This window comes from Uloborus diversus, chromosome 5 (genome assembly GCF_026930045.1).
Source record: "Uloborus diversus isolate 005 chromosome 5, Udiv.v.3.1, whole genome shotgun sequence".
NCBI classification, from domain to species: domain Eukaryota; kingdom Metazoa; phylum Arthropoda; class Arachnida; order Araneae; family Uloboridae; genus Uloborus; species Uloborus diversus.
In genome coordinates this window covers 29,893,058-30,037,236 of record NC_072735.1, presented here as the reverse complement: position 1 = coordinate 30,037,236, position 144,179 = coordinate 29,893,058, and the positions used below count along the sequence as shown (strand labels likewise).

Here is a 144,179-nt window from a genome sequence, read left to right as displayed (position 1 = left end):
CACACACACGCGAACGCCTACACACACACGAACGCCTACACACACACACACACACGAACGCCTACACACACACACACACGAACGCCTACACACACACACACGAACGCCTACACACACACACGAACGCCTACACACACACACGAACGCCTACACACACACACGAACGCCTACACAGACACACACACGAACGCCTAGACACACACACGAACGCCTACACACACACACACATACACGAACACCTACACGCACACGCACGTACACAACACTCACTCACACACATGCATACATACACTTACGCACCCACACACATGCGCCTACACAAACACACACGCTCGTGATTGCGAAAAACATAATTTGAATTCAAGATGCCAAAAATTCAAATTATTATTATTATTATTATTATTTTTTTTTTTTTTTTTTTTTGAGAGAGAGAGAGAGAGTAATGGGATGAAATTTTTTATTTTATGCCTGTTTTTCCCCCTTTTCTTTTTTACTTTCTTCTATACCTAATATATAGAAGAAAGTATTGGATTCGTGCAAGTTTTCGAATTTTGACGAATTTGAACGTTTTGAGGTGTGCTGAGTCCATTCCGACCATTTTTGGAAAATGTGTGTGTGTGTGTCACGTATGTGTGTGACTTGTTTTTTGTGGCCGCTGTAAAGCAAAAACTACCGCATGATATCGAACGAAATTTGGTTCACACATGTGCCTTTATGTGAACTTGTGCCCATTGGTTTTTGGCGCGAATTCCTCCAAGGGTGGTGGAGCAATGGGACGTTTCTTGAGTTATGCGTGCCTGCTATTCCCCAAGAAGTAACAGGCGGAATCAAACAAAATTTGGTCCATTCGTTGCTCCTAACAGGTACAAGTGCTGATTCAGTTTTGGTGTCAATAGCTGAAACGGGGGTTGAGCTATAGAACGTTTTTTGTCGTCAATTGTGACTGCTGTATCTCATGAAATAATGAACGGAATCAAACAAAAATTTATTGACAAGTAGCCCTTAGAGGGTATAAAAGCTGATTTTATTTTGGTGTCAACAACTGAAAAGAGGGTGGCGCAATCGAATGTTCTTTTTTTCTTTTCCATTTTGAGTGGTATATCTCAAGAAGCAATGCTAAGCGATCTGGATGAAATTTGGAATAAATGTGAATCCACACGTAAACAGGCGTTGGCTCAGTTTTGGCGCCAATCGCTCCATGGAGGGGCTTTTTTTTTCCTTTTTGTGTGTAAATAAAAATAGCTTTATAATTGCAACAATAAGAAAGATAAATCGTTATAGACTGGTGGCTGTGTATTTCGCGTCATTTTAATTGTTGGAAAATGACCAGAAAATCGCGATGGTTTAAACTTTTAAACTGTTGCCACCTTGTGTTTGTTAACAAATAAATGTTTGTAATTATTTTAAGCAAGGTTTTAAAAATAATTTTCAATTTTCATTCTTTGATTTGCTTTTGAGATAAATCGTTAATTCGCAAATCCAACAAACTATAGGGGGGTACTGCACTGCAGCCACCGTCTAATGGCGGATGAAAAAGGCAAAACAAACGCATGCCGTAGAGTAGAAAATGCTAATAAGCCAAGTAATTTTTGTTTGTATGCATGACTTTTTTTGTTTCATTCTTTTTTAAATTAATTTTTAAAGTCTTGTGGATATTCTGGCTCACGTAGAAAGAAATGAGAATTCAAGAATAATTACTAAACGTTAGAAATTGATGCAAATTTTGTAGTTCGAGGTTGTAAGTAGCCACTTCCCGGATGTTGAATTCCATATTTATCAATTCTTGATGGAACTAGATTTTAATTGTAGCCATAAGATCACTATAAAAATTTCATATAACAAAACCTTTGTTTACCAGTGTCATTAAAAGAGGAAAATGATACTTCTTTGTCCTCTTTAGCTAGCGCCAATTGTTTTACATTTGTAGCTGAGTTATTTCTCAAACTGCCGAATCGATTAATTTTAATTTTTTGTGTTTCGTATGTCTCTAATTTCTGAATTATGATTTAATTCTGTCATGCATCATCAATAAAATTCTCACGGATACATGGTGGTAGTTTTCTTTTTAATTGATCTTCCATTATTTCTTTAAACTTATCGAATTCTGTAATCTTTCTACCATTTATTCCACACATCGTAAAAAAATAAAAATGGTGGACATGCGAAATCTCGCCAAGGGTTCTTAACTCACACAATACTAAAACTATAACCCTAAACTATAAACCCACTATTTGGCGATGAAAATTCTCAGCGTTAAACATTTTTCATTTCGTTCTACGATAATATATTCAAGAAAATATTTTGCATACTGTCCATTTCAACTAAATGCTGCAGTAAAATAAGGTTGGTTAAATTAATTATTTTTAAATTAGGCGGAGATGAAAACCATTATTCTTCTGCTAATGTCATCCAATCCTTCTTTCGAGCTTAAGATTAAAAAAAAAAACATATTCTTACAAATTCACGCAAAGCAATAAAAAGAATTTCCCTGGTACAAAGTTATCCTCTTTGAAAAAAAAAAAAAAACATCGAATAGACGAATCGACGAGCATATTCGTTGATAATTTCATGCACTGCGTTAATAAATACTCATAACAAACTGCCTAAGTTTACCAACAGACACACGTGAAACGCAATGTTTTACCTTTTTCTTTAATTTTGCAAATCACCGCAAGGTAGCGTATTCGAGCGCTATAGTTGCGAATTGGGATGGTCGTTGAGTTTTGGCGTGTGTAATTTTGTTTTTGTTGGGAATATTGCTTCGTCGTCAAGCATGGGGAGGGATCAGAATTATAAGAAAGATATAGAAGAAAGTTTCGTAATGGCCACAAGATACTAGTTTAGTTTAAGAGTAATGGGATGAAATTGCGTTGTTTAGAACTAGCGGCCCGTCCCGACCTTGTTCGGGATAAAAAAAAAAAAAAGAAAAAACCTATCTACCTTAAATAAATATTATGCAGGTACTTTTGAGTTTAAAATTAAATAATAAGCAGCATTTTTTATTTCGTTTTTATGAGATTTGAAACAAATTCATATACTTCATTTGCTGATCAAAAGAGACCGATATATAATCCCCAATGAATACTACAAACTTCTCGTTGTACTACGAGTACATATCGTATGCTTGTACGTTTGAACTTCTGATTTGATGATGGTGATGGCATAAGGAATTTTCATTGGAAATTGTAATCACGTAAATTGGAAAATTAATTATGCAGGGACCATGGAGATGCAATGAAAATGAGCCATCTGATATGCTGCTGGTGATGTAAGAACAATAATCTCAATCATATTATTCCGTAGCGATTTTAATTGAGGTTCAATTCCAGTTCAGTGATTATACTAATTAAAGTTGCGCAATAAAATGTATTTGACTTTCGCCTTTAATTTTAATAGTATGAAGAGAAGTCTTGAGGAGTTAGGGGAAATAGAGAATTCATGTGCATGATGCACAGCGTTCTTGGCTAATGCTATTGTCCTCTGTGCATATTCACGTGTAATTTTTTTTTTTTGACAAACAGTCTTGATTTCAGAACAAACATTCAGGATCAAATCATTTAGAGAGAATTTATCAACTCATATATTTTGATTAGATATCCTGTACCATGTGTTTTCCGGTAACTTTCTTGCAGTAAAAGACTAATAATGCTTACAACCATCTCATAAACGGGTTCTTATAATTATGCTTACGATACAGAGATTGTAAAGGGCTCCTAAGTACGACTTTAATCAGGCTTGAAGTATATCTGCACGCGTTTCTCTAGGGCACCACATGAAGAGTTTGATGCAAGACATCGTCAAACACAATTGTGACGCCTCTCATAATTTAGTCTGAACCTTTTTGGCCTTTTAGGGTTCTATCTACGCCTTCTATAACCAAACGGTAGCTCATCGAACATTTGTCCTACATTATGAAACGTCCTCTTGAAGAAGTTCTCCCAACTGCCCGTTTTTTCTTGTGGAACAGGCGGAGGCTTTCTGGAGGAGATATTCAAAGTAGTTTAAACAGGGCCGGATTACCAAATAGGCAATGTAGGCATAGCCTAGGGACCCCGAGGCCCTGAGGGGCCCCGGAGAAATATCAAAGTTTCCCTATTGGAAAAAAATCCTAAAACCAGTATCAAAATGATACCGGACCCAGTATGATTTGTACTGGAAAAAAGAAAATCATACCGGAAATTTAAATTCCGGTATGAAATCTTACTGGAAATTTTGAAACCGGTATCACTTTATACTGGAAATTTCAAAACCAGTATCAATTTAATCTGGATTTTTTTATACCGGTTTTCAAACACACTGGAAATTTTGAAACCGGTATCAATTTATACTGGAAATTTCGAAACCAGTATCAATTTAATCTGGATTTTTATACCGGTTTTTAAGCATACTGGAAATTTTGAAACCGGTATCAATTTATACTGGAAATTTTGAAACCAGTATCAATTTAATCTGGATTTTTTCATGCCGGTTTTTAACATACTGGAAATTTTGAAACCAGTATCAATTTATTCTGAATTTTTTAATGCCGGTTTTTAAACATACTGGAAATTTTGAAACCAGTCAATTTAACTTGGTTCTTTTAATACTGGTTTCTAAATGTACTGGAAATTTTGAAACCAGAATCAATTTAATCTGGATTTTTTAATGCTAGTTTGAAACATACTGGAAATTTTGAAACCAGTATCAATTTAATCTGGATTTTTAATAGTGGTTTTTAAACGTACTAGAAAACCTGTAACTAACCACACTGTAAATTTAAATGCCAGTATGAAATCTTATGAGGGAATTTTGAAACGAGTATCAATTTAATCTAGATTTTTTAATACCATATTACCCCGAAAAGCGAGGTTGACCAGTATGCCAGAAATTTGAATTTTCCGGCATGCCAGATAATTTAAGGTTTATTTTGCAACAAAACTAAAGTTAATTTCCCCATACAGTTCCTATCAAAAAGCATAACATTATTACGCTCGCTCACAGGTCACTAATACATTAGTCTAGTTTTATTTGAATTCAAAAAACGGTAGTGTTTTTTTATAAAAATCTCATAACACTTATGATTTTCATACATTCAAAAGGGACAATTAATTTGAGATGCAACTCCTGCATTAGATCGTTATAAAGCATAAGTTAGCAATTACTTTATCTTTTGAGAAAAATATGTAAGGGAACATTTTTGTACTAAAATTACAAACATAATATAATCTTTGTTTCCTACATTTACTGAATGCAAAAGAAATTAGTGAAAAAAAACCCTACAATGTTTACATACTGTAAAGACTAAGCAGCTTAAAAACATTTCATGGTCATTAATTATACTATGTTCAGTGTCAAAATATGTGTGTATATATTTTTTTCAATGCTTAACAGTTGCAAAGAACAAGCAACTTCTGACATTCTCTAAAAGCAGTGATTTAGTAAAAAATGTTAGGATGAGTGTTTTAAGAGTCAAAAAACCAAACCCAGTGGCACGACATCTTATGAGGACCCAAGGCCTACTGTACCCATCTCACTCCTCCTGACCAAGGGCTCTGGGGAGCTAGGCAGATGTTCCTGCTAAGAGGTCAGCCTAATGCAGAACCCCCAGGGTTTAGTTCCCAAGCATGTTTGGTACTCATTTTATCGACGCACTGAAGGGATGAATGGCTGAATCAATCATGCCCGACCGGGAGATCGAACCCAGACCTGCAACGTGGTAGCGTGCAAAGCACTACCACTGAGTCACTGGGCTTCAGAGCACTTGAATATAATTCACGAAGAGAGCAGTAGGCTACGGAGTCTTTAGATGAAAACAGGGCCAGATTTAGGGGAGAGCAGGCGGGGCTACTACCACGGGGCCTCCACAACAAAGGGGCCCCCACAGTAAAATTTTTACAAAATATCCTAACTTTCACGGGTTGAAAATATCGGATATATATATATATATATATCAAAATATTCGAATACATATCAATGTATCGGATATTTTTGAAAATATGATGATTTTTTTCGAACCCTGATTAGGGGCCTCCACATTTCCAAATCTGGCCCTGGATGAAAAATCTAAACTCAGATCGGTCAGAAATGCTGCTGATAGGCTAAGGTGCACAAATGCACAATGTGTACTTCAAATCAAAAGAATTCCGCAAGTGTTTCCGAACACATTTACAGATTAACCATGCACTTTACTGGAGAAAAAGGGTTTTCCTAAGACTGATAATTATAAAACTGAAGAAAAATATTATTGTAGCAAAAAAATTAGTGATTATTATATAACACTAATATTTATGTCATACCTCAGATACCACTTATTTCATCCCATAGTAATATGCCTTTTAAATTCAAACGTAAACAATTTCATGTTAGATTAGCCTTCCTAATGACTATAAATAAAGCAGGGTCAAAATGATTTCATTAAAACATATTAGCAGTAAAATCAGGTTTCACGATTCAATTTGTCGCTTTACTCTGTCACTGTGGTTCAGTTCTTAACATCAATGCCATTGCAAAAGTATGTGAAATGTTTCGCTTTTCAGCTCTTCACGATTCAATTTGTTGCTTTACTTTGTCATTGTTGTTCAGTTCTTAACTTCAATGCTTTGCAAAACTAAGTGACATGTTTTGCAATGAGAATTGTTCAATAAATTCATTTAGTCTATGTGGAATAACATAATACAGTGAAGCACAGTTTATAAGTTTCCCTTTTATACATTTTAATTAATAATACATTTTTTAAATTGGTCCCTGGAGAGTCTAATATACATTAACCTTTACCAAGTATATGTTTTTTCATTTGTACGCTTTTTTTAATAGTCCCTTCAAAAACGCATAAACGGTGCTTCACTGTATATACAAAAATATGGTTGGAAACATCTAAAGATTCCCAAGTCCACTGCTCTCTTCTTTGAAAATTATATTCAAGTGATTAAAAACACTCATTCTAAAATCAAAATTTTAACGCTAGACATCTAACGCTAGAAGCGAGTCTTCAGAACGTAAACAAAGATCGTACGTAAATAAAGCTGATTGTTGCCAACACAAAGAAAGAAATAAAGGCTCGTTTTGCGCCACGCATAAGCGTTTTATATATGGAAGTGTCTGCTACTCCTCGATTTTTCTAGCAACCTTTGTAGTAACTTGGCGTGGTTTCAGACGTCCTCGATATTTGGCGATCACGTTCGCGTTGTTTATTCCAGCGAGAAACAACTGCGCCTCGTGCTTTTTCGGCATACTTTCCTATATGGATAGTATTTTAATGATCTAATTATTGTAATTATAGAGGAATGACTATTGAAGTAGGGGCGAAGTTTTCCTCATTTGAAAGCTTACAAGACAAATTACGGAAGAAGAGAATTTTGATGTGCAAGATTCTGCTAAACTGACGAGTGATGTTCATATTCGACACATTAAAAACATGGAAATGTCGAATTGGTGTATTACAAATTAAAATACACCAATGTTTTTGGCGGACGAGAGTGCCAAAAAAAGGAAAGAAAACAAAAATGGAAGGAAATCTATAAGTGAGTATAAGTTTTGTGTGTTGACCAGTACACCGAACTGACATATAAGAAATCTTAATATATAAAAATGGAGTTTGGTAAATTTGTTCCCTAAGATCTCAGAAACTACCCGGCAGATTTGGCTGAAACTTTCACCGTTTGTTCAGTTTGGTACTGGGAAGGTTTATAGATCAGTTCGAAAAAAATCCGATTGATAGTTCCCTTTTTATTCCAATTTTTGTCTCAATTTTCGCATAAATGCCCCAATATGGGGGTGGAAAAAAACGTGCACATATTAACATTACGTGTCCATCGAAAGCGCTAATTTTTCTGCTGAAGATGGCATCTGTTAGAAAGTTCTAAGTTGTATGAAAAACGAATTATGAGCTTTTTAGTTCCATGTTCGAAGGCTGTCATCAAACAAATTCATTATTTAGTGTATCATCTCAACTCTCAGTTGATAGCTATAATTGTTGCATTGCTGGATATTATTGCGTTTCGTCTGACTGTTCGAGGCTTCTCTCAAATCAAATCTTAAAGTAATGTTTTTTCACAAGATTGGCTACTAATAAATGGATTTGGTTGATCATTTTCCATTTAAACGGAATTTTAATGTAATTAACGGTTTTTTTTAAATTATTATTTATGCTGATTGGACACTTACTCATTATCCAATCAAACAGCAGAAATATCGCCGAAATTTTTGCGGAAAGATTTCAGTAGCTGATGCATTTGGCAGTTTTTTCAAGTGTCACTGTTTTTGAAGCCAAAGACTACATAATAATTTTCTCAGCTTTCACCATGTAAACAAAATATCGCCAATGAAAGAATCTTTAAAAAATTCTTTTTTACTGTGTAAAAAAATAATCCATAAACATCACAAAACACTTCCATTAATTTTTACTTTCTTCTATATCTAATATATAGAAGAAAGTATTGGATTCGTGCAAATTTTCGAATTTCGAATTTTGACGGATTCGAACGTTTTGAGGTGTGCTGAGTCCATTTCGACTATTTTTGGAAAATGTCTGTCTGTCTGTGTGTGTGTATGTATGTGTGTGTGTCACGTCTGTGTGTGACCAGTTTTTTGTGGCCTCTCTACAGCAAAAACTACTGCATGAAATTGAACGAAATTTGGTACACATATGTGCCCCTATGTGAACTTGTGCCCATTGGTTTTTGGCGCGAATTCCTCCAAGGGGGGGTGGAGCAATTGGACGTTTTTTGAGTTACGCGTGATTGCTATTCCTCAGGAAGTAACTGGCGGAATCAAACAAAATTTGGTCCATATGTTGCCAGTAACAAGAACAGGTGCTGATTCAATTTTGGTGTCAATAACTCAAACGGGGGTTGAGCTATAGAACGTTTTTTGTCGTCAATTGTGACTGCTGTATCTCAAGAAATAATGAACGGAATGAAGGAAAAATTTATCTGCAAGTAGCTCTTAGTGGGTATAAAAGCTGATTTTATTTTGGTGTCAACAGCTAAAAAGGGGATAGCGCAATCGCCCGTTCTTTTTTTCCATTGTGAGTGCCCTATCTCAAGAAGTAATGCTACGTTCTGGTTGAAATTTGGAATATATGTGAATCCATATGTAAACAGGCTTTGGTTCAATTTTGACACCAATCGCTCCAAGGTATTTTTTTTTGCGAATAAAAATAGCTTTATTGATGCAACAATAAGAAAGATAAATCGTAATAGATTATCGTCTGCGTATTTCTCGTGATTTTAATTGTATGGAAATGATCGGAAATATTCATAGACTAATAATAAGAGTAGACCGAGCTATGGCAACCCTTTTGCTGCTCATAAACCAAACCATGTGACTGGTGGATATCCTAGCAACAGCGGGCGTTAATCGTAGCAGACGATCAATGCCAGCGCGAAATAAAATAAATAGAATTGATGGAACACGGAAGAATGATCTTTTATGGAGTCCGATTTGTAAATTTGTTATTCTAAGTTGTAAATATTTTGTTAATATAGTGAGTTTTTCGTTTAGATAGTATTGTGCATTTTCTTTAATCAATTTCAATTACTCTCTAAGCAATAAAAGATGCAAGCGACCAAGAAGAATCAGCAAACGGTAAGATTTTTACCTACAGTTTCAATTTACGATACCGATTAGTACATTTTTGCGTTAACGCAAAACGTTTACGCCATTTCGTTCACGTCAACGCTGACAGCTCCAAATGAAATAATAGTTACCGAAAACTGATCAAAAACTGTTACTAATGTCAAAATAATGCATAACTAAAAGAAAAACAGTTCAATCTCTGCACCTGGAAGTTTTTTTTAATGAAAATACATTGTCTTAAAATACATGTCGAGTTCCAAACTATAGATAATGCTGCCATCTAGCAACCATGCTGCCAAAGTCTTCGCCAAGCCCTTCCACTAGTCACATGATACATCTATGAACCAATTTTCTTTATCAGCAAGAATGAGAAAGCTCGGTCTACTCTTATTATTAGTCTATGGAAATATTATCTCAATGATTTAAAATTTTTAACTGTTGCCATCTTATGTTTGTTAACAATTAAAATATTTGTAATTAATTCAAGCAAGGCTTTTAAAATAACTTTCAATTTTTGCTCTTTGCTTTGCTTTTGCAATAATTCAGACATTGGGATGGTCGTCAAGTTTTTGCATGTGTAATTTTGTTTTTGTTGGGAATATTGCTTCCTCGTCAAGCATGGGGAGGGATCAGAAAAAAAAAGAAAAATATAGAAGAAAGTTTCGTAATGGCCACAACATACTAGTTATTTTTGCACAATTGCAAACAATTGTTAAATTTTACTACTTATTTTGGAAACATTTCGGACGAAACTGTTTAGCGGCATTTTATGGTGACCAAAAAGTATCTCAGCATCTGGCGACAATATCTCTGTAATGTAACGAAAATTAGCAGCATATCGTTTTACAAAGTAAGGGAAAGAGGGAAAGCATTATCGAAGGCATCCCAAAACGATTCCCGAAAATTTGGAAAAATCGCACCAAGAGCCCACAATGATTGGAATACGGGCAGCTACATTTTTTAAACACTTCGTACTTCAATATCCATACAGAGAAGGTTTTAGACTTCATGTTAAAAAAAAGTATCAAAAGATAAATCGTTTTAAGCATGTGAAGATTAATTTCATGTTTTGGAAATTCTTCAAATTTGTATATGCTTAAATGTCGTGCTTTCGTTTCTAGATCAATTCTATTTTTTTCTTTATACATTTTGCTATTTTAGTTTTATGAGTAAGGAAGATGCTCGATTTTTAATCATGTCAAAAAGGTGTGTTTTGAATTCTTTCACTTAAAACAAAAAACAAATGCAAGTAACGGTTGTTTCTTATTATTATTACTAACCCCAGGCAACGCCGGGTATTTTTGCTAGTATAATCTAATTTTCTTACAAGTTGCTTCCTCTTTAAAAAATAATACTACGTTGCATGTATTAGCTGTTTTATAAGGTTATAAATAAATACACTGCTCAAAATGTGTCGCAATTCATTAATGACTCTAAGTTTGCCGATGATTGGTTTTATGAACCGTATTTAGTCACCAAAGAAGATATCTATTGTTTTTGAGACCTCGATTTGGTGTATTTTTCATCAACATTAATGTAGCTTTCTGTTTGATAATACATTTATTGCATTGACTGACATTTTTTATACTAAGAGCTCCTACAGCTCAACACGCAATTAAAATAGCAATAGATAATTATTTTATACTTAATGCCAAATTGCTTCATGTAATATCTTTTCAATAGTGTTTTACAGCTCTTTTACTGTGTGTTATTCTTGTTGCACTGTAATGTTTGTATTATATTCCTGGCTTCTTTTTTCTTTTCATGGCAATGCATTACTGGGCCAGTATTTGTGAGGCTACTTTAAACTAAATATGGACAGCATCTTGTCGAGTAGATGCAAATAACAGCTAAATCGTTAGTGATTTTGACCTGGAGTTTATGGCAACTATGACGTTAGGCGACTGCAATGGTTTGACGCGCATGAACGAACGAAAAGTACCCAAGGATAATTTGGTAAGGCAAATTTTAATAATTAAGTTTAATTTATGTTTCACAAAAGAACTAGATAAGTGCCCAAAAAAACAGTATTGAAAACTTCAATTCTTAAAGAATCAAAATATTTATTTAAAAATTGATGCACCTAGTTAATCTATTACAAAATTGTTTCGATCGACCTTGCATGTCGATAATATGATTTGATGCGGGTAAAATGTTACAATGTATTTAATATTTCGCTATTGAGGTGTAAATGATGTTTGATGCACTTCTGAATCCATTGGGACACCTGGAATCCTATTTTCTCAAGTATTAACCTTGAAGTGGCTACTGCTGAAGCACTGATCACAACTGGTGTGTTTATCTTATATGTCTGTGAGCACTCCAGGTTAAAATGCATTGTGTGCAAAGCATTTCCCCGCTTGATATTTGGTATTCTTGATTTTTTTTCTATGCACAGAAGGCAGAAATTCATATTAATTTATTATAATTGTTCTCCTTTTGGATGCTATTGTATATTGTTCATCTGAGTAAGTAGAAACATGGTGTAATAGACAACAGAAATATAATAATTTGTTTATGAAAACAGTGAAAAGTCATGCATTGCGTACTATTCCATTGTGATGCATTGTAAAATTGTTGCATTTAAGATTTAAATTAAGTTGTTTTTTCCCCGCATAGTTGAAGAAGTATTTTGGGCGTGCAGCTTCAGAAACTGAATTCCTTACTGAATGGTACATGGTAGAGAGATTTGGCTTCATTTACTGTCAGTCATTTCCTCTGCTTGTACTTTTCAGTTTAGCCTGAACCTGAAGAGTAACAACTGAATCAACAGAAGTATGGATCTGTATGATGTTTCAAGGGTTTTCATCTGTAAGAGGTAATCAAGTAGAAAATCATACAACTTTAGTTGTATGTAGTATTTTTAAAGTAGATAAATTAGTATTTTTACTTATTATCTTAGTAGTATTTTTAAAAGTTGATAAATGACACAAGCCTACATGAACTTTTTCCCATGTATTCTAACTTGTGATTGTTTATTGATTTGTGTTCAAAAAAAGTTAAGCAGAGTAAGCTATTAAAAACAGCTTGTTAACCTATTAAAACTATTAAATAAATGATGTAATTAGAAATAGATGAGAAATATAATACAGTTGACTCTATCTAACGACTTTCAGGGGACCACAAAAAAATCGTACTTAAATAGAATGCTTCTAAAACTGCAGTGGAGTATCTGGGACTATGAAAAGTCATTCAATAGAATGTCGTTAAACAGAACCAACTGCAATTTGATATTTGAACAAGAAGTTCCGTCTAGAACTAGACGAGCCTACTTTCCCGTATACCCATACTACTTTCTAGTACCTGATCAATATTCTCAAAAATAGCTAAAATCGCAAATTTTTTCAAACATATTTTTTTTTTAATATTTCAAGCTGATTTCTAGGAATAAAATATTCCTTACTTTTCTTCAAAAAAACGAACAAATAAAATAGCAGCACCTTTTAAACAAAGCAGCTAATACACTTCTTTCCATTAAAAAAATTTTTTTACAGCTTTCAAAACGAAAAAATAATAATAATAAGTTCATTAAAATAAATACATCATATAAAAAAAAATCGTTTCTTTTTCCCCTGTTGCCAAAAATAATTTTTTAAACGAATTAATGCACTTACCAAAATAAAAAAAAAATAAAATGTCAACTTAAAGAAATAATTTTCATTGTCAAAAAAAAAAAAAAAAAAAAATCGTCTGCGCATATTTTTCGAGTTTATTCACCGAAAACTAAATCCTAAATTATAACTTTAGCGTGAAAATAAAAACAAATCATATCAACAATAATTATTTCACAGTTAAAACCACAGCAGCGGAGTCGGAGTTTACATGTGCCCCATACTGTCAATTTCAAAAATCGTTTAATTTTTTATTTGGGCTAATTAAGAAGAATAATTAAAAATTTTAATAATTGAAGTCAGCTGTATTGCGACTGTGTTGGAGGCTCCAAAAGTGATCGCGGTTTGTGGAGAGAAACAAGTTGGACAAAATGTTTCAGGCAAGGGAGGTGAACTCATTTTGTGGTATAGTTAATGCAATGGGAAACACTGTACCTCCTGTTTTTGTATTCCCAAGAAAAAGATACAAAGATATTTTCTTAAATGGAGCACCATCAGAAAGCTTAGGGTTAGTATAAAACTGGATGGATGACAGCAGATATCTTCCTAGAAGTTGTAAAACCTTCTAAAAGTACTCCCGCTGTACCGCAGCAAATCTTGTCTTCTACTTGATAATCATGAAAGTCATATCAGTTTGGATGTAATATTATTTTGTCGTGAGAATGGAATAGTACTCCTTACATTCCCCCCTCATTGTTCACATCGCTTACAGCCTTTGGATGTAGGTGTTTATAGTCCCTTTAAATCTGCATAAAAACTTCTTTCAATGACTGGTTGACATTACACCCAGGAAAAAGAATAACATATATGAAATTGGTCAGTTCTTCACCAGCTTTCACAGCAGCCTCGGGGTTTTTCTAAACCAGGAATTTGGCCGTTAGGCTTGCTTTTACTGACGCTGATTTCATCACAATTCAAATAACAAGCTTAATGCCAGTCCTGAGGATGCCTCCACCAGCTGCAATGCACATTCAAGTCCTACCCCAGAATGTGTGAGACCATTGTCACGATTTCACTCTAGGGAAAAGTAAGCTCAAAAAAGAAAATCAAGCATTTTAACCACCCTCGAAAAAGACATTGTTGTCAAAGTATGGAAGAAAAGGCAGAGAAAATGTAAAATGTGAAAGAGTAAATTAGAACTTGCTGAACTGTTGAAAAAGGAGCAGTTTGTAGTCAGTGACTCCGAGTCCGACATTAGCTTTGAAGAGAGTAGCCATCAAGAAATTTGTGCTGAAGTCAACCTTGCACCAGAAAATTTAGCTGTGAATGACTTTGTCCATGTAGTATTCACTACAAAAAAGACAAAAATTCACTATGTTGGCGGTATCGAGAAAATTGAAGTGTGAAGCAAATGTTAAATTCATGAGGAAGCAGAAGAATGAAACCTTTGTATTTCCAGAAACAGATGTATTCTGCTAAAATTACCCCCACCTACAATTTTAGGTAGCACATATCGAGCTGCTTCTTCAGTTTCTTTTTCTGTAAAACTTGAAGGCTATAATGTTCGTTGAATCAAGTTAATTTATTATGTACTCAATATTTATATTTTCATTGTGTTTATTAATGTGTAATAAAGAGTACTTAAAGATATACTTAGGTGCATTTTATACCATTTATGTATCTGTTCACTTGTGCCCCAGGTGTGTTTACAACTGCCCCCCCCACCGGGGCAGATGTGAACAAAATGTAACATATTTTAGAATTAATTTTTAGGTTGGAATTTCTTCTTGTAGAAGGGGGATAACTGCATGAAAATATTAGCAAATGTTTGATTTATCATATTTAGCACCTTTTTCTTTTTTATCTCAAATCAATAATGAAAAATATAGAAAAATGTCGTTTTTGTTCACATGTGCCCCCCTCTCCCCTACCTAAATTAAAACTTTAGCGTGAAAATAAAAACAAATCATATCAACAATAATTATTTCACAGTTAAAACCACAGCAGCGGAGTCGGAGTCGGAGTCAATCTCATTTTGGGATAAAAGAGTCGGAGTCGAATATCCAAGAATCGGAGTCAGTCATTTGTCCTCCGTGTATAAATGTTTGCCAAAGCTACGAAGTCAGAGTCGAAGTCGGGGAGTCGGAGTCCGATTAATTGTCGGGAACAGGAGTCAGAGTCGGTGTCAGGTACCCCTAAATTCTCGGAGTCGGAGTCGGGAGTAGGTCGTCAAGAGCTATTTCCAACAAAGTTTGTTTGAAGTAAATCCGCCTTTAAGTTCGGAATCTATATTGACTTTCAGTTTCCCCTTAGGCGCTAATGTTAAGAGATTTGAACTGTTCAAAATTGAACGAAAACTTGTTCAAATCAAAAAGATATTTTCGATACATGTTTTTTATCAAAAGTTTTTCCCTACAAAGTTTGTTTGAAGCCACTTCGCTTCTAAGTTCAAGATTTATTTTTGATTTGAATTTTCCCGTAGGCGCTAATGTTAAGTTTTTTTGAACTGTTCAAAATTGAACGAAAAATTGTTCAAATCAAAAAATGAATTATGGGAATGAAATGTCATCGCCGAGATCTTTCTAACAAAAAAAATTTTGTTCGAATCGGACTATTCATTCAAAAGTTATTAGGGGGGGACAGACAGACAGACCGACAGACAGACAGACCGACAGACAGACAGACCGACAGACAGACAGACCGACAGACAGACAGACCGACAGACATTTTTTCCCCATCTCAATACCCTACTTTCCAATTTTTAATTTTTCAATATTTATCTAACTATTTTATTTATTTTTGACTTTTTTTTGTTTTTCGGGATATTTTTAAGATGTATTAAGCCTTCTTTCATGCTTTTTTCTTCTTTCTCTGATTTTTACTGGGAAAGTAGGCTAAAAAGGAGAAAAAACAATGCATTGTGTATTATTCCAGTATGATTATGATGCATGGCAATATTTGTGCATTTAAGTTTTAAATTAAGTTGTTTTTTCCCCCTCAGTCCAAGAAGTATTTCGCATGTGCAGATGCAAAAACTGAAAATTCCTGACTAAATGGCACATAGTAGAGAGATTTGGCTTCATTTGCTGTCATTTCCTCTGCTTATGCTTTTTAATTTAGTCGGAGCCTGAAGAGTAATAACTGATTCAACAGAAGTATGAATGTGTGTGATATTTCATGAGTTTTAATCTGTAATAAGTAATCAAGGAGGAAATTATTCAACTTTAAAATCATCAAATAACAAGTGTACATGAATTTTTTTCTTATGTTCTAACTTTTTATTATTCATTGATTTGTGTTATGCAGTTGACTCTAATTCTAATATTTTTTTATCTCATAGATTTCATTGGGTCCCTAACTCTTGAGAAGGGCTGTGGTTGCTTCCCGTAACTCAAAGGTTACAGCCGGTTTTTTCAGGACTTTGCGTACAGTGATTGAGAGTTAACTGTACTATGTAGTATTTTGTCTACACATCTGAGGAGCAAAAGCTAACTGTGTTAGCTTTTGCTAACTGAGCTGTTTAGCGAAAGATAACAGCTCAGGCTCATTGATCTCTTGAATTTACAGTGATTGGCATAGCTAACCTAAATTAATTTTTACTGTGTATTTGTTAAGTAATTTTTATACCTTCCGACACCTCTTTACACACCCCTGATGAAAAAGTGTTACGCAATTTTACTCCATATAGAGATGTTTGGAGCTTCTTTAGATCACCTATTTCTTTCATGTCTTAATATCTCTTACCCCATCTTTGTTAATAGCACCCATAATTTTTGTAAAATAGTTTAAATGAAAATTCAGAAAGTAAATTTTTAAGCTCAATGGAAGACTAAGTAGGAGCATATTCTTGAAGATTTAAAGCTTGGATCCTCCTTTTTCTAGATATTTGCCTAGAAGCTTGTTAAGACATCTTTAAAGGCATCCTACATAGAACATTGAAGGAACAGTGTGAAGCAGGATAATGGTAGAACTAACGAGACATTGGGGCAAAATATTGAAATTATTCTGTGTAATTTGTCTGCTTGTCATCAAAAAAGGGTGGAAGTATCTGAAGACATAACATGCCTCATAACAATTCATTTAAGAGGAATTGGTTAATTTTTAAAAGGTTTTTACCATATTGTTTGGAGGCTTGCTCCATTTCCCTTGATCAAATCCAATTTGTTAAACAGATATATTTCTGTTTCATTCATGAAGAAATAAAGATTTGATCATTTGAATTGGTACCTACTATGCGTATATTTTTGGAAGCTATAAATAAAGTTCTTGTATCAAATCTCTGTGTCTGTATATTTAATGTTTTCTACCAGATTGTTATAAATTTTCTGCAACCTCTCAAATTAGCTACGATATTTTTTAACAGCTACATCTAGCCATTTCATATAAATCTTAGAAGTGTGATGGAAAAAAAAAAATTTTAATCATTTGGTTGCTAATATTGCAAATAAGTGTTGGTTCAGTTATGTTAGGACAAATGATGAGTAAAAGAAATTGTCTCAGACATGCACTGCTCATGGATCCTTCAAGTGTGCATATTAGAGAGGATATGCCTTTCTTTTTCAAATTAATACATGATTTATAATTATTTATCTGTTTTTAGCTGATAGCCCTCACACATTTTCACTTGTTTTAGTTTTAGCCATGATTTCTTAGATTTCAAAATTTTGTTTCTTTCCTCTCTTTTTAAAGATTTTGTCATTTTCTTTTTCAAGCATTTGCAGCGTAGCACATTCTAGTCAAGAGACCCCACATTAATACAAAGACCACACACAAACTTTGATTTCACAATTTTACTTCAAAACGTATAAATTGTTGTAACTTGAAAAAAAAAAAAAAATAATAGTTTAAAAAACTAAAAAAACACGCTTTCGTAGCAGAATGAACTAAAAAGTGAAAAATAATCTTTTGATGATAGTAGTTGACCAATCACTTAATTTTAATGTAATACAAAAAAGCGTGGGGTGCTGTCTATTTACATTTTTGCATGGACAACAAATGGAAGAAATGCAAGACAACTGATAAGAAGCCCCCCACGCTTTTTGTATTACATTAAAATTAAGTGATTGGTCAACTACTATCATCAAAAGATTATTTTTCACTTTTTAGTTCATTCTGCTATGAAAGCATGTTTTTTTAGTTTTTTAAACTATTATTTTATTTTTCTGTTTTTTAGTCTTATGATGGAGAATTATCAGGCAAAATAGCAATTACTTCATATGCATTTTTATATACAGTTAAAATATTTATCCAGAATTGACGAAATTATTTATAAAACGAGTGTGAGGTAATATCTTAAAGTTAAAACAAGGGCACCCTGATGGGAAGCTACTGTGAGTCATCGATGTATGTTTGCGGAAATCATATTTATATTACTTTGAAAATTTGAAATGCATTTAAATAAAAGTTATGTTCAACAATGGTCTGATCAGCAATGAATTTCCAATTAAAGGCTCACCTAAATTTTGGCATGAAATTAGTTAAAAACAATTATATTTCGTGTTCTAATTACCTTGGAACATTGGAACAAATTTTATCTGATGCAGAAAAATTAAAGGTTTTTGTAGATATTTTTAAATAATTTTTGCGAGCATTTTTTAATGTATTTTTGTTAATTTTTCCTTTTTCACATTGTTGGATTTATGCCAAAATATTGATTAAAATTGGAGAAAACTAACAATTAAAAAAGTTAACTAATTAATTTGATTATAAAATATTGCATTGTCATCGGGTCTGAGGTCGCGTGCCAAATTTCAAAAAAATCCGATCGTAGGAAGTGGGCGAAATTTGAGCTGCAAGATTCCGTTACAAGATACATACATACATACATACAGGTGAAGCTAATAAAAGCGTGTTAAAAAAGGCCCTGGCATTCAGTTGAATTTTGACGTCTTGATTTCAAATTATGTTTTTCGAAATCACAAATTGCGATAGGACCCTACTCGTTGAGTTTCTTGTTTCTATGTATAGAATGGAAGTAGAGGACAAATTCACACTCATCATATCATGACCAGTGATTTTCTAGGTTAGGTAAAAGGAGGCATATTCTTAAAAAAAACTAGTAATTAGGATGAAGTAATAAAGATATGACCAAATTGCACTCGTGCACTTTTCATAAAGATTAAACTTACAACGTATAATGTTATACTTTTATCCTTACCAGAATTAAGTATTTTTAGATGTTTTTCCTGAAAATATTTGATTTTACACAAAAAAAACCCTTTATGCAAAAACTATTTGAGATAAGCCTTGAATGCAGACGATTTGTAACCATGACGACGAAAATAAGTCTCGCTAAATAAATATTTAAAACATAAAATTTTTATTCGTTTATAAATATTTTGTTAATTCCCTCATTATTTGGAGTTTGAGTATACATATTTAATGTTTGTTTCCTCCTATTATGGGAAGAAAAAAGGAAAATAATTTTTTTGATTAATTTTGTATTTAATGACTCAAGAATCTCAACGGAATATCAATTTTCCTTGATGTGGAGTTGAGATACGTCCATTAATTAGCATATCGATCATTTAAATTTATTTTACCGATTAATCCGTGAAAAGATTATTCTTGGCGCTTCCCCCCCCCCCCTACCCTAACCTAAACTCCAAATTCGACCTACAGAATCTGCTTTTCCCACTTCTGTAATGCGCTAAGGCAGTTGTTCCTAACTATGACATGAACGGAAAAATCGCACTTTTTTTTCTTTCTAGGAATAAATGGTTTTGAGGTTTTTTTTTTTTTTTTTTTTGGACCAACGTTTCAGGAGAGGTTTTGTCACCAACCCTAATCTATAATAGACTGACTGGGAGTTGCGCCCCCCCCCCCCCCAAGGATGAATTAATTTCACTATTTTAGTTATTACTTTTTAATTGACTTTTCTTTTGCATTTTTTACGTAGTTAATTAAAAAGAACACATATCACACACAGCATATTTGCTTGCTAAGGAAGTATTACTGGAGTCCGAGGCTCAGAGTTGCAGAATACATTTAACTCACTAGTTTCGAATTCAAGGGACCGTATTATCGCGATTCGTCCACTAATTCTTCTTTGATGAAATCAATAATTATTTTGATTTTTTTTTAATTTTATTTATTTATTTTTTTAAATTTGTAGGCGCACCTAAAAGAGTCATTTTGATCCAGGAACCTATTTGCGATTCTTTTTCAGCTTACAAAAAATGCAAAATGAAAGAAATCATATGGTAGTTTCTTGGAAAAACCATTTTTAATGGAAACGGCATGTAGTATCAATATATTATCTCAACTGTATCATGGTTTCAAGAACAAATCAGCAATTGTTTTGAAATTCACACAAAAATAGTTTCTGAATTCTTCAGTAAAACTTATATGTTATGATTTTCTTTATAAATTAATTTTAAAAACTTCAAGTGAGGTATGGGTTATGGGTTTACTTAATAACTTTGCCCTTTTGTTATAACCTTAATGGCAATGTTCCTGAGTAAAACTGCTCATTGTCTAGCATCTCGGTGACATTATACTGGGTTTAGTATTTAAATGGCTTGAAACGTTAAAGATGTTGTTTTCGGTTCATGTATTTCACATGTTTTCGGTCTACATTAAAAATATATTAGTGCATAATATTCATGTACTTCGAAGTAGATTCCTCGATCTTAAGAGGAGAAATAAAAAATATGCACTTTTAAAAATAAAGTCATTAAAGCTTTGTTATGAAACATCAAAGGTGACGCGGGGGGGGGGGGGGGGGGGCTATTCAATTTTCCGTACCACCTCCAAATGATTTTTCTGTATCCGCCCCTGCTGGCTGGTCGTCGTATTCGTATTAGTTAATCAGCATAAAGTACCTTTTTTTTTTATCAGGGACAATTGCCACAATAAGCCATATGGTCGGGGCCATAATATATAAGCCATATGGGTGGGGAGGGAGGTTCAGGCTCGTTATTTGGACAGTTTGGTCTTAAAAAAGGTAGTCTCTGATTGAAAAAACTGTAAGATCTTGAAGGAAAACTCAAGCTCTGGCGGCCCTGTATTGGTAGGCCCAATTTTTTTCTTGAAGGGGCTCTGTTTTTTATTTTACTTTAAACTGAGCAAGATCAGATCTATAAATTTTGTGCCCCAAAATCTGTAGGGACATTCCCCTAGTAGTATGTTTGTGACGTAATTAAGTCTTTGTGTAGTTTTTTATTTATTTATTTCTTTTAATTTTTTCCCCAATTTCTTGGGACATTGGGCCCCCCGCAACGCGGGGTCTGCAGGTACGCAGATCCAGCCCTGGAACCGAGGACACTCATGCTCCCCTCTCCCATTGTGCATATATACAGTAGGGGATTCATAACTATATCGGCCAAATAAGCTGTGCTGACTGTGTGTAGATCAGAAATACGGTTACAAAGCAAGATTCATGCTTAGGAACATTATGACGTTAACGTAATGCTGACGCGCGATATGCATACAAAGTCAGAAACCGAAACAGAGGCAGTGTCGGATTTCTCTCCTGAAGAAATACTAAAAATGATGCTGAACAAAAAAAGTCAACAGTTTCGGAATAGCATCGACCTTGCCAATGTTCATTAAGATATAGTATAGTTGACATTAGTCCAAAAAATTTTTTATAACGGGGGGGGGGGGGGGGCAGTCGACAACTCCCGATCTCCAAAAGTGACTATCTTGGAATGAAGAAACAATTTAATAGTATCAAAAGAGTGCCTAAATCTTTCTCATGAGCGATGTCCTAACTCCATTTAACCCCTTGATATATCATATTGATCCCGGAAAATGGGCGCCCATATGCAACATTTTGAGAAGAGGACCAGATATTTTCCCCATGGTGTAGCAGGATATATTTTCCCCGTGGAAACCGATTTCTGTACAGATTAGAGTTATTAAAATTTGACATTTTTAATAACTTATTCATTAGTAGCTAGAGAAATGTTAATACATTTTTGCGAAGAAAAAGTACTAAAATCAAGGAAGTTCTGATTTCCGAGGGTGCCCACCTGGGATGGGGGGGGGGGGGGAGTCATGGCGCATACTGCACCATTAAAATATTTAAAGGGAGGGGTATTTTTCTCATTCGGGGAAGGAACTCAATATTGAGACGGGTGCGCCCTTGCCCTTAGGGTGACGCCTCTGTGATTTCTAAGGGGGGAGGGCTTGAGCCCTCACTTGCCACCCATATGAGCGTCTATGACCGGAGTACTCTCCCCCCCCCCATAAAGAGAATCCCTCTAAAATGAGGATAAACATATCACTTAAACTACCCCCTTAAAAACCTAATTAAAGCAGCCTGTGCACCATGAACTCTCTCTCCGCGTATATTTCTTCCTAATAAATAACGTCAACGGTCCTGTTCAAGCAACGCATCAAATTAAGGACAGTAATCCCTGAAAAGCTTCATTTGAATGACAGGGGTGCTCATCCCCGATGGGCAAGGGCGCATCTCCTCTCAATATCGCAAAAAACACCCGAGCAAGAGTCCCCCCGAATGAATACCCTTAAAAGAATCCCCCTAAAAACGCCATGATCCTCCCCCTAGGTGGGTACCCCTGTGAAGGAGGACATTTAATACTCAAGAACTCAAGCTATATTATAAAAAGAAAAACATTCCCCAAAAGTCTCCATTAGAGAGTATTAAGAGATCTCCTTTCCAATACATTCCTCTTAACCATTTCCGCCCTCTAAAAATCTCCGTAGGGACTCTATAATACTAGTTCGAAAACCCATGAGAACTCTAGTACTAGTGCATTCTCCCCCCCTCCACACACACACACACAAAAAAAGAAAAAAAAAAAAACTCTAATTTGAATTCCGAAACTTTGAATTCAAATTATGTTTTTCGCAATCACGAGTTGCGACATGACTCTACTGGTTAGAGTTATTGTTTCTAGAAATGGCTCCCCCCCAAGCATGTCTCTCCTCCTGGCTGGTTACGTGTGTATAGTTGTGTGTGTGTAGGTTTACGTGTGTGCACGTAGGCGTGTGTATGTTTGTAAAGGCGTGCGCGTGTAGGCGAATGTGTATGAGCATGCGTGTGTAGGACATGGACGCCACCGCCCAGCAAAAGTGGATTCCGGGGGACAGTGCTCAGGACCAGCCGCGCCGCCGCCGGTGGACGGTGGTGCTGCAGGCCTGCAGGTCCAAACTGAAAAAGGAACCGAAACATCAAGGACTGTCAAGTGAGAACAATAAGCAATCGTGATTGCTCAACAAGGGAAGTCCTCATCGCAATAAGGATCCCACAAAATTCTCATACACTTCAGCATTTCTTAAAGAATAATCAAAAAGGAAACATTTAAATTGCTTTCGCTAACGACAAAGCCTCAAAGCTTTTGTAACATTGATTCCGAGCATATTTCTCTGCACGCAAGAAAAAAATGGCAACCGACAATATTCATCAACTGTATAATTCGTCATGTAATTTTTTTCCTGTAGAATTAGAAATTTTTCGCCAAAATGAGCGATTATTTTGCCAATAAGTAGCCCCTACTGGAGTAGACTACGTTAGCCAATCATAGCTGCTTATTTTCGAGGAGTAGTAGCAACGTCCTTTATATATATAGATTGGCACAAAATTAATTTACATCCCGGCGGTTTGCCTAACGAAGTTTTTTAATTTGTATTCGTCCTAGATTTTCTAATATTTACTAATTTATGAATCATTTCTTCATATTTCTTTCACTCCTAACGAATCAGTTTCCGACTTCAACTCAACCGAACAATGAGCCATGCGGTCGATTTGTTTACAGTGTTGCTTAATGCTTTGCACGTTTTCGCTAATTTATTCTTTTTTTTTAGTTCATTCAATTCAGTATGTCTCTTTCGAAAAATTTTTATTCTTTTTTTTTTCTTACTATTATTTCTAGCAATTTTTTTGTTACGTAATTTCTTACTAGTGTTGCGCTGTCCTTGTTTCATTCTTTAAGGTGCTAATATAAAGTTAATTTTTTTTAATATTTGTTAATTTTAAGCTTTGTTCTTTTTAATTTTTGTCTGAGTTAATTCTAGCATATTAAATAAGTCCCCGAGAACTTAACCATATTGATTTTCGTCGCTAGAAAACGGGGAAAAAAATCTTACATTTCGCTCACAAGCAATTTTTGTTACGTTCCTTTTATATTTTTTAGGTAAAGCCCCCTTTTCTTTTATTTGTTTCATTCGGTTTCTTTTTCACATTTGTTTATTTTTGGGGGATATTTCTTCGGTGTTTTTTGTATACAGTCAAGTAAAATTCATCACCAAACATTTTTGAATGATTTACACAAAAATAAAACCACAGTTGAGTAGCAGTAACTTTTGTACAGAAGTAACTGTACCTAAGAGAAGCAAGTTAAGCAGAATAAGGTTAAGAATTCAAATGTATAGAAATAAGAAAATTACAAATTGGTCAATGTTCAATTACAGTAGACTCGGACAAATGAATTTCTTCCGAAAAGAAATTCTATATTAATAAATTTTTGTATTTGAAATGGGGGAAAAACTATTTTTAAATTCTTTATCAAATGAAAGTAGAGTGTTTTTACATGCTAAGTGTAGTAACATGTGCCGAACTTTATGTACAGTAAGGATGTACTGTACTCTAAACGAAAATCATTGCTTGCTGAATATCTCTGTCAAAGTGACTAGTGTGAGCTAGCGTTTTACTAGCACACAGAGGGAAAAGCGCTTAGACAGATTATTTATTTTGTGAATCACTTCTACAAATATTTTGCGTTAGTTTCTCTCTTAATTTTAGTTTTCTGGAAAAAATTTGGAGAGACATATGAAAACCTGTTTTTGTGCAGTGTATGAAAATTATTTATAAAACGAGTGTGAGGTAATATCTTCAAGTGAGGAGATGGGCATCCTGATGGGAAGTCACTGACCTCCCAAAAATTTCCTTGTTCAGGAAATTTTTAAGGAGTCTGCAAAATTATCTTCACTTGGTTTATTTTGATTTTGTTTAATTTTGGGGTTATTTTCTTTGTGAGACTTTTTTTGCGGTCCCTATCCACCACATTTTTTTTAAAACTGTGTTGCAAAAACAACCTTTTATAGTTACTTGTGAAGTTTCGAACAATATTTTTTTAATGGGATTTTTTTTTATGCGGTCCCCATCCACCGCATAAAAACAGGTTTGGGTGTATAAGTAATGAAAGAAACATTAATTTTAAATCTATATACTATAAGAATAATGTAGGAAAATAAACAGCAACAATTTGACAATACATTTAATTATTTAAATTTGAAAATATCTGATAGATATCAAAATATATTTTCAAACCATGGAAACCAGTAACACGCTGTGAGTTATATAGATAACACCTATGTTTTTCTATGCTATACAGCAACAAAACTGACACGAACAGCTGAAAAAATATTGGAGAATAAACATCTACACAATAGTAGTTTTAAGTGATTTGAACTCGAATGTTACAATATTTGGAAAAAATTATAATGTGGCGCTTATTATTTACTTTTTGTTATCTAAATTAATAATGCATACTGAATGTGTGAAATTTTTGCTTCTAAAACAACTGCAGTAACAGTTGTAACAACTGCTGCTGAATTTCAGGAGTAATAAACAGATTTTTGGTAACAAAGATGATTTCCACTCCACGACAGACTTTATTTTAGAATTTCTTATATTTCATCAAAAACTGAACAATACTTTTGATATGTTCTCCTAAATAAATTTATTGTTAATAAACATGCTAAAATTAAGAAATTTTAATTTTCAGTTTCTTTTTTTTTTTTCATTTTAAATATTGCGGACAAAAAGCAGTCTCTACACAATGAAAACATTATGCAAAAAAAGTGCACTAAGTGTGATTGCATATGAAAAGTATTGTACAATTTAGCTGTACAGAGTGTGCTGTTTGTACAGTGCACTTTTTGTGCACAAAACAGAGGTGCCAAACATGCTCAGATTTTGTGCACTTTTTTTGCACGGTTTCAGTTTGCACTTTTTGTGCACAAAACAGAAATGCCCAATATGCCTAGATTTTGTGCACTTTTTTTTTTTTTTTGCACTTTTTGTGCAAACTTTTCTAGCTGGGATGTAGAAAAAGTATCTCTTTATGCTCTGCATATTTGACAAATGGATATGAACTCTTTTTGTGTCAATAAAAATGACCAACTGTGAAATTGTTTTCAATAGAGACAATTCTAATCTTAACCAGACAATCAACGATTTTAATGGGGCCTACAGAACAGCAGATCTTTTCCCCTGAATCATGTGAAAAGTTAATTTGAAGATCTCATGTTGCCTGAGCTACTTTATGTCTCTGTGAACTAACTGGACAGAGGTGGTGAGCAACTCTCAGTGTAGAAGTCAGTGGAGCACCCCCAAGGGTGAGAGAAGCTTCGATAGCACATTATCATTTCTATGGATATGATGTAGCAGACTTCAGGCAGATGCATCCTGTTGTCTTTATTATCCTCTTTATCCTTGTCGTTCTTGCATTTCAAGGAGTTTGAAAGGCGGGTTTTGCCACATTTCGCGATTATATCACTGTAAGGGTAGTTGCCAGGGGCATACACACGGGGATGGGGGGAGAGAGAAGGGACACCTGTTGGCCTGAGGGGGCCCAAAAACTAGGTGTGAAATATAGGGGTAAATAACATGAAGTCATTTGTGACGGGCCTCAAAATGGCGGGATGAGTGAGTCTCATTTTAGTTCTTGCTCTGGAAAGTGTGTATTAGCCTCTGCGCTTTGTTTTTGCGAATTTGGGATGTAAATACGTGTGTGACCATTGAGTTTACGGTGTTAATGGATTTTGCCTAATTGCTATGGTTAATTTAGCAGTTGCTAACGATAGTTCTTGTCGTAAATAAATCTTCTCTATTTTCTCAAGAACTATTGTCATTTAAAGAATTTCTTGAAGTGGCTGGACTCATAACAATATATTGCAATTAAACATTTTTGTTCTGACTAAATATGTTTACTTTTTAATCATTTACTTGATAATGCACTACATATAGCTTTGATTAATATTGTAATTTTGCATCCCTTCTTTTAAGCTTTGGATATTGATAAGTCGCATTTTTAGTTGATTTAATTATGTTACATTAAAATATTGTGCTTCGTAAATATACCTAATGCAATGCTGGTATTCTAGTGACTTCAGCATGCTACTGGCACCATGCACCGTACCAGCTTATGCAATGCCAGTATACTTTAACATCAAAATGGACTGCACCAGTGTCTATTCCCGCATCATAAGTCAGTACAGACCATTCTGGAGAATCACCAGAATATACTACCGCAATAGGAAGTAACGAAATGTGCTGTACCAGTACCAGAAAGAAATATCGGTATGCAACTGAAGTTGGAACAACAACTCTGGCTAAAACTACCGGGATTTGAAGAACCAAATAAATTCCAAAATAGAACAACCGTTCGGAAATGGAGTGCCGGGATCTGAAGTACCAGCTTATGGAACACCGGTTCCAGTAGGAACTACCAAGATCTGAAGTATACTGGAACACAGGTTCCGGTATGGACTACTGGGATCTGAAGTATACTGGCTAATGGAACACCGGTTCCGGTATTGAGCCCCGGTCCCGGTATGGAATACCGGGATATGAAGTATACCGGTTTATGGAACACCGGTCCCAGTATTGAATACCGGTTCCAGTATTGAGCCCCGGTCCCGGTATGGAATACCGGGATATGAAGTATACCGGTTTATGGAACACCGGTTCCGGTATGGAATACCGGTTCTGGTATGGAGCACCGGTTCCGGTATGGAAAACCGGTATTATTGGAATACCGGTTCTGGTATGGAATACCGGTTCCGGTATGGGATACCAGGATCTGAATTATACCGGCTTATGCAACACCGGTTCCGGTATGGGATACCGGGATCTGAATTATACCGGCTTATGGAACACCGGTTCCGGTATAAATACTGACATACCGGAAGTATGATACCGGTTCCGGTGTTTCATAAGCCGGTATATTTTTTTCCGGTATCATTTTTTTTTTCAATAGGGTTTAAATACAAAAAAAAGTTATATTTGCTTCAAAAAAAGGGGGGGTGGGTGCTTCTTCCTTTTTGTATTCAATAAAAATATATGTGTTGCGCGTTGGGTGTGAAAAATTTAGACGCTACAGACCCCCGCCCCTGTTTTCTGGCCTCGCGATTGCTCTAGGGGGCCTCATCACTTCTATTGCTTAAGGGCGTCCGACTCTTTGATCCGGCCCTGAGTTTAAATGTGGAACGGTCAGTTTTTCTACCACTAAGTAAAATCCCGGCAGTTTCATAAGAAAAACACTGTAAAAGCTTGCTGATCGATTTTTGACTACTGTTGCACTTTTTGAGTTTTCCAAATCACCGGGAATGCCGAGAAAAAGTAATTTGCCTTCCTGGTTTTCATGTACCAATTCTCTGCGACGATGGCAAACAAGTCCCCCATTCAGTTTCCGTTTCATTGATATATTTTGCCTTTATTGAAATTAGACTTTCGTTTTTATACTGTAAAAACAATTTAGAAACGTTCCTGGCAAATATTGTTCAGTTGATGTGCCCAATTTCTGCAAGTAACCTATCTTGCAAAAAAAAAAAAAAAAAATGTTTTCTGCTAAATTTCAGTAACCGTCCTGAAATTATCCTGGATTATTTCTGAAGAATTCCGTAACCTTCCTTGTTAAAGCCAGTCGTGATATCTGGAATATTAAGTTGGTGTTATCTAATACCTTCGCCAGAAAAGCCCCGAAAACTTTTTTGCAGTCATGGCTACAGCAATGACAAAATTTAAAGCGAGTAACATGAATCTAAGTTACGAAATCTAGAGTTTTATTTGCTCTTTAACTCGTTTGGATAAATTTTGAGGCATTAGCATTCCGTGACTCTAATTGGGTTGCAATGTTCAATGCTAAGAGTATGCTATATAACTTATCCAGTGGTGTTCCTATAGGGTGTACTCCATATACGCCGTATACTCTCAAACAGTTTTTAGGCATACCAGGGTTGGCTTTCTGCCGGCAGAAACTAGTTTTGCCGTGCCAGTGGCAGAAACTGGTTATAACCGGTAAAAACCGGCAGAAACTGGCAAAAACTTAAAAGCGTCTTTAATAACTCAAGTAATTACTAAATGATATTTGTTTGGATAAAATTAAAAAATTAAACTTCATTTCATCATTTTAAAAAATAAAATCCTATGCTAGTGCCCTTGATTTTGTTCGGAAAGGGAACTTTTCAATTGCAGATGCTCGTAATATTTGGATTAATCTAACAAAGGACGAAAATTCATATGGGTGCTTAGGAAAGAGGAGTGACATAGAGAATTAAACAGGCATTACTGATTGTAATATGCTCGCATATATATCTTCATCTAAATTGCTTGTGATTGAAATTATCACGTGCTTCAAGAAGAAAGTGCCTGAATTTTACTTGCCAATATTAAGCTAGATTTTGTACCTATTATCACAGCTTTGCAAAACAAATAGGCTCCATTTCTCGAAACTTATTTTTCCAGTCAAATTTTTACTATTATCCCAATTACTACATGGTGGATCAGTTAAAAAAAAAAAAAAAAGAAAGTTTCACAAACATTGCTTGTTCCTTGATGCATTGCCTGCAAGCTCTTCTGTTCGAGGAATATTCTAAAGTTTCTCATTTGTGCATATTAAATTGAGAAACTGTTAAAATTTTTTAAACCACCTTTTCTAAGAGGCAACTGCGGGGTCCAAACAATGTAACATTTGATTTTGAATTTTGATGATATTGTAATTAAATTGCTTTGGTTAACAACTAATTATTTTCGCCATGCATTTTCTATTGTATGTGATTAATTAATTTTTTTGTCATATTGTGAGTTTTTGCCAGTTTCTGCCGTAAATGTGGCAGAAAGTGGTTTTTGCCATGCCGGTTTTAACCGGTTTCTACCAGTGGTTTTAACCACCTCGGCAGTAACTTGCCAACCCTGAGGCATACAGCGTATACTCTAACCTAAAGCTTCATAATTTTTCATATTAGATATTATGACATATTATGTGTAAGATCGCATAGACATATTGTGCATAGCTTATTGCTGGGAGTATACCCTCAGAAAATTTGATGGGAACAACCCTGACCGTATGCTATGCAGCCCAAAATACATGCAAAGGTTTTGGCGGTTCTCATGCTGGCATCGTGATATTTACTTCTTTGACGTTCTTCCAACCCTCAGAACTCAGTTCGAAGCGAACCGTTAACTATTTTGTCATTACAGATGGCAATCGGGGAGCGTTTTTACGTAATAAGAACAAAACAGTACGAAACAAAAACTGGTAGGGAAAACAAACTATTGGTTTAAAAAAATAGTATGAAAACATATATGCATAAATTATAGCATATGTCACTCAGTAAGAATGCACCTTTTATGTAGTGAAAGAATTTTTCAAATGATTGCTGTGGTTCCGGAGATTACCTCGAATATATAAACACACAAAAATCCGCTCTCTTTCTTTATAATATTAGTATAGATATCAAATTTACTTCAAATTAAAACCAGGCAACTATATTTTCAATAACATCGATGCTCACTAGCGCCAACTTGTGTTTTTTTTTTCAAGAAAGAAAGAAGGAGGATGCGATATGTGCCATTTAACCCCTGGAGGGGGTGATGTGCTCAAAAAAGGTTCTGAACCACTGGAGTAGACAAAAAAATAAATAAATAATGCATTGATTAAAAGTTTTTCTTTCCCTGTGTTTTTCCTTTCTGTGTATTTCTTCTTTCTTATTAACATAACTTTTCTATTACTACACACTAAATTCCGAATAGTGTAGTAGATCGAAAAAAAAAACTTTTTTCAGAAATTATTGCAATCAATGTGCGTTAAAATATCAAAATAGGTGATTGAAAATAATAGTAGTAAAAAATAGTGAACAATAAATTCCCCCCCTGCACAAATTGACTGAATTTGACCATCAATACTGATACACATTTCAGTCACACCCTTGTCTATATTTTTAACACTTGCCGGTTTTGGAAAAGGTATTGAACTTTTCAGGAATGAATAGGAATGAATCATTCTTTGAAGAGAACTGTCAAAAAGGATATTTCCTCCTGACCTACATCATGCCACTATCTAGCGGGGCTCCTTATTACCCCCACACAATACGCGGCGGCGAGCACGTAGACACAACTACGTGCGAGGCTCCACACAACCAGAAATATCGGGAGGGAAGGCCGAAATGTGACGAAACGAGAGTGCAATCACTCTTGATTTTCATCTATCGGCACTTGATTTCATTTATTTATTTCATTAATTGGCGGGCAGATAAATCTTGGAATTGGCACTCCACTCAACTCGCAGAATTTCACTTCGCTAGTTATGTTCTACCTGTTTCTTCTTTTATTCAGGGGTGCCCCACCTAGGGGCGGGGGGGGGGGGGATCATGGGGGCAGACTGCGCTAAAAAAAATCTTACGGTGGTGTGTGTGTGTTTCGATTGGTATTTTTCTTGTTTTGGGGGGAGCTCTTGCTTTTGGAAGGGGGTCTCCGCAGTATTGAGGGGGATGCGCCCTTGCCTTGGTGTGGGGCATCTCCGTTTTATTATCGCTCTTTATTTCGCTTACGTTATGTCTTCACGTGGTTTTTTCCTCAGAAAACTGGTGAGCATATCATATTCTGCAAAATTATAATTTTTTTTCCCCAATAAATGCGGGAAGAATTTATTTAACCTAAAGTCTTCATAGTGGCTCTTTTTTTTTCCAGCCAACATTCTCTATGACACACACACATATTTTTATGAATGTATGCATCATATCTAGCGCATCCGAAATTTAAATTCCGAAGAAGGGAGGGGAGGGCGAATTTTCGGCCGTAACTATCCTTACATCCTAACATCTGCATAAAACAGCATTTTAGAATTAGCAATCTGTGTTAAAACAAAGGTTCTGTATGGGGAGGGATTAGCACACCTTTTTCTCTATTATACTTTAGAAAAAGTAACGTCAAAGAAATTGTGAAATTCTGTCTGTGGTTTAAAGGCGCAAAATGAAACAAAGGCGCACTGGTCGATGACGCAAATAAAATTAAATGTAAAAAAAGGAAAAAAAAAAAAAGGAAGGCGCTTAGGATCAAAGGCGCAAAAAAAAAAAAAAAAAAAGCAAGGGAGCATAGGTTTGGGGGCACCAAAAAACAAAAAAAAAACCGGAGGCGCATAGGTTTGAGATCGTAAAAAAAAAAAAAAAAAAAAAAAAAAAAAAAAAAAAAAAAAAAAAAAAAAAAAAAAAAAAAAAAAAAAGCAAGGGAGCATAGGTTTGGGGGCGCCAAAAAAAAAAAAAAAAAAAAAAAAAAAAACAAACGGAGGCGCATAGGTTCGAGATCGTAAAAAAAAGAAAGAAAAAAAAGTCGCACAGGTTTGAGGACGCAAAAAAAAAAAAAAAAAAAAGCGAAGACGCGCAGATATCGATACCATATTACATCCTACATCATTCAAAAGAGCTTTTTTTCTTCTGCATCAGATTGTGAATGCTCCAATTTTCTCAATTAATTGGAACAGCAGATATACGGGTTACTAATTTAGCAAAAGTCTTAGACTCAAATCAATTCAAACCCGGAGCTAAAGAACAACATATTACAAGAGACCACGAATTTGAAAGCGACTTTTGAAACGTACAAAACGGCCAATATGTACAAGGGGCCCTAAAGGTGTGTAAATTTGGTACAAATTAGTTTGGACCCTTAGGGGAAGGGTGCTCTTTGAGGCGGTTTTTTTTTTGTCGTATGTATTTTTATCAAGTTCTTTTTGTCTTCGGGTTCGTGTGGGATTTTAAGATTTTTCTAAATTTAATGAGTTTTTTACTGATACTATTTTCTATGAGAACTTTTTATTTTGCTCAAATCGTAACGGATAATTATAAATGATTCTTCTTAACAGGCACTTTAAATCTTCGCGAACCAAACAAGATTGCGAAGCAATCTTCAGGGGATGGTGAGCGGCAGCGATCAGGGGGTGCGGTGGTGTCCCCTCGTCATTTATATATACTGTCGGCCCCGCTTAATCGGGTAACGGATAAACGAATACCCCGCTTATACGAATAAAACCGCCCAGAACCGAATATTTCCCCATAGACGCAACGTTAAAGATCCCCGCTTTATCGATTTTTTTCCCCGGATAATCGAACAATACTGATCAGCGTTCGCACTTTTTTTTGGGTTAAGAAAAAGTTTGAATTCATTAGAAATACATTAAATAAGAACAATGGGGTGGTTTCCTTCAGTCAAAAGTGCTACTTTTAGTCATTGAAATGGATAGCGTGAGCAAAAAAATAACATGGACCCAGAAAATACTTTCATTTCCCCAACAGTTTTTTTTTAATTAATTTTTTAAAATGTCCGATTTTTCAAACAAGGCGTGGTCTTGATGATGTCACAAATGATGCACTTTGCCGCATCTTTCTACTACGTATCCATGTTATGATAATCAAGCAGCGAATTAAAATTGCGCCCTACGCTTGCTATCAACCATATCGTTGCCAATACACGTGAGTAAAAATTTGAATTAAATATTTTGCACTGTGAATGGCATTTCATCATTTGTGATGTCATCGGCAGAAGCCGTAAACAATGAAATTGTTCCGATTTAAGTAATTTTTTAAAAATATTAAACGTAAACAAATTAACAAAAAATGATCAGATCCTATGTTTTTAAACATGCTCTTTCAGAAAAAAATACTTTTGAAATTTTGGAAACGACCCCATGGTTGGCGTAAAAATATAAATAATAGTTTTCGCCAATAACGGGCGAGGAAAAAAAAAAAATCTTATTCCATCAAAAAAAAAAAAAAAAAAAAAAAAAAAAAAAAAAAAAAAAAAAACGAAACAATAGATAGCACAGTCGACTGTTAGTTTAAGTAACACAAAGAAATATACACGCTTTAGACGATAATAAATTCATGAATATTAAATGTAAAATACGTTAGACGAGGAGGAGAAACAGGGAGTCTCTCAGCAAATGTGTTCCCGAAAGACTTTGAGTAAGTAGTCCCCTAATATAGAATTTTTCAAAAAATAATGTACTGAAAAAAAAAAAAAAAATATTTCACTACTCAAGTTGTAAGTTACTTTTCATAATATTCATACGCTAAACTATTTAGATGTTTATTTAGCTCAATTGAAAACCTTTTACCTTATATATAGCTATTGATTTATTATTACTGCGTTTTAAGACAAATGTTGTCAATTTATAAAAGTAAAGAAAATTTCCCCGCTTAATCAAATACCCCGCTTAATTAAATAATATTCCTAGGAACCGACGATATTCGATTAAGTATATTTATACATATATCGTCGCCTTAGAGCACTGATTCCCAATCGGTGGTTCGCGATCACCAGAGGTTCCTGAGGTGTACAAACGGGGTTCGCGAAAATAATATTCTAATGGCGGATTTTTAACACGCTTATATAATTTTGGTTTTCTCTGTAGACTTTTATTGGAAAATGTTTCACTAAAACTTGATAATAAGACTACACGGAGCATACGCGACCGTCTGAGACATTTTTAACCAACTTGCAACGATTATTTTCTGAACTGTTTGAGCCAACAATATCAGTGGAAGACTATCAATAAATAAAATATTTTCTTCAGAAAAAATGCCAAGGCAAAACCTGCCACAGTATAAGGTACACAGTAAAAAAAAAATGTTTTGAAATAAAATGATTTAACATAATTAGTGTTGTTTCTGAGAAAGGGATTCATTTTTTTTTTGTGAAGCAAAAAAACTCTTGTAATAGGGGAGAGTAATAAAAAAATTTTGAAAAAAAAAAAAAATAGAACCGACTTCAAAATTGCTCTAAAAAGTGAAAAATAATTTTATTCTTTAAACACCATCGATAATACTTTTAAACATAATTTTTGAAGTTGGCGCAAAAACGATCGATAAAATCATTCACAGCCATAACTCAACTACAAGTATCAATTTAACCAGGTCCAGTTTCTTCACTACCACATGCATTACGCATTGATGACAGCATATTTGAGTAACGATATAAATGTTTCGTTCCTAACTTTGGATGATTTTTTGATAAAAATATGAACGAAGCATGGTTACAATGGATTTTACTTTTTGTTTTTGCGCCAACTTCAAAAATTATGTTTAAAAGTATTATCGATGGTGTTTAAAGAATAAAATTATTTTTCACTTTTTAGAGCAATTTTGAAGTCGGTTCTATTTTTTTTTTTTTCAAAATTTTTTTATTTCATTCTTTTTAGTGTAAATGTGGATATTTCAGTAAAAGTAAGAAGTTACCTAGTAAGAAGTTCAGCTCTGTATCACTGTATTGCTTTAGAAAAGCCTTTATTCAAAATTATCATTACAATTACTAATTGTGTTACTGTAATATGGCACCAAACTTTTATAACAAGGAGTTTCATATTGTCGCGTAGATGAAGATAGCGAAGACAATGTGAAAGCCAAATGAAGCGAATACTCGTTAGTCTCAACTCGAGATCTTTATTCAGAACCACGAATGAACGTTACATCTCCTTATATACAACTTGAGAAAGTGCTGGAACTTTCCAGACTTGGAAAGATACAGAAATGAATAGAACATTCGAGAAAATACGGGAAACAGTAGAAACGAAATTTTAGTAAAAGTCACTTTGTCCTAGTCGGGCTTTGAACCCGGGACGCTCGCGTGGGATGCGAGAATTCTACCACTGAGCCACCGTTATCCACGGATGAAAAGTGCGAACTTCGCTACAATATCATTTAATAGGGAAATTGCATAAAATTTACTGTTTTTTGCCCATAACTTTTTTTCTAAAGAACAAATATGGTCAAACAAAGTAATGGGACCTAAGTTGAGCCATCCCCTATCCATTAAAAAAAGAATCATCAAAATCGGTTCACTAGGTGAGACGCTATGAGTGGACAAAAAAAAAAAAAAAAAAAAAAACATACATACGGTATGAACTGATAACCGCCTCCTTTTTGAAGTCGGTAAAAAAAAAAAAAAAACATACATACGGTATGAACTGATAACCGCCTCCTTTTTGAAGTCGGTTAAAAATTACTTCATCGTGCCTTAATTAGAATTGAATATAAGCTTTTGTAAAATTACATTGCAAAAAAAAAAAAAAAAAAAAAAAGAAGAAGAAGAAGAAGAAAAACAAAAAATGTTTTCGTTACTTGTAATCAGGTTTTGAGGAACTTAAAACCAAAATGTTTTCCTAAATTTATTGTTGTTATTATTTTTAAAAGCTGTTACTGACTACAAGTGGTTCACCAATTTCTTTAAGATATTATAAGGGGTTCGCAACGGAAAAAAGGTTGGGAACCGCTGCCTTAGAGTAAGAGTAAGACATCGAATCCCAGGAATAACAGTAAGATATCCTGCTGTTGCTTTGAGGCAACGATACATATGCGATGAAAACTTTATGCTCAGTTTTTCAATTAGCGAATGCTGCACAGGGGTGAATGACTAACAAGTAACCCTACCCAAGTGTGAATATTTCACACTTCGGTAGGGAATTTTTAAATAAAATTTGAACAAAGCTTTGCTCATGGACACTTAAAAATATTGAACACGTATTTTTTTTTTTTTTTTAAATCGGCAACAAACAGTTTTAACGGGGTGAAATTTATCCCTAAATGTTGGTTAGTTGAGATATTACATGTTACAATAAATTATTTTATTTCAAATTTTAACTGCAAAAATTCAAATAATAATTGAAAATTTGAAAAAAGTAAACAAACTAAACTTGATGTGTTTCAGGATTTTTCTGAAAACACTATTAGGGCAAAAACCATCCCTCGCAACCTTACCCTGTCAAGATGAATGACCATAAATATTAAATGCATCGTAAGAAAGTCACGTAATTATTCAAGTACGACGAAAGTATTCAAGTTCACGAAAGTATTCAAGTTTAAGCTCTACTTTTTAGCTTTACAATGGTTTTTGATTTTTTTTTTTTTTTGCACATTTTGAGTTCTTTAATAGGCCTATATTTTAAACAATTTTTGAATTGGAAATTTTAAATTTGCAGGATTACTTCTCTTGTCATATGTCTCTTTCATGCCAAATTGTATTGAATCGGAGATCAAAAGGTGATTTATCTCACATGGAATTGCTAGGCAACTAGCTCCGCGATGGGGTAAAATTTTGAGGGATGATTTACCCTTATAAGTAGTATTTTTAGACAAACCCTGAAACACATCAAGTTTAGTTTGTTTAGTTTTTTTTAAATTTTCAATTATTATTTGAATTTTTGTTATTAAAATTTAAGAATAAATAATTTTTTTCCCCTCTAATATCCCAATTACCCAATATTTTGGAGTAAATTTCACCCCGTTAAAAGTGTTTGTTTTTGAAACAAAATACGTGTTCAATATTTTTTAGTATTCTATCGATGTGCAAAGTTTTATTCAAATCGGCGACTCACCCTTGGGTAGGGTTACTTGTAAGTCATATTTTTGAAAGCTAATAACCATTCCTCTATGTCCTGACATAGGATGACCCTTTTTTTTTTTTGGAATTTTGAGGAAGAGATAATTTGTTCAAGTTCCTATAACTAGTGTTTCATTTTTTTTTCTTCTTTCTGTCTAGACTGAAATTAGCTCGGAGATCAGATTACTAACTATAAGAGATTTGGAAAGAAAAAAAAAAGATATACAGGTTAAGCTATTTTAAACTACCCACCTGAATAATTTAATTCCGTGAGTACCAGTTTTTAAATTAGTACTCTATTAGTGACTGATCTTATCGTAGGAACATAAGGTTTATAAATAAGCCTAGCAAAAATTTGACAGGTTTATGATGGATAAGAGGTCTTGGGATGAAATAAGTTCTTTGGAATAGCTCACTTTTTTTTTTTCAAAGTTGCTCCAAATGAAAATTCAAACTTGTACTTCCTGGGTAAAGAAGGAAGATTTTTAAAATAGTCGAAACAAGTTGCGAAGTTGTTTTGTGTACTGAGGTGCAAAAACTTGCTTAGACTGGATATGGCGAGATAAAATTAATATTGTTGCAGGCAGGTGAAATTTGTTGAGTGTGAAGCAGATCTGATAGTTTAACTTTTTAGTTAATTAGCAGTCGCCAGCTGACTCTTTTAGCTTGGAAGCCCCTGTTTTATCATTAGTAGCAGTTTTATCCTGAACCTTTCTTAAATAAAAAGTGGCATGTGACACCTAACTGCAATGTTTTACAGGATGTTTATAAAGTCTTGCGCTGACAAAGAAAATTCATTAAAAAAAGATTCAAAATTTATACATACTTATTTTCTTTTGATTTTTGATCCTTACCTCATCAAGTTTTTCCCTCATTGGTACACTATTAGCTAAAGGCATGTAGGTGGCGCTAACATCGAATACTGAAAATGGCGTCTGTGAAAGAAAAAAAACTCCCTGGGACACCGCAAAGATGATTTTGAGGGTCAGCCCCCGCAAGAACGTTGGTTTTAACACATTTACCAAATCTAATGTGGAAGATAAAATCCATAAAATGAGTGTTATATGACCAAACTCTCTACCCTCAGAAGAAACATTTTGGTTGAGTTGAAAAGCCTGGCGCAAAGTTGAAAATCGCCTAAATCTTCTCACAATTATGAAGGGTGCACATGTAGATGTGTATTAATGTGTACTAATGCTGTGAATAAATTTTGTGGAGATAAGAATCAAAATAAAAGAAGAATATTATATTCAAATCTGAAGTACCCAAGTTTTTAAATTAAATTTTTTTGTCAGTGCAAGATTTTATGAATATCCTGTATTTACGAATATCTATAAAAAATGGAATAATAATAGAGATTTATGAATGAACATTGCTTTAATTCCTTCCCTGCCGAAGAAAACGTATAAGATTCATTCTTCAGTACCACATTTTTTTAACCAGGCGCGTAGTTACGCAATGTATTAGAAGGAAAAAAAGCGGAAGTTTTGCTATATAAAAACTATCTAGGTTAAAATGTATAGAAAAAGAAATAAAAATATAGAAAATTAATTTGAATTCTGAAATTTTGAATTCAAATTATGTGTTTCGCAATCACGAGTTGTGACAGGACCCTACTCATTGGGTTTATTGTTTCTAGAAACGGCTCCTATTCCCCCAAGCCTGCCCCTCCTCCTGAGCGGTTACGTGTGTATAGTTGTGTGTGTAAGCTTGTGTGTGTGCGTAGAACTGTGTGTATGCACGTAGGCGTGTGTGTATGTGTCTAAAGGCGTGTGTATGTGTGTGAGCGTGCGTGTGTGTAGGACATGGACACCACCGCCCAGGGAAAGTGGATACCAGAGGACTGTGCTCAGGAGCAGAGGAGCTGCGCTTGCAAAGGCCGGTGGGCGGTGGTGCTGCAGAGGCCCCTGGTCCAAGCTGAAATAGGAACCGGACTGAGTTTCACGACGTGTACTCTCTTGACGGGCTTTTTTAGTTTTGGGAGAAATATTTGACTGACGACTTTTCCACGTTGTTAATATAGCTGTGGTTGACGTAAGTTCGCTCATTTTTGCTGAAACTCCAGCATTTGTAGCTTTATTCCGAGTAAGGTCCCTAGAGAGACTAATAATCAGTAGTTTAGACTACTCCAAGTTACTTAATAATCCTCACGATATAAACTTTCTCAATAAAATGACAAGATTGCGAAATTTGCCGTCTTATGACCATAATAACGAAATCAATGAAAATAAACTAAAAAGGATAAAATAAAAAATAATTATCAAATAAAAACAAAAAACCCGACTGCGTAACAATCAAAAAAACTAAAAAGAAAAAAATATATAAGCCTAATAGTTTATAATTTTATTAAGTATTACTGAATAACTACTCCAATGAAATATTTTTATAATCGATACGCACATAAAACAAATCATAAATTCAAAAGCAGAATAGAAGGATCAATAGTCGGGACCCATTCAAATTTTACAAGGTTCCTTGACTGGTCAAAAAGAAATGGTCCCCGACTGTTGATCCTTCTATTCTGCTTTTGAATTTATGATTTCTCTTATGTATGTATATATATATGGATTTTATAAAACTATTTTATTGGAGTAGTTATTCAGTAATACTTAATGAAATTCTAAACTACTGAGCTTATATTTTTTTTCGTTTTCGTTTCTTTTCTTTTTTTTTGGTTTTTACGCAGTTGGGTTTTTTTGTTTTTATTTAATAATTATTTTTTTTTAAATATATGGAGATCATTTTTACAACTTTTGGAAGGTATCAATGTCTTTAAACGCAATCTTCTTAGTACAAGAAAGCTTGATAATTTAAATGCATCATAAATTTAATGTTATGCATTAAGTAAATATAGTTTTATAAATGACACCGTAATAACGATTTGACGCATGGAAACACTCTTTATGCAAGTTATGTGGGAGAGCAATAAAAAATGGGGCATTTTTGTCTCTTTTATTTTTGTAATTTTTTCTATTGATGCGATTTTTTAAAATGCTTAAAAAAATCCCTTATATATTAGACATTGAAAAAAAAAAGTTAATTAAAAATTACATGTAATGAGTGATAAAATAATAATTTTGAAAATAAAAACTGAAGAAAGTGTTTCATTCCATTCAACACGACTTACGGGATTTAATGTGTCACTGGTGGTAATTAATGTAACACTTTTTTGAAGAGAAAAAAAAATGTATGAAATGATACTTTTTATTTAAATAATGAAGAGTTGCGTGACTAATTTATTAACAAAGGAGTATCGTACTGATAACGAAATAATGAATAAATAGCGAATTGTCTTTTTTGTTTCGTTAAATTCCATTTTTTGGTATTTATACTGTCTCCTGTTCCACCGTGTTACTTTCCTTAGATTACTTTTCATCCAGAAGCTTACACTTCTTTGCATTGAAAAAGGTGTTCCTTGTAACATCAAAACATGTGTCTGCAGTATTTTGCAATTTTTGTGCTTCAAAACGTTGGTTAATTTGATTTATTTATTGAACTGATAGTTTAATGGGGAAAAAAAAGAAAATATGCATTTATAACAAAATTCATTCTGTGAAAAATTTGATGAAATTAAATTCTTAAAAAAACTTGTAGCTCTGTCGTAGCTTAAGGGTTATGAAGAACGTTCTTCAATTGACAACCATCAATAACAGAAGCGGCATTTATAACAGGCCTAATAACGTCAACCTTTCGAAGGGCAGGTAACCCTAGGATGCCAGAGTTACTCGCGTTGGATAATAAGAGCGTAAGTGCATTCAATAGCTAACTCTTAATTCTCAACGTGTTTTCAACCAAACTTGAGCAGCAAAAATTCTTTTTCATAATGGTGTGGTTTCCTTCAGTCAAAAGTAGAACTTTTAGTCACTGAAATTGATAGAATAAGCGAAAAAATTAACATGGAACCAGAAAATACTTCCATTTTCCCAACAGTTACTTTTTTTATTAATTTTTTAAAATGACCTACTTTTCAAACAAGGCGTGGTCTTGATGACGTCACAAATGATGCACTTTGCCCCATCTTTCTATCGTTTCCACATTATGATAATCAAGAAGCGAATTAAAATTGCGCTCAACGCTTGCTATCAACCATATCGTTGCCAATACACGTGAGTAAAGATGCAAACTAAATATTTTGTTCTGTGAATGGCAACACTGAATGGCGTTTCATCATTTGTGACGTCACACGACAGAAGTGTAAACAATGAAATCGCCCCGATTTAAATATATTTTTAAAAATATTAAACTTAAACAATTTATTTAAAAAAATGGTCAGATCCTATGTTTTTAAGCATGCTCTTTCAGAAAAAAATACTTTTAAAATTTTGGAAACGACCCCATTCTCAGGCTGGCTTTCAAAGTAACTAATGTTCAGCTAACGACATTTATTTTTATTTCTTTCCTTTACAGTTTTAAATTGAACACATCTTTTGATATTTCAGGTTCTTTATTACTTATTTCTTTCCTATTCGTTTTTTAATATTTGTCGTTAAAAGTTTTGTTTGCTTATTTGCACCTTCACATTAATGCTGCTTTTCCAACTCCCCGAAGTGACAATGTTAGTATTTTTGTTTCCATGATCGGCACAAGTGTAAATAACCTATCTGAAAATTAAATTGAAAACCGAAAAATAAAATAATTTACGTTCATATTTAATGTTAATTGTTCGGAAGTTTTCTTTTGAAGCAGAATTTGATTTGGCAACGATTTTTCGTTTTCTAATCACATGAATTTACAATTGTATTTTTTTGTGTCGCAATTTTCTGATTTTTTGAGAACTTATTCGTTTATTTAGAATTGTAAATAAAACTCTTTGATTATTGTATATACAATTATAGGTAATTGTATATACAATTAAGAACTAAAACAGGCTATTTTTAATAGTTTATTATATTCGAAGCTGTTTTTTCAGTTTTTGAATAAACGGAATGTTGTTGCTTGAGCCAATTTTATATCGTGTATTATTTTAACTTACAAATTTGAAGTGTTTTTTTCTTTCTTCAGAATTAAAAAAAAAAAAAAACCAAAAGATTACCGAAAAAAAAAAAAAAAAAACCAACCCCTGAAATAAAAGAATTTTTCCCTGAAATACTTTAAAGCGTATTTCGGAGAAGATGGCCAAACTAATCTGTTAACTTATGTTCATCGACTATCTTGAATTTGATTTAAAATATTTTGAGAGAGTTTTACTTAAAAAACAACTCTTAAAAACTTCATTGCTTCTTGCATAAGAGCATGAGTATATTCATTGGTGTATCAACTTGTCTCACGTTGGGTATGGGGAACGCACTCCGAAATTTTTTCCGAATATTTTTTTTATATAAAAAACGTTATGTTCATCAAAGTGGCGAAATTACAGGTTTGGAGGTCGGTCTCAATATATTTTTGTTTGTCCCTTTCTCTATAACGTTACAATGTTTTATCAAAATTGATACATGCAATATTCATTATGTGAATTTTTGAATAACCTTCGGAGTCCCGGTAGTGGGGGGTGGGGTGGGGGTTCACAATTGCGACATGATAAATCCGCCACTGGACTTATGTTTGCATTAATTGTTAAAGTAAAATTGCTTTAATTAACTAACTCGAAATGAGACTTCGAACATTTCTTAAGTCTTCTATCTAAAACAAAAGGAATAATTACGTAACTTATAACGTTGCTTATTACGTGAGCATAACAGTTTAGCCATTGGTATATCAACTTACTATCCCACATTGGATGTAGCTGCTGCACTTAGAAAAATTTTGTAAAGTTTTTTTTTTTATTAAAAAAAAATGTTAACTACGGTTTTGAAATCATTGTCAGATGAGACAATCGTAACAGCATTAGTGAAATTTTATGTTTGTACGTAACATTAATACAAAATTTTAAAAATCAAAATGTTGAAGTGTGTATCTACTATCTCCGGTCTCCCCCACAAAAGTTATGCCAAAAAAAAAAAAAAAAAAGAAGCAAAATGTTAAGAATGCTTAGTTTTACATTTTTCGTTACGCGAGTAAGTTTATTTTGAAAATTAACTTTAAAAATTCATGGGGCAAAGTGAAAAATGAAATGAAATATTTTCCATTCGATTGTAAAAACATTTTCGATCAAATGAATCAGTAAATAAAAATTTTAATGAATAAATGAAAAGAAAATTTAACAACAAACGAATAATTAAATTAATAATTAATTAATACATGAAGAAAAATAAACAAGTGAGTAAAAGAGTGAATGAATGTTAAAATAAGTGACTGAATGAATAGAAAAGTAAATAACTTGATAAAGGAATACAAATAAATTAATAAGTGAATGCGTAAGTGATTTAATAAAAATAATTGAGTGAGTTAACAAAAAAAAAAAAAAAAACCTATTTTACTTTGTCCCATCCACTTTACCCCCACTTGTACTTGACAAATTGTACAAAATATTTAAAATGCAAACAATCTTAATATTACCTAAATAAATACTTCACCGAGTATTAGAAGGTGTCATTCAATATCTAAATGTTAATATCAAGAAATGTATCATTTTATAATAACAAAAATAATTTTTGACTTAAAACAAAATATTACAATACAAGTATCAATTTTTAAAAAATGCCTGTATAACCAAATATTTTAATCTTTGGCGGTATTTTTTTTTTGGCTGGAATAGACTACATGTGCTACTATACAGCTAAAATATTACTAGATAGGTGGCGCTGAAAGCAGAGTAAATATTTCACCATTTCATTTTGTCCCGCTATTTTACTTTGCTCCATATTCCCCTACATATGTGGACCAATTCAACTTTTTCTAATAAAATTGAAAATCCCCCCTTCCCCCCCCCCCAAAAAAAAAGAACGAAATTCCAATCTCAACCAGCCCGACATCCATCCCTAATACTATACCCACTTCCCTTTCCCATAGACTATTCCTTGCTTTGACTCAGATGTCCTTTAATGGAGTGCGAAGAAATCTTGGCCGTGTCCCAAAAAAAGCTCAAGAAGTATGAAAATTATAGTTAAAATTAAAATTTTTAACTTTATTCTTGTTCTGGTCTTTCTTCAAACTCTTATATGGAACTAATTATTAATAGAAATCTTTCGCAATGCTATAATAGTATTTTTTCGGAAGAACTACAATTATTTTTTCGGAATTGTGTAATAATATCACGAGAAACCTTAAGAATAGCTTGCAGGTAACGCTGCAAACCTTTACTTTTCTTTGCATTCTTGTTTTTATTGACCTTAATTTGATCTTCGGAGTCATACTTAAGACTCGGCACTATAACTATATCAAATAAGAATGGTTAATTTGAATTCCAGTAAAACTAAAAGGCTATTTTAAACTAATCAGCAGTCTGGAAATAATTGCCATGTCTTTGAATCATAACCAAAAATTGCGCCCAATGGCCAAATTTATGTAAAATGCATGTCTGCTTCTTGCACTTGATCTATGACTCGTCTGGCGAATAAGCCAGCATAGATATTTCCTTTAATAATTTTCCCCTCATAAATGAGTGATGGTGTCTGACTGAACAATAAGCCTAGAGGCTTTGTCTGAAAGTAATGCATTCATAGATGTCATTTCCAAGGAAAATTGCAGTGATTCCACTTCCCTCAAGATAAGCAGCCTGATTAAATTGCAAAAAAAAGCTACCCATATTTTGTTCTTTTTCTACCGCATCCATCCTCAAATGAATTTGAAACTGGATCCACAAGGCGTGCTGTAAGTTTAAAAAAAAATAAATAAATAAAAATCGCATCCTTGAAGCAATCTGTTTACAAAATTTAGACTGAAAATTTTAAAAACAAGCTTCTGAAAAAATATTTGGCACTTCTTATAAAAGATTTCTGCGCCATTTCCTGTCCAGTGTATTTTAAAATCTCTGGATAGTTCAGTTGTCTTGTTCACACAGAAGAGAATTAAATTTTGCTAGTGAGGTGCTGTAAAAAGTAATTGCCGCAATGAAGAAATGTAGCCAAAATTATTTTAAGGATTGTGAAATGGTTTTTTTACAAGTAGGTGATTTTCTACTTTGTAATGACTAATTAGGTCTCAGAAAAAAAAATCAATTATAAAAGTTTCTGTCAATACAATGTTTCTTAGCCATTTTCTGGCAAGTGGAAACTATAACGTGTGTCATTTGACTTTTTTAAGACCAAAAGCTTTGCGGTAGAATATGAATGTTTGGATTGTTTTCAAAAAAAAAAAGTATATTTTTTAAACAATATTTTTTTTTCTAACCTTAAGATTCTAATGTCTAATTAGCATGAAAAAAGTTTTATTTTCAAATTATTTACATTTTGTGATTATTAAATAAACTATGGACTTTGGGGGTCATGATAGTCCTCAAAGGGTAAAACGAAAGGCAGAAAAGTTTCATTAGGAGATTTTCGAAAAACTTTAACGTTGCTATTATGCAGAAATCTATGGAAAAAAAATACCATTTCAGTACAATACTATTTTTAGGATTTTCCTTTAAATTCGGAATAATTGTATACTTTTTAAAATATTAATATCTAGGAAAGAGTTCCCATTTCTGCACCAATGCTATTTAGTTCAATCAACAGCCATCGTAATTAGACCGTTATTTTAATTACACGGAACAAAATAAAGCATATTCTAATGATGCATTTTTACTAAGAAGAAAATTTTACTTAGAAGAAATTTTGATACGGCTGGCAATAATTTTGTTGTTTGTTAACCGTCGATTTTACAAATCGTTGCTTTTTCTACTAACTAGATAGTTAAATATTTTGAAGGCTCGGCTGAATAGCTAATAGCTAAATATCTCGTAATAAAAGCTCGTACATAAGTTAATTTTTTGATACTTAAAAAAAAAAAATAGTGTGGCTTGAGCAAAATATATTTGTCCTTCTGGTATTCAGTTTGAATGTTAAAATTTAATGTTGTTTCAAACTTTTTATTCGAATAAAATATCTTCAAAATTATTCATACTAATATTTCAACAGAAGTTTCGATAAAACAAAATGCATGCCATTGGGGGGGTTTTTTTTTTTTTGGTAAGAAATAAACCAAAATTCAAAAAATAGAAAATTCCAATTTTGATAAATCATACACGCACACAAAGGTTATAATATAATTCCAAAATAATTTAATGTCTGAAGATTTTGGATTATATACCCCGAGAATCTTCTACACCCTATTATATCTTCTATAAGCATTAATTTCTTGTGTTTTAACTACCATTCAATTGAATAATTAAGGAGTTCCTTTTTTTTTCTCCTCTGACTTTTCGTTTTATGTCTATAAAAGCGCTTTGTTTCTAAGGTTTGTGGAATTGCATAAGAAATAATTGTGTGAGAAATAATAGTTTAAAACAACAGTTCAATGAAAATAGAATTATTTTTTTGTAGTAAATTATTTATCTTGCAGAGTTTAAGGTTTTAAAGGATGTGCATCAATAATTCGATTAATTTATTGAACATGAATTAAACACAGTTTTGACGTGCAAAAAGTAATATAAACGTGTAGAACGCAACAAATTTACACGACCTTTTATTATCAATGTTAATACTTTATATTAAAAACTCAAATATAATGTAAAAAATTGAATTATTTTTGTCGCGTAGCTCCGTTAAATCGATTTTTTTTAATTTTGAAAAATGTAAGTCCAATTTTTGATAGCAAATTTACATCTCAAAACACAGTTTTCAGTAATATTGTCTATAAATTGAATTAAAGTGACTTAAAAATTTAATGTTTGGCTATGAAACTTAGCCCGCAATCCAAGTCTTAAGTGTTGCCTACTTTAATATTCATTTGAATTTAGTTAAAATTTAGTTAAAATTTACTTAATACACAATAAAATTTGTCCTAGAAAGTATTTATTAAAGTGGTAGGGGAGACTGGGGATACTTGATCCCTAGAGATATATGATCCCATAGCCAAAAATGTACCAAAATATTTAAGTAGAGATTTGAAACCTGACAATTACATTCAAGTTATAATTGTACATAAAAACTGGCAACATTTTTTTTTTCTTTCAGCCATTTCATTTAGCTTAAGAAATGCTTGTCTGAATGTGTCAAAGGAAATCTGTTTTTAGGAAAGAATTCCGAAGTTTACATTATCCGTTAAATACAACTTAAAAAAAGTACCGAAGTGTAATGTTAAAGTATAGACAGTCTTTAACAATTGAGACATACTTTTAGTTAATTGCCACTGATTGTTAATAATAGAACAAGTATGTTTGTAAAAATCGCATATTAGGGATACTTGATCTCTTTGTTTAGAGGGATAAATGATCCAAGGGATCAAGTATCCATATGACAATGTAAACACAATGAAAACAATATAACTGTTTTTTACTTAATTGAAAATTAACTTTAAACATTCAAAACCATGTTAACATAATAAAATTTATCATAGTATGATTGATAGATTCAAACAATCACTGCAGTAAATATGCTAAGCAATTAAAATATCAGTTCGCACTTGTAACCCGCATAACACCTCAAACATCTAAACATAAACTAACTCTACTGATGAATTATGTTCTGATCAGCCAAATGTTTAAATGAAAAAAAAAAATGATTTTGCTATAGTTAGATTTACAACAAAAAATTGAGCTGCCCATTATGTAAACCCATTAGCGAATAGAATGCAAAGCTGGATTTCTAGAGTTTGAAGTAAGTTTTCTGAAGTGAAAAGGTAATATGCTTAATGGATCTTTTTTTCCCTGAAAAATTGACAAAATATGTTAAGCTGCCCATATCCAGTTGGGTTGAGCGGAACTACAACAAATGAATTGTTTGCATTTGACTTTTCAGGTTTTGAAATCATATGCTAGGCTTTCGTTTCTTTTTTATAAGTACACTGATACTTACATTTTTCTTCCCTCTTTTTTAAAATAATTTCAATGGATGAAACTCTTAATTTTATTTTTGCAAGACAAGAAGCAAATAAGATGATTTTTGTGCTTGTCATCTGATTTTTTTATTTGTTGTAGTTTTAGCTTCATTACGCTACTTTAAAAACAATTGTTAGTTTTATTTATAAAATATATTGTTCAAAACTGTATTGGATAATAAGTAACTGATAAAAAGCATCGTAAGTTCATTAAAGTTGTGTACATGTCTTTTACAAATGTATAGTAAAATTTGAAATAATGTTATTTTGTGTTCACATTATTATAATCTAATAAAGAAAATTAGAAATAGTGTTATTTTTTTTAGAAACATTATGTAGAAAACTAAAATCCATGAATAAATTGCTGATCAAATGAAAATTATATGTATTTTCTAAGTGGGATCAAGTATTCCCCATGAAGAGATCATGTATCCCATGATGTTGGGATACATGATCCCTTTATGAAATTTTTGAAAAAAAAAAAAAAAAATACCAAAACTATTGTATAATTTCAACTAAAAAAATACTGTCAGATAAAGAAAAAAAAATTACCTTTGTTCACGTACTTTTTAAAAAAAACTGATAATTTGCAGCAGAGAAAAACTTGAAAACTAAAGTGGAGATCAAGTATCCCCAGCCTCCCCTATCCTTATTCCGAATATTAAAAAGAAACATTTTCATTCAGCAATTTTGAAATTAAAAGGACTTTACTTTAGATATGAGTGTTTATACTCATTTAAAATAATTTATTATTGTGACAAAGGGTATATTTTAATTTGAAGTGCCAGAAATTTCACATTTTAATGTTTTAAAAAATGATATGTATACAACTGAGTAACAATGACATTCTGAGAAAATTAGAAAAATCTACCCTTAATTGCACAAACCCATGAGAAAAAAATCGACGAAAAAAGCAAACAAAAGTTGAAATAGTATTCGCTGCTTTTCTTTATTTTCTAGAAAATGTACTATGTTTAAAATAAAGTCTGGTGTTTGCTCAATCTTTGTAAAGCGTAAATTTTTTAATGAGAAAAAAAAAATGACAGTTACACAACAAAAATTTCAAACTTTTTAAATGTTTCCTTTTAGTGCACTTTGCCCTATTTTAATGGATCAGCCGTACTAAACAGTTTCAAATTTTAAAATGAATGAAAAAATCAGTAAAAAAATTGAACCATAGAAAATAAATTAAAACATATAATTAGTAATTTGTTGATATGCGAATTTTAGGAAGATAAACTTTTGAAGAGAGTAAAATTTACCCAAATAATATTCAAAAATGCCCTTAAATGCATTTCTAAAATATTTTGAGAATTTAAAATGTTTTTTTAAAGTAAAAAAGGCGAGCCATCTTCATATAAATGATTGCCGATGATCGTGTAACCCGCGTGTTTCAACAATGAAACTCGCGCCACGTCATGATACTTTGATAATATGTTTTGGTAATGTTTAACATGCAGTGAAAGACATTATTGTGACAAGGCCGAACTCGATCCGGCAACTTAATAGTTTTACTGGTAAGACTGTGTCATTTCAGGGGAATGAAGAAATGAAAAAACGGTCAACAATGAACGCTACCTACTGGAGTTTAGGGTTGATCCACTGGAGTTAAGGTTACAATTTCAATGATCAAAATATCACCAAGCAGGCAAGCGCTTCGTTCAAATGTAGAAGCAACTTTCACCCGTCATACCTTGACGGGCAATTTTCAAGTTAGAGTAATAATAATAAAATAATAATAATAATAATCCAAGCAGAATTCTTTGAGAGCTCTGTACGCTTAATACAAAATGTCAAAAATCCACGAATTTTTTCGTATTAGTCGTTATTTGTAACAACCGTGGATGAGTGATACTGTGAGAAAACGAAAAAATGATTACCTATATTTAAAAAAACATTACTACTAATACACGCATTGTAATCTAACTATTGGTACATTCAGAAAAAAAATCACTTACTTCTTATAAATGAATGTTTTTGGAAAATATTGAAGAAGGAAAATGATAATCGACAATCTCGGAATAGGTTGTAATCCACAATGAAAGATGAAAAGTTTTGTCTCCGAATAAATTTAAATGTCCACAGGTAAGCAAATGAACGGGCTTTACTTTCTATGTAAAATATTTTATATTTCCTTCTCGTTGCTCCTACGCCCTAACAAAATGATGAATAGTTTCTAAAAAAAGAAAATTACAGTATTTAACCACGAATATTTTAAGTAAAGAGGTCAGAAATTTTTGTTCGTCTTAGCCGAGACTTTCAATTTAATGTACGTATTATACGTGACATTTTCATTGTAATTAGCTAGCAAACCAAACTTAGCGAACAAAATGTTCATTTTAGCCATGATTTCGTATTAAACGTGATCGTATTAACAGAGTTCAACTGTATTTGCTTCAATCTTGAAAGAATGGAAAAAAAAAATCCACGATTAATTATGTGAATTAAATGAATGTTTTAGTAGTCTTCCTTAAAACACTTTGTGTGCAAATAGTATTTAATAAATTCTTCTATGGTAATAGATTTTAATGAATCACTTGTATAAACGTATATCTCTAGATCAGATTTCTACGCTGAACATAATTTCCATCCAAAATTAGGATTGAGTTAAGTTCCCCTTAGTCTTAATAATCAATTTTACCCCTATCAAAAAAGCCACAAAAGGAGATTGATCGTATCAATGAATTTTTAATAACGCAGTATTTTCGTATTTAGAGAAGTATATCCAACGTTGATTTCTGAGCTGAACTGGTTTTTCACTCAAAATTTGAGTATTTATGTTCACTTCTCCTTAATTTTTATAACTAAGGAGTCATTGGGGACCAATAATCACTTTGGGTCCCCAAAGCCACAAAGTCAGATTGAGTACATCATCGAATTTTCAATAATATTGTACTCATTTTTTTAACAGGTGAAAATGTTTGCAATAATGTATTTTTAATACTTCAGAAATGGGTGCAAAATACATTTTGAAGAAAAGTCTGAAATTTAATAGATTATGTTGATAGAAAACAGCATAGCGGCTAGCATTTACGCATAAATCTTGAGAATTTAAAATTAATTTAACCGACATCTCAAAATTTATTTATTATGTTTTTTTTTTTTTTTTAATTTGCTATGTCAAAGGAGAAAATCTTATCTACACAACAAAATCAAATTTGTTCAATTCGACCCGAAGTCGAATTAACTTCTTGAACAAACGCATACTGGTCGGGAAACTAAAGACTATTAAAGTAAGAAAAAGCAACGTTAAAAAAAGCACAAATTTGTCAATTGCAGCAGACACGTGTTTCACAAAAGCTTTTGTTACTAGGTTTGTTGTCGGACGTCTTTTCATCCAAAAGCTCATTACTTTTTGCATTGAAAAAGGCGTTCCCTGTAACGCCGAAACACGTGTCTGCTGTCACTGGCAAATTTGTGCTTTTTTTAACGTTGCTTTTTCTTAAGCACAAAAGTATTTATTTATCTTAAAGACTATTATCAATGAATGGTATCTATAAATATATTCTCCGAAAGCTATTGACGATCTTTGTTTTTATTATGTTTTAAGCAAGCCTTCATAAAATCTGCAACGTTTCTCAACAGAATTTGTCAATATGAGTGCCTCGATTTAGAAACTTCGGTTTTTACCCGTTCTTGATTGCTTCGTTTGCGACACTTGCATTAGTTTTCTTGCTGAATTTGACGAGTTCTACTGTTTAATATTCTACATTCGAGGAAATTAAGATTACTTTTCTATACGTTTACTAAATACTAAAAAACAATAAGCCGCTATTGAAATTTGTGTTGCTTCAGACATCCATCGATGAACAGCTACAATTTAAGAAGTAAAAAAGTATATCTCGTGGAGAAATGTTGCCTAGTAAAGATTAATAATAGGTCAGATAAATTTTTCGATTTTTTAAATCCATCATTATAGAATTTTTTTTTAATATTCACTGATTTTTTAATTTGATAAGCATATATATAGCGCTGAAAATTAAGAAAAAAAATTCATATAATACGTATAATATTTTTGTAAAAGCTATCTCTGATGAAAACTGCACAATGAACATGCACCGGAAATTCATTGGACGTGCTTATTGCGCAAACCTATGCGACGATTATGGAATTGAAAAAAAAGGACATAGAAGATCTATGGTTATTCCCCTGTAATGAATATTCGGAAGTTTTTAACTTCATACAACTATCAGGAGTGTACTTGTTATTTTATATAGCGCATACTTGTTAATTTGTTTTTTAATGTTGGTGATATCTGAAAATAATTGTTCATAGCATTAATTAGAGCCAAGATTCTATTTGAACCTGTAGAGTCATTCCGTTTCTTTTATACTCACAGAAGTGTCCCAGTGTCTTGATTTCAAAGTCAGACAACACAAGCATGCGATCTGGATCGCATTTTTGAAGTGTGTGCAGAATCAAGGGTGCTCCTGCTCATATAGGGGGGCAAGAAGGGGCTCAAGCCCCTCCTTAGAAATTGAAACTTCCTTGCTTTTAGTACTTTTTTCTTTGCAAAAATGTGAAAACATTTCTTCTCCAGCCATTAATGAAAAATTTATTAAAAATGTCAAACTTTAATAACTCTAATCTGTACTGAAATCGGTTTCTATGGGGAAAATTTCCTGCTAAACCATGGGGGAAATATCTGAGTCCCCCTTAAAATTTTGCATATGGGCGCCCTTGTGCTGAATTATTAAAATTTGTTTGAAAATGCCAATATTGCAGCTGAATTTTCAATACCATTAAACGAGAGCTGCGGAGACGGAGAAAAAAATGACCGACTCCAGGCATTTTAGAGCCTTCGACTCCTACTCCGACTCATTTTACCCTGAAATGGTCCGATTCAGATTCTGGCTCCGTAGCACTGGCAGAGTTTGTGGACTCATGGGAAAATGACCGACTCCGACTCTTTGAATTTTAGAGCCTTTGACTTCCAACACCGACTCCTTGACCCCAAATTCAGCCTTGCATTAATCTACTCAAGAGTTGCAAATACAATTCCACTGAGCGTCATAAGGCTAACGACCCGAAGATTGCCAAACACTGATCTAGAAGACTTACCTTTTAAAAAAATTTGTTAGAACTGGCAAGAAATAGCTATTAACCCTACTTAACATAGACAATTGCTTATACCTCAAACAACTACGGATAACCCGTAAAACCTTTCTTTTGTATATTAGAAGGAAAGTTTTTCAACCAATCAGCTAATCTTTTTCTCTCTCTCTTTTCATTAGTGTTCCTAGGTTAGGGACACTACATGCTTTGCTAATGGGCACTTATTTCGAAAGGATTTAATGTAAACTACTACTGCAATTAGAAGGAAAGAGACAGAGAGAGTAGCTTGTTTTCTACCAATCAAAGCAAGTGAGCTGTTATAGGTTACATGGACCATTAGCAGGGGCGGCAAATAGGGGGGGGGGGGTCAAGAGGGGGCTGTTGCACCCCCAAATTTTTTGAGGGGAATGATAAAAAATGAGCAAATTCAATTTATGTAAATCGCAAATCAATGTTCAAGAAAACCAATCTTGCTGGTTCTCCGTAATTGTTGATGAAACTCGACACATTTTCAGACATGAGCAAGTGTTTTCCGTTTTTTAAATTACGTATTCGAAATTCATCAAGCCTGTACCGGCCTTTTCAGAACAGAAAACTGAAGAATCATGGTTAATTTTAACTAAAGACATAATTTCCTTATATAGGGTAAATATCTCGTTCCTGTGTGCTATGTGTAACGATGGTTATGAGAGGCCCATGCAGTGGTGGGGCTGCATGATTATCACAAGAAAATGCCTTGGTATTTTACATTGATTGTTACTCTCATATTTTAAGTGTGTCTATTTAATGAGTGTTCATCACTTTCTTCAGCTAGAAACACATTTCAGCTGCTCAATGCATGTATGCTTTCATAGATACTCTTTAAAAATACATACTAATTTTGAAAAAAAATGTCTCACATCAACAAATATCTTTTTTTAGGGCTCTTTAACTATACAATCTCCCCCAATATCATAATTACTTGCTGTTAGCCAAATGTGTTTTGATCCATACTAAGGTAATTCATATTTGAAAGTTTTGACCCCCCGAATGAAATGCTGAAATGCCGCCCCTGACCATTAGTGGTACATCTTACAGAGAAAATACCATAGTGAGCATTCCAGCGTGACGTGTGTGACATTCAGACAATGTTTTTGATACATTTGTAATTATTTTGATGCTAGAACACTTGTTGTTCTTAAAGAAATTGATTGGCATCTGTTATTCATGTCTAAAGACATAATTAATATAAATTACAAAACATTAGATTGCTTAAGAGTTAGGTAGTTTTAATTTTGCGCGACGTGTGTGATCACTTTGCATATGTTTTTCCTGTTTTCTCAAGTGTTTTTCAATATTTCTGTGATTTCTTGTAAGATTTGCGAAAACAAAAATTATTAATACTAAGCCATATACATATGAATTAAAATAAGGGGCTTCAGAAATATGAACTAGCAGTACTTGGTTTACAATTCAGCAATAAATGCCGTGACGTGTGTGACATTTAATGTGACGTGTGTGACTGCATATGAATTTTATAACGAAAGATTTAGAAATAGCAGTTTTGAATAAATAGTACAGTAAATAGATAGTATTTACCAACACAAATGATTTTTTTCATCTTATTTATTTATTTATTTATTTATTTCCATGAAGATTAACATGTTAAAATGGATTAACATAAAAATTAAATTGGCCATAGAGTTTGTAATCATCCTTAATTTTTGCAAAACTTAAAACTTACCGTGTTCTACAATTACTGAATTATTTCACTCAAACACATTCACTTCACTTTCAAAAGTATGTAGTCCTCTAGTAAGGTGAATTAGTTTCGGACAATTAATTCTCACTACCTGTTCCTCTGAAGTCCAAGCAACATTTTCATTGTTGGGAAATCGAAATGGTGGTTTTTTTAGCATCCACTGCTCGCAAAATGTAAACTCCATGCTCTTCTCTATGCAGATCAGACTCTATCAACTGCCCAAGGAAAATCATTTTAGTTTTGTTAGTACTGTAGTCAACAAGAATAAAGCTGTTTTGTTTTGGAATGCAGTAATCCTCTGACTCGTTTGCTTGCACAAATTCAGGAATTATTGTCCAATACATCATTTTTATCAGCAGTCAATAAGTCTTCCACTTGAACCTGCATTTGCAAAGGGTATTCTTGCTTTGGTTACGTTAAGCAATTGGACATTACCATTACGGCTACACTTCATAAAATATACTTTCCGTATGCCTGGTACAGCAGATGAAATAATCCATGGGTTCATATCGGTCTTTTTTGGTTTTATTTCTGCCTGAGACACATGAATTACACGGGTCTTTGGCATTAAGGTACTGACCACATTTGCAAATTCCAGTGGTGATTGAACAACTGTTTCTCTAGTTTTCTCGCTCATGACTTCTGCAAGAACAAGAGATTTGGCATTTCCTCCAACACCATCTACAATGCCTTTCCCGTGTGATGTCGCATAGCACTTCCACTTTAAAGATCTGTTGAATTTATGTGATAGTAGTTGCAGCTATTTCACCATGAATTAAATTTAAGCTCGGAAGATGGATAATCACTCCAAATGATATCTATTGGTAACAAGGGCGCCCATATGCAAAATTTCAAGGGGGGGGGGGCTCAAAAATTTTCCTCATGGTTTAGCAGAACATTTTACCCATAGAAAACGATTTCAGTACAGATTAGACATATTAAAATTTGATATTTTTAATAACATACTCGTTATTGGCTGGAAAAGAGATTTTTTAACCATTTTTGCAAAGAAAAAAGCACTAGGTAAAGAAAAAGCAAGGAATTTCTCATTTCAAAGGGGGGTGGGTGGGCTTGAGCCCCCCTTGCCCCCTATATGAGCGCCCTTGATTGGTAATAATAGGCAATGGGCATCTTTGGCAAAAATAATTTCAAAGTTTGTCATGATATGTAACATTTCATTTTTTATATGTTGCATTACATTTGAAAGAAAAAAAAGCTTCTGTCAAACACGACAGAAATTGTGACGTGCGTGACTAAATTAAAAAATCAATAAAAAAATGTTCTTGAAAAAGTAGTTTTTTTTTTGGCTTATTTTTTTTATTATTTTTGACTTGAATAAACTTATAAAAAAAGTTTCAGCAAATTGATGTTCATGGCTAAGTTTTTAGGGAAAAAATAGTAACTTACAGTGACGTGTGTGACACTTGAAACTAGAACTAATTGGTTATAGTGGTCAAAACTCAAAATATATAAAAAAATAAATTTATGTCAAACATTTTTTGCTCCAACAGATGTTAATATTTTTTTCATTATTATGTTTATTGCCTTTTAAACAACAGCTGTATCCTCACAATTTTATTTGCAACTTTCACTCTCTTATATTTTAAAATCAAATTATATTTGGCTTTTTATTAAAATAGGCACTTTCAATTACTTAAAAACTTTTTGTGGATTTTTTTTATCTAATTTTAATATTTTGGACCTCAGGATCATTTTACTTGGAATGCCCCATAGGATGTAGGTTCAAATAACAGTAAACTTTGAAGTAGGTAGGCTTCCAAGATACACATTAAGACGCTGTTTTATTTTGCAGTTACACATTGAATTTAGTAGAGATAATAATTAGGCACGGAGTTACAGTATTTAAAAAACGTAAAAATAATTTTTAGTTGTTTAAATTTTGTACTTTTTGTTACAATTGATCATTGAAACCAATCGAAAGTACGTGACTGAAGTTAAAAAACAAAATGTGAAAAGTTAGCAAAAAGCGCGTGCTTTGTTTTTAATTCTAGGAAAAAAATCGATTTTTATGCAACAAAAATTTTAAAAATCAATATCTATATTTTTAAAAACTAGTAATTGAATAGGAATTGAATAAATACTCTTATACTTGAAAAGTAAAATAAGATATAACAACATTTCATCGCACAAAATTTACAAATTACTTGCAGACACGTGCTTTTGTAATAAGTCAAATCATTTAAAATTTCATTATTTTCATGGATGATTTCAATTTTTTCTTCTTCTCTTTCTTTCTCTCTCTGTCTCTCTCTTTCTGGTTGCATCAGTAGTTTACATTAAATCATTTCGAAATTCGCAATTCAACCCTAATGGATGTCAAGTGATATTGCAACAAGTTCTTGCCTTCCTTAACGAGAAAATTACCCTAATGCAGTCATGTCCTGTAATTTTTACCGTAAAAAATGTTCAGGTCAAAGTACGCTGGTACAATTCTCAGAACCATTACTGAAGTCTAGGTGAACCTAATTTTGACCAAACCGCAACCACAAATATTAACCGTTAAGCAAACCGTTAGACTTGATTTAAGGTAATGCGCATTCCACGAACTTCAGCAGTGTCAAGAGTAACTTCAGCCATAATTTCATTCAAAATCATTAAGTACATGGTTTCGAAATAAATAACAAAAACAAATCATTGGTTTGTCATATTAATGATGTGTTTCATGTAGATTGCTACAGATGGTTTGAAATTCTTTTGAGTAAGAGAATTCAAGCATAACAATTACCATGTACTGTCGACTCCTTATGAGGGAACCACAATTTTAGACGTGGAAACGGTATTTTGCGGTCTGGTGCATCAATTTCGAGAAATGGGGCGCATTTCAGAGCAAAAAGAAAGGTAATAAATCTTTAACTATCAATTTTAAATTTGATCCAAGCCATTAAACTCATTTTCAGAAATGCATTTATCGCTTTCGAGGATTTTTCATTTTACTTAATAATTTATCTAAACCACATGGTGTATTGTTAAAATTGACAAGATTCTTTTCCTCTGCGTTCTGAAGCATTAACAAAGCAGACACATTTTCCCCATCGTATCCAACTTTGCTACTGAAGTAAACAAACTGAAAAAATTGCTTCGGAAAAACATGAATAACTGAAAAGAGTTAAAGTTGATCACTATAGTAATTATATATATTTTTTCGTATTTCACTATTTAAAAGAAAACTCCTCTAAAAAAGTCAATCAATATTTTCATACCTCGAAACAAATTCTAGCTATCTATATATCTGACCACTCTCATATTCCAGATATTGATATTCATTTTTCTATCCTCGCTTATATTATTAAGTAGTTTTTTTTATTTTTTAGTGTCGACTATCTACGTAAAATTTGCATTTGAATGTTTATTTTTAGTTAAAGAAGGGAACAAAATTAATAATTAGAAGCATAATCTATCAAGGAAAATACACCCGTAGTAGTTACAGTAAAAATCCTCTAATGCGGATACTAAAAAGACAAAATTTTTTGTCTTCAACGCAGGGGTGTCCGCAGGACAGGGGTTTGATAATTTTATTTGACTTAGAATCGGGGAATTAAAATATTGTCCGAATAGGAGGGGTGTCCGTTAGGAGGGGTTTTACTGTAGTAACATTCAGAATATTTTTTAAAAAATCTGTAAGATGTGACCGTGACTCAGCTTTTATGAAGTTTTATGGAGTAAATTAAATTTGGAAAGAAGGAACTTAAATATATACATATATTCCTAATTCGAAATGAAACGTTTGCAGATAATGCCCTTTATCATCTCACAGCAGTATTTTTTTTCTGTAGATCTCGATCCCCCTTGTTTCAGAACGATAAAGGCCTTTGCCGTTAAAGATAAAATTTTAGCATTTCCCCCTTCCGATGATGCACTGAAGAAAATGGTGGAAAAATTGTGCACCATAAATTAAAAGGGAATTTGAATGAAAACAAGACATGAGAACTAAGAGAATGGCATTGAGCTGGATATGAAAACAACGTGCTTAATTTTTTATTTTCAGCCCCATCCGTAACTGCAGAATGTTCTTCGACCATAACTGCACATTGGTTTTCCGCGCGTGACCACGCACACGCGGACGAAAGGAAGAGGGAGAAGAGCGGAGGAGAAAATAGCGGGAATTCTTGATTTTCACGAGGCTAAAATATTCACCTCTAAGATGCTTTCCTTTTCACAACATTAATTAGGGTTAGCTAGGGTAAAGTTGTCTGTCGTTACGGTGAAATGGCCATACACCAAACGAAAAGTTGTAATTTTACAATGTATTATGGTATTGGTTCAAAAATTAATTGTTGTGTTACCTTTCGAAATAAAGTGCTGGCTCTAAAGGGAGTTGAGTATGCAAAATGTGAGGACCGCATTCTGTAAATTGTTTTGATCTCAGAAAAGCTTGGTCCATTAATATTTTATATCCCGCTCCCTTAGGTAATAAGTAAATGAATTGAGCAAACTCATCTGAACCATTTTAATGATTGTTCTAGTTACAATGTCCCGTTGTTTCGTAAAATTTAATATATTTAAAGCTAGATAATTTAAAATAAAACAACAAAAAAAATTAAAAAATAATTTTTGTTGAAAAAAATTATTTAATACAAAAAAAATCAAATTTTTACACAGGTCTTCGAAAGCAAGATATAAAAATCAATCTTATTTATCTTAACAATCATTATTGATGCATTTGCAAAGCTAAATACAATTTAATTTTAATTGGTTACATGAACGAGCCGTTGTTTGACAGTTGGACGAACATTTACAGGGTTGAATTAACAATTCCGGTAATAGTCGCTTCGTCAGTTGCCGTGGGTACAATTTACCATTTCTTCTTTCGTCGCCAAAGAAGGTATAAACAATAGGCTGTAGTAGTGTATGGTCAGCATTTATCCAAACATATGTTTGTGCTGAAGCTTTTAATAAATGCAAAGCATCTTATGTGTAAATATTATTAATAAATTTAAACAGAAACCGATATTTTACACAATTAATTTTTGCCGAAGCTCATCAGCAGTTAATTTTTTTTTCCGAGAAAAGATAAGTGCAAACAGTTTCTAATTCAGTTAATTGTTCAACATTGAGATCTGGATTTCCTAAATGTCGTAGAGTTTTTTTGTACAAAATCCAACGATGCAACTTTTAAACCTTGTTTTTGAACCCAATCTGCTGGTCAATCACAGCCACTTAGAGAGTGCAATGCTGGCAGAATATGACAAATGTTTTCGCCTAGTGATTGAGCTGCTAAATGACATCCTAAAATGAAATTTCTTCTTGTACGAACCGTCAAACCACAGACCTAAACAACCAGGACGTGGTAGCTCATTCCAAAAAGAAATTCATAAGATGAAATCATCTGTATCAGCGCTAATAATTATAATATCGGTAGTTATTGTTTTTGCAGCGTGGAATATATGACAAAACATTCTAGAATCAGCTTCTAAGTGGTTGGAATTTAATTCAGGTACTTCAAAAAATAAACAATCTTGTAATTTAAAACATTTTGATGGACCATCAAATCCTCCACAAATATATAACTCGCAATCTTGATTTATTTGTGCATATCTCGAAGCAGCAATACAGAGAAATAGAACGAGCTGTAACTTATTTTCAGTGCCAAAAAAGAAATTATTGCAATTGCTTGGGACTTTTGTATTATCATTTGAAATTATAACATTTTAAACTTTTTGACCCTTACTCCGTAAAGCTGATTCTAAACATTTTGCAAAGTCACCAAAGGTGTTGAAATTTTTTAATGGAATTTGGTGAGCAAGTGCTATATTATCAATAATAAAAATTTTAGAATTTTGTGAATTGAAAATCTCCATCCGCGTGTTTGCACCGCACTTATAATGACTTTCGATTTCAAGAAGTAAGTTCTGATTTTGGAAATTTCCTTTAAAATCCTCCTGCATCAAAAAGGCACTTGCAGTAATCCAAAACTTCATGAGCTGCTAAAATTTGTGTGTCAAATCTTCGTTAATCAGCCAACATGAATATTGTTTGAAAAAGGCTTATACTGCTGCATCTTGTAACTTTTTATTACACGTAGTTTTTCTTCCTTTTTCATATGTAGTCACAATGTTGTCAAATTTATTTTTTTTAATTGGGTCGGATAACTTTTTACTTTTTAGAACAAACCGCTCTTTTTCATACGTACTTAATGCAATCTCTCCATTTTCTACAATATTTAGCAAACATTAAGAAGAAGATTCATCAGCAAGTTCACCGGTATAAATATTTCGGAGCGCGCCATTTTCGCCATCATTATAGGGATTGCAAGCAATAAAATATCTGACGATACTTTGAATATCTTTTTTGTCTTCATTGATCCTGGATTGCGTCCATTCATTATGGTAATTAATGTCACTTGTAGAATCTGCTTGTATTCCGATACATGAAGAAAAAGTCTCGTGTATGCTGCTTTTAAACGGATAAAGAAGTTGCCATCTCTGCATCGCATCTTCATTTTTTGTAATACCAATCAAATCTCCAGTCACTGCTGAAGATCGATTCTGAGTCTGCTCTAATGCTAAATCGGGACTTACTGCATTAAATTACCCCTTACTGTCCAGTAAGGGATCCGTCATCAAAATGGGGGATTTCAATTTTCCGGGTATTGATTGAAATAATTTTTATCCTAGTAATGGCAGAGAAGAGGAATTTTTAAATGCAATTGGTGACTGGTTCTTAGACCAAGTTGTAACTCAGGGGACCCGAGAGGAGGCAATTTTTTATCTAGTTTTCTGTGAGGTAGGAAGTTCTGTTCAGGGGTTGTGTAGGGGACCATGCTGAAGATAGTGATCATAACAGCATTAGGTTCTGGACTGAATTTGAAGTGTACAAAGTAGACAATTTTATGCTTGTGCCCAATTTCAGAAACACTGATTTTGTTTCATTTAGGCAGAGCTTGAAAGAGGTTTTTTCGTCATTATTGGAAAATAACGACGTAGATCAGCAGAGGACGGAATTAAAGGAAAAACTGGCAAAAACGGTTGGGGATTATGTTCCATTTAGTAGAAAAAGTGTTAGTACTAAAATTTGGCCAATGTGGTTCTCCAGAGAGGTGAAAGAAGCTCTAAATTATAAGCAAGTAGCTTTTCTTCAGCTTAAGGAAACTGGTCAGAGTGCAGATAAGCTCCAGTATTGTAAAGCAAGACGAAATTTTAAGTATTTGGTACGGATTCGGAAAAGGGAATTGGAGCAAAGGCTAGCAGATAACATTGATGGGAATCCTAAAAGATTTTTTGCTTACGCTAATTCTGAGAAAGCTCGAAATAGTCAAATCGGGCCATTGGTTGATGAGCATGGAAATTTAATCCAAAACGATAGGGATATTGCAAATGTTCTTAATCACTTTTTTCCAGTGTGTTTAACGATAACAGTATCTCAACAGTTGACACTATAGCAAGACACTAGCTATTATGCAGCTTGAAAATTTTGTGTTTTCCAGGGAGGAGGTTTTATTTCATTTGAAACAAATTAAGCAACTAATATTTACCCAAAAATTTTAGTTGAATTAGTGGATGCTATTTTGAATATTTTCAATGCTTCTTATTACTCAGGGACAGTGCCAGAGGACTGGAAACTGGCTAACATAACGCCGCTCTTCAAGAAAGGGTCTAAAGGTAATATTAAGGCAAAGGAATTATAGATCTGTAAGTCTGACTTCAATGGTTTGTGAGATCTTCGAAACTTTGATCAGAATTAATATTATGAATTTCTTAGAGACTAACAGTCTGTTGACTAGTTTTCAGTACGGGTTCAGGAAAGGTAAATCGTGTATTACTAATTTATTGCATTTCTACGACAAGGTTACCTTGGCTGTAGATAACAAAAAGTGTGTTTAGTCTGGATGTTGTTTAGATTGATTTTCAAAAAGCTTTTGATAAGGTACCGCATGTTGCTCTTCTCAGTAAATTAGCTGATATACAAATAGGAGGTAAAACTTTACTTTGGGTTAGAAATTGACTGTAATTGTGAAATGTGTTGAATTGAAACAAAGAGTAGTTGTGAGGGGAAATCATTCTAAATGGAGTGAAGTTTTAAGCGGGGTTCCTCAGGGTTCAGTTTTAGGGCCTCTCGTGTTTATTATTTTTATAAATGACAATGAATACCAGAAATATCAATGAGAATATTTCTGGAAGTATGAATTGTTTTGCAGATGATGTAAAAGTTATGGGGATTATAGAAAAGGAAGAACAGGTAAAACAGCTTCAAGAGGATTTAGATTATATTACTAAGTGGGCGGATAAGTGGAATATGGCAGTTAATGTAGGGAAATGTCAAGTGCTATTTTTAGGTCATGGAAATAAGCGTACGAGTTATCGTTTACAGGGTTCAATCATTAGTCAGGATGAAAATACTATTGATCTGGGTATCTTAATAAATCAGGACTTAAAATTTAGTCAACAGTGAAGCATTGCAAGTAACAAAGCCAACAGAATGCTTGGGTTTATCAATAGATCTATTTCAAACAAATCTAAGCAGGTTCTTCTGCCTTAATATAGGAGTTTAGTAACACCCCATTTAGAGTATGCTGTGCAGTTTTGGTCACCTTATCTGAGGGAAGATATTTGTGCATTGGGAAGGGTTCAAAGAAGGGTAACTAGACTAGTAAGGGGACTTTCAGATTTAGATTGTGATACTAGACTTAATAGGCTTAATATGTATAGCCTGGAGCAAAGGAGGATCAGAGGGGACATGATTCAGTTGTTTAAATTTATCAAAATGAATGATGTTGATAGATTAAATTTTTGCACCGAAAGCAGGACGAGGGGTCATTGTTTTAAGCTATTCAAATCTCAGGCTAACCTGGAATTAAGGAAAAACTACTACTTTAGTAGAGTTGTGGGCACTTGGAACAGCTTTCCGGAAGAGGTGGTAATGAGCAAGGGGGTGGATAGCCTTAAGAGGGCCATTGATCTTCACTGGTAACTAATAAATTGACTAGGACCAGCCTAGCTGTGCCAAGAGCCTGTTGCTGGTCGTCACATTTGTATTTGTATCTATCTACCTTCCATTCGTTTGGCGCACAGCATTCCTCTCTTCATATCATTTACAACTTCTAAAGGTAGTTTTATCATATCTTGTAAATAAATAGTCACCCCACGAATGTAATTTGTGTGATTTGCGGTGAAAAAGTAAGGTAACATTTGTCTAGTTAACAAATGCAGTTCAAAATGATTACTCCTATCAGCTATAACTGAACCTAACAAAATTTCAACCATTTCACAACAGTTGTTGAAATATTTAAATATTTCGTTTTTAGTGCTCTTGACGCGTAAAAAAATTTAAAAAAACTCATCAAAAAATCTGTAATTATTCTTTTATATCGATTATATTTTTCAATTAGGCTTGTATGATCTTTAACAACTGTATTCTCTCTCATTTCTTTGAGACAAGTATTTAGCAAAAGCATCAATATTGATTGTCAAAATAAAAAAGATTGATTTTTATATTTTGCTTTTGAAGACCTACGTAAAATTTTAATTTTTGGTATTAAATAATTTTTTGCAACAAAAAGTATTCTTTTAATTTTTATTTATTTTATTTTATTTATTTATTTTTTTTTTGGTTTATTTTAAATTACCTAGTTTTAAAGATATTAAATTTTAAGAAACAACGGGATATTGTAACTAGGACAAACATTAAAAAGGTTTGGATGAGTTTTCTCAATTCATTTACTTATTAGGGGAAGCCGTTATAGCTTTGGAAATTGAAACAAATGTTTATAATCAGTCTTCATTTAATGAACTTACGTAATGCAGTAACAGTTTTCCGTAATATTAATTACACTATTGGATATAAGGCCAGTTTTCAACAATAGCATGAATATCCACTTTGCCCTACACCCCGGGTAAAGTGGATTGGGTACTAGGGCAAAGCGAACGACAACATTATTTGTCATGCAACTAAACATTAAAAGTAAAATAACTATCAAAAACAAAAGGAACATATACAAAAAACATTTTTTTGCTACAATGCTAATTATTGTAGTTATTACAAACAAAGAAATTGAACTTAAAAATGAAATAAAACTCGAAAATTTAAGGAACATATTAAAAAAGATTTTTCTACAATACAATTATTGCAGTAATTATTATAATAACAATGAAATTAAACTAAAAAAGTCAACATCCAAAATTTAGGAGCATATTGAAAAAAACATTTTTCTGCTACAATACTAATCATTGGAGTTATCACAAATAAAATCATTACCATTTTCGAATGTTGAACATTCTTTATGACACCACTGAGTACAAATATGACAGTGTATGTAGTTTTCCTTTGACTGATCTTCTTCTTCAATGAACCTTTCACCACAGAAAATGCACCTTACATCATCAAATTTCTTTACTTCCTTCCTCTTATCGTTCTCTTATGCAGTCCTATGTTTAGTAGCAGAGGTTTTTGATTTAGTCTTTTTGGTAGTGGATTTTTTAACAGTCTTTTAAGATGCTTTAGTTGAAACATCATCTAGTTACTTCATGACAATCTTTTTTGATTTTTCAAATTTTTGTTTCTGATTGTTCTTTACTGGAGTACTTGTCAGGAGTGTAGATCTCTGTAGCTTTCGTTTACGTATTGTTATTGGTTTAACAGGCTGAGGAATAGGTCATAAAATTGAAAGACTGTAATAGTTCTTAGAACATCCAGGTTTGGGGGAAGCGGCGGGAACATCATTACCTTGGACTTATTCTGTTGTTTCAGATCTCATGGGAGTATAAGGACAGTGTTCAATGGTAGCATTGTCTTGAGATCTTAAAATTGAAGCCACACACGTTGCGGCAACAGGCAATCGTTGCTACGACAACGTGGCAGCCGGCCTACTAACTATTTGGGAGTTATAAGCAAAATTCTCTTTGCCGGGGTATCCACTTTAGTCGAGTTTCCCCTACCTAAGGGAGCGAGGTATAAACAATTTATGGACCAACAAGTCTCCTGGCAACATCCAGAATCGCAATCTGCAAACTTTTCTGAGTTCAAAACAATTTACAGAATGCGATCCTCATATTTTTCATGCTCAACTCCATACAGCGCCCGCTCTATCAACTGAGTATTAAATTTTACATTCTAATTTGTTGATAAAAACTCTTTAATCCGGGAAAGCAGCCAATTTGTTTTCTTATTGAAGTGTTTTAAACTGAAGACTTCCTTTTCTTTGGACTTTTCTCTGAGAATTTGTTTCGTGAAGTTTACAACATATTTACTCTATTTCATTTAAGGTCCCTCCAAATACTTCCTCGTTAATATTTAAGCTATATTTATTGCATATCTTATTTTCCAGCAAATTGACCCCCTCGAGGCATAGTGAATTCGTTTGAGTCCAAGTAGTCTTTTACTATTTTTCTTTTTTTACTTTTTTTCATCCACAGTATCACAGAAATTTCAACTGAATCCGCCTGCTCTCAGTTAAGTATTTGTAAGTTCTATATCTCATACGGCAACGATTCTCAACCGGTGGTACAGCGGATCGGCAGAAAAATTTGACAGATCCTTAGAGATTTTTCCTTGTTCACGTTTAAAAAAAAACTTTGCTTAAAAAAATAGAAACACCATAATAATGGTATATATGTCCTTATATGATATCTTTTACGTGCATTTCGTAAATAATTTTCGTAATTGTGTGGGATTTTTCAGTGGTGTTTATTACTTATGTATGCTTTTGAAACAGTTCCTTAACACACACACACACAAAAAAAAAAAAAGGTTTTAGCTATATACTTATTTGTTATTATTATTTCTTTGTAAACAAAAACGTAAAAAACCTCAGCCGTACGCAGAAGTTTTTCACGGTCCTTGAGTCAAAAGTTTATTTTCTTGTTGAGAAAAATAGTCATAGATTAAAATGGAATAAACGATTCCTTGCGGAAGTAGCTAAATTTTACTGCTCAAATCAGAGCTCTCCTAAAGTAAAAAAGGAATTGTAATTTTTCCTTTCTTTTTCTCTCTTTTTTTTTAAACATTAAAAACATTATTTATTTATTTATTTATTTATTTATTTATTTTTTAAAAAAATGAGCATTCCGGCCCCACTTTACCCCAGGTCACGACCTACCAATAACGTCATAGATTTCAGTTCAAAAAACAATTTATTTTGAACATGTCCTTTCAGTAAACTACTACTTACTACTAGTTACTAAAAGTAGTACTTTTGACTGAAGGAAACACCCCCATTAGCAGGTTCGTCTAGGACAGCGTTTCTTAAATTGTGTTTCGCGGAACCCCAGGGTTCCTCGGAGTTCTCTCTGGGGTTCCACGAGACTTGCATGTTTTTTTTTCACAACTTTCAAATTTGTTATTTAAAAATAGAACGCTAATGCTTTTTCAAAATTAAAAATAAATTTACTTTTACTTTCATACTAATTTGGTCGTTGTTACCCATCAGGGTTAGTCACTATAGGAATAATTTTATTTGTTGCCTAAAATAATACCAATTTTAGACTATCGAAAACAGCCTGAAATTGTGCCTTCAAGACTTCAACTTCACAATTTTTCCAAGATCAACCCTAAAACACTCCCTTGTCACCTAATGTCTCCAAAGGTAGGCTAAAATTGTGTTTTAAAAAATTCTATGACGAAAAATTTCGGGGAAAAACTTCTTATCCCTAATATTACCAAAGATATTTTAAAAGTGATTTCAATATTGAAGAAGTTTTGGACGTGCACACCAAAAATTACGATTTTTGTCCTCAATTTCATATATTCTGCTCTTGCTACCAGCTACTCTCCCTGTACCTCTGACAGCATTTAAAAGGACAATTTCAACATTTAACGAGACCAATTTAAGAATAAGGAACAATTTAAGGAGTAGTACTGGTGAAGGGCATCTAAATATTCTAACTCTGTCTAACGAAAAAAAATGTTGAAAAATTTACAAAAGGGCGATTCTCGAAAAAATGTCCCGTACGTAACGCTAAGTTTTATATTTTATTCAAGTAACTATTAATTAAATATGGGAGTAACTGTTATGAATTGATAGTATATTAAATCATGTGTTATTCCCCAACAGCACTATTTTTTGAAGGCTTTGGTTAGCTGGAAAAAAAAAAAAAAAGACATTTTTATTTTTAAAGTTTAGAAACGTTTTCTGTGTAAAATTAAGTGAATTATTAATACTATTCCTTGCAGTAAAAAAACATGAGTATTTATTTTCCTAATTAAAAATGTTTTTAATCAAAGCCTCATTCATAAATTCTGAGGTTATTTGTCATTTATATTTTTAAAAAATACAAATAGGAGTGTATGTATTGGTATTTTACAATAACAAATAATAACTAGGAGTTATCAATAATTAACATGATCGTTACTGAAATACATTTAATTAGCTATTTAATGACAAATACAAATAGTTAATGTGATAGTTAGTTTGAGGTTTGAACCTGGGCCCCTTCCGAAACGCCACTGCAAACTGGTGACGAAAAAGGGGGGTTCCACGAAAAAGTGGGCATTAAAAAAAGTTCCACCAATAAAAGAAATTAAGAAACGCTGATGTAGGACTAACGGTTAGCGAAAATAGAGGTTCTGTAGATTAAGCGGGGGGAGTTGGGAACTTTCTTCTTTTGCTCAATTTCATTTAATTCACGTCAACAGTAATTTATTTTAAAAGTGAGTTGTTATTATCTAGGTCGTTTTTCTATTCATCCAACGTCACTATTTTTTCTATGTACGACGATGGAAAATTTACGTTTATGATAATAATAATTAATACTGAGGACCTCCGTTGAATTTAAAATTTATTACAATTTGAGCTTTCTTTCCAGCTCGAGGAAAATAAACTTAATCGCAGAAAATCGAGGTTTGCGAGAAAAAAAAATTTAATACTACTTTTTATCATTAACGTTTTTACTTTTTTCCTAACATTAGAGTTCTAATGTCTCAATTACACACAAAAATTAATAAATAAACAAATAAATAATTGTTTAAATTCGTTAATTTATTAAATAAATTTAAACAAAAGGGATATCTATGGGACCAATAGCGTTCTCTGAAAGGTTATTGCAACAAATACGATTTTGTGGCAGAGCATAGATTTATAATATCAGTTTTTTAACCTCCTATATTTTTATTTTTTACATTCTCGTTCGCTCGTGGCGTTTGAGATTTTCGAATTGGTATTTTAACTTTCAGTCTCCTGCATTTTAAACTTACGCAGAAAAGCGCATTTTTAAGCGAACGACCAGTAGTAGAAAGTTATGAACACGCAAACGAAGGTTCTTTGATCACCTTGACTTTCAATGTTTACCTAATAGATGAGAACTTTTTTTTTTCATCCTCTTTTCCTCCTGTTGCGTTCACTTCGTCACGTCGGCGTCCGTTAATGTGGACCGAATTTCGTCAATGGTTTGCAAGGGTTCTAATTTTCTTACAAAGAAAAGAAAACTGTTCATGGAAGAAGATTGTATTCTGTTTTTAATGAAAGAAAATGAGTCAACTGAAAGTGCATTTTCTTCTTAATTTTTGCGAAGTAATTTCAAACATAATTTTGACATTTCAAGTAATTACCAGATGCCTTATAGCTTTCCGAAGTGATTGTCTAGGAAATTTTTTTTCTTTTTTTCAAAAAAAAAAAAAAAAAAAAAAAAAAAATGAAAGAAAGACAGAAATAAGGAAAAGAAAAAAAGGGAAGAGAACAAGGAAACAAAAAAAGGAGCATCTAAAATTTAAAACATTGAAACCAATTAAATTTAAAAGAACTAATATTAAAACGACATTTTCTTTTCTTAATAGGGTTTAAATGTTATTTTGTCTTCTTTTCTCCGCAGGGGTGCCCATCCCCCCCAAGCTCAATGGCGCAAATTCCCCCCCAAAAATTTTCTCGCTTTACAATCGGGTTAAATATAAGTTTTTAGAGTGTTTAATTTCCAGTCAAATTCAAGGGGGGGGGGGGGGTAACGCTAACAAATAGCATTTGAACTGAAATATTGTTGGATTGTTGACCTGCCTTGTCTTCCTAAATTTTACAACGTGCACCTTGAGTAAGTTTTGAGTACCTCTGAATTTTGCTACACCTTATTTGTTTTTCAAACATATGAACAATTACAGGAAGAGTGGATTTAACTTCTGGCTTGGGATGGAGTCATTACTAGATGTATACAATATGAATCTATACAATATGAATCTTTTTTTATTGTCACTTAGATAGGGGGTCCGGGGATTTCTCCTCCGGAAAATTTTTGAAATTGTAGTTTTAATACCACAGTTTTAGACGATCTCTGGTGATGTTTGGGGGATAAAAGGTTTGGTGGCCCCTTCCCGGTAATTTTTCAATATTGAAACTTTAAAAGCTCAATTGTAGATAGTTTAACGTTGTGTGAAAGAGGGATTTCCTTTGTTTTTAAAATCGTAGTTCTAAAAACACAGTTTTAGACTATCTGTGGTAATGTTAGGGAAAGAAGAGATCCTATGGCTTTCCCCAGGAAAATTTTCAAAATTAAAGAAGTCTTAAAAACGCTAAATGGTTGGGGGGGAACAGTTTTCTGAAATTGAAGCTCTAAAATCGCAATTGTAGCCGACCTTTGTGACGTCAAGAAAACGAGTTTTCGGAAACTCTCCCGGAATTTTCTCGAAATTGAAGCCCTGAAAACCAAATTTAACACGATTTTTTAATAATGTTGACGAGAGTAGGGGAGGAAGGAGAGGGGCGCTCCACTTAAATTTTCGAACTTGTAGCTTTAAAAACGCAGTTTTGATAGATCGGGATAATGTTAGTGGAAGGTGAATTTCGGTGCCATTCCCCCGGCGATTTCTAGGCTTGTCTTTGATCGTGTAAGGGAAAGAGGGGGGAATCATGGGCTCTCTTCTATAAATGTTTCAAAATTGCAGTTCGACAAACGCAGTTTTAGATGACACTTGATGATAAAGAGGGTGTTATTCTGGCACTGCAGTGGGGGGGGGGGGGCGCTCTCCTGGAAGTTTTCTAAAATTGAAGTTGCATATCTAAAAAAGATGGGTCAGACACAGCGTGACAGATATGTTTCGGAAATCCTTAAAACTGGATTCAGCTATTCAGCACACATCGAAAATCAGAACTCGAGAATTGTAATGAATCAAATATCCTTCTATACATATCAGATATTGAAGAAATTAAATATGATTTACGAAACATAATTTAAACACATTAAGAACAAACTGTTCTACCTCCATCAGCGAAAACCAACATCACTGAAAGTTTTAATAAAAATCATCTAATGATAAATTGAAACAATCAATTTAAAAATGGTAGAGAAGATGGGAGTAAAGTGAAATGAAAAAATGCTTCACAATCTTAAGCTCGTTAATGAAGAAAATACATTAATTGTCAATTGGAGAGATAAAAAATATGTTATTCGCATACTTCAAAACTCGTTCTTAACGGTTGTCGAGGTGCAAATGAATCATTGGAAGACTAGAGCATACTGGTCAGAAATATTACAAACAATAAAATATTTTTGACCTCTCTACCTCTCATCATTTTTACATACACAATCATCATGCAGAATTGTGCTACTTTCAGAAAATTTATGAAAAATTAAAAAGAAATCAAATCGTCTGATCCAGTTTTGAAACGGAGACCAATTCCATGCCGTCTGTGATTTTCCCTTCATTGAAAAAGAGACACGGTCATTAAATTTTGGAAAGAGTACCAGGGCCGTCGCTAGGTCAAAAAACTGGGGAAGGGGGGGGGGGGTACGCTTTTGACGGCTCGTTAATTGTTTCAAACGCATGTTCCAATATGCAGAGACAGAGAAGATTTGGCTTCTGGTTTAGCAGGGATAGTCATATTACTAGACCTTAGTACTAGCAATATAAATTTAATCGTAAGGATAATATTCAATCAGAATTAGGGGGTGCCGGAGGGCTACCGTCTTGCATTATTTCGAAATTGAAGACATAAACACGCAGTTTTAGACTATGTTTTAAGTTTGGGAGGAAGGGGGAGAGGAGCTCCAGGACAGCCTCTCCCGATAATTTTTCCAAATTTAAGTTCTCAACACAATCGTACGTTATACTTAATTATGTTTAGAAGAGGGAGTCCGGGGCTCACCCCCGGAAATTTTCAAGATTGTTATTTGAAAAATATTTTTACACTACCTATGGTGATGTTGAGAGAGGAAGAGACTCGGGGTCATCGTTCTATAATTTTTCAAAATGCAAACTTCAAGCACGCATTTCCAATTGTGAATTACTTGTGATTATGACACGTAAAGGAGGGTCTGGGGGCTCTCCCCCGGGAAAAATCTGAAAATTGTAGTTTGAAAAATGCAGTTTTAGATGATCTATAGTGATATTAAGGGGAAGAAAGATGCGCCCTCCCCGAAATTTTGAAATTTTGAAGCCTTAAAAACGCGATTGTAGACCTTTTTTTTGTTAAAATTTAGTGCACCGCTAGTTTCTGGAAATTAAAGCTCCGAAAATGTAATTTAAGCCAACCTTCGATGAAAGAGGGAAGGGGGAGTTTTGAAGAGTCTCGAGACCAGAAGTGTTTCGTAATAAAAGCACTAAAAGCGAGATTTAAGACTTTTTTCGATGATATTGGCGAGAGAGAGAGAGAGAGAGAGGGGGGGGGGGGCATTCTCTCGAAAAAAATTTCTATCTGTTGAAATCGCAGTTTTAGAAAATTTTTGGTAATGTTAATGGGTGGAGAGATTCGGAGTCCTCCCCTGGCAAATTTTCAAAATTGAAATTCAATTAACTCAATCGTAGACGATTTTAAATACTGTTGCAGGAGTAGAAGGTTTTGGAGATCTTCCCCGAAAAATCTTCTGAATTGAAGCCTTAACAATGAAGGTTTTGAGGATTTTCGGTAATATTTGGAGAACAACAGCTTTTTCGAGACACCTCAGGGAGTTTTTTTTTTTTTTTTAAATTAAAGTTCAAAAGACGAAATTTATTCGATCTTGAATGGTGATGAATGATTAATTAAGAGGGCGTTTCTCGGAGGTTACGTTGGGAGCACTCTCACGGCTTTTCGAAATTGCAGTCCTAAATACTTAGGTGTAGACCATTTTTAATGACGTTAGGTTAAGAAATGGGGTTTGAGAACGTTTTCCCGGGATTTTTTCAAAACCTAAGTTTTAAAAACTCACCTCCAGGCCAGCCTTGGGGACGTAAAAGGAAGGGTTTGGAGTTCACTCTCCTTTTCCCCACTCTTCCTTTCAGTTTGGCTACGTCCCTCCTATCTTCATTGTAAATTTCAATAATTGATAAACATACAGTGGTAATATAAGTGGATGTGGTAATTTTCTGCGATACCTTAGATCATTATTCCACTTCATTTAATTTTGAATATGTTACCTGCATCTCTTGATCAAAATTTGATTTACTTACGATTTTTACATTCAAACATTTAGAACTTTTGGTGTGAGTATTCATTATAATACAGTCGGACCTCCATATATCGAAGTAGCAAATTTCCGGAAAAAAATTCGGTATATAGATATTTCGATATATAGAAGCGATTTTGCGATTTTATTTTATCCTAAAAATCTCCTAAAACATTAAAATTAAAGCTAATTTTTATGTATGAAACCTAATTTCTTATTTATATGAGCATCGGATTGATGAAAAAAATAACAGAAATTACATATTTTTGCGCCTTCATACATCTTCATTCTTCGACAAGTCAACTTGATCCGCAACATTAGGGGATTTTTGTTTTGACAAATAGAGAAAAGTAAAAATTTAATCTACTTAACTTGAATGATTTTTACTGCAGCTAAAATGACTAGGAACGATAATCAACAGACAAAAGGGATAACTTGAAACTGATTTTACAATGTTACTGGTTACAACTAAGATATTTGAAATAAACTTGAGGGAATTTAAGAACTCTAAAACGAAGCAACGACCTATCTACACACCCCTGAACATCAGATTCCTTATGAGTTTCGAAGCAACCTTTAGTGAATATAATTTTCTCCCCTAACCTTTATTTTTCATGAGACAAACAGTTTAAAGAGGAAAAAAAATCTACGAATGCCTCGAAAAAAATTCGATAAATGGAGATTTTTCCGATATATAGAAACAATTTTTCTATGTATAATGAACATAGAAATTTGCTGGGATTTCGATATATAGAAAATTTTGATATATTGAAGTTTGATATATGGAGGTTCGACTGTACTTTGAATCTCTCTTTGCATTTAACTGTTTTTTTCCCTCTATCTCTCTATTTCAAATTTATTTCGGCGACCAATACATTTTTCTCCTCTTAGCATTGATTTTCAGGACAACATTTTTCATCAAAAAAAAAAAAAAAAAGTATATACCTATGGGAATGTTTCGGCGCCCCCTATCCTATGGGCTGTCCTATTTATTCATATATTTTTATTTTTTTAACTACAAAACCATGAAGCATGGTTTTGTATAACCAGGGCCGCCGAGAGACAAGGCGTGCAACATGTTAGTTTGGTCGCCTGTCCTCCCTCCCATCATTCAAATTTTACTCTATGCCTAATACTTTAATTCGAGCCGAGCCCATAGTTTCCGACTTGGCAGACCTACGCACTCTGCGGCCTAGTGAAGAGGGTACTGTACTGAATACTTTTTTTTTGTTAATAAAAATGTTTAAAGTGTACGTTTCTGCTGCTCTTACTTGATACTCTTGATAAAAGAGAATCATAGATGTTCCTAAATTGTATTTTAAGATTACAATTTGACAGAAAAAATACTTTTTGTCACTATTATTTCACTTGTTCATGTATAATTACTATTTTATTTTTTTAAAACAACGAAGAGTTTTCCTTTTTCGTCGTTAGTTGCGTCGTTAAAATGAAATTAATTGGCGGCCGCACTTCTGAAAAACGGGGATTGGGGCTTGCTACGGCGACGGCCCTGAAGAGTACGCGGAAAAAATATTATTTATGCATCTATTTCTTGTTGAAGGAGTTTAAATATTTTTTCTTTCCAAAATTCAAGAATTTCATGTTAAAAAAAAACCTTCTGGGGAAAAAAATCCCCCCCAAAAATGTTGATGGCGCAACTTGCGCCATAATCCCCCCTTGTGGGCACCCCTGTTTCTCCGTAAAGAATTTCAAAAAGAAAGATGTTAAACATCTTGACAATTACAGGAATCATCAACACCGTTTGAAAGAAGGAGCTAGACTTGGGAATTAATATGAATTCAATAGCAAAACGTTTCGAAAATATGTGTATCAAAAGTACGTAAAATAAAGGAAGATTTAAAAAATAAGAATATAACTATATTTTTCTTTTGTTATGATTCCTCTGCTTTAATTACAATATAAAATTTGTTTTAATGAGTAATTTTAAAATCAATTTAAAAAAATACTTGCCCATATACGTAAGAAACAATTGAAAAATATTTTAATTATTTTTTATCGAGTCTAATTTACTAATTGATCTAACTAAACTGTTAACCATCAAGAACTAACTGATAGCAAGCTGTTACGTTAGATGGTATTTCCTACATTAGCGAATTATGGAAGATTATCTACTGTAAGTTTTTCACTTCTTTTCCGTTTTGTTTACATTTGATACATTTGGTTCAATGAAACTTGTTCAATGATAGGTTTTTTGAAACTGTGCCCCATAATTAAAAAATAAAATAGGAGAAAGTAAACGGAAAAAAAAGTAAAATAGTGATATTTCTAATGTGTATATATATATATATATATATATTAAAGAGCTCCAAAGGAAACCTTATAAAGCAGTAACAATAGCAGCTAGTAATTTAAAAATAACTTTGGGAAAAAAAGTATTTTCAGTTCAAAATATAAAAACTTAAGTGTAATTCAAAGAAAATTTCACGCTACTGAATACTAGAGTTCATCAGCTTTAAATACATAACATTGTAACTAGAGATCATGCCAGAAGCTTCAAAAATTTCTTTACTTTTTTTTTCTTTGAGATGGGGAGAGACTTTTAAGAGCTGAAGGATTTTCAATCCCCAAGTCAAGGAGGAATAAGTAACGTATGCAAATTGCTTTTTTTTTAGTTACTGGAATTGATCAGTCTGATTCATTCTCTGAATTCTATTTTAATTTTGTTTAACGTTTGTAATTCCTTTGAAGTCAAGCAAGTGCGTCTTGCATTAACCAACAAAAATGAAATAGTTAAGCTGCAAATTAGAACAGCTTGAATTAGCATAATTATTGAACATTATCGAATCAATCAAATGTGATATCCGGAAGAACAATAGCAGACGATATTTTTCAAGCGAAGAAAACCGCAGACAGCTTCGGAAGGCACAGCATAAATTACTTTAATATTTTTTTCTTTCTTTTTTTTTCATAATTTCTGGCTGGTGCAAGTTCGAACGTCCGAGAAATCTGTCATTTACCTTTCCAACTCTAGGTCATAATTTGAAGAAAAAAAAATACCATTTAGTAAGTACAAAAAGGGTCGAGTTTTCTGGTTTCTTCACAGTATATCGAATCTCTGACAGGTTGGTACAGTACGCGGAACGTGATTGGTAGAAATAGGAGAGCTAGGAGAAAGAATTTTTTTTAGCAGGTGGGGGAACTACATGACGGTTACATTCAGTATTTCTTTCGCTGTGGTAGCCAGAGTAAGCAGAGGATAAATTGGTGAGTTTCAAAAATGTTTTTTTTAAATATATTTTTCAGACATTAATTGCTCATTATTTTGATAAAAACTATTTATTTTGATATAATGTGTAAAAAATATTAATGTTTAAAACTCATTAAAATTAAAGTAAAAAATATCTAAAAATAAGTTTTGATGTTTTACATTTCGATAGCAGCATGGGTAAAAGATTCCTTGCTGTTGAATGAAATATTTTTCTTTATTTACTCCTTGAACAGTATATATAGTAACAAAATAAAATGTATAGTTATGTTAATGAATATTATTTCTTACCAGAACTACTAGTACTATCTCTTGTCACAAAACAGTGGAGAGGTTCACGTATCATTTGTACTGGTTATCCTTAAATTTTTTAACTTTCTCACTAGAAACGTTTGCTTCTCACCGCCTGAAATGAAGTTTGAAGTTTTTATTGGAGAAGAGTTTTATAAAGTGTCAAAAAGGAAAAAATAATAATAATTTTGATGCGCCATTTTTTTCTTGCGATTTGGTTTTTCGAGTTGAAAGCAGTTTTATTAATTTTAACAAAATTGCATTCAATTTTTAAAAAAAGTAAACATTACAGTTGTACATTTTGATGCTATCGAAAAAAATCTTCTGAAATAGTAGTTAAAAGAAATTAGAAATAAAAATGTTTTAGTGGTGCATTATACATACACATTATTGAAAAAAGGTGAAGTTTTTGGAAATGAAATGTTATTCAGTTTTGTTTTTTCTTTTTAATATATAAAGTATAGTGCTGGGATGGAAAACCCGTGACCTTCTTGAGTTCTTTTAATGTCAATGTAAATAACTGATAAATCATTTAGCATGTCCATAAATAGGTTCAATTACAGAAACATGTTCAATAAGTATAATTGAGGATCTAGAACATTATGCTACTAAATTTTAGTGGTCTGAGGTAATATTTACAACAGTTCTTTTAGCATGTCTACACGAGAATAATAAAATAAACACACAGCTTTAAGGTTCTGTTTGTACGACCCTTTGCCAAAAGAAAAAAAAAACGTAGTGGCATTTCAAAGTAAAAGTTCCTTCTCTCCTCATCCTGGTATAATGGAAAGTAGGGCTACGGAGTCTTAGTGCAAATAACCAACTCCGACTCTGGAGGTTTTATAGCCTCTAACTCCAACTCCGACTCATTTACCCCAAAATTAGTCCGGTGCTGAAGTCCGATTGATCAGTCGGAAAATGATGCTGACTCCATAGCACTGACAGAGTAGTAGACTCTTAGTTACCGACTCCGATTCTTAGAGTTTCAATTTCTTCGACTTCCGACTTTAACTCCTTTACCCTAAAACCAGTCTGACTCCAACTCCGCAGAAATCTGATGAAAAAAATGTTGAGAGATCGCACATTAAGGACAAAAACAATACCACTGCGTCACAAAATTTTGGAATAGTTTCCATGAAAAAGCCGTAAATAAAATAAATAAGTTATTACTCGCACATTTATATTTATTAAATACAAGTCCTCACCAATTCGTTATAGACTATAAATTAGATTTTTTTCTGTCTTTATTAAAAGTTTTTAGTAAAATCTTCGCAAAACTTTGCAATCGGTGCATTTTCGGGAACTATTTTTGCGAAAAAAAATCAAAAGCAGCGTTTTTATTAGTTAGCACTTTGCTGTTTAACGCTGATTAAGCTAAAGTGCGGATTTAATACTATAAATTTCAGTCAAACATGAGTCAGATCACATAGTTTCTAATATTATTCAGCATCTAAAACAGGTGCCACATGTCAAAATGATCAATTGATAAATGAGGCAGATTCGATGGAAATCATGGTGTAATATTTGATACATGGAATTAGGTTCATTAAAAATGTGCCAATTCGAAGCCAAAAAGTGAAAAGTTGTGGGTTTCTTGCATAAACTAAGTTTTAACTAAGTCACATGTCGTATCTCAAGTGCCATTAACTGAAAAGAAAAAAAAAAAATAAAGAGAAGTGATTAAAAATAGCAGTACAGTCGACTCCCGCTACAACGCGATTCAACTTACGTGAAATGGCTATAACGCGAATTTTTCACGAGTAACGAATTTTAGAGCTGACACGATTAATTGTCCACAACACAAATTTTTTCGGAAGGAAGTATTGACTTCATTATTTACAACTAAATATTGATTTCGTGAATGTTATTGCATCCCTTTAGCATCACTAACAGCAAAAGTTCCCGCATCAAACTAGTCTACGGATAGCGTTGTTAATGCATGAAATAACCGCCCAGCATCTTTCATTTGTTTTTGTTTCTTTCTAAACATTAAAGTTGATGAAATATAATGGCACCATCGTGCGCTGTTTCATCTAAAATATAAAGATGAGGGAAAAAAGAAAGTTTCTGACTGTAAAAAAAATAAATAAATAAATAAAAATAAGATTCTCGATATGCTTGAACATCTACAAAACGTCGATGGTAGCAACGCAATGAGTATGAGTGAATCTTCTATGCGACATACAGTGAAAAGTCGAAACAAAAGGATATCCGTAAAAGTTCAGAACTTAGTTTCAATATTGAAGCGTGCAGAGTCTAAGCAAAGTAAATATTATGAAAATGGAAGCTGCTCTTATATTGTGGTTTAAAGAGATCGGGAGGAGGGGCACTTGCCATAAATGGAAACGTTATAAAAGACAACGCGAAGCAACCGTATTTTAAACTATACTAGATAAGAATAATAATCTGATCATGGAGCATAAACCATCATCATCTTCTTTTTTTAACTCATTAATATTATTACTGTATCTACTATACAGTACTATTATAGTGCAGCGTTTTATTATTACTACATACTGTGCGTACAGGGTTGTTTTATTTTATGTCTTTCCCTCCCATCGATTATTCATTTTGTGCATCTCAAAGTATTTTATGTTGAACAAAACAGCTTTTTTTTTAAATACAGTAACAGTTCAATTCTTGGTGTAAGAAACCGTAATGTATAGTTGATGAATGCATTATAGCAGTTTTGGGCGGCGTTTACAAATGTTTAAAAGGATTTAGTATGTTTCTAAAAAAACTACATACATTTTTCCACAACGCAAAGTTTCGACTTACGCGAGGAGTCTTGGAACGCATCCCTCGCGTAAGTCGGGATTCGACTGCATTATATATTTCCGATTGAATGTTTTGATTTGGGCCCGGTGAGCCCGAGTCTGACTCTGCTAAGTTCACTTTCAATCCGCTGAGGTTTGACATCTTCCACTTGTTAAGGTGGATTTGAGGAAATTGGATTTACGTTGTTGTAACTAATACAGGGGTGGCCACAGACCCCTATTTTAGAGGGGTGTCATGCTGAAGAATGCCCCCCTCCCCATGAACGAACCTAATGTTTTGGGAACGAAAAATTTCTGAAACTGCTTTGGTGTCAATAAATGTCACAAATCGGCCAGAAATAGAACATAAACGTTACAAATTAATTTCATAAGCAAGGAAAATAAATTTTAAATATCTACTTTCAAAAATATTTGAAGGAAGTTGATAAAATTAAAGTAAATTGAAAACACTACTGAAATCACTTACATTTTATTCAAAAAGTGTATGAACACAATTTGGACTGATACTATAGTCGACGGTTTAGGGGGTGGGGTGTCATGATCTTCCCCTTGTATCCTTCCCTGAACGAGTATTGGCAGTGTCCCAATCTAAGGATATCACCCCTTTCATCCCAAGCATAAAAAAGAGCTGAACAAGAAAATATTTTGATTACAGCTGTCTTCGTTCTTGAGATTTATGTGAGTCATCTTGACTTTCTTCAGGAAACCCCCATAAGGTTGCATTTTTTGAAACCACAGAGTTCTTTCCATGACAATGCATTTCCGTCTCAGAGTTTTAATACTAATAGCTCAATGAATGTCACTTCTGTAACCCAAACACAAATGAGCTCTCTCAAGTTCAAGCATTTACTTACGAGAGTGCCGTTATAACCGCACGCTTAGCTCAAACGCGACCGTTGTGATTTGAGCACAAACAAGAAGTTCCGTCTGGAACTAAACGAGCCTACTTTCCCGTATACCCATACTACTTTCTAGTACCTGATCAATATTCTCAAAAAACGAACAAATAAAATAGCAGCACCTTTTAAACAATGCAGCTAATGCTCTTTTTTCCATTAAAAAAATATTTTTAATAGCTTTCGAAACGAAAGAATAATATTTAAAATTAATAAATTCTTTAAAATAAATACATCATATCAAAAAAAAATCGTTTTTCTCCCCTGCTGCCAAAAATAATTTTTTTAATCAATTAATGCACTTACCGAAATAAATAAAAACAATAAAATGTCAATTTAAAGAAATAATTTTTATTGTCAAAAAAAAAAATCGTCTGCGCATATCTTTATGTAGAAACATAAATGAATTCGAGTTTATCCGCCGAAAACTGAATACCTAAATTAAAACTTTAGCGTTAAAATAAAAACAAGTCATATCAACAATAATTATTTCACAGTTAAAACCATAGCTGCGGAGTCGGAGTCGGAGTCAATCTCATTTTGGGATAAAGGAGTCGAAGACTCCTTTATCCACGGAGATTTGTCCTCCGTGTATTATTTTTTGCAAAAGCTACGAAGTCAGAGTCGAAGTCGGGGAGTCGGAGTCCGATTAATTGTCGGGCACAGGAGTCGGATTCGGAGTCAGGTGCCCCCTAAATTCTCGAAGTCGGAGTCTGGAGTTTGGCGTCAAGAGCTATTTCCAACAAAATTTGTTTGAAAAAAATCCGCCTTCAAGTACGGAATCTACATTGACTTTCAGTTTCCCCGTAGGCGCTAATGTTAAGGGATTTGAACTGCTCAAAATTGAACAGAAAATTGTTCAAATCAAAAATATATTTTATATACAAGTTTTTCATCAAAAGCTTTTTCCTTCAAAGTTTGAAGCAAATTCGCCTCACAGTTCGGAATTGCCTTCAATTTCCCCGTAGGCGCTAATGTTAAGTTTTTTAAACTGCTCAAAATTGAACAAAAAATAGTTCAAATCAAAAAGTGAAATATGGGAATGAGGTGTCCTCGCCGAGATCTTTCGAACAAAAAAAAGTTTGTTCGAATCGGACTATTCATTCAAAAGTTATTAGGGGGGACGGGCAGAATGACAGACATTTTCCCCCATCTCAATACCCTACTTTTCAGTTTTTAATTTTTTGATATTTATTTAATTATTTTATTTAATTTTGACTTTTTTTTGTTTTTCGCGATATTTTTAAGCCTTCTTTCATGCTTTTTTCTTCTTTTTCTGACTTTTACTGGGAAAGTAGGCTAAAAACTGAAAAGGAGACTTTTTAATTTTTAGTTGAGTTCCCGTTCTTGCTATTCTCGCAAGAATCGTTTTGACTTGCATTTTTAAAAACTGCAGGAGGTGCATTTTTAAAAACCGCGGATTTCTTCCCATAACGCTGTTTTTTCATCACTGAGCTCCAACACTAATAGCTCAATGAATTTCATTTGAGCAACCTGCCAAGAATTCCTCCTTTCGATGCAACGCTCCCCAATCTTTCATCATTTTCAGAACTGTCAGTCACAAAGTTTCCTCCCTCGTCAGCGAAGAACAACAATGACACCTTTTGTGTCCCCTTTTACCGCCTTCCTCCCTACGACATCTCAAATCGCCGTTGCATCACCTTTTCTCTGAAACCGCAATGGCAGCTGGAAGGCTACCATGCATTTCCTAGTTTGCAACGGGAAGGGAAGGCGACACAGACGTGGTTATTTATTTGTTTTCTGGCGCCCTGGTGATACACTTATTTCTTCCAAGTGCAGATAAGGTAATGAACTCTTTGGATTCCTTTTAATATCTCAGTTGTTATCGAAAAATCACTAAAAAAATAAAATGTGCATTGATTGAAGATTTATATTTTAATAATGGAAAAATCACCAAAATATCAGGTGTGTGATTTTTAATGCATCATATCTTCCATTAGAATTAATTACAAGTAAGTAAAAATAATATAGTTGAACGAAAAGTTTCAATCATTTACTTTTTCGTCATACTTGGTGATTTTTTTTTTTTTTTGGTCAGAAAACAATTAAAAGAAAAAAAAAAGCATTGATTGGAGTTTTATTTTTACTATAGGAGAATCACCAAAAAATAAATTGTGTGATTTTTAATTCATAATGTTTCTCAACAAATAAATTGAGAAACATTATGAATTAAAAATCAATATAATTATAATATTAATATATATATATATATATATATATATATATATATATATATATATATATATATATATATATATATATATATATATATATATATATATATATATATATATATGCATAGAAAATTGAACAAGAAGTTTTATTCATTATTCTTGTAATGTCGCTTCTTCGTGTTCTTTTTTCAGAACATTCCTAAACAAACAAAAGAAGAAAAAAAAAGAAGAAGCTTAGATTGAAGCTATGTTTTTATTATAGGAAACTCACTGGGGGGGGGGGGGGAATGCAATTTTAATGCATAATATTTTACAACTGATAAATTGCCTGTAGATAAAAAAAATTATATAATTAAACTAAAAGTCTTATTCCTTTACTTTTTTTAAATGTATTTATCGTTTATTGGGATTTTTTTCCCCTCAGAATATCCTAAAAGAAAAGATGGTAGGTTTCAGCTTTTTTTTTCAGGAAACTCACGAAAAGTTGTGTGATTTTTAACGCATAATACATATCTTCAAATAGATAAATTGCAATTAGTGAAAATGTAATACATTTAAACAAAAAGTTTTATTCGTTTACTTTTTGTGTGTCGTTTCTCGTGTTTTTTTTTTTTTTTTTTTTTTGTTAGAATATCCCTTAAAGAAAAATACGTAGTTAGAAGCTTTATTCTTACTATAGGAAACGCACAAAAAAATTGCGTAATTTTTAATGTTATAACAGATAAATTGGAAGCAAATGAAAAATTATAATATTTTTAAAAAAATTTATTTATTTACTAATTTTTTGGCATTTTGTTTTCATCTTCGCATTTGCATTGTTTCTGGGGATTATTTTTCAAAACTAATATAATTTTTAAAAAAGTTTTTCATATACTTTTATAGTAGAATATAATTATCTTATCTTGTGTTGTTTCTTGTGTGTGTGTGTTTTTTTTTTTTTTTTTTTGTTTAAACATCACTAAAAAAATGCGCCGATTGAAATTTCATTTTCATCATAGAAAAATCACAAAAAGTAAATAAACAAAAATACTTAATTTTTAGCTCATTAAATTGTCCAACAGATAGGTATAAAAAGACTAATTTCATCAAATGAAAATTTTATGTTTATTTTATCATGCCGTTCTACTTTTTTTTTTCTCTGTCACTAAAAAATGGAGGTTGAAACTTGATTTTTATTGTAGGAAAATCACAATTAATAAACAAATAAACTGTATGTTTTTTTTTTATTCAAAAGAATTTCAATATTTTGATATTGTAAATAAAACTAAAAAGAGCAATGGCTAAACCACTGCGGGGTGAAACTGATTAAACAAGATAAAATGAAAAAACAGAGTTATTAATTTGAAAGACCAAAGAAGGGGACAAAACAATTTGTAGACTTTTTTTTTTGCAAACAAATGCTAAGCGAACGGGTGCAAAACAAATAGCTTGAAAGATGCTGAAGACCAAAGCGAAACTTTTTTGAGTCTACCGTTATTTTTTTCGAAGATATTCATGAAGGTACTAAAAATAAGAAGTGGAGAAAGATTAACTATTTCCTTCAAAAGTTTTACCTCATAATTTATATTTATTTATTTCATTTTATATTTAATTCTTCACAATAATGGTAAAGCTCAAAAACTTGATCTACATTGAGGATTATTCCGAAGAGAACATATAATTTCAATGAAAAACACAAAAGCGCAGTTTATTGTTTGCAGGGGTGCCCACACGGGGGGATTATGGCGCAATTTGCACCATCAAAAATTTTTTTTGGGGGGGGGGGATTTTAAAATTTCTTTTAACTTTATTTGTTTAAACTTATTTATTGATTTATTTTTAATTTAAATTATTTATTTTATTTTATTTTAAATTTAAATTACCTATTTTATTTTATTTTTTTATATTATATATATTTTTTTTCATTATATTTTATTTTTTTTATTTAGTTTGAGTGTGTGTATGTGTGTATGTCATTTGCGTAGCACAGAACTTTTCAAATAAAATAATAATAATTAAAAAAATAAAAAATATTTAAAAAAAAAATTAAATAAAAAATGAATTTAAAATAAATTAAATAAAAAAATATTTTTTTAAATAATTTAAATAAAAAATGTTTTTAAAAAAGTAATAAAATAAAAGGAAAAATAAAAAAGGGAAAGAGGTTTGAGAAAAATTTGGGAGGGGGGATTTGCTCCATTGAACTTGGGGGGGGGGCACCCCTAATTGTTTGATCATCATTCAACACGCGTAGTTATTTGAAATTGATCGTTTATACAGCAGCAGATATTTCCCGACCAAGACGCAATATCTACCACACCTTATGTAACTCCTTGCAAGCATGAATGAAAGACGCGTAGGTTTCATTCATAAATGCCGGTACCGGCATCTGAATTCTTGTTTGTCTACACATGTAGGGCGTTATTAAGCCTGCCGATTAATAACGGCTACAGACCTGCAATTATCATTTCTAGAGTATTTATTGCTGGTCATTTCTGTCTTCAAGCGAAGCCGCGTCTCGTTAAGTGGTATCGTCTCTCAAGGTGTCACAATTAGAAAATTGCCGTCTTGTTAGGTGAATGATCTTGATATTTTATTCAGAAGATTTGTACAGAGGCGATTCAGGTGTGCGTTGTTTGAGGCTAATAGTTTGGTCATTTTTTATTGGTATGAGTTATTCTTGTTGTTCTAGGGCGGTCCACTTCACCAGAGCATGATAACTGAATTGTGCTTCAAAACAAAGAAAGAATTAAAATAATAATAATAATTTTATAGAAGAGAGGAAGAACTTTTTCCTGGCGCATACAAATAATGGGACGCGCGCTCTTTTAACCCTGGCAAAATATTGAAAAGGATTAAAAAAAAAAAATACGTTCACATGGCTGGATGCGGAATAGGCTTTGATATACAATTAGTCCAGTTGCATACTTAAGGAAAAAGACCTTCCGTGTGAAATTTCGTGAGGAAATTGTGAGACCAATTCTAATACATTCCTTATGGCCTATATAACTATGCCTCACCGGGTGTTTTGTTTGAACTTGTGTCAGATGGCCTGTGTGTCGTCATGAATCCAAGATGGCGCCTGCACTAGATATTGATGAAAATTTTCGGTTTTAACTGATTTTTGAGGCATATTATGCCATTTTTTCAACTTATCTTGTATATTTAATATTTTAATACCATTATATTTCAAATTTGAAAACTAATTGCCAATTTAAAATAAGTTATTCTTTTTTTTTAGATGCAGATTTTTAGTAACCAGTAACAGTTAAAAATATTTTGGAAAGCTTGTACGATAAAATCAAATTTATTATTCCAAAAAAACCTGTAAAATAATTTGCATACACGCGTTTTGGGGTTATAAGAAGCCTTTTTTCTTTTCAATACAGAAAATAAATACAACTTCCGTTACTTAATGTTAGATATAATGATAATTTTGTTTATGTACTCTAGTAATGAATGATTGATTTCATTATCTAAACTCTAATTTTAATTCAAAATGTAGATTTAAAGGTAAACAAACAGTTCTTACTTAAAGATCTTCATCTGAAGCTTTATCAATATCGCTTTGATGGCTATGATTTTCACCTAAGTCCTCATCATCTTCACACACAAAGTTCATTGCATGAAATATTTTGAGATTTGCATTTACATGAAACTATGCATTTTCCCTTTACGTAGCTGCATTGAACTAGTTTTAAAATTGACTCAGGAGCACAAAAAAATTGTACACATAACTGGAACATAGAAGTTGTCTTTCTCTTCCCATCCGAAGTCTGACGGTGATGCTAAATTCGGGTGCTGCTGGTCAGCAAGACGCCGTTCCAATACCTGATAATGCGCTCTTAAAATGTAAGGAGACAAAGATGCTCTTGCAGGAGGCAAATTTTCAGTTTGAGTCTCCTGCTTGGAAAACATAAACCAAAGAAATTCTCCAATATCAGAAATCTTTGTCAGTGGCACATATACAGAACAAATAAAGCCTTTTTTCATTAACAATTTTATCATATGTGCCGAATTCTTCAGTTGACCCCAAGATGAGTCAGAGCGTTGAGAGTATCTTTGTCAGCCGTCTCATAAATTAAAAAAAAAAAAAAAGGTTTTCCCTTCTAAACAAGTGAGCTTGTTATATTACTTCCTGACAGAGCATTACAGTCATAATATTCCTCTTGTTTTATCTAGTCCTAATGCGGTCATAATGCTGGTCATCGTTCGGTTGCTATGTACCCCAGTCAAAAATGTGCATGGAGAGTGACATGATATTAACCAGAACAATGCTAGCAAAAATACATCGGTGTCAGGCGAATATATATGAGTACTGGTTGCTCTTTCTCCAGAAGCATGAAGATAGTCCAGTACTATTTTAACACCCGCCTCTCCATGACTGCTTTGCAGTGCAGTCACATCACCTTTTAAAGATGATTTAACTTCATTTCTCCAGCTAACGATTAGGTTTTTTTTCAATGTTGCGTGTGTATATTAACGCTTTATCCGCCAGATAAGCTGTTAAGTTATCCTTTGTTTTTGCATGAGAAAGTAGGGTCTTCATGTGCACGTTTTTAATATTAGTGCAATCGGTTATTTTGAACTCAATGGGTGTTAATGTACTTCTTTTTTCCGCATGGCAGATTGGCAGATTTTAGCGAGTTTTCGATGTATGTGTCAAACACTAAGTGTGTTTCATCACAATTTAAAAGAATTTCCTTGATCTTATTATTAAATTCTGCAGCTAAATCATTACATGTTTTCACTTGCTTTGGTTTCTTCTATGATTGTAGTTGTGCTATTCCATAAAGAACAGCAACACTGTAAGATTCTCTGTTCATTTGCTTCGGTATGCTTCATGGGGTTCGGCAAAGAATCATCGATGCTGCTGTCTACTTTTTCTAAGCCATTCTTCTAAAACCTTCATTAACTTTGATTTGTTTTGGGACAATTTTATCTACCCATCCAGATTAAACGTAGACTGTGGAACAGCCTAAAATTCATATGCTGTTTTTAAATCAATATCTGCTCGACTCCTCGATACAACTAGCAGAAGTTTAAATAACGATCGGCTTTTAACTGTAGAGCAGTACCAGCCATATTTGATGAAACTTTCTTCGTGTTATTTTTACATAGATTTAGATTTTCTTTTTTCATTGGGGCCCAGAAATTCGTGTTTTCACTTTTAATTCTCTCTCATTTGAAAGTGGCGTACATGTCACGGCCTTTGCTTAAAATACCTTAAATACATCTGTTTGTATGGCTTCATTATGTTCAGACTTTTTTGTGTTAATAAGTTCACTTCCTTCATGTATTATAGGGCTTGTTGATACTCTAATGGCACTATATATACATTGCACATCTTCATGTAGTCGCTTTTTTCTTTAACCTGTCAAATGATAATGTTTACTCTCTAACGCTAAACTATTTTTCTATTGAGTTATGTATTTACTATTCTACCAATTTCTTTCATACTCATTTTCTCTTGCTCCAAAGCTTCCTCTGACCCTAAAGCACAAAACGATACAAAAGACTTTTTAACAGCACAATTGCCTTCCATGAATTCATTCCGAAGATTTTGTTACTCTACTTTAAGACGCTTCATATTAGTCAAGTACCATGATATCATACTTGCATAATTTGTTAAATTCAAAGCAAAGAAATAGGGAACGAAACCTTCGAATCAAGAAATGTGTAATTCCCAATTTCCTGATCTAACAGACCGTAAAAAAGTAACATGTATCCATCATATGCATGTATAACAAAGCAAGTTTACATGTTGGTCTTCCAATTGATTCTGTGTCCTCAAATCTTTCATTTTTTCATGTATTTTAGAATCTAGTAATATCTGCATTATATTTGAGGAAAGATCTTTTATTTCACTATACTTTTTTCTTGAAAGCAATTAATTTTTTCACTCTATCATCGCATTAAAATTCCATTTCTTCATTGAGTGTATAAAAAGCATCGAGGTACCATTTAAATAGTGCAACCCTTAATGCAGAATGTGCTTTTGTGGCCCGTCTAACACTTTCCTGCAAGAATTTTTGACACTACAGATTCACTGTATAACTCAGTCAAATTATAGTCAAGACCTGTACAAGTTTTTGTTTGACAGGGCAAGTTTTAAAATTGGTTTGGATAATCCGATATCCATGGTGATAACTGTTGGTAAATTTTCCCCTAAAATATATTTAGTTATATGTACCAGTTTCTGCATGAACGTATGCTGCGTTGATGAAATGAAACATGCGTTCTAAAAGATGCAAGAAAAGCTCCTAAGACGTAATTATACAGGTTATAAGGAATTCTGTTAAACGATTATACAGTCGAACCTTGTTAAAACGAACTTAAAAGTGAATTTGTCTCAACAGTAGCTCGTTTTATTTGAAAAAAAAAAAGTTTAAGTGTTAGTACAGCAGGACGGGGATCGCAAATGTAGTTCGCTTTAGCAGTAATTCGTTATTAGCGTGTCCGAATTAACGAGGTTCGACTGTATTAATGTTTAATAATTTAAACCTGAAAATTAACAGTATTTTTAACTGCAAAAACTCACCCGAGATACTTTTAAACTTGCTTATTCTGAATGCCAAAATCAAAAGTGAAGACTTCAGAATTTTTTTTTAAATGAGTTAATAAACAAATAAATTAAGTATTTTACTTTTCAACTTATAATAAGAAAAGTAATAGAATATTAATCAAGCAAATTCACCAGAAATTTATCACAAAATACCCAAAATTGAGTCATAATTGCAAAAACTCATTACAGCCGCCATCTTGGATTGATGACGTCATACAGGCCGTCTGACACAAATTCAAGCAAAACACTCGGTGAGGCATAGTTACACAGGACACAAGGAACATAATAGAATTGGTCTCACAATTTCCTCACGGGGGGGGGGGAAATTTCCCACGGAATGTAGTATGCCCCCCTACTAAATCAGAACCCGATCATTCTGACATTGGACATGGGACACGGTTCTATTTTAGGGCCCTCCTTGTGGCCGACTAAAATTTTTGAAGACACTGGGCATGAAATCAATTTTGTGTCCGCTCCCCCCCCCCCCCCTATTTCCGCTTTTTCTATGAAATGAAGAAAAAAATATTTGGATACCTGCGTATTAACACAACCATGCTAAATTTGGTGGTACATCATATTAGAATAAAGTATTATACATTTAAAAAGTGTAAGAGATATAGTATACGATAATTATATAAGATGTGGTTAAACTTTGCCAGTTGCAGCAAACTGTAAATATTAATGTCACACATAATATAACTTTTAATTGTAAATACAGACTAAACTTGGAGTGATTTTAGAATTTGCAAAGAGATTAAGATTTTAAGGGGAATTTTTATCAACAAATAAGAGATTTTCCCTTGTCTTAGCGTTTGCAAAAATATCAATGATATCATGATACTATAAATTCTGAATGAAATCATTTTTCATTTTTAATTAACATGATAAATTAAGGGGATTTCGGGCCCCCATAAAATCTAAGAGGAGGGGCCTGTGCCCCGCATGACCCTGCGGTAATCAAGCTCTGTATACAATGCGCGAATAAACGAAAAACCGCTTTTGGACTTAGCCACTCTGGCTCTGTGGTACAAAATTGATGCTTTTCATTTATTTATTTATTTATTTTTATTGGTATGAGTGTCATTCTTGAAATTTGATGGCGATTCACTTCACCAGATCGTGATACCTGAATTGCGCTCAAAAGCAAAAAGAGAATATTTTTCAAAACACAATATGAAGGTTTTTTTTAATTCATCCCGCTGAGTGTAAATTTGTGTGATTTTAGTATTCATGCTTTTCAAGTGCTTGGTACATGAATATAGTAACTAGAGATATGGCTAGAAATTTTCCAAAACTTGAAACAATCCCTTCACATTTTTTACAGAAGTACAATTTGTTTCGGTGTAACAAAATATACGAAAACAGTAAAGAGTAAATTATTCTATATTGATTCAAATATGTTTAAAATTAAAATCAATTAAGAAATTGATTACACTCATCGGGACATTGGCAAGCGTTTGCTCTACACACGAGTAAACTGGTTGAGAGAGAATCAACTTAGTTCAGTTTTAACAAAGTTGTGGAGCAGCTGCTGGAATAAATTCCGCTCACTAGAAAAAAAGTTGATTCAGTTAGTTGTCTCGCGTGAAGACGAAAAACGAACGTCAACTTTTTCGAAAATAACTGCATCATGTGCTTAAGCAAATAAAATATTGGTGTAATACAATTTAGCAACTTAAACTATCTCAAAATTTTCGATTTTACCGCAAATGAATTCTGAATAACGTTGAATGATACTTAAATTTTAATCGTGTATTAAAATCCCTACCTATTCTGAAATGGTATGAAAGTTTGTTATTGATCTGAAAAAACAGACCAACGCAATTTCAATTGCAAAAAAAGCAAGTTTCTTTTTTGAAGGTCTAGCTAGTAAAGCAATCATAATTTTTTTTTTCTGTGCTCCACGTGTCTTTGTTTCGAAATCACCAAAGAGAAGGCACGCGTTCTGTTCTTTTAGGCTCCGCAGAGTCGCCAAATTTAGTTCTTTTATCTTTATAAAAAAAAGCGAATTGCATATTAAAATCCGATGATGATAATTAATACTGCTCTGTCTTCAGCAGAAAGTTTCGGGGGCTCATATGCCCAATGCCAAAAGGTAATATTCAGGTGCTGACATGTAATGCGTTGGAAAAACTTAAAAATTCTTCAAGCAAAAAATTAAGCACATTTTTTTTTAATGTTTTTCATGTAACACAACTATGTGAACACACTTGAAAACGTTACACATTCATATTCATAATATTAGTACTAAAACGATCAACGTCCTTCACGTTTGGCTGCAAACCTCTGTACAGCGCCCTTAGCGGATGCTTCGGGGGTTCTCTTAGCCCCTGCATTATTAAGGGCTGCGGCTACTTGGCATTTGGCTACCGTTTTAGCAGAACTTTGGGGCCAAATAATATTCTCCCACTGGTTGGTATTTGGTTACTAACTTGGCAATATTTCACTAAATTTGGCGATGGAGCTTGTTAAATGTTGCCAAATTCAGCGCCAACCCGAAGGACACACCATAATGTAGTTCAATTAAAGACTTGATATTGTTTCCTTTTCTTCATTAAATTGATACATTTTACTCAAAAACACTTACTTGTTTCCGATTTTCAATATTTATTTTTTTAAATATATTTTCTTGATCTAAACTTATGGGCATTAAAAATTTGCAATATTAGTGTCATATATAAGGTAGTAGTAAAATTTGATATGCTTCATACAATTCAATTCAACCGAAAAAATATTTTAGAACACTTTTTTTCCCTTATATTTCTTTTTTTTTTTTTTTTCATTTTTACCTTTCATGTTATCTTGTCTTTAAAATATTATCATAAACTTCAACTAGTTCGTATTTTTAGTTTCTGTTTTTGACAGGAGGAACATTAAAATGTGATATGAAATTATTTCAATTAGTTTGTGTTGATTTTCAATGCTTTGTGTTTTAAAATTATGCATGAGTTACTGATTCCTTATTGCTTGATTTTAAATAAAAGTATTTTTAATAATTTATTTCCTTCAAACCATTATCGTTATTATTAGAACTTTGCTTGGACAGTTCAAAAATCTTAGATATTGATTATTAAATACAGGCTGTGTGTTCGCTTTCCCCACAAAAGATTTTCTTTTTTTTTTTTTTTTTTGAGTTTACAAGACTTAAAATGAAGGTAAAAAGTTCGATGTTGCAAAAAATCGATGATTTTGTGTCAATGCATCAATAGCATCGATGTTTTTAACATTTTTTTTTCTTTTTTTAATGTCGCACCACTATTGTCTATTAAAATCTGAGGTGTCGTTCTTATTTCTGATCTGCGCATTTCTGTTCTTTATAATAAGCACAAAGCGTTAAAAGTCAATATATATATATATATATATATATATATATATATATATATATATATATATATATATATATATATATATATATATATATATATATATATATATATATATATATATATATATATATATATATATATATATAAATAAAAAAAAAAATATTCATCATATTTAAAAAAAAAAATTTTCCTTAAAAAAAAAAAAAAAACGATACCGTCGCCTCAGAGCAACAGTAAGACATCTAATCCCAGAAATAACAGTAAGATATCCTACTGTTGCTCTGAGACGACGATTACAGTTTCTGAATTTCAGGACACGTTTAGCAAGTGTTATAACCTTTACTCCCATCAACTCAATCAGGGTTTTCGAACAGACAGGGCATAATGTTCTGATGTTTGTAATTTCTTTTCTTTTCTTTTATTTGTGAAATGAATTTTTGTAAGAAAAAAATCCCTTGATTGGAAAAAATTGAATTGAATCGAATTGAAGTTTGAGCGACTGAGATTTTTGAGCTGCAAAACTATAATGTAATCCTTTAGAACAGATATTCGATTTTTCCCGTGTGTTTAATGCAGTAAGAGAATACCCAAGAAATATTAGATTTCCGAAAAGAGTTGACGACAGATTGAAATATATCTTAATTGCGAAAGAAGAGAACAAACTGGTACAGGCCAAAGTTAAATGGCTTCAAGTACTTCTCAAAACCATCTGCAAAAATTGAACGAATGTTTTAATCTTTTAAAATGAAATTAATTGATAAAAAATCATGTGATTTGTTATAAAAGTAACTTATGTGCATATTGTTTTCTATGGGAATAATTTTTATAATATATATTTATCGCCTGAATAATAAAGTGAAAAATTAGAAAGGCCAATTGTTTAAAATTCAAGTTACCTTTTTTTCTCTTCTGGAGTAGAAACAATTGTCAGCATTGCACATCTTTTTAATATTTAATGCATACTTTAGAAAGTTTCAGTGCATATTTTAATGATTTTCAAGCCATGTAGACCGGGCCCTAGGTATCATTTAAAAAATATTCTGAAAATTTTCAGTTTCCAGAACAAATCTTGGGGGTGTATATGTCTCTGGGTACGCCGCCGACTAGTAAATTTTTTATGAAAAGTATTACAATAGAAAATTGTATCAATTACGAGCAGAGTTACAACGGTTACACTACCGAATTCCACGCTGTACTGCCATGCTAAGCATAAAAGTCGAATCTTCACTTTTTATCAAAATTGAGTTACGGCCACCAAGTGATTCTTTGTCACATATTTTACCTAAACACTATGTTTTATGGTCATATGTAAACGGGAAATATATATTTTTTTAATTCTGAAAATTTTGCATCTGTATCAATTAATACATGGAGGCACACAACTTTAAACGGCGATTTCTCATTTCGAACTCAGATGCAGAAGTAAGTTGATTATAAGTTGACCGCTTTTTTCAGGCACTGAATTAACCCTTATCATATAAATCAACCTCTGTAAGTTGACCACCTGTTTAAGTTGACCACTGAAGTAGTGCACCGCGAGTGGTCAACTTCACAGTCAACTCTACACAGGTTTCACTGTACGACTTTTACGCTTAGCGCGGCAGTATACAATACACATATTCCAAAAATTATTTTAATGTGCTTAATTATTTTTTATGTATTATGATTTTTATTTCGGTGAAAATCGAGCACGCGTTGTGGTCTTTTTCATACGTAAAATATGTCGAGCCTTAGTAGAGCACTAAAATGTTTCTTATCTCGTAAAGCATGCTTCATGTTTGCAAAATTCTTGAGGAGAGAACCTTGAAGGATATCAATCACGCGAGACCTTACGTGAGAAACTCAAGTTTCTTCAACTTTCGCCGCTCTATCTGATCAATTTACACGTTATGCAACTACATAATAATGAGTGCCATCCATCATTTTCCTTTACTAAAACGCCATTAGGAGCAGAAAATTCAAGGTTATTTTCGAAATTCCTTTTCGCATGCAAGCGAGAGAAATTGCTAAAACCGCAATGCGGTAACAGTCCCGAGCAAATTGTACAAACCTCCTGCAGGATTTCTTCCACCTGTCACACGTAGTAACAAAGAACAAAAGGATAAAACTGTAAAGCGAAAAAAATGCAAATAAAGGAGTAAATAGTTTAAAAAAAAAAAAGAAATTGGATGAATCTTTTTCAGGGGATAGGTTGTAACTCACTACGTAACATCCGATCGTGACTAAGCGGCATTGGAATTTGACCACATGTTGCCCTCGGGCTTTGAAGGGTTTCCTTCCACCAGGTGTCGTACTTCTTGTTATTATCATTAAATTACTTTTTTAATAAGAATAACGCGGTTGCCTCGGGGCCCGGGAATGTGCGTATAAACTGGTAGTTAATCGGACCTTCGGGATTAGAAGATTGGGAATCGAACAGTGATATACTTTGTTTGACGTCGGACATATCTGGTATTTGGAAAAAGTGTTTATTTTAAATTTGCCACTTTAATTGGTGGTCGACATTCATTTGGAGCTTTCAGACTAACCAGATATTAACAGTAAGTTTTTTCAATTAATTGATCAATAACTGTGGATGTAAAATGAATTACTGTGTCATTTCCTTCTTTTAAAGAAAATGATGAAGAGACGGGGATATAAAGCATATTACTGCAATTTTTACTAACTTTTTTTAAAAGCAATTTATCTATAGATGTGGATATAAAGCAAATTACTGTATTTTTTTCTTTTTTTTTAAGTATTTGATTAAAATACGTGGATAAGAAAAAAATACTTCACGTTTTCTTTTTTTTTAAATAAGTGATCAAGAGAAAATTACTACACATTTTTATTTCTCTCTCTCTCTCTTTTTTTTTTTTGAATTATTCATCTGGAGATGTGGATAGAAAGCTAATTACTGTACTGTTTTTCTGTTAAAAAAGTAATTGATCGAGAGATGCAGACACAAAGAAAATTACTACAAATGTTTCCCTTTTGTAAGTAATATTTCAAGAGATGTAGATATAAAGCAAAGTACTGTATTTTTTTCCCTTTTAAAAATAATTGATCAAGAGATGTGAACTTATAGAACACTACCACAATTTTTTCTTTTTTAAAAGTAATTTACCTTACAAAGCAAATTACTGCATTTTTTTTCTCTTTCTTTTTTAAAAGTAATTGATCAAGAAATGTGATGAAATGATGTAAAGAAAGTGATAGCAACTTTTTCTTCAAAATAATTTATCAAAATAAGTGGGAAAAAAAACACATTGCTGCAAGACAAAAAATAATTAACTACTATAGAAATATGAGCACTGAAGGACCTCAATTTTCCCGTTTTGAGTCAAATGATGAAATGCTTTGTTTATATTGTAACATTCCAAGCCATAGTAAAAGTTTAACTCATCCATTTTTCAATCTTATTTGTGTTCAACATTATTTCGATTTAGAAATTTTCTCATTAAAATCCATAAGCTCACTTCTTTTGTTTTGAAAAAAAGGTTTCCAACAATATACATAGATTATATACCTCTTACCCCCCCCCCCCCACACACACACACAGTAAAAAAACACAGGATTGCAGACTTAGTAAAAATTATTTATTAAAGGATGTAATAAATAACTTTTATTTAAAGCGCAATTCTTAATTTTCATTATGAACTTAATGATTAGAAGTTTGGAGTTGGGTGATGAAATATAACTCGGAGGACATAATATTTTTACATTGACCTTATTAAGTTAATTAATCATCACTTTGAGCAATACGATTAGTAAAAATTTGGCTTTGAAAGTCAAATTCTTTATTTTTTTTTCTTTTTTTTTTGAAAATAAATTAATGTTTAATTTAATTTAAAACATCATACATAGTTAGAGAGAAATACTTAACTTGGCATGTTTTTTTTTGTTTGTTTGTTTGTTTGTTTTTGCTATTCTTTTTGCACATTAAAATACTCTCTGTGCTCACTTGTGAATAGAACTTTTTAGGATTAGTTGCAGCAAAACTTTTGTTTTCAGTTGCATATAATTTGCTTTTCCAAATATATATATATATATATATATAAAGTATATTCTCGAATTCATTTCAAAGATTTATTTTTTCGCCGAAATTCTTTCGGCCTAACCCCTCCTCTTACTTTTATTTTTTATGTGATAAGGGTAAGTTAGCAGTAACTTCCGGACATACCAAATGCAGAACATATTATTAATATGATTCTGTTGTTGATTCTTTTGTTAATGCAACAAATAATTTTAACAGCTATATTACTTGTTTTTCAGATTTACCCCTGTATATTTGTAAAAAGTGAAAATGCAATTGAATCAATTTGCAGTTTTCCTTCTTCTGGCCATCATTTCAGAGGTGTTTGGAAGACACTTAAACAAAGTAAGCACCTATATTGTACTTTAATGTATTCGGTGCCGATAATGTATTATATAGCGGATATTGTAGCACTGTTATTTCACTTTTTTATTTTACAAATTAAGTTTCAAAGACGTTCAATTTTATCTTTCTGTTGCCCTACTGAAATAGATTTTTATTTTTTTAGCCTACTCTCCCATAAAAGTTCTTTTAAAGGCATGGAAGAAAGTTCATTGTTGAAAAAAATATCTTTAGAAATCTCTATAACAGAATAAATTATGAAAAAAAATGAATTTAGTGTTTTCAGATGGTTTAGTGATTTAAGTTAAAGTAAGAGATTGATTATTTGAATGAAAGTGAAGTGAATTCAAAGTGTAAATATGATTCTTGTTTTTATTTTCATTCCCAAGTTTTAATAATTAATCCTTTAAGAGGTTTAGTTATGAAAGAGAAAAATCGAGGCGCTTTATTTTATATTCATTTTTTTAAACAAAAAGTGTTGCAAACGATTTCATTTTTTATGTAAATTTATTTAGATTTAGACGAAAATTATATTATTCCATTGTTTTTCTTTTTTTCTTTTTAATTCTTCCTTTTTTTATTATTTTGTGAACAAATGAAGAAACTTCCTCAAAAAAAAAAAAAAAAGCTAGAAAAATATCAACTGCCGTTGTATTGGTTAAAAATCGTTCTTGCTTTGTTTAATAATTTTCCGTTTGTTTGTTTGTTTATTTTTCTTTTAGCGATCTAGGTTTATGGTTTTATATTAGGCAAAATGGTTTTTGTATTTCAATTCTACAGTTTGCTTCTCCTGGGTAGGGTAGGAGAAGTAAATGTTAAAGAAGTTATGTCTTGTGCACTTATAGGTTAGAAAAAAAAATGCTTGAATTTAACACATTCTTAGTAAAAGGTTCAATTGTAACTGAAATTTACTAAGGCATAATGCCTAACAATGATTTGATATCAACCTTACATTAATGTTTTTTTTTCTACGTGAGATATAAATTTTGCTTTTAGAGATAAGGGTTAAACTTTATTCTTTGTCTCTTTTTTTGGACTAATCAATAGCTTTTCTCTTTTATTATGAGAATAGCCTTCCGTTTAATAAAATGTAAGTTTCATAATATAGTTTTTCGTTGATATAGTTTCATAACTTAGGTATTTAGAATATTCTAATATGCATTACCTCTGATTCAATGCTCTTTTGCCATGAATTTGGTTAAAAATCAATGATATTTCTTGTCTAGGATTTTCTGCAAAATGTATCTAAATATTTTGATCGATTTGTTTGCGAGGAAAGATTAAGGACAGTAATAACTCATTTTACAATACTATTGGTTTTCTAATTTATTTTATGCGAGTAAAGATAGTCCTGAAATTTTTATATACTACTCTGCTCTAGTTTAGTAATTTTAATCTTAACTAATTTAGCTAAATACAAACTTTCCCAAGATTTTGTAATTTTGGATGTTTTCTTATTGGAAACCAGGGAAGCTTCTTAGATTTTAAGGCATTTTAAAGGAGATTAATTTCAAAGCAATAAACAATTGTCCAATAAGCTCAGAATATTTTAGTTTCTTCAGATAAATTTGGTCTCATGATTCGATTATAACTCCTCCAACTCTAATATTGCTTTTTATTATGGTTATATGAAAGACTTTTTGTACTTCAAAGAACAGTTCTAGTGAAAAGAATAACTGGACAGCAATTAAAATCAATAGCGACTTTCAGCTAGCAATAAATTTCTGACCCAGAAGTAATTAACACCAACTTTTGTACTTTCCAAGATATCTTATTCGTATTAAAAAAAAATACAACTTTAAAAAAAAGGAAAGAATAGCTGGTATTAAACTAATTCTAATCGAGAAGAGAGAGAAATTAGAACAGAGGTAAAGCAAAAAGTATATGCGTAATAGAAATTATACCAAGATGGCAAAGACTAAGTGACAAAATAGGAGGGACTGAAACGAAATCGCTAGTTAGAGAATACAGGTCGTATCATTCATTCATTTAAGCGTATAAAAAAACACCTGATTTTAATTTAGCATTTAAAGCATTGCAAACCGTTTTGTTTCCTTTTAATATATTTCCATATAAAAATTTAATCTTTATCATCTAACACCTTTACAACTTCTGGCAAAAAAATTCACACATCCTATAAGTTCGACTATCTTTGACATATTCTTACTCACCTGAAATTTCAACAATTTTTGGTTCAACTACGTAGCCTAAAATGAGCATTTCTTTTAGAGTCTTCTCTAGGAGAGGAAACCTTTTCCAAAGGTCTCCAAAAGAGAAGATTTCTTTTGGAGAAGACTCCAAAAGAAATACATATTTTAGGCTACGTAGGTGAATCAAAAAAGGTTGAAATTTCGAATGAGTAAGAATATGTCAAAGATTGTTGAACTTATAGGATGTGTGAATTTTTTTGCCATAAGTTGTAGAGATGTTAGAGGACAAAGATTAAACTTTTATATGGAAATATATTAAAAGGAAACAAAACAGTTTGCAATGTTCTAAACGCTAAACTAAAATCAGATCAGGTGTTTTTTTTTCTATATACGCTTAAATAAAACACAGTAATAAACATTCATGATTTTTTTCTTAAATGAAAGTATAATGGAGTTTTTTTAAAAATAATAAATTAATGAAAAGATTTGCAACGAAAATTGCAGATATTATTGTGTTCTAATACGAAACTCAATTTTTTAGGGTGGGGAAGTACAACTACGCAAAAATAAATAAATACACCAAAAATATGTTTGCCTCAAAAGTTATTTCTAGCATAACTGTCAATCATTGTACAAGTAGTTCTTATGTTTGAAAAAAGTTGAGTTTTCTTTTACGAACTGTTCAAAATACACAACTTTACACAGCGGCTAAAGTTTTACGGAAGTAATAAATAATGCGTCTTAATTTTCCAATATTTTTTCTGCCAAACAAAAAACCAAATTCTTAGCACATATCTTATTTTCTCTGACAAGAAGAAGATTTCGAAAACTTGCGAAAATTCCGTACGCAGTGTTTAAATCTTATGTAAACTCTGATGTTCATTTGTAATAAACATTTGTTTTCCTTGAAAAAATAAACAATGTTTTTTTTTTTCAAAGAAAAATTAAGTTTACATTTTTTTTTTCAGAATTCATCTAGGAGGCATGAAGGTGGTGAAGGTAAGATCGCCTTTTTTACATTATTACACTTTTACCTTTTTTTACATTATTAAAGCAGAATGCAATAAATATTGAGAATATTAAAGAAATAATTCAGTAATATATTGTATATATTAAAGAAGTAGCCATAAAAATTGTAAAGTTGCTTATAGTTTGGTTGACTTCCGATCCGCTGATGTTCAAACGATTCCATTTGTTAAAATAGGAGGGAGAAAAGCTGGTTTTCACTGCGATACAGATTTAGCTCTGCGCCAATCTAAGAATTTCTCCTCTTTCAACTCAAACATAAATGAGCTCGTCCAAAGTCGAGCATCATGAAATTATTATTAGTTTGTATTATATTTATTCTGTCTTCAGTTGATTGATGGGACAGGTCTCTCTACGTCCGCAGCTAATTGCAACTTCTACATCAGTAGTGGATTTTTAGGTTTAGGGCCCCGTAGCAGTGAATTTTTAAAATAACGACGTAACAATTAAAAAATCTCCAAAAATGCAGTTAATATCCTTTCTTATATGCATTCTTATTACCTTGCACTAAAAGCAACTTTATTTTTGCCTTCACCTTTAGAAAGTTCCCGCACTCGAAAATCTCATTTGAGGCTGCACGCAAAACCACCTAAAACGATACATGTTACAGAAGGAGACGACAGAGTCATCGAATGCCAAGCTGGCGGAAGGCCTGCTCCTTCAGTGCATTGGCTGAAGAATGGAAAAAAAATTTCTCAGGTAAATTTTTCGCCAAATTGTTCATTGTAATTCTCTTACAATTAGCACAAGCACAAATCTTTATTCTTTCCCTCACTCAAATAAAGAAAAATAAATATTTAGGGTCTGAGAATTTTAATTTTTTTGTGAACAGGCATTGTTATTTTTGTTTTCCTCTTAAACTTTTTCTTTAATGAAATTCAAAATAAATAAATAAATAAAGACGAGTTGTGTTTTCCACCAATTTACTAAAATCAACAATTTACTGATTATGACCATATTACCAATGTGACACTCTATACTGATCACGACTTTGTTACTGCACCAGTATATTTTTAATCATTCTTATCTCAAATCAAAATATTTTGGTAAATAACTTTTAATAATTTTGTAATTAATTATCCTTATTATTTATATTTTTGAAGTAAAACCATTTTCTATTCCAAATTGCACTTAAAAAAAAATCATTTATATGCTTTTCTTTAAATTGCAATCAACCTTAATTATGTGCACAAAATGTTGATTTTGATGGTGTTACTGTATTTTGTGTTGTCAAAATTTCAATCAAGTCAGCTGTTGTTCAAGGTTTCTTTGTTGGACGGCGATGGAAAGTCACTCCACGTCTACCACCAAAACCGATAAGGTCTTGTTACCATTAGAGGGAGAAGTGGAGGAGTTGTCCTCAGTTGTCTCTTAAGATTAGCAATTCTGTTGATATCAAAAGTGACATATTCAAAAAGTCCTTAAAGTTCCTTCATATTTAAGTAATTTTATAAAAGTTGGTGGAGATATTGTCATGTGAAAAAAATACTACTCCTTCTGCCCCATGTTAGTTGCTATAGATAGAGCAAACCTAACCTGGCAGCATTATGAAGGCCACGCAGATCTTAATCACAACATTACGCTGATGTGGGAAAATAAAGCATAGTCACTGTAAAATTTTCATGTTGTTCGCATTGTTGACATCTTTTGTACTTGAGTTTTACAGTGCTTGATTCAATTCCAGCCGGTCGAAGATCCTCCATGTTCGTTAATGGTGACTGGGGCACGTTAAATATGTCTTAGTCACAAAGTTCTCGAAGCAAACCAATATCTCTGGGAGGCTAGATCAGGGATTGCTCGGCTTCTTCTCTGTATCAAAAACTCAGAGCTGTCTTCAGGGCCCTATCCAACAGGTTAAACCACATATAGTGGTAGGTATGGGGGACCCTGGAGTGTGAAAAGCTTGCTTATTTAATGTCCTCTGAAAATAAAGCATGAAAAAAACTAAAAGTTCCGTCATTTCCCTTGTTTAGTATGGGTGTTTCTTCAAATTTCTCAAAAACTCATTTCTGCAGATACTGTCTTTTACCTTCCCATGGCAATACGACGCTGCCAAGTTAGGTTTGCTCCAACTATACTTTTAAAAACTTTTGTACTGATTACTAATATTGATGATTTTATGATTTGTTTGAGAAGTTTTTAGAGATATCATGGTGCTATACTGTCCATTACCAGTATTCACTTACCAACCATTCCCTCCTTTAAACCAGTACCAAATAAGTTTCGAAAAACCAGAGTAGTGCGCTCTTAAGCCACGTCTCATTTTGTAAGGATTCTGCCACCAGTGATCTTCTAGCTAATGAATCATGAATTCATAATGAAGTAAACTGGATCTTCTGGTGAGTTTGGGTGGTGTACACCCCCCATTTTATAAGAACTCCACCACCCAAACTCTATCAGAAAATCAGTTTACTTTATTATGAAGTCATGATTCATTATTTAGAAGATTTACCGTTTACTGTGAGAAAATCCTTATAAAATCGGGCGTGGCTTAATGACATAAGCCTGGATTATGGCACCGATTTAGGGAGGGAATACTCGATAAGTAAAAATTGTTGATTGATAGCACATCAACTTCAAATCTGATTTTTTTAAAAGTAAAATCATAAAGTCATCAATTTCAACATTTTGTGCCGAAGTATACAAATGTGGCAACTAATTTAGCACAAAATTTTCGATTGTAATGTAACGACTATTTAGGGACGAAGGGAATATAAAATAATTTAATGGAACACTTACGTGATCTTCATTTCAACAATTTTACTTTTCAGAATGATGCCGAAAGGTTTGAACTTGTGAGTGAAGTTGCGACCGAAGAAGATGGTGACACTTCCAAGTTGAACATAGGATCTGTCCTTTCAAGGCTATTCTTGGATTGTATATCTGAAGAGGATGAAGCCGAATATACTTGTGTTGCTGAGAATGCATATCACAGGACAAGCTCGACGACGCAAGTTGTTGTTTCTCTTTCTGAGGAAAAGAAATGTGAAGAAAGAGGGACATATGGTAAAGTTTGAATTCTAATCCTTGCTCAAATAATTTATTTGCTACTTTAATTAATAGTATACTCACTTCCAAAAACTATGCACCGATACATTGCTCATTCAACCTCTGCAGCAAATTGCAGCTTCTCTATCAGTGACCGATTAATAAGTTTGGGGGTCCGTCATAACAAATTTTTGGGGGCCCCATTACCCCCTCATGGGAGAGTCTAGGGTATGCAACAGCAATAAGGGTCGCGCACGAAAGAAGCTCGGTATGAGAAAAATGAGATAAATATTTTTTAATTTAAAATTCAAAAAACTTTAAGGGTGCTTGCAGCAAGATCTGGAAAAAATGTGGGGGCCCTTTTGATATCACTCTTTACGTAAGAGTCTGAGAAACATGTCCTTTTCGAAGCCCCTGTGCTGCTAATTAAGATTGGCCTCCAGAAATTAACTTTTTTTTTTCCTTTTTGCGCATTTTTTTGGCAGTGAATTTAAATATCACATGAGTTTTGTTTAATTCGAGCGTCTTACTTATGGGAAAAAACATGATATAAAGAGAGAATGGACGTTATTTAGATGGAAAAATGACTAAAAGAAAAAAAAAGTATTTTTCTAGTTAAACATTCTGTTTCTTTTTAGATAGTAATGTCTAGTATTTTATCTTAAATGGAAATATATAGGATGAGTTTTGCGCATCAAAATATTCAACGCAATTAAAAAAAAACCTTGAATTTTAAAGTTTTGTATTTGTTTAAAACTTTTCTTGTGACAGAGTTTTTGTTGAAAATCCCTGGAATTAATAACTTAACTCCTTGTTTCGCTTTATAATGCGTTTTAGAATTCAAATTCATAAGGGTTGATAAAACGCAATTAAATGTCAATAACATGCAAAATTGTTACAAAAGTGCTTTAAATATTTTTAAAAAATCAAGTTTTTAAAAAGTTCATTATTTAATATCAATATTTATCTGTTGTAACTTGTTAAGTGATGAAATTCAAAATCGAGAATAAATATATCGATTTAGCGCTCAAGAAGCATTTTTAAGTTTCTGAAAAACAAAAATTTTATATTTAAAATAAAATTTTAGCTGCCTTAAAATGACTGCGAAGCATTTTTGAAGCTGTTGCGTAAAACACATATTATGCGCACAAAATACCACAGCTCAATACGTGGCAAAAATTAAGAAAACAAAACAGTAAAATAACTTCCACGGTCCACAAGTTTAGTAAAAATTTAACAGGTTTTTATTACTGTATTCATGATAAACTACTTAAAGTTGTAAATATAAGCGTGTATTTCTAAATCACGCCATAGTTACATTCTAACTTACAAAAATATTGGGATCGATAGACAGGTACATAGAATATTTTTTTGAATTTCATTTATTTGAAATATCTTAACGCAACTATTAAGAATTAACTACTAACTTTAAAATAACTTGTTAAAAAATTCAAGAAATAAATTCTGCTTTACTGTCATCAGCTTAATATGTATTGCATTGAAATAATCGCGTAAGCTTAATCCAAGAAATGCCCTCTAAGTAAATACAAATTTGCATTCTTTTCCAACTACTATATATTATAGTCATCGAAATTTCCGTTTGTTTCTCATCCCAACAATTTCAGGAAATTTACTGTGTAAAAACATTTAGTTGCTGACTACGTGACTTTTGGATTGTACAAAATGTTCAGTGGAAAATATGCATTTAAAACTTTAATATTTTTACAGTGTCAATAACTTTGGATGATATTTGTAGTTATTTTACTTAAAATGTTAATTTTTCACTTGTATTTGACGAAAAAATCGACTGCACGCAATCTGTGTAGCTTGTTACCGAAAACTCCGCTTCCCTTAAACTTGTTTTAACATTTCTTAGATCATAGAGCCCGTTTACATTGACTAAAAAAATAGATTAATAATTTTATTTACAACCGCAATAAGAAAAATTCGGGAAAAAATCGGATCATTGCAGGTAGAATTTCTGACCTGCTTCTTACCAATTGGAAAGCGGAATAGTTCATAGGTGATATATGTATATAATATATATATATATATATATATATATATATATAGATTAATAATTTTATTTACAACCGCAATAAGAAAAATTCGGGAAAAAATCGGATCATTGCAGGTAGAATTTCTGACCTGCTTCTTACCAATTGGAAAGCGGAATAGTTCATAGGTGATATATGTATATAATATATATATATATATATATATATATATATATATATATATATATCGGAAATCCCTAAACCCGGCTTTAAGCCGCCTCATTGCATTTCTTTTGGAAATGTGCCAATAAAATCAAGAAAAAAGACCAAAAACTTTGTTCGACAAACCTTTAATAAAGTATTTTTGTATCAAAACAATCACAACCTAACTAAAAGCTCTCTTTGTTTGTCGCAGCCGTATTGAGCACGGAATTTATTGATGATGAAATGCTGTAATTACTCTGTATATATTAGCTAGTTTTAATATAGTGTTTTATTTTTATAGGTCATGCTCCACGTATCTACTCGTGGACAAAAACAATGTTGGAAACCCAAGGACTGGACACGAAGTTAATTTGTAAAGTAGACGGTTTCCCTCAACCAACAATAAAATGGTACTTGGCGTTAGGAAGCAAGCGAGAAGAGTTAAATAACGGAGACAAATATCAGGTACTGTTAATTTAAACTATACCATGAATGACTACGTAAACTTTTATTGAAATTGTTACGATTCGGGAAAGATGAAAATCAGGTGTTTTGTGTCAAAACCTGTTCATTCTATGAATTTTCAAAAGTTCTTTTATTTCATAATTTGATACTTCTTGGTAGACACTACCACGCTATAAAGCGATTTGGAATGTATTCAGGTCGAAATCCCATCCTCCGTCAGCTCGAAAATTGCTGTCAAAAACGTGTTTGATTTTAGAAACAACCCAAACTGAATTTTTTACCTCTTTACTAAAAAATAAAAAAGTATATTGAGCTGTAAAATAAGAAATAGCATAAATTGCAGATTACTGCAGACACGTGTTTCGGCGAAATTTCTTCGGCGTGGCCGCCGAAGAAATTTCTCATTCAAAAATTCGCCCCCTTTAAGTTTGCCCCCTTAGCCTATTTAGAAAAATCCGCTACTGGATATGAGTTATTTCTCCAAAAAGCTACGCGAGCGACAATTGCCGACCTACTGTAATACCAATAAAGTGGTAAAACAGGCGAGCAAAGCACGCTGACTTCTTAAATAGACTTCATACGACAGTATGTTTTTCAGTATATGCAAGCATTCAAAGATTTTAGTTGAGCATGAATTCCCATTAATATTTTTCCCGCTATAACATTCATTGCGATATTTTCTGTCATTCTTATTGACATTATCTCATCGTTTGATTTATCTCCCGATTTTCCGCGAGCGGATTATCCGCGAGTCAATCGACGATCAGGAACATGTATTTTCGCAGCAAAAAGCAAATACCTGTTTTTTTTTCTAAAATTTGTAAATTTGTACTTAGATGTGTTTGTTTCATTTATTTATTTATTTTTCGTGCTTTCTTGATCGTGCATACTTGTTTTTTTTTTTATTGAAGTTAAGTTCTGTTTTGAGAAATACTGTTTATTTTCCTAAGCCGAGACTTAGCGCCAATTTTCGCATGCGCTAGGTCTGCTGTGATTTTATCAAAATAGGGAGGGAAACCCTGAAGTAAAAGGTTCAAAATAACGTGTTCAAAGACAGCAAGTGCCCATCCTCAACCTATCGCCCCTTTTTGAAATGGAATCTGTCCTGAGTGGTAGTCTTTGCTTTCGAGAACGGAGAGTACAAACTATTTTTACGGTTTGTAGAAAGTATTATTCATCAATACACAGCTATGTTTTTGAGGAAGAACAATTTTTTCCTTATTTGTCCCTCATTTTTGCCTTTTTGCGGTTTATCCGCGATTTTCATCATCCGCGTCACTTGTGCCACTCAATTCCACGGATAATCGGGAGTTTACTGTATTACTTATTGGTTTATCAAATGATTTGTTGGCTTGTTTCATTTGTTAAGTATTGCACTAATTCTAATTCATTCATTCAATTTCAGATCTCGAAAGATGGCAGTCTCGTAATACGAAATTTGAAATGGAGTGATATGGGCAACTACATCTGTACGGCAGATAATATTCACGGTACAGCTAAATCAGAATCTTTCCTGTATCCAGCAATAGTGAGTATTACTTTTTAATATCATCTCTCATTTACACATTAAAGAACCAAAGATTTCTTGCCATTTTTGATGGCTTTTAATAATCATCTCTCTTTCGTCTATCGTAAATGAATTCTCAAATCATAAAATTGGTTTACGCCTGCTATTGCTTTTTCCAAAAAGCAATCCTTGATTGCAAAACTTTAACCTTTATTTCGAGTAAGCAATTGTTTTATCAAGTGTCACTAAGGTTCCTAAGAGAGCTCATTCTCATAAAAGTCGAGTAAAAGCAAAGTTCTTTGAGAACACTACCTGAGAAACAGCCAAAAGCTTTAAAGATACAATTAAACAGCTCTTAACATGGGGTAAGGATAAACCAGATAACAAATTCGAGGCTCATTTTAAGTAATATGTTTAGTTTTTAAGCTGTAAAAATGGTTTATGTTTTGACTTTATCAATTATGTAAAACATTTTCCCTCTTTTGAGGGATTGCAATACCTTTAAATCACTTATCAATGACCTTCAAGAAATCACAAGGAATTACTTGTTGTTACGGGACTTTCGTTGTGATGGAATTCAAGAAATATAGAACGGGCAGTTATATAGATCGGGACAGCGAAACATTCATTTCGCTGAAACGGATATTTCACTGAATTGATATCCCTGGAACGAGGTTTCACTGTATGACGTAAAAAATTTAAAATAAGTAAATGTGAGAGCAAAAATAAACGATAATAGTAATTAAAATATTGTATGAAATTATTCTCAGAATGAACTCCGCAGTAGATAGTTCTCTTCTATGTCCTGGGGCAAGAGCTGGTACTAGTAGCCCTGGTAGGTGCTGTTATACAGCATGAATTAGAAAAACATTTCAATGAAAGCCTACCAAGGACCTTACCTTAACGTGTTTTACTCAAAACTTGAAGATATCCACTTACATCCCTTTGCTTCTCACTACCTCATATGATTCCCGAGATACTTTTGACGCCCCTACAAGCGCATTTCACCTACTGAAAACTGTTATCAAAGAGTATTTTATCGCTTTGTATCTTTAAGAAAATTTAACATTGGAAACTGGGGGAAAAATTCCTTTAAAGTTTAAAAAATATGACATTTAATTGTTTTTTAATATTTTAAATCTAAATTTTTTTGATAGAATAGATAACTAAAATGATCTGTATTCTTTTCGTATATTTCACACCTTCAAAATAAATTTCACTCCTCTAGGAAAATAGAGTATTTTCACACCTCGAAAAAAATAATTAAAAAAAAAATTTCCGCCTGCAGCTTATTTTTAGTAATTTTTGCAGCATGTTACATTGTTCGTTCAAAAACTAATGTGCCACTTCTGTTTTTTTCTGAGCGATTGCCCTTCTTAAGAAAGAGAAATATTATTCGCCAAAGTTGAAAGTGAAAACAACAAATAAATGATCTGATTAATATGTGTCACCCCACTATAGAATGCACTCATTACAGTTTAACAATCAGAATAAATTAGTTTCGTAGAAAACAATCTCAAGAATGGGGTGGTTTCCTTCAGTCAAAAGTACTACTTTTAGTCATTGAAATGGATAGAATGAGCAAAAATAATAACATGGACCCAGAAAATACTTTCATTTTCCCAACAGCTTTTTTTAATTAATTTTTTTAAATGTCCGATTTTGAAAACAAGGCGTGGTCTTGATGCCGTCACAAATGATGCAATTTGGCGCATCTTTCTACCACGTTTCCACGTTATGATAATCAAGCAGCGAATTAAAATTGCACTCTACGCTTGCTATCAACAATATCATTGCCAATGCACGCGAGTAAAGATACGAATTAAATATTTTGTTCTGTGAATGGCAACATTGAATGGCATTTCATCCTTTGTGATGTCACACGACAGAAGTGTAAGCAATGAAAGCGCACCGATTTAAATATTTTTTTAAATATTAAACTTAAATAAATTATTTAAAAAATGGTCAGATCCTATGTTTTTAAGCATGCTCTTTCAGAAGAAAATACTTTTAAAATTTTGGAAACGACCCCATTATGACATTGTCATTCATCCATTTTATGAACTTATTTTTGTCATATTTTGCGTCTCGACAGTGAAAATGAAATATGATATCATTTTTAAATAAAGCTTAATGCAACTTGCTTGTCATATCTCTGGTATGACTCCAAATACGGCATTAAAACATAGGATAGTTTTATATTCTCGTAAAAGTAAAAATGAACCAAAGAAATATCAATCAATTCAATAAATATTTAAAAGTTTAACAAAGAGGGACATGGGACAAATGTGTGTCCCTCTTCCCCTTAAAAGTTTATTGGGTGTGTAATTTATTTCCAACGAAACTTTTTTAGTCTGAAAAATCTTCATAGGTTCAGGTTTTATACATAATTTGGAAAAAATTTGATCAACTTTGAGCTGTTCGATTATAATTTGGGCAAACTATAAATGAATCAGGTCTTCTGACATTGAAAATGTATGTAAAAGAATTTTTCTTTCTTTCTGTCTATCGCGTCTACGAGCAAAATTCAAAGATTTTGTGCTTTAACCAGAACCGTTAAACATACAAAAGAAGGCTAAAATTCTGTTAAAAAATCATTTTTCCCCTTAAACAAACTTTAATTTCTTCTTACTACCTTCAATTCCGCACTATTTATGAATTTGCATGCTTTTTTAATGTCACTTTTTACTAAATTGGCATTTGCGAAAATAAATAAACTAATGAAACAAGCTTTGTGTACGTTAAAAATTATGATATTAGTTATTCTCTATGTATAGTAAAAAACATCAAACTCTGCGATACATTGCATACATTAACATTGCAAATTATTTGTCTTTGAAAATGTTATTAATACTATTTATTGTGCGTTTACTGTGTTCAAAATATAATCTTAAATTCCTCAAAATAAAAATATACAATGAGCGATGCTCCTTGAAAAATAAAATTTTAATTAAATTGGATTTGCACACCGAATACTTCTCTCGTTCCACTTTTCTCTTTAATTACATACCGAAACTTCTTTCTACAGTGAAATTTTCCATATTTTTAATTATCAAATACACCGCCAGCTCAGTCATTTCAGGCGAGGACTGCAGTTTCGTGCTTATTAGCACTCATTAGCCCGGCATAGGAAAGTGACTGAGCTGGAGATGGAAAACCTCTTATGGAAGCCAAGAGGGCCAAACAAACAGGTAGCTGGCCCTCTTGGCTTCCATAAGAGGTTTTCCATCTCCAGCTCAGTCACTTTCCTATGCCGGGCTGATGAGTGCTAATAAGCACGAAAATGCAGTCCTCGGCTGAAATGACTGAGCTGGCGGTGTATTTAATGTATTTCTGCTTTAGCCCTAGCTTATGGGCGGTAATTTACTAAATATTTTTAATTATGTTTAATATTATTACAGAGGCATTTATTTTAATTTTATTTACTTTCACCTTTCAAATAATATTTATTTAAATGTGCTGCCCACATCCTCAATGCATGAAACATGTAGTGGCTGCAGTATCTTTGATAAATGTGTTGAAATTGATTTTTAGTTATAGTTATACTTTATTTACTTATGTATTTTATTTTTCATTACAGCCTGAATCGTGAGAGTAGGAGATTATCGAATTCCTTTCATCTTTGTGTATGCATTCGCTCAAACTTCGCCGTCATTAGAAGCAGAGAAGAATTCATGCATCCATTTGAATCTCATCTTTTACAACATGAGCTGTGTTGTGTATTTATTGCACTGATTTTATTTTTATATTTCTTGTACATATATTATCATGTCAATAAATCATGCCGCTTTTATATACCTGACGACTTTTTATTCGTGTTTCAACCAAGTAATACAATTACTAATAGTATTTTTTAAAACTTAAGGGGGGAAACCAGTTTAGACAGGTCAAAAAATCTACTTTTTTTTTAATGTCATAAAATGTTAGCAAAACTATTCAAGGATATGTTGCCAATATTTGAGTGAAAACTTCCGATTAGTACCGATGCTATGATCACTTAAAGTGGCTGTGGAGATTGGAAAATGTTCATACCATTATTTTTTTCAAACGCGTTTTTCTCGAAGCAACTTTTTTTCAACTGGTGTGCATTCTAGCTCAAAGAGTTTTTGACCAATCCTTCTGAAAATTCGTGTGAATAATCTTTATTAAATTATACTCTCTATGAATATAACTCTTTGATGATACTATTAATAAAAATATTTTTTAATGCAAGAAATAGGAAAAAATGGTAGAAAACATAACACTGTGATCAAACTCCTCAAAAACGTGCAATTTTCAACTTTTTTTTATCACAATTAGGTTTATATTCTAGGGAAATATGTAGAGAAATAAAAATTGTAATGATTACAGATAAAAATTATAGCTTCGGTAATGCACACCAGCAACAAGCTCTGATGGCGACCGCCCATGGACAGCAGCTTCTAACTCCACTAATTGTGGTGGAAATAACTTCAAAAAATCACAAGGTGTACTTCAAAATATGAATAAAATATCCTCTAAGTTTAAAGAAATTCTGATTATTTCTTTCCTGTTAGAAAAAAATCACGAAAAACACTAAGATTTCGGTTTCCTAAACTGGTTTTCCCCCTAAAAAGAGGGGTAGGATAAGACAGGACAGCGAATGAAACAGCGAATAACAGATTTGAGAACTCTTAATATCATTAAAAACTATAAAATTTACAAATGACAGTACCAGGGCTGTGGAGTCGGGCTGATTTTGGGAAAACGACGTCGGAGTCGGGAGTCGAAGCTTCAGAATTTCAAGATTCGAGTCAGAGTCGGTCATTCTCAAACTAAGTCCGCAGCTCTGTCAGTGCTTGCGGTTCAGGGTCGAACTGATTTTGGGATAAAGCAGTCGGAATCGGAGGTCCTAAAATTCCCGGAGGAAGAGCTGGAGTAGGTCATTTTTCCTCTGATTTCGCAGTCCCGGTAAAAACATTTTGATTAATATGTGTAATTACAGTAGTACTCTGTTTATATTTAAAATGTCGAAAAACGTAATTACCGTTACGTGAAACGTGACAGCCGTTAATAAGTGATACTGTGAAAAAATAAAATAAAAATGATTGCCTAGATTTAAAACTAGTGGTACCCGCACGGCTTTGCTCGTAGTAGAAAATTAAAAGGTCTTTTAGTTCGCCTGTATATTTACAAATAATGTATGGTAAATATCTCGCCAATTGGCTTGCCCATGTTACGGTTCCACGTAGTGATAACTTTGTAATTTACTCGTCCATCTTATAATAATTTCGGGAAAATGTTCTTAAAATTGGAATAGAAGAAAAACAAAATCGAATTTTCGAAAAATCGCTTCGAGGTGCACACCCCATGCTACAAACTAACTTTGGGCCAAATTTCATGAAAATCGGCAGAGCATTCTAGGCGCTATGCGCGTCACAGACATTCAGACATAGAGACATCCAGATATCCAGACACAGATACTTTCAGCTTTATTATTAGTAAAGATTAGTTAAACGCGCTAAATAAGGCCAACCCAGGTTCAGAGCCTAATATCTCATCCATTTATTATTTCGATTGGCTATTCGTCAAATAACTCATAAACAATAAGAAAAATTATCCCATTTGAAAATTTAAATTAAAATTACGTTTGCCAGCAGTTTAGCAAAAAAAAAAAAAAAAATGCTATCAAAGTAATATAACAATTTGAAAAAAAAAAAAAAAAAATTTTTTTTCATTGTCAATATTAAACCACAATTGATAAACTCAAAAACATTATCAAGCATTCGGAAAGGGGAAAGATAAATCGTCTCATTCCGGGCACTGACAAGTGGTTATTTTCTGTTTTTTGGTCACTCCTGCGCAAAGTTCCTGCAGCACATGCAGCAGAGAATCATATTCTTCACCCGATCATTCGAAATCATAATCAGGACACCGAAGTTATAATAACGCCAATCATGACCTTATTTGGCGAAAGTCTACTATTCTAGGGTTACCAAATCACAGAAAAAATGACGTTACAAAGCGACATTTTCCTTTTTGAATTTGACAACTACATTAATTAAGCTTTCTGTGGAATAATGAAAAACTTTTTATATAATAAAACTGCAGTGAACTAGAAAGAAACAAAAAGCGCTGTTAAATAAGATTAGACATTTTCGAAAAGACTCTTTACTGTTGCTACACTTTTGTCTGTTGATAACAAACTGCTTGGTGAAAACGCTTTACGATCAGTTCGGCTTTCTGATGACGATACAATTACGATCTAGCGAATTTTTGGCTATCCTTCGCAGAAAAATGGCTGATTGGCCTTACTGGTCTACATGGCCTTATTTCGCCCACCACACTTTTATTATCACTATTTATTATTGCTTGTGCACACAAATTGTAATGCACTCATGTGCGGGATAGGTTGTTATCTGCAATATAAGATAGACGGTTTTACCTCCGAGCCAAAGACGGATCCAAAAAGTTTTCAAGGAGGGGGCGGTTGATTTTCAGCTCACCTCTTACTACGCTTTTAAACATGTTTACGTTTACAAGCAAAGCATTCTTCTCGAAAACCACTGAAGTAAAGACATTTAGCCAAGGAGGTCCTTAAATTATTCCTTTCCTTTTCCGTTAAGAGAGGTATTCTAAAAATTGCGTTTTAGAACTTCAATTTCGTAATAAATCAGAGGGAATGTTTCGAAACCCCTTCCCCCTAACATCCTCAAAGGACGTCTAAAATTTCTCTTTTTCAAACTTCAGTTTTGAAAAAAAAAAGGGTCTACACTTGAATTTTAGGACTTTAAGGCGAAAAAATTGCGGGTATAGGTTTGCTCAAGGGAGGGGCGATCGCCCCTCCATTGTATCCGTTCTTGCTCCGAGCCAAAAGAAATGTCTACTGGTAAGCGATTGATTTTATCTGCAGTGGAAAGGCAAATAAAGTATATGCAAATTGTTTTTAGCTTATTTATATATATATATATATATATATATATATATATATATATATATATATATATATATATATATATATATTTTACATTTTTGTCCTCTAGTGTACTTTGACTTTATTGTATAAGCGTGCTTATTTAGGTTCCACTAAAAATAATGCAAGAAAAAAAAAACCCCGCCAAATTACAACATCTCCCTGTTGTGAAGAAGGAATCCAAAACGCGTTTTTTTAAATATCTCAAAAACTCATTTCTGCATATTACCTTTCTTCGGTAGCTAAGCAAAAGATTTAACATTTTCTTCTCGATACACAGTGGGTATTCTACAATCCCATGAACTCGTGAATCATTTCTGAAAAAGAAAACTGCAGCATTCAACAACGAACATTTTCACTTAGAAATATTTGTTCATCTAAACCGAGACTTTTTCTTACTAAATGCACATTTTCATGCGCGAAATGTTTAGGTAATGTAATTTATTAGCAAGTTAAACGTAACGAAGAAACGAAAAAAAGTTCATTTCAGCCGTGATTTCATATCAAACGTGATCGTATTTAGTGAGTTCAACTATTTAAAAAAACTAGGGGAATTTTTACTGCTCTGCGACTTTTTTATTTTTTTATTTTAGAGGTTGAAATGAAAATAAGGGTAACATCAAACCTAGTGATTTAATACTCCTAACCGGTGAACAAGCAGCATTTTCTAGTTGTTTTCTTTCTGGAAATGTGTAGAAGTTACTTCTGCTAATACGTAGAAAAGAAAACATTAAAAAAAAGAGGTATTCATTTACTGGTCAGTCTAACTTGCTTCTGTTTTGCAAACACACGAATTTTATTGTATAACTTAGGGGTTCACGGCACTCTCTAACGAATTCTAGTCTATCTCTGTTGCATAAATATTCATATCGAAATCCCTTCCGGGATTTGGAAGCCTTAATTGAAACAAATATCACCATTACAGCAACTACATTGACTTTACTGGAGAGAGAATGAAACTATACAATTTTTTTTTTCCAAAACGTTCAATATACGGACCTTTAGCATTGCGACATATATCAAGTCTCTGGTTTTTTTTCTTGTTTCACTCCGGCACGATCAGTCTTTGAAAACGCGGTTGTGAAAATTGGCGTAAAGCTTGCAAATCACGCGGCCGATAGGGCACGAGTTCAAAATATTTAATATAACGCCATAAAAAAATCGCTTGGAGTTAGATCCGGAGATCACGGTGGCCACGGCAGAAGGTACCCCCGAAGGCTGTCGTCACCCTCAGAACTCGTAAAATCCATCAACGACTAGGAAGCTCGTTATTGAGGAAATGGGAATGTCTGTCAAATAATGGAGGGTGCCCCATCTGGTTGGAAAATGAACGACAGTTGATCGTGACATGTTATAGCGAGTGACAGAAGGATTAGTTTTAAGACTTGATATCTGCCGCATTACGAAAGGTCCACAAATAGAAAATTTGGGAAACAAGACTTGTTCAGTTTCTTTCTTCCGTAAACTTAACGGTGGTGCTGCATTGGTGAAATATTTCTTTGACAAGTCTTCCAAGCCAAGGAGGGAATTATCACAAAATCAGGAAACTTCGCTCCACCCCATGCCAATTCTTAGGGCACCCAAGGGTACCGCGGCTCCCAGTTTAGGAATCCTTGGTATAACTAGATTGCCTTCATAGAGTTTTCAATGCGTCAGAGCCATTGAGAAGGAATAAAAGGTAGAGGAAGTGGAGTCTTCAACTCTCGAAGCAAGGATCCCAAGTCATATGATAGATTTTAAAGTAAAGTTCTGGATGAAATCAGATTTGTTTCACTACTTTCACAAAAAACGTGTCTCCTATTCGTCGGAGTTGAACAGTGTGACTTGGGATCGTTGCCTCAGTTTATAAGCCAATGATTGAGCTTGCTCCCTCCATTAACTAATTTCTGTTCTAGAGTATCACGAGCTGTATTGGACCAAACTTAATTCATTTTGTGATATTTAAGTATTGAATAGGGGAATAGCACAAAAACTGCTATCGGGCAACTCGATGATGGATAGTTCTCAACAACCACGACACCTCCTTCTTTCTCAAACAAGGAAGTGATAAAATCTTATCTGGACTAGTGTACCTTGAGTGTCTGTCGCAACTGCGTTTAAATTTTCGAAACCTTCAACATTGTTTTTAACACAATTTAGCAGGGGTGCCTATCCCCCCCAAGTTTAATGGCGCAAATTCCCCCCCCCCCCCCCCATTTTTTCTCAACCCTCTTTCTCTTTTTATTTTTTATTTTTAGCTCTCTTTTTTATTTTATTTATTTTTAAAAATATTTTTATTAATTTATTTTTAAAAAAATATTCTTTGTTTACTTACTTTAAAAAATATTTTTTATTTATTTATTTTTTTTTAATTTTTTTTAATTAATTTATTTTTTAAATAATTTTTTATTTATTTATTTATTTTTAATTATTATTAATATTTTATTAGAAAAGTTCTGTGCTACACCAATAACACACATGCCAACTAAATAAATAAATAAATAAAATATAAACAGAATAAAATACAATAAAAAATAATTTGACTTAAAAATAAATCGATAAAAAAATTTAAATAAATAAATTTTAAAATTTTTTTAAATCCCCCCCCCCCCAAACATTTTGATGGCGCAACTTGCGCCATAATTCCCCCCAGGCACCCCTGCAATTTAGGACAGGGGTTCCCAAAGCATGTGTGCAGACAGAAGCGAAGGGTGATGCGAAGTGCACATGGTATCAATATATACAAAAATAATGGAGATAGACTAGGGTGCTGCGGGAAAATTCTAATTCTTCAAGGGATGCTACGGTTCGGAAAAGTAAGGGAAACATTGCTTCAGGGTACTTATTCCAAGCTCGAAATTCACCTTGCGAGATTAGTTCTGATCGTCTCACTAGATGGCGCTTTAAGGAAAATCGCAGTCTCGCAGTATAAATCTCGCAAGTTCGTATTCTAAGCTCCAAAAGAAGGGGAAAAAGTGACTTTTCGCGCCTTTACTTGCGAGCGAAATCTCGACTGCCGCGAAGTAGGTGAGATTGTGCGATTTTTGTGATACAATTATGGGAGTTTGTTTTTCTGAAAGGTATTGGATCGAGGAAAACGAATTTGGATGATGCCAATTTTGGAAATGGTTCAGGAAGGGGGGGGGTTAAAACTGCCCCGGGGGGGGCAGTGGTTTTCTATTCAATTTGTGATACAATTGCGGGAGTAAGTTTTCTGACAGGTATTTATTGGCAGGAGGATAACAAATAAGGAATTAGGATTTTGCCGGCGCCGAAAATGGTGCAGGGGGCAAGGGGGGGTCGTAACTGTACAGGGGGAGTGGTTTTCCGTTTCATTTTCGTGCCGCAAAAACGGGAGTTAGTTTTCCGCTTGCCAATACATTTCAGAAAAACTAATTTGAATGTTGCGAACACCGAATATGGTGCAGAGGGGGGGGGGGGGTGCAAATGGTTTTTAGTGGAATTTTTTTGATAAAATTACGGAAGTTGGTTTTTCTGAAAGGTATTGGCACGAGGAAAACGAATTAGGATATTGCCAACCCTGAAAATGGTGCAGGGAAAAGGGGGGGGGGTCATATAATTGCACTGAGGGGCAAGTGGTTTTCCGTTCAATTTTTGTGACACTAAAACGGGAGTTTTGCAAAAACATTTTGCAGAGAAGAAGGGTAGGGGGGGGGGGGGCAAAGTAGTTTTCGGCGAAATTTTCGTAATAAAACTACGGGAGTTGGTTTTTCTAAAAGGAATGGTATTGGTACGAAGAAAACGAATTAGCATGGGGCCAACCCCAAAAATGGTGCAGGGGGGTAGAGAGGGGGGGGGGGAGAGTTATAACTGCAAACATAAAATAGGTATATATGCAACATTTCTCGCTTTACAACAAATTTTCAATGCTTAAAAGACTTAAACCCACTTTCACAACATTATAATACACAAATATCCGAATTAAATTGCAGACACGTGTTTTGGAGACATTAAGAGCTCCTTTTTCAATGCAAAAGATGTCAGTTTATGAATAAAAATGCATTCTCGGCTAAGGTTGTTTATTTCCCTAGATTTCATTTTCTTTTAACCAAATCCATCACTTAGGAAATACGTTGGGGGGGGGGGGGGGGATCGGGGACTTCCATTTTCAAGAATTGACCGCTTGACGGCCTGCACAAATGCGTCTAGGGCAAATTATATAAAAAGCGTTCATAATTTTTATTTGTCTTTTGTACATTATCCCACTTAAAATTTAGTTGTTTCACAAAAGTACTATTTGTTTCTGAAAATTGTATGAATTTGAAGTTTACACAGAATATACAATCCCCCTTTTTTTTGCGTTTAAGGCGGGGGGGGGGGGGGGGCGGTGACATCACAAATTACCGCCCCGTCTGTCACCCATGCTAGGTACACCACTGACGAATGTAATTTTTTTTCTGTCTTCTTTTGCTGTAAAATCCTCCTCCCCCTTTTTTCCCCTAAAATCTTTATTTGTTACCTACTGTCATTATGTAATTTCAATTGAATTTAATTTGTAAGATTTTTTTTTTTCTTTATTGAAATTTGATATTGATTAACTAATTACAAAAAAGTACAAAGCCTGGTAATTTCTGGGAAATTGTTTCCAAAATTTGATTTTCCATTTCGCCCCGATTGCTCCTTTTTTCATTTCTTCTTCAATTTAGAATCTTTCCTTTGGGTTGAACGTTTAAAGTTCTTTATCAGCTGAAGTGAAACGATGATTAAAAAATATTACTCCCTTTATGAATATTTTTCAATATACATTTACAGAAGCAGAGTATTTATTCATTTTAAAACTGCTCTTATAACCAAGATTGCTGTTTTGACTTTTTAATCTTGAAGATAAAGATGAAATTATGTAATCATAGTTACAAGTTGCTTGTTTTGAAAAGGAAATCTAAAAAAGTACTGTTTTGAAGATATCTTAAGATTGGGTCTTGGAAAACAATACCTAGAAAAAATGGATAAATAAATAAGGAATAATGAAGAAAAAAAACTTTTTATTTAAGCATATGCTTATTAAATTATAATTTTAATGAAAAAGAGAAAAAAACTGGAATATGTCTTTGATACTGAGATTGTTGCTATAATTACAAGTTACAACTGAGCGGGGGGAAAGGTTGGTTTTTACATTACCAATCCTAATATGGAAGATTGTATACTCTGTTATGACTGCTCTCATCCCCAAAAGCTCAATTAGCCCAACAAACCTTTTACATGTTGCAGGGGTGCCCCTCCCCCCAAATATCGCAAAGACTCCCCCCCCTACAAAAGCAAGAGCCCCCCCCCCCAATAAACAAATGCCCCTCAAAACACCACCACCATCCCCTAAAAATTTCAATAGCGCAGTCAGCGCCATAACCTAGCCCCCCCCCCCCCCTGCATTTTAGTGTTTTATATTCAATTTGAATTACCAGATTTTTTCATCAAGACTTTTGGATGCAGCTAAACCTTTCGCATTCGACACGAGACACGACAACAACATAATATACAATCCCCGATTACGGACTATTAATATTTCTTCGTCTGCATTTATGACAGTTAGGATTTTTTTTTTTTGATATCATGATTTTTTCTAAAGTTATTATTATTATCATTATTTGGATTATAGTTTCTCGGGAAAAATATATTTCATACAAGACGTTCTTACTATTATAGATGGTTTTATATTATAAATCAACAAAATGTACGGTTATTTTTTTTTCTCATATATGTATTGGCTTTTTTCCCCTCTTCAATTTTTGTTTTAGACACTGTAATACTGAAATACTCGTATGCATAAAATATGACTTACCTTTAGCCCTCGGCTCATTTTTCCTTTGTGTACTATATTGTAAAATTTTCGGTGAATTTATTTTTATGAATTCTGGATTGTCTTCTAGAAAATCTAAAATTATTTCGATGTGATTCTTTGCAACGTAAAACGTATTCTTTGAAGTATGAGCCATTAGCGTGCCAATCGTCAAAATTCGCGCCTTATCTTGCACGGATGGAGCAAAACAAAAAGTATCTGCGCCTAAAGACCATTGGTTGGAAGAAATCACGTGCCTCCTCCCCTCCCCCCGCGCCGCCAAAACCGGCGAAAAACTCTTCCTCCCCCATCGCGGCTGGAACTTGGACTCGTCGCCACATCGTGATAAGAATTTTTTTATCTCAGAATTCCACTTTGCGAGATTTCTCGTCACGTGATCGGCTCTGACGTAACGTTTCGAACTCGAAGGTAGAAAATGCTTGGAATGACCTCCCTGGGTAATAAAATAAAAATATTCCATAAAAGAGTGAAGTTGGGAGTCCTTGCTCGGTCCTGCCCCCTAGTCAAGTCGAGTCACTGCTGTGTTTTTGCAATGAAGGAATGGTAAAAAAAAAAAAAATCTGCTCAGTTTGTGTGACTAATAAATCGAAAGCATGTTTTAAATTAATTATTATTATTTTTTTTTCTGCGTAAAAAATAAGGTTTTAGGATTTTTCAAGCGAAGAATTTCTAAAGAAGAGATAATGGCGCCATCTATAGACAAGATGCGAAAGAAATCCAACTTGGCATAATATTTCTCAGGTAGAATTTCTCGCGTATTCTTATTTCTTTTTCTATTCCTGTTTCGCAGCAGCAAGGACAATAACTTCACGAAAGAAATATCTAGCCTGTCGTTTTTAGAAAAAAAAGTAAGAAAATGTACATAAAATTATAAGACAGACTTCGTACATCGACCTATGATTCTGAAGTTACAAAGTCAAGTCCGGCATTTCAAATGTTTGCCAAAGGGGAGGGGAGGGGTGGCAAAGGGTGTATATTTCATACAAATTTTGTTTAAAATTAAAACACCATGCCCACCAACATGAAAAAACATTACATCTTAAAAGTCAGGGGCGAGGCAATTGACGCCCCGGTGAATGGCCCTCCCCCCCTCCCCCGGATAATAAGTTTACTTTCAAAAGCGGAGCGGCATCAATCTGTCATCAGGGCCAAGACCGTCCGTGGCCCAGATGACTATCGACCGCCGCACCCAGGCGTTGGGGGGCCCGCTACGCGGACCCCCCGGGCGGTGGAACCTAAGGCTCACAGCTAAGTGGTGGGGTGTGTGCGGAGAAAAGTAGTTCTGCCGCCCTATGCGATATTGACAAGTGCCACCCCCCCCCCCTTTTAATAAAATAATAATATGAAATAATAATCTTTACTAATAATAAAGCTCAAAGTCTCTCTGTCAGGATGTCTGGTCTGGATGTCTAGATGTCCGGATGCCTGGATGTCTGGATTTCTGGATCTCTGTGACGCGGATAGCGCCTAGTCCTTTCGGCCGATTTTCATGAAATTTGGCACAAAGTTAGTTTGTAGCATGGGGGTATGCACCTCGGAGCGATTTTTCGAAAAATCGATTTTGTTCTTTTTCTAATTCAATTTTAAGAACATTTTCCAGACCAAATTTATCATAAGATGGACGAGTAAATTACGAAATTATCATGCCGTGGAACGGGAGAGCGAATGAACAGAGCCAATTGGCGAGAAATTCATCATCCATTATTTGTAAATATACAGGCGAACCAAACGACCTTTTAATTTTCTACTACGGGCAAAGCCGTGCGGGTACCACTAGTGAAATAATAAAGCACATAAAATATACTTTAAAAAGTGAAATGTTTTACATAAGAAATATCAAAATACGTCAACTATCGTGTCTAAAATGCAAAAGCATGAACTCATTTTCGCTGAAAATAGGTAAACTTTCTCAAATGAAGTTTTTTTTTTCTTACGAACAGAAAATTGCATTATGAAATAAGTTTCATAACGACTTGTGCCTAAATTTGCACTAAAAAATCTTTCGAGCCCATTGAAGTCAAACAAAATTTTAATGATTTCATCGCTATAAGAAATTTGTTTTCAGAAGTAGGCATAAACTCAAATTTTTTACCCTCCCACGAATTATTTAGAACTGTTTTCCATATGTTCCTTCAAGAATAAAATTTTTAAATGGGATTCTGTCGACTATTAGAAACTAAATGCGTGGATATTTATCAATAAGAAACTATAATTTAATCAGAAAAAAAAGTAGTTTTTGAAATATTCAAAATATTTTATACTTAATTTTCTGGTTAATAGGTTTTTAAAAAAGATGTATTTTAGAACGGATTGCTTTTACATTGAAATGACGTAAAATATTTCCTTTATACATAAAGCCTAATCTAACCAAGCAATGTTTCAGTGACTTCATCAAATGCTTGAGGATCAATAGAATGTAGTGCATATATCTGTTATGATATGGACTTTTTAAATACTACTGTGAGTAAGGCAAATATTTGAAGAACATATTTTGCACTCGCGCTAGTATATTAATAAAGTAGAAATCCTTGTAAAGTGCTTAAAATTTTGCGAGTTTCTAGTTAAATTCCATGCTGGATTTTTCATATCCAAGCACTGGTACACACTTTAAATTATATTTTTCAACATTAAAGTAGTGCATTATGGCACTGAAACATATAGTAGTATTAATATTTTAAAAAGACTTTAAAATCACGCAATTTGCCGCCTCTAAAATTAAATTAAATTTTTAGTGAAATTCCGAACTATGCTTTGCATGTCCAAGCACAGGGGCCTCTATAAACCCTTTTTTTTAAAACTTAGTTACTGTCTAATTGAAAAATAATGACACCATATGTAATCATTATCCCAACGGCAGTTAAAATAAGTTTGTAGTTGATTACAAAAATGCCTCCAGCGGTCATTTTCAATTTGCATTTTGAAAGAATTTGAAATAACAAAGTATACGACTGTACTGTCGCGGCATTAAAAGATTGTCGCAACAACCCGTCTGCATTATCGATAAGAATATGCTTAAGTCTGTTACTGCGTTCAATGACGATAGAACCTTTACGAGAGAGGAGGAACGATTGTATTAAAGCTAACGTAAATACCCACATAGCATAGACTATGAAAAACGGCTCCAGCCCACTTGAAACATCCATAGAGTTAATAAGTGTGTTGATTATTCCAAACATCATCACTGCGTACAGGAACAATGCACTGCCATTCAATGCATCATCAACTTGTTTCACACAATTTTTTACATTTCTAAATTTTTCGACAGTATTTGGAATGTCAATATGAGATTCTTTTCCTGACAACGTAGTTTTCAAGAACCGTCCGTAGGATTCGATTATGTCACCAAGCACTTCGTAAGTGTTGCTCAAGATGACGAAAGCATAAGTTGTGGAAATCATGTTTAGTAAATAAGATGTTATGATCGTGAACCAAACATAATCTGTGAGCATTTCAGGAATTTCTATGTGTTTAAAAATCAGCAATTTGAAGAGGGAATAGTAGTCATCTCCGTCCATTTGAGCTACGTAAAGAATCTGCATCACAGTCATAAGCCAAATTGACACGAAATACAAAAAACATTCCCATTTCATCTTTTTTGAGTTGAATTTGTTTACAGACTGCATTCTAACTGCAGTATCGCAAAGGTTTCGTAGCACATTCGTAATGTGTGTGCTATTCATAAATAAGGTAACTGCAACTGCGTACCCACAAATATTCAATCCATAACTGGTGAGGGTCATAGCTCCTGTTTTCAATGTTTGGGTTGTAAAACACAAACTAAAAACAAAGAGTACAGTTCTCAGCAAGCAGAAACCATAACACCAAATCTTGTCATACAAATGAAACCCCTGACCGTTTGAACTGAATAATTGTGTAGGAAATGGCATACCAGTAACAAAACCGATCACGAGCAGAAGATGAAAATTTCGATGAATCTTTGAACTTGAATTCTGCATTTTGTTCAGTTTAGTGAAGCACTATTACACTCTCGAGGGTTACGATCATTGGGAAATGGAATATGAAACAGCAAAAGTGCATTAAACTACGATATCAATAAGTTTAATTTTTGATGATTAAAATTGCGTATACAGACTCAAAAATTTGATTTAGATATGCGCTAACAAAATACTGAACTTCCCATATTGATTTACTCATTGTTATCATTTTCATAATGAAAAGCGCAAATGTAAGACTTCGCGAGCATATATCGTTTCAAAATTCAATTAAGAGTGTTTTGATGAAATGCGTGAAAAAGCATTCTTTTTTTGTTTGAAAAAATGGGCAATTCATTAGCAAAGGGCTCTTTTGTTCAAAGAAAAGTCAATATATCTAATTTCAAAAGCAATGTTACATAATGGTCTTTAAAAGGTTTATCGATTGTCAAAGTAAACAAACAAATACATTTTCAGCAAAATAAACATTCATAATTCATTTCACTGATAAATTAATTTACACGTTTAATCGATTTTTGAATAAACATCTTTAACAAATGCGGAAATACTTATAAAATATTTAGTTAAAAGCGGTTTTCAGTTAAATTCAGATTAAATTTTTAGTGAAATCCGTTTCTCCGATAAATTAATTTACACGTTTAATCGTTCTTGAATGCACAATTTTAACAAATGCGGAACTACCTTAAAAATATTTAACTAAAAGCAGTTTTTTAATGGGCGGTTTAGTTAAATAAACCGCAATCTATTGCAATTATTTCGAAATTGTACACTGCATTTGCCTGAAAAATTTTTTTGACTTCCTTATTACTCAACAAAGATGCCGCTAGTTTAAAAAATTACCTGATATAAACTGAAGTTGTGAGAAACAAAGGGATATCAGTGGAATTTTAAAAATTATAGTAAAACACATTCTATGTTCAAACCGTACGTAGCCTTCCATTGCGAAGTTTTTTACATCATACTAGAGGTGACCATATATTTCTCTATTCTAAACGGGACATCCAACGTTTCGAGCAAAACAAAAAACTGTTTCCATATAATTTGCGTTTAATAACACAGGAACAGAAATAAACAAGTGATAATTAAGAATTTATATGGTCCTTTGTTCCAAAGTACATATTTACTTAAGTTTTTTTTTTTTTTTTTTTTTTTTTTGTGTTCATTTCAAAAAAAAAAAAAAAAAAAAAATTCTTGGAATTATTTCTAACAATTAGGGGAGACCGGGGATAGGTGGCAAACTTTTTAAACTTTATTTTTTTAAAGGTTATAAATAAAGTAGAAAACTTTTCTTTTATTGCTTGGATATTCTGTATGGTATCAGCAATAAAGTCGCATTTTTGTTTTGACAGTAATATGCTTTGTCAATTTTTCACATAATTTTTTGTGAACCTTCGCAGAGTTCGCACACTTGCCCCGTCATGGGGTAAGTTGGCGAGCTGTATGGGGTAAGTTGGCGAGCTGTATGGGGTAAGTTGGCGAGCTGTATGGGGTAAGTTAGCGAATTGAGAAAACCTCATAATAGACACAGAAAATTTCACATAAAGCCTCAATGATGCTTTAAATAAGCAAGTAAAACTTACCAATGAATGAAAAAAAGCGAAATTAGTATTATAATTGCTTTAAAACTAATTGCGTTACACCATATAAAAGGTTTAACTGATTTTAGAAGTAAATGCTGAAAAATGCAATCATTATTTGAAATGAATTATTTTATTTGTCTCCGTTCTTCTTTTTTATGTTTCTTTTGGGTTAACATTCCTTTTTTCTTGGATTCATAGATTTCTTGTATTGTTTTGGGGACTTTTTGTGATGATTTGCGTTTTTCTGCTGCGATTCTTTGCCTTTTTGCCTGGATTATTAAAGATTATTGCTGTAGACATCTTTCGTTTCCATCAAGGACGCCTATATGCAAAATTCTGAAGGGGGGGGGGGGGGGCTCAGAAATTTTCCCCATGATTTAGCAGGATATTTTCCCCATAGAAACCGATTTCAGTACAGATTAGAGTTATTAAAATTTGACATTTTTAATAACTTATACATTAATTGCTGGAGAAAAAATGTTTTTACATTTTTGCAAAGAAAAAAGTACTAAAAGCAAGGAAGTTATAATTTCAAAGGAGAGGGGGCTCTTGTGCTCCCACTTGCCCCCCCCCCCCATATGGACGCCTTTGGTTTCTATCCTTTTTTCATATGACCCTCCCCAGCTTTAGGATAAGGTCGTATATGATCTGAAGTAAAGGTCACAGAGAGACGTATACGGGTTTTGCTGACACATAGCGCTATCTTCAGTAAGAAACTCTAAATCTGAATTATTAAATGAAGTAGCAACTGAATCTGCTTAAGGGCAGGTACATCCAGTTTTACTACTTTCTTCCAACATGGTTGCTGCTGAGACAAACATATTCACTCATAGATCCAGGAGATTGGGAGTCTGGCCGATCAGTGATGTAACTTTGCATGAAGTCACAGTCCTGAGAAATGTTTGAATTTCAGTGAAACACACCAGTTCCCTTGAAACCATTCATAATACTTATGAGGCTTGCTTGAATCTTGAAGAAATCTGGAAACATTTCAGCTGTCCTCTACCAATTAGGGGATACACCATACATGCAGCATTACATCTGGTGGGATTTTCCCGTTGTTGGTTTTCCTTTTGTGTTTTTTCATTTCCGGAAAGAAGAGCACGCATGTTGGCAATTGCATAAGCATGTCGATAAGAAATGATAAGCTCAAGAATAGTGTAACTAATGCAATTATTTCATTAAATTGAAAATTCACAGAATTTAAATTTCAATTGTTTAATGTTATGACTTTGAAGACTTAATTTCGGGCAAGTATGAGAATTCGCAAACTTACCCCGAAAAAAGTTCGCCTACTATCCCCAACTCGCGGTATTGAAATCAAATTACACTGGTTTAAAAATGGTTTCATAAAATAATCTGAATAGGACGTCATTTGTTGCGTAGAAGCATGGGCTATTCACTGTTATTAAGTTTTGGAAAATTACTCTACTATTATTTGTTTCATAAGAAAATAACTAAGGATGAAAAAAATTACTTAACACTTCGAAAAAACAACTTTCTCTCGTGCAACACGTTCAGTCTTGTAGATTTCACTGAAAATACACTGACAGTATCGAAGCAGCTATGTGGTTAAGTGACAGCTCACTCAGTGCTGTCAAAACGAAAACGAGAAAATTATTTAACATTCTCACACTTACCCCTTCGCATACTAGCCCCGGTCTCCCCGACTTTGTTACTAACAATGCTTAAATCCTTGGTAGTACCAAGATGCTTTTCCTTCATTATAGAAAAACATCCGCTCTAGGAGGGCTTTAGCGCCAGACAAATATTCAGGGTGCCCAAAAAATCCTTGATACAATTTAAAAATTCATAAAAAAAGCAACAAATTGTCATATGAATAAGCAGTTTGTGCCATAATACTTCACAGGGTCATGAATTTCTTATGACATCATAAAAAGAAGGGGGAAAAAAGAGAAAAGTAAAAAAGTAATTTACACTGAGGACTGTATCGTCACAGTAAGAAAAACAAATGTCATGTGAATTGTTTAATCATTTTATTAAGCAGAAAGCAATACCCTTTATTACCAGAGTTCAATGTGTGCACAGTTAGTGGACAGGGCATGAACTTGAGTACCGTTTAAATTGTGGTTTGAGCTGAAAGGTATAGTTCCTATTTAATAAAATTATTAAAAATTCACATGACGTTTGTTTTTTCTGACTGTGACGATACAACCTTCAATGAAAATTATTCATATAATTACACTTATTTTCTTTTTCTTTTTTACCTTTTGTTTAAGATGTCATAAAAAATACTTAAACCTGAGAAGTATAAGGGCACAAATCGTATATTTATACGATTATTGAACATGAATAATAAATAATAATTATTATAATTTGCTACTTCTCAATGAATTTTCAAAATGTGCCAAGGGCTGTTTGGACACCCTGTATAATGTGTTCAGCATTAATAATGCGGGAAAGTTCTCACGATTCATTGCCCGCTCAATTATTGTCAGTGGTCGAGTCTCTTACTGTTTAAAAAAATTTCGTTACTGTAGGTTAATTTTATCCTCTAAGTTACTTACTCTCTTTCCAGAAAACGGGACATTTCAGCTGTGTTCGGGGACAATGGGGCTGTCTTTCTAAGCACGGGACTCTGTCCTTCGAAACGGGATACGTGGTCACTTTTTGTTTTACGCATCTCGGAATTGTCTAGAAGGGCAAGACAATCCCCATGAATCCGAATATCTCTAAAAAGTCCAAAAATGGTTGTGAGTGGCAAAGAAGAAGTTTTCATTAGTCTGTTGAACTCTATTTTTGTTATGGGGGAAATTTTACTAAATGTCAGATCCCCACGAGGGTTCACATCCGTCTCAGCTGCAGACTTAGCCAGGGAGTCAGTCCTTTAATTGCCTTCAACTTCGACATGTGAAGGGATCGATCTCTATGGAAGGGAGTCACTGAAAATGAATGGTGTACCCGGATGAAAATCTGTGAAAAAGAATCAAGATGTCCAGAGTAGCCTGATCACCAACAAAACACCAATTTTAGAGATGTCGAATCGAGGCATGACTATTAGTCAATATCCCGATGTCCTGCTATTCATCTAAACTGCACATTGCAAGCCCTTCCTGATAGCAATAAGCTCTGATCTAAACCCTGAACAAAAATCTGGGTTTTTAATTTTACGGTCACCTTAATCATACTGTATACGTGCACCTGATGGAGCTTACTAATACCATTTCTTTCCCAATACAAATGAGAGTTTCTTCTATTACCTCGTGTTCTAGTTATCTCCAATTTTTCAATTTTTTTATTTACACCTTTATGCTTTGAGGTGCTTCAAATATGAATAGTTAAAAATTAGCTTTTTAGTTGTTTCGCCTGTTATAACTTTTGCATAGTTTGCTATTATTTAATTGTTCTTTTTGTATAGTTTACAAAGCTGTAAACGCTGCTTTTCGCCTCAATACTATTGAATAAAAGTATACTTTTGAACTTCTTTTATTACAATCTATAGCGTTACTATCCTTACTAACATAGTATTTAAGATTTTATAAAATTGAGAAATGATTACACACACAGAATTAATCATACACTCTGAGCACCGATGAGATGGACAAGCAAACATCCCGATTACAAACGGAAATGGACGCATCTATTACAATTTCGGGATGCAAGCTTTCGCAGATGTGTGTTAGCCTTTAAACTAAGTAGAGTCACATTAAATTGACGAACAGCGCGCATCAAATTTTTATTTTCCCCTCCCCCTCATTCTGAGAGCTTCGTCTTAGCTGAAAGTTTGCCAATTCCATATATCCGTGGGCAGATTGTAGTCGATTTTCGAAAAAAAAAAAGAAAAAAAAGAAAAAGGAGAAGAACGAAAAGGAAATAAAATAACCATTTAAGGGGTAATAAGAGTAATGACTCTAATTTGATGGGAAACGTGAATGGCTAGTCAAATTTACATAAAAATCAATATTTTTTTTTTAACGAAGTGTATCTTCAAGGCATAAGGAATAGTTTGAAATCAAATAATTTGCATAAAAGTGTTATCAAGTTTCTTTATCGTTTTTCTACACCATTTTTTGAGCTGTAATGCCCAATATGATAAAGTAACTGCGCTCAAAACTTGTATACAACACTTAAGTGCGACAAAAGTCCCATGCGTAATAATGTACGCCGTTCTTGTTTACTCCACTACATATGGATGTGCATGAGGCTATATCCAGACATTGCAGTAACATACCCAAGCTTCGTTATTTACTTCGACCTCTCCGCAAAAGCATAAGATTTCTGTCAGCACAACCAGTCTGATTAAGAGCAAATTAAGTTGGGAGATTATCGTCTGCATCACACAGTTACTTCTTACCAATGTCTTCTTTTGAGCTGGTGTCAAATATTCACCAGTGAGCTCCATTACCCTCCATCGCCATGTTGGATTTTTCATACGTTACAGTTTTTTTTTTTTTTAAATTTAATACGCCATCCCTTTGTACATATTAAACAGTGTTAAATTTAACAAATTATGGGATGACGTATGTGAAAATTTACAAACTACCCACATGGGTAACATTCAATTTTGATATAGACAGAAGAAAATAGTTTTGTTCGAAAAGAATGAAAAAATACACATGCACGCACATACACACATACACACACACACACACACACATATATATATATATATATATATATACACATAGAAATAAAAAATAAACAAAAATAATAAAATAACGTTATAGTTTGCGCAACAAAGCACTAAAAAATAAATGAATGCACAAACGTACAGATAAATGTACATTTTTACAGAATTAATTAGTAAATTCTATGCCTCAGAGCCAGACTAGCGTAAGTCCAAAAATTGCGATTTTCCATTCATTAGTGCATTGTGTGTAGAATCCTATTCCTCATCGAGTCATATGAATGTAACCCTAAAAAAAATATTTGAAATAATTTAACAGAGTTAAAAGAGCGCGAGTCCTATCCTTTATGTGCACCAAAGACTGTTTTTCGGCTCCCATGTAAAGTAGTGATTATGTGACTTACATTGTTCTGGCTCTGAGGTACAAAATTAGTGATGTTTGCTATTTGGGGGCTCCAATCGCAAATTTTCGATTCTTTTAACTTTAGAGGTATTTGAGTGAGAGATATTTCTTACTGAGGATTTCCTAGTTTCTCATAATACCAAAAATAATTACTAAAACATCAAGCAAATGACATGAAAACATAACTTTTCACTGTGCAATGATGCATCATTTATTTTTGATAAATGTTGTATAAAATTGCATTTTAATTATAAACAAGTATAAGTAATCAGTTAAAATAAAACAATAAATGTTGAATATGAACAGTTCCTTAGAAAGGGATAAAATATTTCATTAACTCACTCATAATTACTTTAAAAAAATTACGTTTCTCGAATACACAATTATAAATAATCAGTTTTTTTTTTTTTTTTTTTCATTGTATAAGCACTGATATTTACCTCATGGGCCTTCATGTATCATACATAAGATTGGAGATAAAAATTGAATTAAAGAAACGATGATAAGAAATTTAAAAATGTATGAAGCAGTAAAAATATATACACTTAAACCATAAAAATAAGTACAACAATTCAAAGGACAAATAATCAGTTAAAATAATAATAATAATAAAAAAATTGAATTTTCAACGTCTTGATATTAAATTATGTTTTTTGCAATCACGAGTGCGTGTGTGTAAGTAGGCGTATGTGTCTGTGTACAGGTGTGTGTGTGTGTGTGCAAGTAGGCGTGGGTGTGCGTATGTAGGCGAGCGTGTGTGTGTATGTAGGCAGGGGTGTGTGCGTGCGTGTGTGTAGGCAGGGGTGTGTGCGTGTGTGTGTAGGCGTGTGTGCGTGTGTGTAGGTGTGTGTGTGTGTATGTAGGCGTCCGTGTGTGTGTATGTATGCGTGCGCGTGTGTGCGTGTATATAGGTGTGTGTGTGTGTGTATGAAGGCGTGCGTGTGTGTATTAATGCGTGCGTGTGTATGTAAATGTGTGCGTGTGTGTGTAAATGCTTGCATGTGTGTGTGTGTAGGATATAGACGCGACCGCCCAGGAGGAGCGGATTCCGGTGGACAGTGCTGCTGGTGGAAACGGTGGCTCGCTGCAAGAGCAGCACCTGCAGGGCCGGTCGACGATGATGCTCGCAGATGCCTAGTTAAAAAAATCAATGGACGTGGACGCATTTAACGGTCGAGTCAAAACAATAAGCAATTCGTGATTGTTTGTAAAAAAAATTGTGCCAAAGAGTACTTAAATACCAGTATAAGACAAAACACTATACCATAAGTTTACTTATTCATTTGGAATATGATTACTCCGTATGTTACCATTAACCCGATTACAGTTAAAATCAATCCATAATTGATTACAAAAACGCCACCACCAGTAACTTTTAAATTGCATTTTGAAACAATCTGGAATAGCAATGTATATGATTGAATAGTCTCTGCATTCGCTGAGTACCTCACCAAGTCATCAGAATGGTCTATAATGATTTGTTTTAATCTTTCACTGCTTTCAATTATGATGGATCCTCTTCGAGACAAAGCAAAGAAGTATATTGAGGCCAGCATAACTACCCAAAAAACGTAACTGGCGTAAACCGCTGTATCTAGTTCTGTTGAAATATGCAGAAAACTAACTAGGGTATTAAAGATTCCAAAGAATATTACTGCGTAAAGGAACAGTGCACTAGCATTCAATGCAGCATCAACCCGAAGTACACAATTTTTGACAACTGTGAACATTTTAATTGCTTTCGGGATGTTTGCGCATTGCAATTCGCTGTTCAACGTGTCTTCCAGCATCAGTCCATACAGGTTAATTATATTTCCAAGAGCTTCGTACGCATTGCTCAAGATAAAAAATGCAAACCCTACGGCCATGGCGTTGCATGAAAACACTACAATGTTGGAGAAGAAGATAAAATATAAGAACAAGACGGGAATGGTTTTTGAATTGCTGAAAGGTAAATGAAACTGAGAGTAATATTTCTGCTTGCCAGTTTGATAGAAATATATAAACTGACCTATCATCATAATAAAAATCATCAAAAAATTAATGAAAGTTTTAAATTTAACATTTTTGTTACCAATAAAGAGTGAAGGTTCAACTTTTAGTGACAAATCACAGAGATTTTTAATAGCACTTAAAATTTGATTGTGCTTCATGAATATGCAAGCCATTACAACAAATCCGGAAATGTTGAATCCATAATATGTGAGTCCCATAGCAGCTGTTTCCATTCCTTGATATGTGAAAATCAAACTAAAAATAAAAGCTACGGTCTTCAGAGAGCAAAAAGTGTAACAATAAATCTTTTCAAATTTGTTAAGACCTGTTACTCCATAATTTAACAAATTTTTTGAAAATGGCATTCCGATTATGAAGCCTATATAAAACAAATGTTGAAAAGCATTCGAAACATTTACTCTGGATTTTTTCATTCTTTCTGTATTCGAAAAATAATCTTGTAATTTAAATTTCTTATTTAAGGATTCCTATTGTCGTTTTGGCACACTTATTATTGATTTTTTTCTATCTTTCTCCATTTGAAAAGTACAATCTCGTAATTTAAATTTCTAATTTATGCTTCCTATCAGTGAATGTAGTTTCTATTGTCGTTTTGACACACTCGCTCTTGATTTTCTTCGTTTTTTATGTATTCGAAAAATACAATCTTGTGATTTAAATTCTAATTTATGCTTCTTATCACTGGAAGAAATGACATTGGTCGTTTTTACTCACTCTTGATTTTTTTTCATTCTTTCTGTACTCGGAAAACACAATCCTATATATGAAATACACAACAATCCTATAGTTTAAATTTGCAATTCATGCTTCTTATCACTGAATGTAATCCCTTGACTTACTCTTTTGTTGCTTTTTTTCATTCTTTCTGTGCTCGAAAAATACAATCTTGTTATTTAGATTTCTAATTTATGATTTTCTTCACCGAATGAAATCCTTATTGTCGTTTTGACACATTTAATCTCGGTTTTTTATTCTTGCTACATTCAAAATGTAGTCCTGTAATTTAAATTTCTATTTTACTTGTATGATTTTCTCACTGATTGCGATATTTATTGTTTTGATTATTTTATAAATATCGGAGAGAAAATAAGGCTGTTATTTATTTCAATATATTGTCTAGAAAGAAGTTAAACCAAACGTGCTATCTTTTGGGACACATCACTATTTGTTTCGTGTTTTAACCATTATTCTATCAAAAAAAAAAAAAAAAATCGATGTGTTGATTTTGTCAAAACGTTTTAAGCTTTTCCAAAGATTAATGATCTAAAGTCCATTACGCAGCAGCGTCTTTGTTAAAAAGATTATGCATTAATAATGTAGGATATTTGTGCAAGATAATTAAAATCGATTAATTCAGTTCGATCCAAAGAATATTACGACACCAAAATCCTTTTATGCGTTTTTACATGTTTTAGGAGTATACTTCAGATGATGGAACGATCTAATACAAGCTAATGTTTTTCAATTGTTTTGTGTTTGTTAACGTGTTTTTAAAAGGTTTCAACAAGAAAAAGATGTTTACTTCTTTCAGAATGCGAAATTGAGTCTTTATCAACTAGAACTTTTCAAGGAATATAACATGAAGAAACATACAAACTCCTCCCTGAAATATTACAGAAAATCGACGAAACCTGCGTTTTTAAAGTGACAACTTCAAAAAATTTCCGGGTGGGGGGGACATCCCTCCCTCTCTCGCCACAAACATTCAAGACATTTGGACTTCACTTTCGTAAATGTTCCGAGTGAGAGTCCCCGAAAACTCCTCCCTTATCGAAGGTCGGCTAAAATAACGTTTTTGCAATTTCAGTTTCGAAGTTTTTCCAGAGAGGACCTTGAATCTCTCCTCCCTATAATATCACATGAAAGAAATCGTTTAAAACTGCGTTTTTCTGAGGATAATTTCGAACGTTATTGGGGCAGAATCCTCTGTTTGGGGATTCTAAAATATAGTTGAATGTAATCTACAATTGCGTTTTTAGAAATTCAATTTCAAAATTTGCTGGGGAAGGAAACTCAAACCTCTCTTCCTATTACCAAAGGTCGCTAAATTTGCATTTTTACTACTACAATTTACTAGACTTTCTCAGGGAATAAATCCCCGGTTCGCTCAACTTCTGCAAGAATATTTTACTCACGATTAGGTGTTTCAAAAGGTTTTCAAAGGTTTAGGTGATTAGATGTTTCAAAAAAATTGCTAATGTTATTTTCCATAATGAATTTCTATAAAACGGTATAGAGAGAGGGCACCACCTTAAGGTTTACTAGGTACGCTACTGAGTACCTTAAGTTTTCACACGACCATTTTTACTTTTCTTTCATGAAAAGCATGCAATTCCTTGACATTTTTTACCAAGTGCCAAAATGTTATGAACTTCATTCGTGTGAAAAAGGGAGTAAAAACCTATTTAAAGGGTGTTGAAAAGAGCTTCCATTCAAATTTAGATCCTGACTTGAGTTTGTGAAACAGAAGTTCTTCCTCTCTGCAGCACTGTTCATGAAAACATTTTTTTTTTTTAAATTATGTAACATAGATGAAATGCGTACATTTCAAGAAGAAATGATGAAGGCTAGGTGGGACGTACAACCCAAATTCAAAGTAATAGAATACTTCTCACCTTTTAGAAAAAAAAGTTTATTTTAACCAAATAAAAATGCAAATTAGGCATTTAAATGGACGTGCCACCTTTCTTAGACCTTAAAATGTGCATTTCATTTCAAATATACTCAATCAAAAATAATCTTAGACAGAATAATCCAAAAGTTTATAGTGATGAAGGATTACATTGAGTCAAAAAACTAGAATATTCAAATTAAAGGGGACAAAAACACTTAAAAAAAAAAAAAAACAATATCAATACTAGAATGCATCATTTTTTAAGGGCTTCAATGCTTTAATCCTTTCACACCCGGATTTTACCACCTGTTTACATTAATCGTTTCTGACACTGTTTCCATACCCTATTCAATGCGGCCAAGTAATCAATTTTGTTGGCGGGCGCCATATCTTGAACCGCTTTCTTTAGTTTTGACAGTACCACAAATTCGTGATCGTACTGAGATTGGTAGAGTTGCTTGACCAGTTCAGTGCCGAAATTCATCTTTCTGTTTAAAATCTATGAGTTGATTTAGGAATATGACACGGAGTAAAATTTTACCGAAAGATAAAGTGTGTCACTAAATGTGTAACTTCTGTGCCTCAGATGAAGCATCATGTAGTTTTATTAATAAACAGCAATAAACAGCTGACGTTACGCATTATTTTATTTTAAGATATATATAATTTCCCAATTCCAGCAGCCCTCATGCATCCACTAATCAAAAAGGATGTGTTAAATTGGAGAGAACGTCTTACACAAGGTTTCTCATACGCTTTTCTTTTTAAACGTCAAACCCGAACACCTTTTTTTGTTCATAGATATTTCAAAAAAAGATTCATCACTGAATATAATACTTTTCCAACCTTTTTGCCCCTGTATGAGCTTCTCTTTGCTCCAGAAGAGCCGTGCACGCTTCTGCTTCATGTTTACCTTTGTTCTTACTTCGTAGATCCGCAATTAAAACTACAGTTTATGCAACCGTCCAATTATAGTTAGCGTGGACAAGATAACTATACATTCTTTCCGTCACTTATGGACGTAAGAAGGATTTTCCAACGATTATTTTGCACGATTTACTTTAATTTGGGTTCATCTCTGCCAGGTGTACAATTTTTCTACCTCGTTTACTTCGGCTACTTTTTAGTTGATCAGTCCTTCTATATTCCTTTAAAATCTTACATACCATAGATTGTAAAACGTTCATTTGAATTGAGTTGAATAGTTTTTTTCTAACTTTAAGAAATGATACAATATGTAACTTCGTTTTTTCCCGATTTATCACGTTGACGACCTCTTTTGAGCTATGAAAGGCTTTTAAAAGAGTAAAATTATCCACGCACCCAGCTCCATACTTGTGACAAACTATTGGTTAACAGGTATGAAAATATTTTCGCTTCCTTTTTGAAATTCACATTGAATGAATAGATTGTTCTTTTTTTTTTTTTTTTTTTGACCCATATAAAAAAAATCTATCAATTTTTCCAATGTGTTAATGATCCATAAGATGCTAAAATAATATCTGAAAAGTTGTTTAAATTGATTTACCCATTCATGAATAACGAGTTATACTCTTTTTAATTTGCATGCGTTCATTTTTCCCGACTCAGGGACAAGTTTTGTTCAAACAGTTCTGATATTCTAATATTTTGAATTTGAGTTGTAGAAGCTGGGTTATGAGAAGTTTTAAGTCAATCTCATTTCAGTCGCCTGCATATTACAGCAAAACATTATGGTGCTTTGGATCTCGTTGGTTTTATTTTTTATTTTTTAGTCAATGTGGGTACCGCGGTACCCCTGGTGACCACCGTGCGCATGCCTCTCATGGCCTATCCAATGAGACACGAGTCTTGTACAGACAAAACTGAAATGTTTTATCTTTTAGGCTAATTTGTCAAATCAAATAAATGTGGCGTATTAAAGCTCGATAACTGTAAATAATAATCGTGAAGTTAACAAATTAATTTCAAGATGAACTTAAGCGAGCAAGAAGATTATAAATCTTCTTGCTATATTATTACTTCTAAATATATATCTTTATTATAACTTAACTTCTAAATCTTTATCTTTATAATATCACTTCTAAATCTTTTCAGATGTAGCAAATAATATAGTTTTCCGGGACTTTCATACATTCAAATCATAAATTTAATAGCTTTCTTTCAATGACGTTACAACAACTATTGCAAATACTTCAAGTATTTCAAAAGCCGCACAGCTGCCCTCTGCTGCAAAAAGAAAAATTAATCTGAAATCATAAAATAAGATATACAGGGTGAGTTCGATCGAATCTGCCATACGAAAGGGGGTGATAGAAGAGCCCAAGCGGAGCATAGAACCACCCATTATCGTGTCCAATCCTTAACCGTAACCGAGTTTTGGTAAATTTAAGGAAAATGAGTAAAAAAACAAAATTCTGAGAAAATGACTTATTTCTAAAATTCCTGTAGGACCTACAAAGAAAATAAGTACATATTTGGAAAGAGCAGACTAAATCCTACAAAATGATACCTTTCGAATTAAGATAGTCGCATTTTACTGAGAGCTACATGCTTTGAAACATTGGACACACTCAGAATTAAAATGGTGCCAACGTTTTTAATCGACATTTTCAAAAACAACCGTAAGAGCTACAATCGGGCAAATCTACCAAAAACTGGCCCATTTTATTGGCTTTCAGATGATACAACAACAAATCATATTGGGCTTCAAGTTCAGCTGAAAGTCAGGCTTTTGTTTGAAACAGTGTAAAAATCTGCATTCGTTAAAAAAGGAAAACCAGCAAAGAGTCGCACTTTTCTGTTTTGAATTTTCTGTTTCACGATAGCATGTTGCTTTCTTTGTTTAAGAAAATGATATTTTTATATAAAAATAATAGTTTTAACATTTAATTTAGAGAAAAAACACATGAGATAACGATTCGTAGAAATAAAAGAAGCATTACTTTCCCGTGCTTTTCACAAAGGGAAAATCAATAACAAAAAAAATGTTACACCAACATCGATTAGTACATTTAATAAACCTGCAAAATTTACAATAGCTGCTGAAATTGGTCGCCGCCACATCTGATACACGCTCTTGCCCTTTTGCGAACAGAAACAACCGTTGCTCTTAGAGAAATTTCATTCCTTAGTTTCCCTACTGCTTCAACAAGCCGGTCGCTCAATTCTTTCAAACTTGCTACTTCTGTTTTGTAAACTTCTTGTTTTAAGAATCCCTAAACAAAGAAGTCCACTGGCGTCAGGTCTGGGGATCTAGGGGGCCAAGGGATGGGGCCCATATGACCAATCCATTGGGGATACTGTTCAGTTAGAAATTCCCGAACGGCATTTGAAGAATGTGCAGGGGCTCCATCGTGTTGGAAAATGATTTCTGCCCTCTCCTGAACAGGAATAGCATCAAGAAGGTCAGGCAAATGATGTTCAATGAACTCTAAATATGTGTTTCCTTTTAGGTTACCTCGAAACACATACGGACCAATTAAATGATCTCCTATTACGCCAATCCAAACATTTATGCTGAATCGAGTTTGGAATGATGAGTTTTGGGTTAAGAAAGGATTATGTTCAGTATAATGATGCCAGTTATGCAAATATATGATGCCCCCTCTAGTGAACAACGACTTATCTGTCCACAATATCTTTCTTAGAAAATGGTGATCTTCAGTGTCTCGGGCTAGTAGCCATCTGCAAAATGTTACCCGCTTTTCTAAATCTGAATTGCGCAGCTCTTGTACTAGAGTAAAATGATACGGGTGATACTTGTTTTGGTGCAATGTTTTCATCACTTTACGTTGTGATAGTCCACCTTCTATAGCAATCGAGCGTGAACTCACACTTTGGTTTTCCACTACTCGGTCCAGCACATACTCCTCAACATTGGCAGAACGGTGATCCTGGCCCCTCTCGAACAACGTACCAAATGAACCTGTCTCTCTGAGCTTTCGATGTATAGAGGCAAACACATCTATTAGATGCAGAACGATTTGGGTAACGGAGCCGGTATTCTTTCTCGGTTCTGCGAGCATTACCATCACAAAATCCGTACACGAAATGCATATCAGCATACTCTTCGTTAAAAAATCGAGACATACCCAAAAATCGAGAAAAGAATATAGCAACTTATCTTTAGAAACTTTAACGAAAACTTTCAAAAACTAAAAACACACTCTCTACTGACTTACTGTAAAAAGAATCATAATTCTAGCAATTTTCAAAACACATTTACAAAATATCAGAAAGAAGCAAACGATACATAAAATATTATGACAAATGAATAATTCTGTTTAGTTTTTATCATTAATTGTTTTGTTAAACAAATGCTTTTTATTTTCAGACGATATTTTTCGCAATCATAAATCGTAATCGGAAGTCTTTTGATGGGTCTGTATACGTTTTAAGGTCTTATAATGCAGGAAGCTCATATTTAGAGTTCATTGAACATCATTTGCCTGACCTTCTTGATACTATTCCTGTTCCGGAGAGAGCGGAAATCATTTTCCAACACGATGGAGCCCTTGCACATTCTTCAAATGCCGTTCGGGAATTTCTAACTGAACAGTATCCCCAATGGATTGGTTGTATGGGCCCCATCCCTTGCCCCCCTAGATCCCCAGACCTGACGCCAGTGGACTTCTTTGTTTTGGATTCTTAAAACAAGAAGTTTACAAAGCAGAAGTAGCAAGTTTGCAAGGATTGAGCGACCGGCTTGCTGAAGCAGTAGGGGAACTAAGGAATGAAATTTCTTTAAGAGCAACGGTTGTTTCCGTTCGCAAAAGGGGAAGAGCGTGTATCAGGTGTGGCGGTGACCAATTTCAGCAGCTATTGCAAATTTTGAAGGTTTATTAAATGTACTAATTGAAGTTGGTGTAACATTTTTTGTTCTTGATTTTCCCTTTGTGAAAAGCACGGGAAAGTAATGCTTCTTTTATTTCTACGAATCGTTATCTCGTGTGTTTTTTCTTTTTATTAAACTGTTAAAACTATTATTTTTATATAAAAATATCATTTTCTTAAACAAAGAAAGCAACATGCTATCGTGAAACAGAAAATTCAAAACAGAAAAGTGCGACTCTTCGCTGGTTTTCCTTTTTTTAACGAATGCAGATTTTTACACTGTTTCAAACAAAAGCCTGAATTTCAGCTGAACATGAAGCCCAATATGATTTGTTGTTGTATCATCAGAAAGCTAATGGAATGGGCCAGTTTTTGGTATATTTGCCCGATTGTAGCTCTTACGGTTGTTTTTGAAAATGTCGATTAAAAATGTTGGCACCATTTTAATTCTGAGTGTGTCCAATATTTCAAAGCTTGTAGCTCTCGGTAAAATGCGACTATCTTAATGCGAAGGGTATCATTTTGTAGGATTTAGTCTGCTCTTTCCAAATATGTACTTATTTTCCTTGTATGTCCTACAAGAATTTCAGAAATCGGTCGTTTTCTCAGAATTTTGTTTTTTTACTCATTTTCCTTAAATTTACCAAAACTCGGTTACGGTTAAGGATTGGACACGATAATGGGTGGTTCTATGCTCCACTTGGGCTCATCTATCACCCCCTTTCGTATGGCAGATTCGATCGAACTCACCCTGTATATAGTCTTGACTTTCTTATTGATTCTGCGTGCTCTCCCTTAAAAATAGCGAAGGTATTACATTCGAACAAACTGGAATTGATCTATGACAAATGTAACGGATCACGACAACGATGTAAATAAAAAACAATTTATGACGATAAGTTGATTTGATTGCTTGCTGGATGAATGTACGAAAAGAACTGGACGTAACACCTAACTGTTGAGAACTCACGAAATCACAGGTTTATTTTAGTCTTGTCCAAAAGTTTTAAAATGTCGTCGACTGAAGTATTAGATTTCAATCTCACACATAAATCATTTTTTTTCTCAAAGGTGTATTAACTTTAAATCGTTCCACAATAACCCTTCCCACACGACAGAAGAGGGAATGCCATAAAAAACGTAATATTACTTTTATTGAAATGAAAAAAACACCGCTTACATTTAATAAAATTGAAAACGAAAATTCGGTTTTCTTCCTTTGAAATGCGATATGAGAAGTTTTAATTTATTCATTGCGGTTATTTTTATCATGGCGTATTTCACAAGTGATTGGTACTTTGTACTTTTCAAATGCTTTATCTAGTTTTGTAAAGAGTACAAAAAATAAATAAATAAAAATAATAATATAAAGTAATATTTTGTAAAGCCTTTTAAATACTTGTTTTGAATCTATGATGACAAAAAAATAAAATTCACAGTTGTTATGAAAGTCACAGATAGTCGATGTTTCCCATCGTGGCTATGTGCTCACAATTTCATGCCTATCCGTCCTACGTACTTAAGTTTTTTAATGCATTTTTAAATTTCTGCTTTCGAAAATTTAAAAATATTGTCTTAAGTGACTGAAATTTCTTTAATTGACCCACGCTGAGTATTATGTCTCAAAACATGGAGAAAGTGCTGAATAGAAACCCTAAAATTGACAATGCTTATCTCTGTTTATTACATAGGTTTAATTATAGGCATACATTTACCATTACGAGTAATGCCGTTCGGAAAAGAAGGTATCGGGTAGTTTGGAAAGTTTTGGTGTTGTTCCATTACAATAATGAAGATACTGACTTTTCTTGTAAGCATGGCATTTACTTATCAAGAATGGCTTTCTCGTTCTGTGGGTTTAACATTCTATTGCTATAACATCTTTGCATTTATGTTGGGAATTAATATCCTTTTCAAAAGAAAAATGCTATGCAGGGTTTTTAAAAACATGATTTTTGTAGCAAAAGCAATGGAACACTCAGTATATGTAGGTTGCAAAAACCAACATTTCTTGCTAATGATATATTTTGTATCAGTGTTTAACAATACGGCAGGAGTTGCATCTTTTTTTTCTTAATTCCAAGAGCAGAGACACACTGCAAAATGCACGTACCATTCTATGATACATTCAAAATTTCAGATAACTTGTTACTTTTGATACAATATACAAATGTCGTAACCTATTTTTTCAATACATGTGTTGCGGGGTTTGCATTTTTAATTTTATACAACACGTACGAAACTCTTGGTAATATGATTAAAGCATTGCAGTTGGATGTTCAAGACATGATAAACAGTGAAGCAAGTATCAGTGTCATTCTTACAGTAATTAGTAGGTATAAAATCGTTAAGAAATGTGTAAAAAATGTTGATGATGTCATTGGCAGCACTACGTTGCTTTTATATTCTGTAATGTTTTGCGGTCTTTTGAGCAATTTAATTGGAATTTCTCACTACACAGATTCCTATTATACTGCGCCATTTCTCTTCATGGTTGTTGAATGGATATTTGCATCAGTCATTCTGTCTTTTGCTTACTTATCTCAAAAAGGTTCAATTATTATCACAGGTGGGGAAAAGCTCAAAGAATGTTTGATATATTAAGTCGATCAGTTAGTTAGAAATTCTTCAAGTGCAAAAACCATGCAATCTTATTCTTTGTTTCTCCAAATTGTTAATGAAACGACCTTCAAAGTAACTGGATGTGGCGTATTTGTTATAGACTATAAGTTAATTTTAACCATTATTGGTGTCATGGTTACTTATGGAGTGATAATTCTTCAATTGGATACTAAGAAAGAGCTTGATTAAAATGATTCTGGGCATTAATTTGTGTTATAAAACTTTTGGAACATTTTTGATCCACTGAGAATCTGAAGAAACAGAAATATATGCAACTGAAGCGTTTTTTGTGTTACTGACTAAGATTATGGAAGGAAAAAGAAGTTTTAAGCATTGCGCGGTATTTGCAGAGTGATAGTTTTTAATACACACTAAGAGAAAAAAAAGTACCAAAATAATGTAGGAAAATAAAGAGGCACAAACTGATGAGGAGAAATTTCTATTGCTGGTCATAAATGAACTAGGAATTTCATCCAAAGTACTTATATAGACAACTACGACTTGCATGCATGTGAGCTAACATTATGCGCAGGTATCATAATTTAAAACAGGATGTGTAGCTGTGCTCAAAGAAGTTGGTTGATCTAATTGAATCTCTTGACATTTGGTCATGAGATTCAATTGTCCTTTAGTTTTTGGCGCGAATTCCTCCAAAATAGAGGTAGCAATCGAACGTTTCTTCCGTCATGCGTACCTTCAATATCTCGAGAAGTAACTGTCGGAATCAAACAAAATCAAGTCTATATGCTGACCGCAAAGATGATAAATTGTAACTAGAGATGAAATAAAATTTCTGTTTGACAATCAACACTTTATTTATAGTATATTAGTGACAAATTAACAACACTTAATGTATTTTTTTTAATTAACTGAAATGGTTCTAGTTTTCGGATGGATTGTTCCGGATTTCGTTTTAAAAACTTTGTAAGCGACTCTTTTCCGGCCATCTTATTTGGAATCCAGGCGGATGGAATTTTAATGTTAAATTTGACAGCACACTGGTAAGCAAAGGCGACGAACATCTTTTGGGGATTATCCATATTAGACTGATATCATTTGCAGCAAGTATTTTTTTTTTTTTTGGATTCCTCTTGTTGGGAAGGAAAAACTTGCCTTGGATTTGCATAACCCATGGATGAATCACCACCTTTTAATTTCTTCAAAAATCTTTTCAAAGTCATCCGCTTGATACCGAATTATTTTGCGGCGGAATTCACATTTTTTCCATCATCATCGACAACCTTTGCAGCATTATTCAAGTCTTCAAGTAAGTCAGTGTAAGAACATCGTGTAGCTTTCCTTTTATAATTCCGCATTATAACAAAAGCAAAAAATATATTACTACTTTTCTTTGAATTTGCGAGGGTCAATTGAGCAATACTTGCTCAACTAACCCCAAACCAAAGTCTTTTTAAAAAAAGTGAGATTACGAAAAAACGGTACGAGGTATACCCAGAATCTCTATACATATCAAAAGTACAGTAGATTTGTGAAAGAATAAAACTTGCCTGACAGAAAACATATAACATTGGACTGA

At 33.2% G+C, this 144,179-nt stretch overlaps 1 protein-coding gene across 4 annotated transcripts; it reads left to right on the top strand.

The window, feature by feature from the left end:
- The first annotated feature begins 45,337 nt into the window (after positions 1-45,337).
- Positions 45,338-111,108, top strand: LOC129222760 (zwei Ig domain protein zig-4-like). 4 transcript variants are annotated; one of them, XM_054857291.1, is made up of 8 exons: positions 45,338-45,428; positions 96,887-96,992; positions 100,108-100,138; positions 100,707-100,864; positions 102,937-103,171; positions 105,656-105,819; positions 107,225-107,347; positions 110,907-111,108. In XM_054857291.1, the coding sequence occupies exons 2-8, from the start codon at positions 96,918-96,920 to the stop codon at positions 110,916-110,918; spliced, it is 798 nt and encodes a 265-aa protein (XP_054713266.1). In that variant the 5' UTR covers positions 45,338-45,428; positions 96,887-96,917; the 3' UTR covers positions 110,919-111,108. The 4 variants fall into 4 exon arrangements, with proteins under 4 accessions (XP_054713266.1, XP_054713265.1, XP_054713264.1 ...); XM_054857290.1 differs by lacking the exon at positions 45,338-45,428 and adding an exon at positions 76,473-76,602; XM_054857289.1 differs by lacking the exon at positions 45,338-45,428 and adding an exon at positions 82,298-82,372.
- Positions 111,109-144,179: the final 33,071 nt, after the last annotated feature.

Excerpts from the sequence above, each read along its gene's own strand:
- LOC129222760 (XM_054857291.1), top strand. The coding sequence starts at position 96,918 with ATGCAATTGAATCAATTTGCAGTTTTCCTTCTTCTGGCCATCATTTCA. Across the intron at positions 100,139-100,706 it reads GAGGCATGAAGGTGGTGAAG|AAAGTTCCCGCACTCGAAAA; the intron begins GTAAGATCGCCT and ends CTTCACCTTTAG. Across the intron at positions 100,865-102,936 it reads ATGGAAAAAAAATTTCTCAG|AATGATGCCGAAAGGTTTGA; the intron begins GTAAATTTTTCG and ends TTTACTTTTCAG.